The 144,179-nt window shown below is 42.9% G+C and overlaps 1 protein-coding gene across 1 annotated transcript; it reads right to left on the bottom strand.

The window, feature by feature from the left end:
* Positions 1-71,784: 71,784 nt before the first annotated feature.
* Positions 71,785-141,619, bottom strand: PLPP3 (phospholipid phosphatase 3). Its single transcript, XM_034778443.1, has 6 exons — positions 140,946-141,619; positions 105,445-105,602; positions 95,292-95,572; positions 94,312-94,369; positions 81,551-81,727; positions 71,785-73,615 (listed from the first exon to the last, which is right to left on the bottom strand). Exons 1-6 carry the CDS (start codon positions 141,082-141,084, stop codon positions 73,490-73,492), a joined length of 939 nt encoding a protein of 312 aa, XP_034634334.1. The 5' UTR covers positions 141,085-141,619; the 3' UTR covers positions 71,785-73,489.
* Between the last annotated feature and the right edge of the window lie 2,560 nt (positions 141,620-144,179).

The following is a 144,179-nucleotide window of genomic DNA, read 5'->3' as shown; positions in this document are numbered from 1 at the left end:
AACTTGCAACACCTCAGACACCTGCTACCACTCAGCAGAGGGATGAGGACACAGATGTCAGTAGAAGGGGCAACAAATCTCTTAGTTTCTGTAGTTTTAGCAACCTCCACTACAGGCTCTGTACTAGAAGGCACCTAAAGAGGTAATGCTGTTCCCATAGGTCTCACAACAGTCAGCAGTAGTGCTGACTTTTCTCATCACTCTTTGGTTATTACTAACCTCTTATGTAACTTCAGGTACCTCTCTGGGTTCCTGCCCGCACCAGGACATGCCAGGGACAAAGAGTTATCATGCTTCACTGTGCCACTCTCTTTGCATGCAGTTGAACTCCATGGGCAAGAAAAACTATATTCCATCTATAACTCCTTCTTATGGGGAAAACCAGATGAGGCCCTATCATTTGTCTTTAATAAACCATCTGGAAATAGCAGCCTTGACTGAAATAAAAAAGGCCGGAACATTCTATGTGACTGACATCCACCAAACAAAAACTCCAAAGCCAAGTTCCCCAATGCATGGAAGCAAGATGGTATGTAAGGCTGTATTAAATAAGTATCCATAAAAGGAGCAACTGTCTGAGACCAGATTGCTCTTCAATTTAGCAGAGAAAGGCATATCCAGAGAAAGGCTGGAAACTGAAGTCAGAAAAAAATGCAGACAAGAAATAAGGCACACATTTTCAACAATGAGGGTAATTAACAATTGGAAGAGCTTCCCAAAGGATGTGGTTAATTCTCCATCACTTGGAATCTTTAAATGAAGACTGGATGTCATTCTGAAAGCAATGTTCTAGTTCCGCCACATGTTATTGGGCTAGATACAGGAATTACTGGGCCAATTTCCCACTTCATGCAGGAGATCCAAATAGCTGAACAGTGGTCCCTTCTGATCTTAAAATTGATGAATTATCAAATCCCAGAATTCATGTGTCAATAAATTAACATTAAGCTAAGCTGGTATTCAAAACTCTACAAATGCTCCCTAATCAAACCATTGTATTTTAAAGTCAACAGTTCTAATTCATACCGTTTGTTTCTATGACTGCAAAAGAACTGCTGTTAAACCTTCAAAAACAAACGTCTATCCCCTACAGCAAATCTAAGTGTCTCGAACCTTAATCCTTCTGAAAACTCACATGCGATATTTCTTTTTTAATCAGAAAAAATCAAATTCACCTCTATGAATCTACGCTATGTGGTTGCATAGGTTTGTCATCTGAAGGCAGAGACTGTCTTACGCTGTGTGATGTACAGCACCAAGCACAGTGTAAATAATATCTAAGAGCACCTGATCCATGCTATACCTGCTTACATTAAGTGCTTAAAACACAAAGACACCACTCTTTTATGTTGCAAGCATCTAATTTTACTATGAAAGATTCAAAGGACAATGTGTTTTCCACTGATCAAAAACAAACACCCGTCACCTTTCCAAACCCAATTGCTAGATATGGACGTACCAATGTATTAGAATAAGTGTCTTACGCAATTATTGTACCAGCCATGACCGCCTAGGATTGTTGTAATTACGCTGCACTTCATGGCTATTCAAAGCTTAACGGTGACAGTGGGGATAAATCATAGATCATCTTACTCCAACAATTTGCCAGTTGAGCTAATTCATTTGCTACCAGCAGGGCAAAGCTGGTCCCATTTTTTCACATTTTGAAATTTTGATGAAAGTTCTAATTTCAATTTAAAAGAATAAGAGGATGTTTTTCAAAACATTTTTAGTGATTTTGTTTTTCAATCTGCTCTAGTGTAGGGCTTATAGCACATGGCTGAGCAGCAGTGATCCCATCCAGGAGAGGGTCGTGTTTCACAAATAAAAAATAAACATTTCATTACAGCATCTGATTTTTAATTTGACAGGGTTACTTTCATCACTGAAAAGTACAATACTCTCTAATACATTCTGACACAATAGTCCCCAAAAATGTAATTACAGAGCATTAAATGCATTATATGTCTCATTAAAAACAAATATAAAAGCAATCATTAGAAGTGTGCAAGACTCTGTGGTTTGAGCTACAACTGCGATTCACAAAAACCCTCTCTTTGGTTTCAACACTTGAGGGTTCACACGACCTGAGCTTTGGGGTCTGTGATGGGTTTGAAATCTACCCAAAAGTCAGTGCAAACCCCAGTCAAACTACCCAGTTTCACCTGGTTTTGTGCCCAACCCACACAAAGTTGGGAGTTCCACGTGGTTTTGATGCACAATCAGACTCCAACAAGAAACTGCAGACCTGGAATTAATTTGCAAACTGGGCACCATCAAATTAGGCCTGAATAAGGGCTGGGAGTGGATGGGTCACTACAAAAACTAATTTCCCCCTGCTGATACTCACACCTTCTTGTCAACTGTTAGAAATGGGCCACCTTGTTTACATTGGCCTCATTAGCACTACAAAAGGGATTTCCACCCCTTCTTGTCAACTGTTGAGTATAGCCCACTTCCACTTAATTTAATTGGCTCATTAGAACTGATCCCCACCCCCCACTTGATAAGGCAGCTCCCATCTTTTCATGTGCTGTGTATTTATATCTCCGTACTGTATGTTCCACTCCATGCATCTGATGAAGTGGGCTGTAGCCCACGAAAGCTTATGCCCAAATAAATTTGTTAGTCTTTAAGGTGCCACAAGGACTCCTTGTTGTTTTAATCATAACCCGTGTGTCACAGAGGAGCCGGTCCCTGTGAGTAGATCAGGCCCAGCTCCCCTGTGTCAGAACAGGTGGGCCCAACTGAGTCAATGTAAAGGGGGCAGAGCTATACCTGGGGTTATAAAGATCTGTCAGAGGACATACGGACTGATTGGGGCAGGCTGTGCCTGTGGAGAGGTGCTATCTCCTGTGATGGGGGCCAGGGAGCAAGGGGCCAGGAAGGAAGGAACCTGCTATGGCAGTAGAGAGCAGAGCTAGCTGAAAAAGGCCTGGCTAAGAAGGGTGAGCTGAAGAATTGTTTGTGTTTGTTTTGCTTATGTTTGGACCATAAACCTTTCTAAAGGACACTGGTAGGGGGCAGTGTATGCTTGGAACCTGGGGAGAAGCCCTGGCTTATGACACCACATTTGCCTGATTTATGACCGTTACTGAACCTTTAGCTGAACTGGGGTGAGATGCATGTTTTCTGCTGCCTTGCAATAATACACTTTGGAAGTATCAGTCTTGACAACAAATAATTGGGCCCTGATTTTTTTTTCTTTTGTTCAGTGATGATATCTCAGAGTTAGAACACAAGAATGGATGTACTGGCTCAGACCAATGGTCCATCTAGCCCCGTATCCTATCTTCTAACTGTGGCCAGTACCAGATGCTGCAGAGAGAGTGAACACAACAGGGCAATTATCAAGTGATCCATCCCCTGTTGTTCGGTACTAGCTTCTAGCACTCACAGGTTTAGGGACACCCACAGTATCGGGTTATGTGCCTGGTCATCTTAGCTAATAATCATTGATGGACCTATCCTCCATGAACTTATCACATTCTTTATTGAATGCAGTTATACTTTTGGCCTTCACAACATCCCATGACAATGAGTTCCACAGATTGACTGTGCATTGTGTTAAGAAGTGTTTCCTTTTGTTTGCTTTAAACCTGCTGCCTGTTAATTTTATTGGTGACCCCTAGTTCTTGTGTTATGTGAAGGGATAAATAACACTTGCTTATTCACTTTTTCCACACCATTCATGATTTTTAGACCTTTATCATATCCCCCCTTAGTTGTCTTTTATCTAAACCGAACAGTTCCAGTCTTTTTAATCACTCCTTATATGGAAGCTCTCCTTGTATGAAAGCTATACCCCTAATCATTTTTGTTGCCCTTCTCTGCATCTTTTCTAAATGTAATATACCATTTTTGAGATGTTTCAAACCAGAACAGCATGCAGTATTCAAGGTGTACAATGGATTTATATAGTGGCATTATGACATTTTCTGTTTTATTACACTGGTCTACAATTTTTGAGAAGTCGTCTGCTTCAGAGATAAAATGTGCTATTTATTATGTATTTTGATGTGCTGAATTCAAATATGACAATTAAAACAACTGATTGGCTACTGTTTCTAAGATATTTAAGTTTTTACATGTTATGTCTATGTATATTGTGTAGATAGTAGAGTTTTAATCATAAATTGTAAACCTAGGTCTTTTCATGTGTTTATGGTTGCTTTACATGATAATATTTCACCTGTCCTGTTTATGTAACACTTTAAAAATCAGCAAAAGGGTTATATAAATAACATTTATTATGAAACAAAAGGCAAAAAACTATTATGTACATAGTTTAGTCCTATTCAGTGTCTACTCGGCGCTTCTTGGCTTGTCTCTTATGCTCATTAAATGGAGCATCTCTTGTCACTGTCCAGCAATAGTCTGCAAGCATTGATGGGCTCCATTTGCCCTGATAGCGTTTCTCCATTGTTGCAATGTCCTGGTGAAATTGCTTGCCGAGCTCGTCGCTCACTGCTCTGCAGTTCGGTGGAAAAAAATCTAGATGAGAGTGCAAAAAATGTATCTTTAATGACATGTTGCAACCAAGGCTTTTGTATGCCTTGAGGAGGTTTTCCACCAACAACCTGTAGTTGTCTGCCTTGTTGTTTCCGAGAAAATTTATTGCCACTAACTGGAAGGCTTTCCATGCCGTCTTTTCCTTGTCACGCAGTGCATGGTCAAATGCATCATCTCGAAGAAGTTCACGAATCTGAGGACCAACAAAAACACCTTCCTTTATCTTAGCTTCACTTAACCTTGGAAATTTTCCACAGAGGTCCTTGAAAGCTGCTTGTGTTTTGTCAATGGCCTTGACAAAGTTCTTCATCAGACCCAGCTTGATGTGTAAGGGTGGTAATAAAATCTTCCTTGATTCAACAAGTGGTGGATGCTGAACACTTTTCCTCCCAGGCTCCAATGACTGTCGGAGTGGCCAATCTTTCTTGATGTAGTGGGAATCTCTTGCACGACTATCCCATGATTCATATCATGTATGATGCAATACCAGCTTCAGATTGCATCATTAATTGTTTTGCCTAAAAAGCAAGTACTGTCCAAACCCAGTCATAGATTTATTCATAGATCCAATCAAAGATGTATTTTAGTCATTTCTGGTTTAAATTGAGATCCCTTCCCTTTATAACTCACTTATCCTCCTCCATTCCCAAGTCAAGGGTCGTATATACTGACCCAATAGCATATCTTGAAAACTAGAGCCAATCAACAATTTTAAGCATCATTTTCGTTCTCAGTGACCCAGAATTAGTAAAGTTTGACTACATTTATTTCAGAAGCATTTTGGCTGTAGAGCAGTGTTATCTATCCTTTTCCTAATAATTCTTAATATTCCATCTGCCACTCTACATTGAGTAGATGTTTTCAGAGGACTCTCTACACTGACTCCAAGATCTCTTTCTTGAATGGTAACAGCTAATTTAGACCTCCTTATTTTTTATGTAGAGTTGGGATTATTTTTTCCAATGTGCATTATTTTGCATTTAACAGCATTGAATTTCTTCTGCCATTTTGTTGCTCAGGCACCCGCTTTTGTGAGATCTCTTTGTAACTCTTTGCAGTTAGCTTTGGACTTTACTATTTTTAGTAATTTTGTATCGTCTGCACATTTTGCCATCTCACTGTTCACACCCTTTTCCAGATCATTTATGCATATTTTGAACAGCACTGGTCCCAGTCCAGATCCTTTTGGGATCCCGCTATTTACCTCTATCCACTGTGAAAACTGTCCATTTTTTCCTACCCTTTGTTTCCTATCCTTTAACCAGTTACTGATGAGAGGACCTTCCCTCTTATCCCATACCTGCTTAGTTTGCTGATGAGTCTTTGAGGCTTTCTGAAAGTCCAAGTACACTGTATTCACTGGATCACCCTTCTCCACATGTTTGCTGAACTCCCAAAGAATTGTAATAGATTGCTGAGGCATGATTTCCCTTTACAATAGCCTTCTTGACTCTTTCCAAACAAATTGTGTTCATCTATGTATCTGATAAGTTTAAGCAATTTGCCTGGTACTGAAGTTAGGTTTACCAGCCTGCAATTGACAGCATCACCTCTGGAGCGTTTTAAAAAATCAGTGTCACGTTAGCTACCTGCCAGTCATCTGGTACATAGGCTGATTTAAGTGATAAGTTTCATACCACAGTTAATAGTTGTGCAATTTCATATTTGAGTTCCTTCAAAACTCTTGGGTGAATATCATCTGGTCCTGGGTGACTTATTACTGTTCAATTTATCAATTTGGTCCAAAACCTCCTCTAATGACACCTCAATCTGGGACAATTCCTCAGGTTTGTCACCTAAAAAGGATGGCTCAGATTTGATAATCTCCCTCACTTCCTCTGCAGTGAAGACAGATGCAAAGAATTCATTGCTTCCCCACAATGGCCTTTTCTACCTTTAGTGCTCCTGTAGCACCTCGATAGTCCAGTGGCCCCCCCGATTGTTTGGCAGGCTTCCGGCATTTTATGTACTTTTTTAAAAAAATGCTGTAAGTTTTTATTTCTTTACCTAGTTGCTCTTCAAATTCTTTCTTGGCCTGCTTTATTATACTTGACTTGCCAGAGTTTATGCTCCTTTTTATTTTCCACCTAGCATTTGACATCCAATATTTAAATGATGTCATTTTGCATCTAACCACCTCTTTACGCTGTTGTTTTTCCAAGGTCGCATATTTTTGTAATTTTTTTTTATTATTATTATTATTTGGTGTGTATATTTAGTTTGAGCCTTATTATGGTGTTTTTGAATAGTTTCCATGCAGTTTGCAGGCATTTCACCCATGTGACTGTTCCTTTTAATTTCCCTTTAATTAGCTTCCTAATTTTTGTGTAGTTGTCCTTTTTGAAGTTATATGCTACTGAGGTGGGTTTCTTTGGCATTTCCCAGAATACAGAATATTAATTTTAATTACATTATGGTCGCTATCATTGAGTACTTCAGCTATATTCTCCTCTTGGTACAGATCTTGTGCTCCACTTAGGACTAAATCAAGAATTGACTCTACTTTTGTGGGTTTCAGGAGTAGCTTCTCCAAGAAGCAGTCATTTATAATGTCTAGAAAATTTATGATATGTTTTGATTTATCTATCCCTTTCCTAATGGTTCCTAACATTGAGCTAACTTTTTTTTGACTGACGCTGCATATTGAGTGGTTGTTTTCAAAGAACTATCCATGATGAGTCCAAGATCTCTTTCTTGACTGGTAACAGTTAATTCAGAGCCCATCATTTTGTATGTTAAAAGTAAGGTTCCTTTCCAGGAAAATTCTTCATTAAATAAATTAATTCCATGTGCGTATTTAAAAATACATTCTTCTCAGCAACTAATCTATGAACAGGAAAAGTTCAGGCTAATGAAATCTGCTCCTGTCACAGTCTACACATCCTTCATTCAGTTTGTATTTCTCCTAGACACCACCCCAACCATGGACCCCCTGTGGCCCCCAAATGCTTGCAGGCTGATCCAAAGCTCTCTGAAGTCAATAGGAGTAAGGCCTTGAGGCCCAGTTGTGCAAACACATACAAACATGAGTAAACTTACTTATGGAAGTACTCCCATTGAAATCAGTGGGACTATTCAAATGTGTGTGGCCTGTGGAATCAGACCTCTTGTACTTGTCCAAAGCCCTGTTGCATGCTGGGAACCAGAGATTAAGCTAATAGCCTATGTTACGTGGAAGCTGTGTTTTGTAATTCTTCAAGATAGCATGCTTTTATGGTGTTACATATTGTTCATAGAGAACAGAATTAGACACATGAAATACAGTCATATCAGCAACTGCAGGAGCTAGGCTAGAAATACAGGGGGGTAATAGTTTTTATGCTGCAAGACTTAAACTGAACAACAGCCAGGGCCAGAATTCCCATGAGATAATATTGCACAATCAGGTACATGACAGTAGGTAGCCGGTGAGGGGTTCATACTCTTATGCACTTGGATTTGAGTAGAGTAGGAGACGGTAGCCAGATTGTTGGTCTGTTCCAGTATGACAGTCTCTACGAATGGTGTCTTCAAAGGTGCATCTTTTGTATGTGCAAACCTTCCTTCTCCTGTCATGTTTGATAAACCCCTACCCAAGCTGGTGTGTTCATCTAGCTCAGACCACAACAAAGTCTTAGCAGATTGTCCCATTACAGATGGAGAAAGGCGTATTTAGTAAGCTAGGAGCACAGTGCAAGACCTACCACCGGTTGGTAGTGATCCATAATAGTAGGCAAGATCCCACACCACTCCACCACTAAGTAATCTCCCATACCACCGGGAATTCACTTCTACATTAACCCATACCATAATTAATACTGTTCCACAGGGCTCTAATTTTATGGCTACCCTACACTCTGGGCGACTCCCACACAAGTCAATGGCAAAAATCCCATTTATTTCAACAGCAGCAGGGATCGGGCCATGAAGATCTACAATTGTGTTGCCCTTGCAATGGCAAATAACCTAAAACTTCCTTATCATTGTGTGCACCCCATGAAATCGGATGAGGCCAAACATACTGCATCAGGCAATCCCACCATGAACTTTACCATATCCGTAGTTTTACCTTTAGAAATACAAAACATTCCTAACAGAGATAATACGTAACAGTTATAATAAAAGGTTTCCAAAATTAATAACACAGAGGGTTTTGAACATACCCAGAGCATGAAGTATTTTGCCAGTGAGCTGCCTTCCCTCAACTGTGGAAACCAACCTACCCTCAGATCTCACAACCTCTGCAGGGGGGTGGCTAACTGACATACCTAATTTTTATTTTCTGACCTTGTGCGCTGCAGGAACATTCATGAGTCTCACAGTGAACTACAGCTGCTATAGTACCTGCTTGTCTTTTTTTTTTTCTGTAAGACTTGCCAATTGCAAATGAACATAGATATGTTATTGTTCAACACATTTTGATGGGCTAGATTCAGCCCCCTAGACAAATCTCAGCCACTGCTCCTGGTGATAGAAAATGCCCCCATTTGGGAGCTGAGCTCAGGGGCGGCTCTAGCTTTTTTGCCGCCCCAAGCACGGCAGGCAGGCAGTTTTCGGCGGCATGCCTGCGGGAGGTCCCCAGTCCCGTGGATTCAGCGGCATGCCTGCAGGAGGTCCACCGGTCCCATGGCTTCAGCGTACCCGCCGCCGAATTGCTGCTGAAGCCGCGGGACCGGCGGACCTCCCGCAGACGTGCCGCCGAAGGCTGCCTGACTGCCGCCCTCGCAGGGACCGGCAGGGCGCCCCCCGCGGCTTGCCGCCCCAGGCACGTGCTTGGAGCGCTGGTGCCTGGAGCCGCCGCTGGCTGTGGTGACAGAAGGCACTCATAACCTCAGCCTCTGAGCCCAGGTTTCAGCCCGTGTGTCTGTTTTTATATCCAAGGCGACTTGAATTAATATTGTAAGATTTCATGAGATGAGTAGCAAATTCATGGCACTTCATCCTCAACTTCCATTTTTCTCTTAGCTCTAGAGCTGTTTTATTTGTTATAAATAGCGGGTATCCGCTATTTGACCCTAGTACACAAAACCATTCATCTTCATAAATCGTTGTCACTATTTCCACTGAAGCCAATGGGAAGAAGATCCAAGCCCTACTTTAATTTAATATACACCTTAATGATTTCATTAATAATTGGGTTCAAGAATCCTATCTAAGGTGACATCTTAGGCCAGATTTCCTCTCATGCTGGTGTAAATCAGGAGTAACTCCACTGAAGTCAATGGCATTACATTGGTATAAACTTGATGTAAGCAGCAAGGGAATCTCTCTGTTGTTGAACAAATTTGCTTTGTGAAATGAGTGGTTTCCCGACTGCCACAGTTTGCATTCTGGAGCCTTCCCTCTGACTTCATTAAATGTCTCACATAACAAATTATATTAGGTTTAATAGGAACTTTATTGTAGGTTTTAAAAAAGCAATTGTTTTATTGAAATTGCTCCTATTGAAGCTGAGAAAATGTGCAACAAATATCAAGTCACGCAACATTCCAAGTGACTATAAATAAAACACAGACTGCTTGATTCTCCATCCCATCCTCAGCGGAGTAAAAAGGAAGTAAGTGAATTCAGAATAAGGCCCTTGACTATTAGGTGTTTTTAAGACGTTTTGGGGCCTGATCTTCCTCTCTAACAGTGGTGTTGCATGCTGGAAGCCAAAAAGGTAACATTTGTAACTCAGAGTAGAATCAGGCCCTGGGTTATAGTGCTACCAGATGTCATTGATTCCTAGTCTGGAAAGTTACCCTAGAGTGTATGGTAAAAAGTGTGAATAAAATGACACAGTCCTCCTAACTGAAAGATTAGTGAGCGTGTGTTTATTTACTCAGCATTATACAGTCCTTGTTTCATACTTAAATACATATGAATAACAACAAATATTTAAAACCAATGCCAGCTGGTTCATATAAGCATCCGACTTCTTTTTTCACTCAGTGCACATGTAAAGGACTGGAACTGCCATCCCACCCAGAAATCCACCCACCCAGAAGTTCCAGACTCCAGTGCTATTTATTTATTTCGTACATTTCCCTTTTCTTTCCTTAAGGAGACCCTGTCAACAAGGTTGGGCTCGGCCAAACAAACCATGAAGAGAAATATTTTCATGGTTTCCTTTTTTGAAACGACAATGTGGTTAGATGTATTTTAATACAAACATTCCCCTGAAATGTTTGTCCTCTTCTGTCTTCATCTTTCTGGTTTCTTCTGCTGCATTTAACACACCTTGCTCCCAAATACTGTGGAAGTCCACTCTGGACTTCATGGACTGTGCCCCTTCATTCCTCCTGCCTCACCAACTGGTCCCTTGGTAACTCACCTCCTTCCCCTCTTCTGCTCACTCTTGGAGTCCATCAGGGGCTCCTCTCCCTGACCATTCATTCTCATGGTGTACACTCTAACCTCACTTCTATCCTTTCAGTTGGCCTTGTCTTTGCTGCTGCATTTAGGATTAGACCCTTGCAAAAGTGTAATACCAAACAGAGCTAAAGCAATTCCTTTTCATATCTGGGTTGTTAATAATCATAGAATCATAGAATATCAGGGTTGGAAGGGACCTCAGGAGGTTATCTAGTCCAACCCTCTGCTCAAAGCAGGACCAATCCCCAACTAAATCATCCCAGCCAGGGCTTTGTCAAGCTTGACCTTAAAAACTTCCAAGGAAGGAGATTCCACCACCTCCCTAGGTAACCCATTCCAGTGCTTCACCACCCTCCTAGTGAAATAGTTTTCCTAATATCCAACCTAAACCTCCCCCACTGCAACTTGAGACCATTACTCCTTGTTCTGTCATCTGCTACCACTGAGACCAGTCTAGATCCATCCTCTTTGGAATCCCCTTTCAGGTAGTTGAAAGCAGCTATCAAATCCCCCCTCATTCTTCTCTTCTAAACAATCCCAGTTTCCTCAGCCTCTCCTCATAAGTCATGTGTTCCAGACCCCTAATCATTTTTGTTGCCCTCCGCTGGATTCTTTCCAATTTTTCCACATCCTTCTTGTCCAAAACTGGACACAGTACTCCAGATGAGGCCTCACCAATGTCGAATAGAGGAAAATGATCACGTCCCTTGATCTACTTGCAATGCCCCTACTTATACAGCCAAAATGCCATTAGCCTTCTTGGCAACAAGGGCACACTGTTGACTCATATCCAGCTTCTTGTCCACTGTGACCCCTAGGTCCTTGCTGCCTAACCATTCGGTCCCTAGTCTGCAGCAGTGCATGGGATTCTTCCATCCTAAGCGCAGGACTCGGCACTTGTCCTTGTTGAACCTCATCAGATTTCTTTTGGCCCAATCCTCTAATTTGTCTAGGTCCCTCTGTATGCTATCCTTACCCTCCAGCGTATCTACCACTCCTCCCAGTTTAGTGTCATCTGCAAACTTGCTGAGAGTGCAGTCTGCGCCATGCTCCAGATCATTAATGAAGATATTGAACAAAACTGGCCCCAGGACCAACCCTTAGGGCACTCTGCTTGATACCGGCTGCCAACTAGACATGGAACCATTGATCACTACCCCTTGAGCCCGATGATCTAGCCAGCTTTCTATCCACCTTATAGTCCACCTTATAACGTATGGCGTACATTATAAAAAGTAAATTACTCCCTGCAATTTTTGGATCTTTGATAAGCAACATGAATGATGGAGCTACCATCAGGTCCCTATTATTCATTACAATCTCTTCTTATAATTCTGTACATTATTTGAATATTTTTTTACACAGTTGGTGGCCCTTTCTTCTCTTCTACATTTGCCTCAGCTCTCTGTAGGGGGAAGGAGTCATGGTCTCAAGTGCAGTGGAAGAAATACAATGTTCTATTTCAGTCTGATAGAATAAATTCATCTTTGTCTTTCTGGTATTAGGAGCCTAGGACTCAGAAGACCTGGGTTCAGTGTTCTGCTTCACCACAGACTTCCTATGGCACCATGGGCAAGTCACTTAGGGCTTGTCTACACAGTGTGGAAATGTGCTCTAGAAGGGTGCAAACGTGCTTGAAAGCGTTGCACTCTAGCTGCCCCATGTAGACCCTGCTGACGTGTTGTAAAAGGTTTCTAGTGAGCGTTAACATAGTCCGGTTGCAACAGGATTACATCAACATGCATGAGATACCTTGTAGAGTGCACCAGCAGGGTCTACACGGGCCATTTTGAGCACAACACGAAAGAATGCTCTACAGATCACATCCCTTTGGTGTGCATTGCCGCACTGTGTAGACAAGCCCTTAGGGAACTGAGGCACAGAGAAACTATCTGTAAAATAGGGGTAATAGTATTTCCCCACACACCGGGTTTTTGTGGGGGGACATACATTAAAGATTGAGATGCTCTCAGATACTACAGGGATGGGGAGCACATAAGTGCTGTAGATCACTAGCTACAAACCTTCTATGGAATTTCTTCTAAACATGAGGTTCTCTGCCTACCCATAGACCTGTGCCAAACTCTACATTTTCATTCAAAATAGAGAAATACTTGGATTTCAAAGGCCAGATCCTCAGCTGGTATTAATAGAGCTATGCAGAAGCTGGCCTGGATGACAGGGGATGGATCACTCAATAATTGCCCTGCTCTGTTCATGCCCTCTGTATCAGCTGGTACTGGCCACTGTCAGACGACCAGAAACAGGGCTAGATAGACCATTTGTCTCACCCAGTATGGCCATTCTTGTGTTCTTATGATTTCCAGCACATGAGGATTTGCCCTCAACATGTTCACCTCTCGTGTAAATCAGCATAGCTCCATTGCCTTCAGGGGAGTTATGCCAATTTTTTGGAGATTGAGAGCTTGGCCCATAATATTTTACCATGCTGGTTCTTTCGTTGTTATAAGTGGTCACTAGTTTTGGTGTTGAAGGAATTTTCCTCAAAAGCATATTGGCGGGGACCACGGGAGTGCTTTGCCGTCTTCTGGAGCAGTGAGCTAGAACCGTCCATCAAAATCAGATGGCCATATTCCACGTGATCAGTTTCCTGTGATTGCAGGGGCCAGGCACCAGAAAAACTTCATTCCTTCCTATCAATGACATGTTGACGGCACTACCCTATACTTCCTAGTAGGAGCCACGCTTGGAACAGGGAGTAGCACAACAGCATTCATGTGAGCTGTGCTGCAGGTGTCTGTCAGGATGGCTGAAGTCCATGAAGCCATGTCAAGTGAGGGAGCATGTTGGGGCAAGCTTCCTTCTCCATTCAAAGGGGTAAGTGTGCACCACCAGATCTATGCGCTGCAGATAACAACATAAGCAGTAACTCACTAGGAGGTTGGCCAGGTCCCCTCCTCAGTCAGTCATGCCCAGGAGACCATGACGTCCTGCACAGTACCCATTCCCCTTCCACAGCATTCATGGGAGATTTAGGTTCTTGTCCCTCCCTGCTGCTGTGGAAATGGTTCCTCGCACCCCCTCCTCCCCCCAGTGCACTATGAGCTAGGGGTGTGATTCCCCTGCTTGTGTACGCATACTCAAGCTAGTGTGAATACAAATAGCAGTGTAGCTGTGCTAGCACAGATTGTGGTAGCGGAGGCATGGCTGAGTACATGTAGTAACAGCCTTCTCATTTTCCCGTCTCACTGCATGACTTTTCCCAGGCAAAGCGTTACAGTCTAGTGTGTATTCTCCAAATGCCTGAATACAATCAGGGGTGACATTTGTGAGGATTAGCTAGTTTCCAAAATGCTTTGAAAATGGAAAGTGCAGTATGATGTGATAATTACTGCTCGGAGAACTCAGTTTACTGAACCGCCGTGCAAAACATTTCAGCAGAGATGGCAGACGGTACAAATAAAAAAGGTGCAGAAGTTCCTCTTGATCGGGTAATAAGATAACCCAGGCAGAGTCCGAGCTCAAGAAGTACCGTATATGCTGTGGGAACCTCCTCCCCTCCCCCCCCCAAGAGCAAGTAACAGATGAGTTTGAGTTCACCAAATTTCATGCTCAGTAAAAGAATCCAGATCTAAACGTCTTCAGTTTCACCGACCCCTCATCCATTTCGCTGTGATTCCTAGAACCTGTCACACAGTTTCATTATTTTACATAGCCATATACTAAACATGGTATAAGATATGCTGCAGAGTGGCTCTGATTGACGGTGCTGTGCAGTGATGACAGCATTATGTTTTGCTTTCATATTTGGAGACTAAGTGGCTTACATGTGGTTCTATTTAAAGAATATTGGGTGGCAGCCGCATTCTTCTGTTTGCTTATAAGAGGGAAATGAACTTCTAGGTCCAGAAATCTTGTAAAGAAGGGTAATGAAATGCAGGGCTCTACGTGGTTAGTGAAGAAAAAAAACTCCTTACAAAACAATGTCACATCTTGTTTACACAACTTAAATGTTTTGGTCAAGATTTTGAAATGTGACTATAATGTTGGGTGCCTCAAAGTTAGATGTCCCACTTGAAAGGGGCCTGAGTTTCAGAAAGTGCTGAGGATCTGCCCTCTGAAAATGAGACTCCTTCAGAGTTGGCCTCTCAAAAATCGGGGCCTCAAAATCACTAGTCATTTTTTCAAAATTGTAGCCTTTTATTTTCAAACACATCGAGGGCCTGCTTTTTAGAGATGCTGAGCACCCATTGCAGCACTTTAGGACACATTTAGGGTCTACACCAACACCTTCCTCTGAGGGCGTGAAGTCACCTGGACATAGGGGTGTGTGTGTGTGTGTGTGTGTTTGGAAGCAGGGCTGGAGACTCTTGTCTCTTTCTTTTCCATTTGTAGCTCTGTTTTTTCTAGTGCAGCGTTCCTGCTTACAGCGAAGGAGGCACCGATCCACAATAAAAAATGTTGGGCAGGGGGAACTTGTTATAGTATCTGAAAGGAACCTCCTTAGTGAAAAGGTGGAAGTTCCTTTTTATTCCCTGGGTGCAAACTCAGGCCTGGTGCGTTTCTGGCACATGTTATGAGGCGCTATCCTCCTTTCAATCAAATGCCTTTATTCATTAGGACCAAGGGACTATTAGTTCTAGTTAGTTCTTGGTAACTAATGCCTGCGAGTAGAAACATCCACTTCCGCAATACTCCTCTTCTCTTTTCATTCACCCTGCCAAGCAGTATTTTAGTTTTCCTTTCCTATGGCATGGAGCATCCCCGCAGGTCAGCAGTCCTTTGCAGAGCCAAAAGCAATTGAGGAGCGGTGCTGCTTTTATTTGTTTGTTTGGCACCAAGTCAGATTTTCTAGCACAGCTACAGAGTGAGCAAGTCCTGCCAGGACAAAATGGGTCACTTTAAGAGGCACTCTGGGCTTCAGTGACAAAGTACATAGAGGTTGCCAGCAGAAGGCTGAAGAACCAGCAAAATGTGGGTTTATTTATAGTTTTCAGTGTATGCAAAATGTGTGTGTTGTACTAACTATGCTCTCTGGGGAGGGGAGAGGAGAGGGAGCAGTATGGTGAGAAATGTATTGCTTGTGTTTTATAAAATGTAGGTATTGCCTTTAGGAAAGTGCTTGTTAGGCTCATACACCTAGGATGACCAGACACCAAGTATAAAAAATTGGGACGGGGGTGGGGGGTAATAGGAACCTATATAAGAAAAAAAACCAAAAATCGGGACTGTCCCTATAAAATCGGGACATCTGGTCACTCTACATACACCTGACTCTGATCACCAAAAGGATCTTGTGTTAGATTCTAGGGCTAGGCTCTTGGCTGCAGCCAGTTACCATTGGGCACTGCAGAGCACAAGGGCCTGGTTAGAGTTTCCAGATTCACTGCCTGGCAGGGCCGGCGCAACCCATTGGGCAACCTAGGTGGTCGCCTAGGGTGCTAACATTTGGGGGGTGGCGACCGCGGCGGCCGGATCTTTGGCCGCCCCGGTCGTCGGCGGTATTTCGGGGGCGGGACCCTCCGCCGCCTCTGTCGGGGGCGGGACCTTCCGCCGCCTAGGGCGGCAAAAAAGCTGGCGGCACTCCTGCTGCCTGGACACACATTAGAACAGCCTGGGAGCTTCTGTAACTTACAACAGCTGGCTTCGGTTCCCACAAGTTGGGGATTGGTGGAGTTCATCGAAGCCACTCCTCTTCCCCACCCCTGCCACGTCCCCTGCTCCAGAGCTTGTGGGATGTGGAGAGGGGAGGCTGAAGAGCCTGCTGTGCTGGCTGCCTGCCCACTGAGGACACACACACCCCCGCCAGGGGAAGCCCTGGCAAGGGACTTGTGGACAGTCTCTGTTCCCCTTGAGCTGATTGAGGGGCACAAAGGAAATAGAGTGTGGGTTCCTGTTGTCATAAGTAAAGCCTATGGCCACTCTGAACGTAACCCACTGGGCTTATAAGATGTTGAGCCAAAGAAGTCTTGTTTTTATTCTTTTCTTTTCTATTTTTGTTTGTTTGTTATTTTTGGTCAATAAAATGTGCCCGTTATGCAATAAAATGAAAAGAATCTAGTGTTTAATATATTTTAACAATCATCCATTCACAAATCTATGACTGGATCATCTCCATTTTGCATACAACTTATCATTCATACTCCTTCGATATTCAGAACACGCCCAGGATTTACTATAGCTAAATGAACTGAGGAGACAGTTGAAATCACTTGGAGAAGTTGGCTGAAATTTAGGCTGCTGCCTTCAGCCTTTAAAAATTTCATTTTTGAAATTGTATTAACTGGGAAGTGTCGTGTTTTGTCATTGTGTTTCCATAGTCTCATTAGATGTTCGTTAGCGTCTCTTCTCTGCGTGGCAGGGATTCAGATCCATGGGCCTACCTACAGCAGTGAAAGAACTGTGTGACTTTCCTTCCTGACCAACTGCAATGCCACAGATATAATCATACCCAATTCTGAATAACACTGAACAGTGCTGTAGCAAGGTCTTGTTCATATCTGATACCCAGTGTTTTTACTGTTTAAATTTACTCTTGACATCTGGTTTACTCTGGCCCTACTAAACTGCTGCCTATAATATCATTCGAGGACTGTCTTATTCCAGTCCACATCATGCTGGTATTTGGGAGCATATATTTTGTCAGACAGATGGATCACCATACATCCAAGCAGATGTCCTCAGCCAGGCTTTGGGGTATTAAAAAAAGGGCGGTACAGAGGAAACCTCTTCATTACGATAAATCCCTCAAGTAACTTGACAAGGTAAATGACAGAAATGTCAAATGAGGGCATGAGCCATACTAGTTGGGGAGTTCTTATTTACACTGGAACATTGTCAGGGTTGAGGATCCAGCTTGTCGGCTGAGGTCACTGCCTTTGATTCAGGGTGATCAGTGAAGTATGGTCAAAAGATAGTGCTGACGTCAGTAGTTGTGGATGGGCTATTGGCTGGTTTAGGAAAGGTGAATGAATGAATTCATCTGTCACCCTGACAGAGAGGAAAATGGGGAGTGAAAGAAAGGAAAATCCAGAGTTATAAAGGGCTCACGTTCAGGTCTTTGAAACAACAAATGGTTACATTGCTAGAATAGTTCATCTGGCAAATCTCTGCTGAGATCTAAGTAAACAAACCTCTACGGTATGTCTACACCGCAGCTGGAAGTGCGCCTCCCAGGCCTGACAGATAGACTCATGCTAGCAGGGTTCGAGCTAGCACTCTAAAAATAGCTGTGTGGACACTGTGGCTGTGACGGAGACTTGGGCTGACCCCCATGTTCAGACCCAGGAGTCAGGTGGGCTTGAGCCCCTGAGCTGCCACCTGACTGCCACATCCACATCCTCTTTTCCAGGCTGAACAGTCCCAGTCTTTTTCATCTCCTCATATGGAAGCTGTTCCATATCCTGAATTATTTTTGTTGCCCTTCTCTGTACCTTTTCCAGTTCTAATATCTTTTTTGAGATGGGACAACCAGAACTGCAAGCAGTATTCAAGGTGTGCACATACCTTGGATTTATGTAGTGGCATAATGATATTTACTGTCTTATTACCTGTCTCTTTCCTAATGGTTCCTAACATTCTGTAGGGTTTTTTTATTTTTAATGCCACTGCACATTGAGCAGATGTGTCAGAGAACTATCCACAGTGACTCCAAGATCTTTCTTGAGTGTTAACAACTAAATTTAGATTTCATCATTTTGTATGTATAGTTGGGATTATGTTTTCCAACGTGCATTACTTTGCATTTAAATCAAGTCTTACGTCAAGATGACTGCTAAAATTGCTTCTCATGGACTGTGACAAATCTAGTCATCACATATGCCTTTGAGGATGACATTGTATTATGAAAGTCACTTGCTATGGATAAAAGAACATGGATGGCCAATGCAAGCTGTCTCAGTTTTGTGGGGAGAAATAGGAATCTGGGTAAGAAAAAATATTGATAACAATTGGGTGTCCACAATAAGGGCCTAGTCCTGCTTCCATGCAGCTGTGTAGGTTTCTTAATGACAACCTAGTGTGTAGCACTTACAATCTTCAAAGTGCCCCTTTCCTCACATGCTTTACACAGCTCAAAATGTTAATGTGACAAAACATTGTCTTTGTCCTGGGTGACAAGGCCTGGTGGTCTCTGGACCCTGAGCCAATCCAGTTCAGAACTATGCCCACTTTGTGAATTTTGTTGGGCTTTGCATGTAGACAAATCATGGGATGTGAAGCAGATATTTCCTGTAATGTGTTACATGCGGAGTGCTTTTATTTATTGTGCATTTAACAGAAAACTATGTCTCAGAAAACTATAACATCTCTACTAGAGGTGTCTTGACACATGGTAAAGCATAGCATAAAGGAGAAAATACCATACAAGCATCTACTGGTCTGCAGTGACACGTCTACTTTATGGCCCCATCCCAACTGACTAACAAAGTCCCCATTCAACTTAGATTCGCGATAGATTGTACAGCAGGTTTTGATTATGGCAATGTTGTTTGGACTAGTGATGATACTTGCAGATAATTCCCCTTTTTTGCCTTTTCTCTTTTAAATGACTGGATGAGCCTTGTTAATTTTAATGAAAATTTAATTGGAATGAAAGTAGCCTGACTCTAGTCACTGCTTTTATTCCAAGAGGGTGGGGAATGGATTTCCCTGGCAATCTTTAGCTTTTAACTCTAACTTTCTGGCAAAGCTTCATAGTGACTTCCGGCAGCAATGCCTGTATTTGTGGTTAGTTCTGAAGTCTACCTTGTTGTACGATTTCATTATGTTTACTTTACATTGCAATACACGAGATTAAAGTCATTTTTAAATGTGAAAGAGGCCAAATTTTTTGATGAAAATTAGTCTACAGCTCAAACAGAAGTTATAGGTTTGATTCCAAAATTACTGGGTGAAGTTCTATGGTCTGTGTCAAGCAAGGAGCTATGATCATAGCACTTCATATCCCATGACCATAGTGGTCCCTTCTGGTCTTAAAAATCCATGAATCTATGAACCACCTTTTTTAGTTTCTATTATAGAAAACCGTTAGAGCAAAGTAGCGAGCTGAAAAACCTTGGGAGACCAGTGGGAATATTCACTTTCCTATGGATTTGCAGAGTCAGATTCTTACTGCTGTTATTAATTTGACATTATTTCCCCTTTGTGATGGTGTCTCTAAAAAACCTAGATAATGGTTAAGCAGCTAGTATGCTGTACCTATGAAGCTGAGACTAGTACCTACGTATCCTTGTACTCCCCTGTCAAAATTGAAATGCTTAGCGAACTCATGTTGAGTCTGCTGAAATTGCACTTCAGAGAAAAACAGGATGAAAAAATTCCAACAAAGTTGAAACGCCCCCATTCCGACATTAATGGAATGAAAGTTTCTATTTTTCTCTTCAAAGTGACTTTTTGTTTAGAATTTTTAATTTTGTCTTTTGTTGTAGTGTTGTATAATACAAATTTAAAAAGTCAAATTGATTGGTGTCAAAATGAAATGTTTCGATTTGATCTGAAACTTTTTCCCCTGAATTTTCTTTCAGAGAGAACTTTGACATTTCTGAATCGGAACAAAAACAAATTTAAAAATCAAATCCTCAAACCAGAACTTCCGTTCTCCACCCAGCTCTACACATAGGCCCGTTACAGGCTAAGCACAATAGGTCTTGATCTTGGTTGGGGTCTGTAATCTCTACTGTTATACAAACAATCGAATAATAGCAGCATGATTTGGTTTTGCCTGTTACATTAAAGGAACCATGCTACAACCCTTGTTCTTCCCTTCATTTACTACTGGGGCTCAACCAGTTTTGGAAAATTGGGAATGCTCAAAGTTATGTCAAAGTATATGGAATTTGTGACTCCATTATAAAACAGGGAAGGTGATTCCATATTAAACACCCTGATGATGTCAACATATATTCCTTACATTAGCATTATCTAGATTCTTTACGTCCGATCATTGACCTTGAGGGATTAAAAAATACTCTTATGGAAGCACAGGGAATATTCTGATGGAAAGAGCCCAGAGAATTACCTTGCTGTATTCCCTCCTGTGAATTAGCATTTGTGAGCCTTGCCAATAATTTTTCCAACTTTTTTTTATGAAACATTTATGCAAGTTGATCCTTTTCATTGCCATATGCATTCCTTATTTAGTTCCATAATTTCCTCACTGGTCAGAATTTTTTCAATGGAACAGTTTTCATCGAAAAAAGCAGTTTTGTCAAAATCAAAACATTTCACAGGAATGTGTCAATTCAGACAAAATTCTAGACTGGAAAATGACTCAATGTTTGTTTTTTGACTTTATCAATCCCATTCATTTTGTTTTGACATGTATATACTAATAAAAGTATATACTAATAAAAGTATACATAATTTGAATAATATGTATATCTTGTGTTTCATATTTTAATATTTAAAAGTCAAAATGAAAGGAATCAACATTATTGAAACAAAACAATTCAACATTATCTAAATGAAATTATCTGAGCAGAAATTATTTCAAATTTTCATTCTGTGTGAAATTTTGAAATTTCTGCTTTTCATTCTAACTTGGAACAAAACAAAATCCAAATATAGGAATTGCCCATGGAATGAAAAATCTGGTTTCAAACCTGCTCTCATGAAGTTTTCTCCACCCCGGTGGTAAAGCTTTGAGCTGAAGGGTAGAGTTTTATCCCCGACCACAACCCTCAGCCTAGCTTCTATTCATGGTAAGTGATTTATGGCTAGTTGTTAACTACTTCGATGCTCTGATACCTCTATATCCAGTCTAATAAACAACACTCACTCTTGTGTTACTGAAAACTAAGTACTGGTCTACACCAAAAACTTAGGTTGACCTAACTGCAGTGAGGGGGAAAACCCCCCTTCTATTGCTGTAGTAACTGTCTACACGACAGCAGTGTAGCTGCAGGCTAGCTATTCCACTGCAGTGCTTGTAGTGTGGGCAGATTCTCTGCTCCACTCCATGCCCTATCCTTCGCAACACTAGCTGGGGATTCCACAGGCATGGGGTGTTTTCAGTAGGTAGAAAGCCAAGAAAATCTCTTACTCCATCCTGCTGTAAAGTATGTGTATCGGGGTTGTGCTGGACAAAGGCAAGGGCAGGCTGTGAACACCATGTTTTGGTGATTCCCCAGATGGTGGAGAGTTCCTTAAGGACCATTGTCAGCTGGCACAGATTAGAGCAGTCATCTGGCTGTTCTAGCCTGCCCCCGTGACCAGAGAGAAGAAAGATAGATAATGGGGGAGCCCTACCCCCAGTTCATGAAGCATAAACTATAGAATATTCTATATGTTGTGTGAGAAACCAGCCTGGCACTATGTCTGAGCTCAATGCTTGATTTTATGCCTTTTATTTAGTGCCTCCCAGTTTATGTAAGGCCATGTCTACACTACAAACTTGGTTGATACCAGTTACATCGGCATAAAACCCCCACAGGTTCATGCACGTTCATGCACGTAAAGACATGGTTCCTTGCGTCAGTGCTGCACATTCTCACCAGGAGTGCTTGTGTCAATGCACAGTGCGGTGCACCATGAGTAGGTGTCCCAGTGTGCAGCTTCGCCAGATGCACTGTCTTTTGGGAAATTTTGGCAATATGGTGGGACAGGAATGAGTTGCACAGGGGTGACTGGGAGCAAGAGGTCAAGTTCCCATCATACAATTTTATCCATCCCTGAATGCCATTCGTATCCCATAATTCGCATGCCTTTTTAAAAAAAATCCCACAAAACCACAAGGCCCTTCTCCCTGTCCGCCATCTATGACATAAACATGGAGCCCACACAGCTCTGCTCTATTGTCATGTCAAACACAGGGCGAATGACCCGCCGGTATTTCCAGAGCCTCAGGAAGAACTGCAGCAGCAGGGGGACATGACCATACACTGGAGGACAGATCGCTGTGGGACATTGCAACAAACATTTCAAGTTTGTTGGTGGCATTCATGGAGCAGCAACTGATGATATAGCACCGCTTCTGGGCCTGAGAAATGAGCACTGGCTATCCCAATGCAGGTTTGAGGCAAGGAACAGTGGCTGCAGAACTTTCAGATGCATTCCTGAATCTGTGTGCGGAGCTCACCCCAGCACACGGAAAGACACCTGGGAGAGTTGCGCTGACAGTTGAGACGAGAGTGACAATCACAGTGCAATGCTTGGTTGCTACTGGTCAGTGGGAAATCCTTCTGGAGTTGGAAAATCTACAGTGCAGGCTGTTGTCGTGCAAGTGTGCAGGGCCACTAATTGTCTCCTGCTGTGTAGGGCTGTGACTCTTGGTAATATGCAGAATAAAGTGGATGGATTTGCAGCAATGGGGATACCAAATTGTGGTGGGGCAATACACGGCATATCCTTATTTTGGCACCTGTCCAACTTGCGACAGAGGATGCCAACAGAAAGGGCTACTTTTGTATGGTTTGACAGTTGTGGGGACTATTGGGAACTGCATGGTGTTTGGTGTACATATGGCTATAAAGCACTGTTAATGCACCTATTAATTTTGCATTTCTTGCTGTACATTTATAACTATCACACTGAGTTTGTCACTGACCCGCCGCTCCTGCTACCTGGTGCCACATCACATGTCCCTCCTCCCCAGATTTCTGCCAGGGTTCAAACCAGAACGTGACCAGCAGCAGCCTTTTGGCACTGTACAGGAGGGAAGGGACGGGAGCTGTTTCCAACTGCGGGGGGGGAGGAAGGGAAGGATGGCCTGGCTCATGTCTTTGCAGAGCTCATCTTCCCCTTCCCCCCGACCCTGCTTCCCTATGACTGGAAGCAGCTTGTTCCTTCCTGCCCACATAGTTATCGAAAGGCAGCTAACACCTCCAGGCTGCTGCTGGCCATTAACATAACCCAGCTGCCTCCTGTCCCCTGGCTACAGCGCAGGCAAGAAGGCGTTAAGCCCTAAGCATGCATTGTGCATCAGGGAACCAGGACCGGCTGTGGCTTTTTTGCCGCCCCAGGCAAAAAAGCCTCCCGCCGCCCCTCGCCCCCCAGTGGGGAACGCAGTAGGGGAGGGCGCCGAGCCCGGCCATGGCCCCACTCTCCCCGGCAGGCCGGAGTGCCGCGGGGAGGGCGGCGAGCCCGGCCGGGGCCCCGCTCTCCCCGGCAGGCCGGAGCGCCAGGAGGAGGGCAGAGAGCCCGGCCACGGCTCTGCTCTCCCCGACCGGCCAGAGCACCAGGAGGAGGGCAGAGAGCCCGGCCGCGGCCCCGCTCTCCCCGACCGGCTGGAGCGCCGGGAGGAGGGCGGCAAGCCCGGCCGCAGCCCCGCTCTCCCCGAGCGCCGCCCCCCTCCAGGTGCCGCCCCAAGCACATGCTTGGTAGGCTGGTGCCTGGAGCCGGCCCTGCAGGGGCTTCAGCGAACCTGGCCAGAGAGGTGGCTCAGCAGGTGAAGAGGGTGCTAGGCCCCTGTCTGTGGGGCTGCTGTGGAGCCTGCAGGGTCAGGGCGTGAACAGGGTGGAAATTGCTTTCCCCCGCCACTCCAGAGCTTAGCTGAGGGGTGGAGAGGCTTCCCTGTGCCAGCGCTGTGCGGGGCTTTGGCACATACAGGGCTTGGCTCCTCCTGAACAGCGCCCCAGTCTAGAGGGTCTTGAGCTTTCCCGGGGTGCCAGCCCATTCAGAGGCAGTGGGGAAAGGAAGGAAGGAGCCTGCCATCCAGGCTGTTGGTGAGCTGAGAGCTCTGACCAGGGGCTGGTTCTCCGCACAGCACTGGGAGCGGGACGCGCCCCACCGGGGAGGATATGGAAGAGCAGAAGGGCTGAGGTGGGTGAAGGGGCAAAGCAGGGAGAGGACAGCGAGAGGGGGAGCACGTAAAGGGCTGATGGGTGGACAGCAGAGGTGACACGTAACTGGCCACTGCCTGGAGCCTGCCCACACTCACCAACCACTGCAGCTCACAGCCAGTGCAGGCTGGAAATGGGGCGGAGGGTGGGCCCTGCTGGCCAAACCCAGCACACAGCAGGGGCTATGCTGACAGACAAGCAGTGGGAGTGGCCGGGCCCGTGCACTGCATCTTTGCCCCATCACCAACCTTGCACACCCACCCCCATTGTCAGCCACTGGACACCCCACTCACTGCTAGTGGGCAGGCGGCTGATGAGCAGGGATCCGGCCAGCCAGTACTGAGGGGGAGGAGACAGAAAATATGTGACAATTTTCCTGTTTTTAAGAAAAAGTCAGGACACCTGCAGGAGGGCTTAAATACGGGACTGTCCCTTTAAAAATGGGACGTCTGGTCAACCTATGCAAGTAACAAACAAATACAGTAAAAAACTTCTGAAATAAATGAACAGAACAGGACTTAACAAGGGGAAAACATTCATGTCCATCTCAGTTCATTTGGGCTGCACACTGACCTGTGAGAGCCATTGATATACGTATGTGAAGCTGTGGTTTTTCTTACTGTTCCTGGCATGGAGTGGTAGGGGTAAGGATATGGGTCCCGATGCCATGTGGAATGGGGGAAGGTGGTGTAGGGAGATGCTGAAATGGAGTTCTCCAGTGACTGCAAAGCAAGGCAAGCCTTGTGTTTGTTGAACCTGTAGGTCAACAAGAGTTGACAGCATCTGTTTGATGCTGGAGAAGCCCCATTATGTCCTGGTTTATCTCCCTCTCCTCCTCCTTTTCCTGCTGGGACTTCTGGCCCTTTCTCCTGTCTGCTTTTTCCTTCTCCATATTGTCTGAAATATTCACCCAGATCCTCTGTTCATGGTTCAATGCAGCACTAGCTTACACGATCTCACTGATCATATCCTCCCATGTCCTCTTCTTTCTCCTCCTTATCATAGTCAGGTGTTCTGTGGGTGTGGAGAGGGGACTTCTCTAGGCCACAACAGCAGCTGCACATCCTATCATTTGTGTGCCTTATATTTTTGTCCTATTTGTCCTATTGGCCTATATTTTGGCCTTCTCTAAGGTGCCACAAGTTCTCCTTGTTGTTTTTGCTGATACAGATAACACAGCCACCCCTCTGAAACCTGTCCTATTTGTGGCCTTGTTCCCCCGCCCCCCAATATGCTTATGCAGCTTATCCACAAGTGATTTCTCCAACCGTGCTACTAGCAGAAACTCAAGAATAATCCCCCTGTAATGGAACTACTGTTCACAATGGTGGTTTGGAGGGAAAACAGCCTCATGATATAGGGTTGCCAACCCTCCAGGATGGTCTTGGAGTCTCCAGGAATTAAAGATTAATCTTTAATTAAAGATTATGTCTTGTGATGAAACCTCCAGGAATATGTCCAACCAAAATTGGCAACCCTATCACGATGCTGTACAGAATTCAGATCTAACTTCTTTTTCTAGGCAGGAAGATGTGCTACATGTCCTTCACCCTCATCACTTTTCAGCTGCTACATAGCATCTTCCTTCCCCTCTAGAGAATAGCCACATTGCTGCTGTAACTGCTCCAGATAAAAAAACACAGAGGTTTCATTGTAGATATAATCACAACAGAAAGCAAACGTTAAGATTCAGAATTCCCTTCCCTTGCTCCCCCTAAAGTTTTAAACACGACACGTTTATTGATACTTCAGCCTTAGCGCGCCTGTGCATAGTCTCTCCCCCCTTCCCCCCCCCCGAGGGGAGAGGGGGGAGAGAGAGAATGAAGAGAGAGAATTGTTGCAGGAAAGAATAACACTTCGGCCCCTACTTCCATGGGTATGAGTTACTGAAATCTCTCATCACATCCGCTAGCATCTTTTGAAAACATTCCACTATCTCTTCATCCTGTAGCTGTAGCACATTCTGATCAGAAGATCAACAGAAAATCCCTATCAATTTACTCCCATCCAAAAGAGACTTTGGCTGTGCTGTATCCCATGGTGCAAAGGGGCTGCTAAAGAGCTGCAAACAGACTCCTTTGTATTTTAACAATGGGGTGTCTCATTTGTGCTGTGCAAGTGGTGCAGAAGCAGTCCTAGCACTTCCATGGGATTGCAGGCTGTGTATAGAGTATGATTAGGCTGACAAAGAGCGACTAAAGGGCTGTGTCACTAGACACCAGCCCGGGCAGCCGTGATTTACTCAATTCAAAGTCTTGCTGACAAGGGACCTCTCAGACTTCCAGTGAATTGAAATGCCACTGTATTGACTCAGCCATATTAATAAGCAGCAACATTTGATGGGCTCGGCAGTAGCAAAAGACTGGGAAAGGATATTTGCTACTCCTAGCAACTTCCACTGACAATGCTGCTTTGACTCAAGTAGTAAGTGCTGCTGCTGTCGAATTCAAGGGTCCTTGGTACAAAGGACAGATTCCTCACAAACTAGTTTTTACAAATGAAACAAAAGATTTGGGACATAGGAAAAAAAGTATCAGAGGGGTAGCCGTGTTAGTCTGGATCTGTAAAAGCAGCAAAGAGTCCTGTGGCACCTTATAGACTAACAGACGTATTGGAGCATGAGCTTTCGTGTTGCATCCGACGAAGTGCGTATTCACCCACGAAAGCTCATGCTTTCTTTGCTGCTTTAATAGGAAAAAAAGTCATTTTTACAGGCCAATGTAATAATTATAGCTCTTATTAGATAGTCCAGTGTTTTACAAGACTTACACAGCTCAAGTAAAATTTACTAGGTGGGGGAAAATCTCCAACTCCAATGGCTTGAATTGGCAATGTTTTCTTGAGCTCTGAATCTTTGTGGTTTGATCCCAGCAAATCTCAATCAAGGATGTTAGGTTCTGAGTCACAGAGCTCCAACAACCAGTTGGGCCTCGCTACAGATGAAAGGGACTGAGTCTGTGTGGACCACGAATGTGTTGCAAAGGGATTCATACAATACTGCCAGGGGGACTGCTAGAATGGTGGGGAAGGGGTTACCAGAAAGCCACTCTGGAGTGTAAGTGCTGCAACGGTGTTATCAAAATTAGGAGAAAGGTAGCCTCCATTCTCCTGGCAGCTTTAGCTTTAAGTTCCAGCCTTGGTATCTATGCAACTTGGAAATACACATATCTTGTTAAACAAGAAACTATGTCAAAGTGCCTGGTTACTAAAGCTGTTTGACAAATATATATATTTTCCCACCAGTTTTTTGTATTTGTCAATTTTTCTACAGATGTTTTGTGGTTTTCATTGGAAAACATTTTTTCCAGTTTTGGGCCAAAAACAATAAATAAAAATAAAATAAAATGGGCCTGTCTCTAGTCTTACTGGAAGTTTTTTGCCCACCAGCTGAATTTGTTTCAGTTTTTGCCCCAAAATTGTTTTTTTTTTAAAAACATTTGGTTTTTAATTCCTGGAAACTGAAAAAATGGGGAGGCTCTCTTTTTTTTTCCAGTTTTCAATTGCCAAAAACTGATTTTCTAAAAACTGTTTATTTATTTTTTTTATTTTAAAAATCTGAATTTTGGGATGTTTTTGTTTGCTGAAAAAAATGGAGGCGTGTTAATGAAAAACTTAAAAAAATTATTGCCTCCCCCAAAGCCATTTTTCTTCAAAAGAAATGTTTAGAATTTAAAAAAAATTCTACTCTACTAACCATGTGCCATTAACTGGGAAAGCCAGTCATTTCAGACTACTATCTTTTCCTCCAGGTTGCAAAAATCCCCTTGAAAGCGGAAATCTTCAGTACCATTAGAAATGCAAATTGTACGTACTTTGGTATAGGGACCATTTTATTCCATTCTATTTGTACAGTGCCTAGCACAATGTGGTCCTGATTTACAACTGGGGCTCCCAGGCACTAGCAATACAATTCCTGGATGATTCGAAAAAGGCAAATATAGTGCCCATCTTTAAAAAAGGGAAGAAGAAGAATCTGGGGAACTACAGACCGGTCAGCCTCACCTCAGTCCCTGGAAAAATCATGGAGCAGGTCCTCAAGGAATCCATTTGGAAGCACTTGGAAGAGAGGAAGGTGATCAGGAACAGTCAACATGGATTCACCAAGGGCAAGTCATACCTGACCAACCTGATTGCCTTCTATGATGAGATAACTGGCTCTGTGGATATGGGGAAAGCGGTGGATGTGATATACCTTGATTTTAGCAAAGCTTGTGGTACAGTCTCCCACAGTATTCTTGCCAGCAAGTTAAAGAAGTATGGGCTGGATGAACGGACTATAAGGTGGATAGAAAGCTGGCTAGGTCATTGGGCTCAACAGCCCAATGTCTAGTTGGCAGCTGTTATCCAACGGAGTGCCCCAGGGGTCTGTCCTGTGTGCCCTTGTTGCCAAGAAGGCTAACGGCATATTGGGTTGCATTAGTACCATTGCCAGCAGATAAGAGAAATGATTACAGTATTCCCCTTTAGTTGGCACTGGTGGGGTCAAATCTGGAGTATTGCGTCCAGTTTTGCCTCCCACCCCTACCCCCACTACAGAAAGGATGTGGACAAATTGGAGAGAGTCCAGCAAAGGGCAATGGAAATGATTAGGGGGCGGGGGCACATGACTTATGTGGAGAGGCTGAAGGAACTGGGCTTATTTAGTCTGCAGAAAAAGAGTGAGGGAGGATTTGATAGCAGCCTTCAACTACCTGAAGGGGGGGTTCCAAAGAGGATGGAGCTCGGCTGTTCTCAGTGGTGGCAGATGACAGAACAAGGAGTCATGGTCTCAAGTTGCAGTGGGGGAGGTTTAGGCTAGATATTAGGAAACACTATTTCACTAGGAGGGTGGTGGAGCACTGGAATCTGTTACCTAGGGAGGTGGTGGAATCTCCTTCCTTACAGGGTTTTAAGGCCCAGCTTGACAAAGCCCTGGCTGATTTAATTGGGGTTGGCCCTGCTTTGAGCAGCGGGTTGGACTAGATGACCTGCTGAGGTCTCTTCCAACCCTAATCTTCTATGATTCTATGAAATAATAATTGCTGACTGCTGATTTGTTTTGAACTTCAATAATGCTATTCCAGTGGTGGTTGTCTGTTAATTTCAGCTTCATCTTTCTATAGGTTTTAGTCACGTCAGTAATCCTTTTGTCTTCAATGTGACCTATAATATTAACCACTTCTGCTTTCTCCAGTTCCCTCTGAAAAGCCAGTCTTCCTCAGAAAATAACCTCCGTTCCATTTTTCTTTACTAGCATGATTCCGATTAGCATACAAGTATTGTACATAAAAATGGCAAAATCACTTCTGTGTATGTAGCTTTAGTCTCGTTCCTTTATTTCATTTGTCACACTCTTAAGATTTGTCTATAGATCTGGAGTAAGTACCGAGGGCCAGATCCTTGGTTGGTGTAAATCAGCATAGCTGTATTGGCTATCTGATGTATGCCGACTCAAGCACGTAGATGGCTTTCAGCATAGACACATCTATTCCTGAATGTTCGTTCACAACATTCTGTATATTTGTCTTCGCTAGTCTTAGTACACAACAGTAAAGGAGATAGGCAGATGAGTACAGAGGGAAGAGAGAGCTATTTTAGGTGCATTTTCTCCTTCTGTGCTAGCTTTGCTATAGACATACCCCAGAGAACTACCTGTCCCTTTTTGCTCATCCACCAGCTGAAACATCCCCCCACAGCTATGTCTGCCATCTCCGCTACTACATGGGCGCCCCCTCTCTCTGGGTGTAGCTCTTAAATACAAGATTCAGCTCTCTGCACCAACTCTTCACCCAGGTATTCAGGTTCCTACTCCATACCTGTTTGCCAAGCATGGTGACATTTATCTCCGATTGCTCCCCTATGTGGTCGTCTTTATGAAATTTCCACCTGAGAATATTCTTGCAGGGAACAGGGTCCTGACCCACAGAATGGGTGGTGGGTTTGGCACCCATACCCATAGATCCGATGAGATCCAGAAGGATCACGGTGAATATGCAGGAGGCAAGACCTGTCTGTAAGCAGATTCTGTGCTTCTGCTCTCCCCTATCTACTCCCAGCAGTCTATTGCATTCCTTATACGGCACTCATCACCTAAGTCCCTTCCAGGAAAGCCTTAAGCAATATGACTATCATGTAATCCATGTGGTTCTTCTAGCTCTGGCAGAGCCCAAATGGGCATTCTACAGAATGGAAGAACTCAGGTTTTACAACAGAGTATCTACTGGTGTCTAAGACCAGGAGAGCAAGAGAGAGAGATGTGATTAGTGCACCTGACCCCCAGCCTGCCCCATCTTGTCTCTCTTCCCATGTATGGATCCATGACAGACTCTTCACTGAGTCAGGGAACAGTGGGGGATGGATCTGTGGAGACAACACTTCCCAACCCGCAAACAGGCAGGCAGGGGCAAATGACAGGTTGGAGGAATGCCCTCCACCAACCTGGGGGAATACTCTGCTGCCAAGTTACAGATTGTATTATTTAGCTCGCTCCCCGTCGTTGAGCCCATTCTCCAAGACCTCCAGTCTAGTTTGCCACACAGCGCTAGCTTCGACTTGAATTCCCCCAGCAGCCTTTCTCCTTGAGACAATATATTTCCTACCCTGGTACTTAGACAACAATTAGTCGTTCGGAATTATGGTCGTCATGATTGTGGATGGCGCTATTTGCATATTTACACATAAGGGAGCATGATGCTATTTGCTAAGCATGTTACTTTATCAGGTAATGAAACCAATCAGGGAGCATATCAGATACAGCTGATTAGATGTCCTGCTATAGTCCACATCTATCCGATCTTTCTCTCTTTCATTTTGCTACCTCACTGTTCACAGCCAGCCAGAAATAGATCAAAGGTGCATCTTAGCAGTGTTGGTTCATATTGTTTCAAGTTCCGGTCTGCTTCCATTTCCCATGTACAATACTGTACCAAGGCTCCATTCATTTCACACAGTAATCATTTCCCATTCACTGCCCCTAGTAGTAACCATTCATATGCTGTCTTAGCCGGTTCCCCAGTCATTGTCCTATATCATAGCTCAACAAGTTCCCATTCATATTATTAAGCAATTATTAAGCAGACATTTCACATCCTTTTTCATTTTTTCCTTTTGATTCATAATTGAATCAAATTTTAAACCCATCTAGGAAATTATCCCCGGAATTTAAGTAATGTCTTATAGCAGCTTTGAATATTTAAATGTATGTGTGGGTTTTTTGCCCTCTCTTCTCCTGTACCTCTGGTAAACAGTTCCCCCCCCCCCCCATTTAAAAGTATTGGAGATGACATCACAGCTCACTAAAATGTTCATGTTGCTTTAACCTTCAATGCATTTTTAATGGCTGACTCAAATTTCACCCAAGCTGGCTCCTTTTCAGAGCCTGACATGGTGGATCATGGAGCCAGATTTCCTGTCTTGTGTTTACCAGGTATAAAAGCCAAAGGAGTTAAGTGCACAATACTGTGATTTTTTTTTTTAACTTCGGTAATGTTGTACATTATCAGCCAGGCACACTGTCTATCTCTAGGAACTTATATGGGCACCATTACTGTGGCACCTCATACTCTTTAATGTAGTTATCCTGATAACACTCCTATGAGTGAGAGACGTGCACATCCCCATTTCACAGATGGGGGAACTGAGGCCCATCAAGAGACTAAAACTATGTCTACACTTATAGCAGCATTTAGAATACAGGCACTACACACCACTATGAAAGGCAGACTCTGACCACACTTATCACGGCAGTATGGCAAGGAAAGGCTCAGGCAAGGGGAGGCAGCGGGACATTACACTGCTAAAAATAGGATTGTTGACATGGGGGGCACTGGTTGGCATGTAGGGAGCCTGGGTAGGATATATATACCCTGGAGGTTCAGGCACGAACCCTGGAGGTTCACCTAAGCCATCCCTGCTATGTATACCCATGCCAGCTGGGCATACTGTGTCTACACTCTCTGCTGCCATGAGTATAAACATAACTTCAGTAACTTGCCTGAGATCACCCAGGAAGTTTGTGGTAGAGCAAGGAACTGAACCCCAATTTCCCAAGCACCCTAACCATGGGACCATCCTTCCTCTTCTACAAAGTGATAACAGTCTAGGGCCCCAATCCTACGAAAAGCTCCGTGCAGAACTCCAACAGTCAATGAGACTCCACTCAAGGTCCACCCCTGCACAGAAATCTTTTCCGGATGGGAGCTTCAGTATTATATATCATTAGTATAAAGGCTTCTGACATATCACCAAAGTAAAAATGGCTGTCTAAAAGACTTAGACCAGTTGCAAGTTGAAAATTATTTCACAACCACCATGCTCCTTGCTAACAGAAGTTTCACATTATTGTTGTTATTGGTGTTATATTCTGAGTACGAAAAACAAGATCCCTGCTGTGTCAAACAAGGAAGAAAATGCAGCTGTGAAGGTATCTAAGGTGCTTAGTTAGAGGTAGGCAGGACAGCCTAAAGAGACTCAGGCATAAGTAAAATATGCAAGAGACATAGATTGTAAAGTCAAGTCATATCGTAGTGATTTCTTTTAGTGTCGTTTCTAATATTCATTGCTGCAGAATTTAAGTCTAATGAATATCACAATTGGTGAAGTCCATCACTTCACAGTGAAGGGCTTATGTTTCAAATGACAAGAGATGCGCCATTGTGGTGGTCTACAGCCTGATCCAACTCCCACTCTAGTCAAATGAAAAATCTCCATTGGCTTCAATGTGCTTTGAATCTAGTGAAAATTACTCCAGTTCTTTTTGGTTTTGTACAGTGAATTTAGTTCTTGTGAAAGGCAATAGCATAACAGCACTTAAGAATGAAGGGCCAGAATCTCAGACCATGTAAATCAATATAGTTGCCTTGAAGTCAATGTTGATTTACAGCAGCTGGGGATCTGACCCTAGATCTGTGGAAACAAGATGAACTCCCCTGGGCTTTCATCTTATGGCACAGGCATTTGCGCCTGTGCCAAGTGGGTTTAAGACATTATTTTGCTACTCTAGTACTCCCACTTTACCCGGATGCAAATGACACTATTGTGTGCCAGGCAGTGGAGAATCAAACCCTCTGTCATAAGAACTTAAGGCGGGGAATGATACCAAAATATATTAGAGTCGAGCCAAAGAGATTTAAATATATGCAAACACTTTCTAGCTAATGCAAGGTGGGTGGAGAGAGGTTGTTAATCAGATGGGAGCTTTACCTTTCTACCCATTATGAATAACAGCAGGCTTTTCTAATTACTCTCTGAAATGCCCTCCTCATTCACATATACTTCTAGGAATAATGATGCGTTTTCTAGGAGAGATTTCATCGAGCTATTTGGTTCCTTCTTCCCAAACACCCCCATCCCACAGCTGAGATAATATTTTGAGGCCAGCAGTAGATAGGTACAGATGAATCATACTTACCAGCTGGTGGTAGCACTCTCTATTCCAAAGAACCTCTAACGGTGGGATTTGTTATGATAGTGAAGGTAGATTTACCACCTGTTCCTATTGTGGTTAAAGCCATCCAGTTGTTTAACTTCAAGTGAACGTCACACAGCTATTGTGAGATACTGTTTGGGAATGTCAAGGCAGTGACCTTTTTTTTTTTTTTAAAGGTATGATACGCTATGTTAGTTATAAATATTGGGACTGTGGGGGAGGAGAAGGAGAGGGGAATTATATACTTTAAAATTAAAATAATGTGGAAAAGATGTGACAGTGCGGTGTTGGTGAAATCAGTTAGCTCAATGCCCCCCTCTTCCCCCCAAGGACTGGGTTGCGAGAAAGAGAAGTCATCATTCTTGTGGCATATTTTTGACAACTCCTTTTAACCCAATCCCATTGAACTCCTTGTACCACTGAGAAAAGTAAAGCAAATACAAAGGCTAGCAAATGAACTTTTAATCTGGGAAGAAGCTGAAAAAAGGCACAACTTAAAACGAACTGCAGATGTCAAAAGCAGGGACTATGACATGTCTGAACATTAGAGCTTCCCCCTCCTATTCAATGCACCTCATCTTCTCAAATATGCTAGTGCTGTCATCCCCAACAACAAAGACTTGGGAACTAATCCAATGTCCACAAAAGTCAGCGAGAGCCTTCCCATTGACTTCAATGGATACTGACTCAGGCCAGAGGTGGTTGCGTGTTGGTTTGTCTGGGTTTTGCTTCTCAGGTAAAACTTTTTCCGCTTCCCTGTTCAGCGAGAAGAAGTAATTGGAAGTTTTGGGGATCTTGACTTGTTTGCGTGAGTTGACAGCCCAAGAGTATTCGCCAAAAGTTGGGAAAGTGCCAAGTTTTCATTAAACCTCTTGTAAACTCAAAACTGCAGTCCCGCGAGGCTACATCTGGCAAGGAAGCCATCTGCGATTCGTATAGTCTTGCTCCAACAAAACGACAACAGTGTGAAAAACTCTTTTCTCTGGTCGGCAGTGAACTGTAAAAGTAACATTAGTAATAGCTTCTGCAGGCTCAGTAATGCCATAATTGACATTGGCTTAAAGCGCAACCCCCCAGCTGCGAACTCTTGCCAAAGTTCTGGATTGATTCATACCATCCTTTAAAAATGTAGGTTATAGTCAATAGTCCTCTTAGACACTGGTCTCCAGTTTAGCTTTGGCACGGATCTGTTTCTGAAGGATTCTGTTGCAAAGTACCAAAATCTTCAAAAAAGCCTCATAACCTCACCTCCTAAAATGCGGCTGTGGCTGACTGAAGCCGTTTGCATCATCCATAAACAGAATCTATATTTCCAGTTGTTTAAAAACCTGCAGTTTCATAGAGGAGTGCACACTGCACCTAGTAATCTGTTATAGCTGTAGCAAAATGACTTGCTGCATTTTATTTAACGCAGAGCCCTAGCTAGGAGATTGGGCTATAAGCCATGTGCACATATGTTTCTTGGATGCCTGATATTTTCATCTTGCTTCAGATGATCTGAACTGTTAGGGGCTTCCATTTATAGCATCCGGGATTTTTTCCAGAATATGTTGTGATTACCCCCATCCCAGCCCCCTTTACTCCCGCCCCATCAAAAAAATACAGATCCCTGCAGATGTCCAATAAAAAAAAAGAGGAGAGGCCAAGAAAACAGTGATCTGCTCAGATCTCGTGAAAAATAAACCATTCCCTAGTTTCTTTGTGTTTAAAAGCTCGGGGACCGTTTTACCGAAATCCTAGCAATGCTATTTAAAGATCTCTATGGGACCGTGCAGCATTAAGAGACTGCTTGCTTACTGATGGGGAATGTTTAGAAAAACAACACCTCAAACCACCAAGACTTCCATTTTCACTTCTCCCGTTCTACACTTATTTTAGATAGGTCAAGTTGAAATGCAGTGGGATTTATTATCTTATTTAGACAAGTAAGTAGCAAACTCTAATGGACCGAATCCTGAGTCCCTTACTCAGGCATTTCTGGTGGCAGTGAGAATTAAATTCAAGGAAGGGAAGAGTTAAAAAAAGAGTAAGGGCCATAAGATCATTGGAACAATGGGCATTGGCTTTGGCCCATGTTTAGAAATGTGACGGGATCAATACTTACAAAGATCAGAGACTGCTTTTCACATAGCGTGACCGCTGTTCAGACAAACAGAACCTGGGAATTGGGGCGGACGGAGGGAAGCGGAATCATCTGCCTACATTTTTTTAGAAATATTCCAGCTCCAGCGAAGAGTCAATGGGCCAAATTCAGAGCTGTTGTAAGCAGGTGCAACTCGGTTGCATTCAATCAGTCGCTTACATCAGATGTGACTCAATCAAGGGCAAAAAATGTCAAAGGCCAAACAGTGAATAAACTGAAAGCTGATTGGTCAGATCCTTGGTCCTGCTAAGGAGCTGGAGTTGTGCTGGGAGACAAGGCAGGGCTGGTTGGGCATGGAAGGAGGCATTCCGGGGAGAGGAGGAGGGGCCAAAGTGTGTTTCATTTCTCTGATTGATGAATGGTGGAACAATGCCTAGAACATTGTCCTAGCCCTCCACTGCTCTAACTTACCCTGGAGGCTGGCTTGGCCTGCAGCTGGCCCCAACTCAGATAGGGATAAAGGTGACTTAGAGCTCCCTTGGGCGCCTCCCTTCAGCTGCACCATGCATGATCTCATCACAGCAGAGGACTGTGCCCAATTCCCAGTATTTATGTTGTGTACTTCGTTCTTTTACAAACACCCAATCTGCGCTCTCACACCCGCTCCCTGTTGTCTCCTCACTCACTGAGACTCACCAGTCCAAGTGCCAGAGGCACAAGCCACACAGGCTGCCAGAAAGACATGTCAGAAATAAACAATTCAAGACAAAAGTCATGATGCCAGGATCCTGCTCCAAACATTCCCATCCATTGGCTCCCACACTTGGCACAGTTTGAATCTCCCACAAGCGCAGTTAACTAACCTGTGGTCTTTTTTTTTCTTTCTTTTTTTCAGGCTTACTCTTTGAGTCTATGGGATGCATTCATGGCCAGCTTATTGGATGGGAGACAGAAAGCCCATAAGCTTTAAGGGGCTTGATCACCAGAGCTCTCAACTCCGACAGTTTGATGCAGCTCCACAAAGAAAGGGGTATGTTCTCTTTTCAGTTCACACTCTTTGCGGGAGTTAGGCAGGCACATCAGAAGGAAGAGAGTAGCCCCCAGCATGGGTAAGACAAAATGCAGACAAATATTTTCTAACATTGTTTAGACAAGCACCATAGAACTCTGAATGAACCCTTACAAAAATCAGCTGTTCTCGCCTCACTGTTGTATGAAAGGTGCTAGTCCTTAAACAAGTCGAAACCCATCTACTCAGCATTCATATCACATGTTGACTCCTGCAGTCCTTCCTGCCTCCAGATGGAGGATTAGAACACATAACAGAAAAGGCTGGTGATGACTGTTGTTTGACCTTAATTCACTGTTTTTAAAAAAAGGAAAAATATTCCACGCCTATGTAGGACTTCAGAGTAGTCACTATGCTAGACACCAAGGCCAGGCACAACTGAATTAGAACTCTGATCCTCCTACAAAAGCACTAATGCCTACCACTTGAGCTAAATGTGACCCTCCTTTAAGTATTAGTGGCATAGGGTCTGTGACTTGGGTGTGCAGTTCTTATTCCACTCAACAGCATAGATACACATACTAGCCAGCTCATCACAATACACAAAATAAGCTTTCTATTATTGATGACACTAAAAAAAGAAAAGAAAAAAAAAAAAAGAAAAAAGAATGCCCTATAAACCTTAGGGCCAAATTATAGCTTGGAATACACAGAACCCAAGTCAGAATTTTTCCATGTAGCCGTAGTGTCCAACATTAATTATTTCCTAATGTTCCCTCTTTTAAATCCCATGTTTGAATTGTAGTTCATTATACCTTTTCTTTTTCTTTTTTTTGGTACAGATTGGGGTGACTAGTGGGCTATAAGATCAGACGTATGTTTCACTATTCCTGGGTAAACAGGGCCATGAAGATGATTGTAATAAAGAAAAATATATAATGTAGGCTTGGAGAGAAATGGGAAAACAAGCAAAATGAGCAGAGGGTAGCCACTTCATCCATTTGTAGATTGATAGAGGAAGACCATTACTAAAATACTCAGTCACTGTTAACTCCAGCTAGACTACAAAGGATTTATAGCACAACCTCCCTATTGGGGCGTTGCAGAAATTGTGGTGCTACCAGATCCTTTCTGCATTTCAGGTGGAGTTACCCAGGATTTTTAGGAGCGTCTTTTATCCCATTATCCTTAATAAGTGCCAGCGACTTTGGGACTCATTAGTTTTGTTGCTAGGCATGAAGATGGAGGAAGTGTGCAGTGAAAACAGTAGACAACCAATATCATTTTCTGGCTGCTGCATCAAGGCTCCTTAGGGCAGGGTTTGTCTTTTTATTATGTGTGTTCTGTATCTAGGATCATCTTAGCGGCTAGCTGCTGAAAAACATGACACTTAGGGTCAGAGAGCCCCTCTGTATTCAGCTGTGAGATTGTTAGAGTGCAAATGGCCAAGTGGTCAGGATAGGTTCCCACCCATCCTGGAGGGTTAATGGAGGATGCCAGTATGAAGGCTCCTGAATCCCCTATGATACTGTGGCACCATCACTTACCCAACATTTAATTCATTGTTTGTGCTGTGAGAAGCCAGACACCAGATGTGTATCTAGAACAATGTGATTCTGATCCCCTGTTGGGGCCTCTGGGTTTTCATAAATAAAAATGCTAGAAGACAATCAAATATAACAATATACAGTGTAACAGTGAAATAAATAAATAACATTCGAAGAAGCCTCACTGCTCAAATGGGATTGAGTCTTTTAACCAAATATGGAGACATTTTATGCATGAAAAAACTAACCCATATAAGAAGCCACAAGAAGGAGAAGAATCTAGAATTCTGGATTCCTTTCTTTGGACCAAATTCTGAGGTTCTTAATTAAGTTTTAGTCTTAATATTTCATGATTTAAAATTAACATGCTGGACTATTTTAGAAAATGCTTTATTTTAGAGTGTAGGCTCAGATGGTTTGGTCATATAAAGCACTATGTGGGCATGTCGAACAGATCAAGACTGAAGAAAAAAGACAGAGAGGCTGACCCAAGAAGAAGTAGCGCGATTTCATAAGGGAAGATCTATTAACATGTGGTATGATCAAGGATATGGCATTGAACAGAGCACTTTGGAGGGAGAGGACTTACAGACCAGACCCCATTTGATGGTCTTAACACGAGGAAGAAGACGACTATCTTAGAAAATGGCAGACAATTAAGTTGTGGTTTATTCACACTGATAGCGCTGATCCAATCCAACTGGAGTTTACATTGAACTAAATATTGTGTCTCTCTACTCAATCCTCACAGCTTGAAATCAGCTTGTATGTGTTTTGGAACAATATGGAATCAGTAAGATCTCCTTGGAAAAGGGAAATGTTGCAATGCAAATGTTGAAAACCCATTCCCTTGTCTGATTTGTAAATAGGGTACAGGAAGACAAAAGAAAGTCAGGTTTGGCATCTCAAACATTTGCATGGGTTGCTTTTTTTTTTTTTTTTCTGCAACAAAGCCTTTTCTCTGACTTTCCTAGCATTCACAGACCCCAAGTGATGATACAAATTACCTTTCAATCTGTTAGCATTTTTTAAAAATATTGCATTCTAAGTACAGATTTGCTGAACAGCTATAAATGAAAGCAGAAATTTGCCAAACCGCAGACAAGTACATTATCTGTTGATGCACTCTCCTTCTGGCAGCTGTTGGGATCAGAATACCAAGTAACATACAGCCTGGTGTTTTTGTTACTAACATTGCATCTTTTTACTGATCTAACAATACTAGCAACATGACAGCTCATCGGCTTCCTATTAGAGTTGTGACATTTCCAGTAGAAGAGTAATGCACTGCACAGCAGCTAGCCAGGTAGTAATGTCAGGGGTGGGGACATTTCACGGATGATTGATCAGTAATATATAAAAGCAATTGATGAAGTGCCACGTTATTGGCATCCGTTACTAATTAATAAGATGGCAGGCTGGTATGAAGCGATGCTATTTGTGCTATTTTGCTGCTATGTATCATTAGTAAATCATTTGATAAATCTACCTCTCCTCATCTCTCGCATTACTGTGGACCAGATCCTGGCCCTTGCTTTGTACCAATGCAGGTAAAGAGCCCCCGATTTCCCTGAATTTCCTACCTGTACTGAGGCTAGCAGTGTGTGGGAGAGCAAATGTTTCCAGGCCACTCCCCTTCCCAAGCAGGTGGGCAGGCAGGAATGGGAAGTGACTTGAGCCTTAGCACCATCCCCCTCATGCTCCAGTCAGCAGAGCTGAGCTAGTGTAGAAGCCACTGTGGTTAGCTCAGTGGTTTGAGCATTGGCCTGCTAAACCAGGGTTGTGAGTTCAATCCTTGAGGGGGCCATTTAGGGATCTGGGGGCAAAAATCTATCTGGGGATTGGTCCTGCTTTGAGCAGGGGGTTGGACTAGATGAGGTCCCTTCCAACTCTGATATTCTATGATTCAAAGTAAGCTGGAAACATGCTGGTGCAGCTTTCTTTCATCATGAAGAAAGGAGGATGCAGGGCTCAGATGGCAACTCTATGAAGGAAGGGGAATCTGTGCTGCCCCTAGATGGTGAAAGATTATAATCAAGCCCTCCACACTTATAACATGAAGAGAGATGATAGGCTAAACGGGAATAAAGAGTTAGTGCTTAAAGTACTGCTCCCAGCCATGCTGGTGGCGAGTGTTGATAATTCTTGGTGCTACAAATGAGCCCAAACAAGAACTCTGAATACACACATCCCCGGACCTTGGGCATTCTGGATCCAAACTTAGTTTCATGGACCAATCTCTAACTGGTCCCGTCTTCATGTTCAGTTGGACTGTGTGATGCAGAAGTATTCTCTGGATCCTTCTGTCCACTGGCAAGCCTTGTTTGCCTGACTGTCAGACGGGTGTAGAAAGAGAAGGATAATGGGAAAAGGGTCAGATAGTTGGAATCAAAATAGTGCAACAAAAATCAGACACAAATAAGAGGCTTGTTGAGCTCAACCCATTCCTTGTGAGACACACACTGTCATAGGATCTGGGGCTTTATTCTCACTTACAGGAGTTAATTTCACCTCTACAGCCCTTTTTACTTGCCACACCAATGTAAAGGGCCTTGGTTGAAATGTGAATCTTGTCTTTGGACTCCTACTGCTATATTCAACCATAGCATGCAAAAACAGAGCTTTGGCTTTCTTAAAGCCATTTCCCCCCTGTTTGCTGGTTTAGTGACGGCTACCTGTTCATAGCTCTCCCAAACCCCCATGAAGATCTTTCCTTCCACCATTTCTCATTCCACTCAAAGGACATTTCGCCATTTCTGCACTTAATAAGGATTTCATCAGAAAACAGTGATGCAATGACCGGTCGCCAGCTGAGACTTTTATAGCCACAACGAGTCAGTGGCCAAATCGAAGTCCATCTCTGCCAGAGCTTTCTCGTTCTTACAATGTTACGATCTAGCCAGATTTTTAGTTTTGGGAGCCATTACCAACCACCTCCTAGGCACTGCTTGTGTACTGTGCCAACCGATTGCTTGAACCAGTGAATTAAAACTGTTGCGAGGCTCATTCTCCCATATGTACTGTTTGCTGCCCCCTTTCAGTATTGTGCTACAAAACCCTTAACCTCCTTAAAACCGTCACTGTGGCAGATGTTTTAGTTTAAGAAACAAAAATTCAATTACAAGGCATGACCAATAAAAGGTAGAGGCAGGAAAAAAACAAAATGGCACCATCTGCTTTTACTCCTCCAGCAGCCAGTGGAATAATTAACCACAGCACATGTTCCCTAAGAACTTCACAAATCTTTGTCCATTTGTAACAGCTGCTACGCTGGCTGTTGAGCAATGAGTGGGAGATATTCACCAAGGAAGGCTGCTTATTAGAGCTTGACAATGCAGTTCAGATACAAGAAGAGCCTCTTTCAACCTTTTGTCCAAAAATGTGAATCATCAGGAACAAATCCCGAACCAATTTCGAACACCAAAAATGTTAGCCTAGTCTACATTATTTTTGTAAGTGGGTCCAAGCCACCAAGAATGGTTCTTCTGGACTTTGCGTCAAACCCCCCTGAAGTTTGGGGTCGTTCAGATTCACGGTTTTGGTTTGACACCACCTTTATAAATTCTCTCTAGTGCCATTTCTTTTGACTTCCAATGGCCTTATGCATTTCCATTCTTAATGGTCGCATTTCTTCTGAAAACTGTTACCTTTACAGAAGTCATCTTTGTTTGCATTATGGAGGCTTGATCTACACTACCGACTTCTGTCGGTATAACTATGTCACTCATTGGTGTGGAAAATCCAGACTTAAACCAACCTAACCCCCCATGTAGACAGCGCTACATCAATGGGAAAGCTTCTCCTGTCAACATACCTACTGCCTCTTGGGGAGGTGGAGCACAACAGGAGAAACTCTCCCATCAGCCTAGGTAGCTGCACTCATGTTGCTGTGGCCATGGCAGTGCTGTAAGTATAGGAAAACCTTTAGAACCAACATCTGAAGTCATCTGATTAGTGTGCAGCTGGCCCAGATCTAATGTGCTAATACCATGTGCCCTAACTGTCTAGGAAGGACTTTTTGTTTGCAAGGCTGCCACAGACAGAGACTGTCAGGTAATACAATAAAGTCACAATGTAAGCTTGAAAATATCAGAGTAAAACTCCAGATAGGGTGACCAGACAGCAAGTGTGAAAAATCGGGATGGGGGTGGGAAGTAATAGGAGCCTATACAAGAAAAAGACCCAAAAATCGGAACTGTCCCTATAAAATCGGGACATCTGGTCACCCTAACTCCAGAAGACCACAAGGAATTTCAGATTCGTAGCCCTGCAGCAGTGACAGATCACTCGGGGATGTTCCCTTCCATTACATTTTGGTGTCATTTTAAAAAGTCTTTCTTCCACTACCAAGTCAACCCCTTTCTCCCACCCCAGCCCATAGACACACATGCACACACCTTCTCCCAAGGCAGTTTTTTTCTCTCCTATAGTACTATCACAAGCCAACAGCAGCAACAAAAAAACACACAAATGTCCACAGATTAAATCCCCCCAGATTAAAAAAAAATGCCCTTCTGTTGTGGGATACCAAGCTTGCTGTGGTATGTTAGGAATGAAGTCATCTATTGAATCCTGTAAGAAATACAGTAATCAACTGTGCAAGTGACCAGAATGCAAATGAAATCCCCAAGGGAGTTCTGACTTGCAGGCTTTCATTTTCGAAGAGTGTGCTGGTTATTTATTTATTTACTTAATTATTTCTTTGTTTGTTGGAAAATAAGGACGTTGCTTATGTTCAAAGGCAGAAGAAGCTGCTTTATGTGAAGAAAACCCAGCTGTTTTCCATTTTTAGTGCATTCTACATTCTTCAGAAAGAATATGAACAATTGTTGAACAAAATAACGGTGGGTTTTGTTTTCACTTGATTGAAAAATGAAATGCAGGATTTGTGATGATTTTGTAGACAAAGCAGTGTGACAAGAATAAGTTTCATTAATAGCTACAGTTTTTATGTAAATGTTTTAGTGGGCAAACTGCTCTTAAGAAACTTGTAGCTGACTTGATGAGCTTGTATCCAAGTATTTGTACACTGTCAAATCTGATGAACGCAAACTGGCCAAATATCTGGTGATGAAGTATGGAGAAGAGCTAACCTATAAAGAATCCTGCATTCTAACAGCCTGTTTCTCCATTAAGCTTTTTTTTAAAGACCCCAATAGAACATATAGTACTGTATTGTATGTTACATGTCTGTGTGCTGTAAAAAACATTAGCTTTGTCAACTGAATGCTTAACTCCTGAAGGTATTTGCAACAGCTGGTACTGAGGTGAAGATATTGCACCCTCTTTATTTTTGATTGAAAAGTTACATTTGGTTTTATGTGGTCACCTGATCACCAGGTTTCGCCCAAAATAAAACTGAAGTTTAATTATTATTACTATTTGTAGTGTGGAAACCCCTAAGATGCTGGCCCAGACCACCAGTGTTCTTGGCTCTGTACACATGGATGGTCCTTGTCCCAAAGAGCTTCCAATCTTAAATCCAGTTGGACAAATTCTACAGGGTGGCTGCTCCAGGGTAATGGAGGCAAAATACATTTACACAGTCTCTTTCATCTGGAAAACCAAAGCATTCTGGGCTTAATTCTGAAACAAAGAGCAGGAATAAATGGTCAGTTTTTACAAAGGAGAGAGGTAAATAGTGGTGTCCCCCAAGGGTCTGTCTTGGAACGAGTACTGTTCATCATATTCATAAATGATCTGGAAAAGGGGGTAAACAGTGAGGTGGCAAAATTTGCAGATGATACAAAACTACTCAAGATAGTTAAGTCCAAAGCAGACTGTGAAGTGTTACAAAGGGATCTCACTAAATTGGGTGACTGGGCAACAAAATGGCAGATTAAATTCAATGTTGATAAATGCAAAGTAATGCGCATTGGAAAACACAATCTCAACTATGCATATAAAATAATGGGGTCTAAATTAGGTGTTACCGCTCAAGAAAGAGATCCTGGAGTCATTGTCAATAGTTCTCTGAAAACATCCACTCAATGTGCTGCAGTAGTCAAAAAAGCTAATAGAATGTTGGGAATCATTAAGAAAGGGATAGATAATAAGACAGAAAATATCCTATTGCCTCTATATAAATCCATGGTATGCCTGGAATACTGCATGCAGATGTGATTGGAAAGATATATTGGAATTGGAAAAAAGTACAGAAAAGGACAATAAAATTATTAGGGGCATGGAGCAGCTTCCATATGAGGAGAGAGTAATAAGTTTGGGACTTTTCAGCTTGGAATAGAGACAACTAAGGAGGGATATGATAGAAATGTATAAAATCATGACTGATGTGGAGAAAGTAAATAAGGAAGTGTTAGTTATTCCTTCTCATAATACAAGAATTAGGGGTCACCAAATGAAATTAATAGGCAACTGGTTTAAAACAAACAAATGGAAGTATTTCTTCTCACAATGCACAGTCAACATGTGGAACTCTTTGTCAGAGGAAGTTGTGAAGGCCAATACTATAACAGGGTTAAAAAAAAAATAAGTTCATGGAGGATAGGTCCATCGATATATATTAGCTGGAATGGGCAGGGATGGTGTCTCTAGCCTCTGTTTGCCAGAAGCTGGGAATGGGCGACAGGGCATGGATCACTTGATGCTCATTCCCCGTGAAGCCCCTGCCATTGGCCACTGTTGGAAGACAGAATTCTGGGCTAGATGGGGCTTTGTTCTGACCCAGTTTGGCTGTTCTTATGACTTCAGCAGCAAGAGGCTTACTTGTGAGTGGGTTTGTAGTTAATCAAGGGTAGCTGAAGATTCCTCATGAGCCACACTCAGAAGTGGGACTTACTATATCTTTAAAAATATGCGGTGCCCACTTCTCCCAGTGCTGGCACTTGTACAAGGGGCAGGGCCTTGTTGGTTCCATGCCCTCCACCCTCTCTAGGATTTCATATGACTCCCGCCACCACTGTATTCTGTGTACGTGTGTACTGTGTACTTCATGTTGCATCCATGCAACAACCTTCATGCCCTCTTTGAACTAGTGCCCACTGATGGCTATGCAAGTCTGGTCAGCCCCCACCACACAATGCACTCAGCTTTCTGGTTATCTCCTGCAGGTGTGAACTGGAGTTAGCCACAACTCAGTCCTAACTATGTAAGCTTCACAGTACATACGTATTGTTACACTTATTGTTAAACTAAGGATTGTTGAGGTTAAGTGACTTGAACAAGATTTCATAGTAAATCATTGGGAAGACAGGGAATAGAACGCAGGAATCCTGGCTCCCTGCCTCTTGCTTTAACTACTAGATCAATTACTTATCTATAAAATATTGTATTCCACCCTTGGATTATCATTAAAGGCCCTTTCCCAATGTGCCAGCAATGCTAATATGTATTTACTCTTTTAACCATTATATATGCAGCAAGAGCCCTGGGATCCCATGCATTTCCTATCTGGAAATAACATAAATGACTCCATCACAGATATACACCTTGGAAAATAGGGAATCATAGCTAGAGCAGAGTGCTGCAAATGTTGGCATTCTAGCATTGAGGGGTTTAACCATTTGGTAACAAGAGTTCCTAGTGCCACTATAGTCATGAGTGTTACATCTCCCATCCCCATTATTATCAGTGTACTTTGTTTATCATCTTCGAGAGCTCTCTGTTTGTCTGGGAAGCATTTCAACATAACATTTAATGGTCATCCTCTATATTTGTACTGTATATGGGAGTTCACATCCTCTGCCTCTTCCGCCTCACCAATGGCTCCCTGGAAGAGAAAAAGCACACGCAAGGAACAGCACAACAAACAGTTCAAAGGGATGGGGGAGGGGGAAAGAACAAAGAATCTTCAACCTTGTAAAAAGTTTATAATGGAAAAAGCAGTAAAGTCCAGGTCAATACCGGTAAGAGTATTTAAAAAGCATCAGGAAAGCAGAACAAAAGCAAAGATAATTAGGCTTAGATGTACTTCTTCTTGTGCATTTCTTAGACATCATCCATACATGATTTTCCATATCTATTTCCAGATGGGAAATATGAGCCCTATTTATGAAAATTACACCCTTTCTTGGGTATTTAAGCTCTAGCCTTTAAACAGGGTCTTAAGTCAGCGAATAGTTTTGAATGGGCAAGGTGTTCTTGTGATCCAGTATGGATCCGTAGATAATATACCACTCAGAACGTACTCTTCCCTACCCTTCCAGACACCCATCTTTGTCCTCACATGTCCATTGAAAACAATGTTGTTATAATCATCTTTTGGACCTGTTGTTCTGATGGTTTCACACACACACACTCCACCCCACCCTTTTTGAGTCCACCCATAGTCTCCTCTTTCCCTACCATATACAATGACATGTTCTCGACCTCACATTTATGAGTTTTGTTTCTTCATATTTATCTGCTTTTGTAGCTTATTGCAGCCTCTAGTCTCCTCCACTCCATCACCGAGGCCAGTCTGCATTATTCATTTGACCATTTATTCTACAAACACCTGTGTGCATTCTTCCATACAGCCCCTTGAGTGTAAAATTCCCTCACTGAGCTAGTTGATAAAGCCACTACCAGTCCTCTTTCTAGTCACGCCCCATGCTACCTGTGATAAATTACCATCTGATAACAGCTAAACAGGTAGCCAGCAAGAGATACTGACATCTATTTCATTTCATTTTCCTTGAAATATTTCTTATAATGCAAAACAAACAAATGTTTAATTAGTTGAGACCATCTAATTGTTTGTTTTAACCTCTTTTTGTTGTAACCCACTGGTCAGTGTTTGTTACATGTCCTCTTCTGTGCACAATCCACACAGGATGTGAGTCCAGTACCGCTGTCAGCTAAACAGGCTGGCTTTTTAGCTCAAGCTGTGAAGGCCCATGCTCTGAGCTTGAGAGAGCTGTAGTTCAATCTCTGATGTTGGTTTAAATGTAGGGTGACCAGATGTCCCGATTTTATAGGGACAGTCCGGATATTTGGGTCTTTTTCTTACATAGGCTCCTATTACCCCCCACCCCCTGTCCTGATTTTTCACACTTGCTGTCTGGTCAGCCTATTTAAATGGCAGCTATCACATTGTGTCCTGTCTTAATGACCCTGAAAATAAACACAGAAGAAGCATTACTCACAGGAATGCTCTCATTGAAATAAATGGGGCTGTTCATGTGAGTAAAGTTACCCCTTTGTGTAAAGATTTACTAGACTGAGCTCATGGATTGTAGAATCTTCAAGTCATGGACTGTTTCTTATTACTGTATATGTTTGTATAGTGCTTAACAAGATGGAGCACTAGCCCTACCTGAGGCCTCTGCGTGTTACTGTAATAATACAATGAGTGACAAAATTTACATTGGACCAGGATTTGGAGTTTTATAAATAAAAAGGAATGCAAAGGAATTCCATTTTGAAACAGTTGTATTGAACACTCTATGGAGTTCTGAATTTTAAAGTAGCCTGTGACTCAGAGTAAGCCTGTCTCAGATGAGCAAGCAGGGACTGGAAGCTCTAATCTTAAACTATCAGTGCAAATTGCACTTTATCAGCTCAGTGATCACACACAACGTCGGATGACAGAAAAGTGAAGAAGTGTAAATGGTTGGAGACATCAACACAAGGTATTTAAAATATCGAATGAAGGATTTAAAAAGCTCTGGTTTTCCTAAACTCTAGCTGCAAGTGCTATTGCCAATTGCTTGCCAGGAATAATCAGTCTAGTAAACACTTGGAAGTTCATCAATGTAATTGCCCGGTTCTGCTGGCCTTAACCATACAGAGCACCCATCAAAGTATGTGGAGGAAGACCGTGGGATCAGACCCATGGAAGTTTCTGCTTCGTATCTTGGTTTGTCTTCTGGTTTTACTACATACTGCTGGGCAGTCCCATGGGCAAATAGTAAGAAAAGTGATCTGTGACCATTTCAGCAATTTCTAAAGAAAATCTTGCTTCAGTTCTGCTTGCATCCTTACTTGTTCACACGGGGGTCTGTACAAATGCTCAGGCAAAGTTTTGTTTTTCTGCATGGTCACAGAAAATGAATTTCAGTCCTGGAGCTGATTCAGTAAGCAAGACAATGAAAAAATTGTTGGGGGCAGAAACACTAAACATGCCATGGAGGATGTGAGACCTTTCAAATAAACACATTGAGAGTCTCAGTCCTTCAGTCCATGCCCACCCAAACTTCCACTGATTTCACAGAGACGTTGGGGTCCATGAGTAGTGTAGCTACAGAACCTGGGACTGTGTAATTATGGACATAGATGCAACTCATGCATTCACCTGAAGGTGTGAGCCAACTTTTTTATTGTTTTCAATTTCATATTAAGAAAATCTTCCCCCTCATCCTAAAGAGATTACATGCAAAAATCTGTTATTCATGAACTTATTGTAAAGATTGAGATTTTAAACACATAAGAGTACGAAAATGTAAAGTTATCATTCCTATTAAGTCTGCCTCGTCGTACATCCTAAGGCAAAATAAACTAACACCGTAAACAATGACCCAATCAATCCCTGGACAGAGAAGCTTGTTGTTTTGGTAACTGTGGGGCTGGATCCCACATCATTATAAATAAGGGGCAAAAATCCGTTAAAATAAATGGAATTACACTGCAGTAAGCTGGCGTAAATGAGACCAAACTCAACCAAACATTGATTTTTGCAGTCCTTACTCAGACAAAACACTCACTGATATCAACTGGAGGTTTGTCTGTGCAGAGATTGCCAGATCACAGCCCTAGTACTTTTAAAACTAAACTAGATGATTGCATGATCTCAGATTTTTTTTTGCATTGAATCTTTTGTTTTAGTTTAAGCGATTTACTGAAATGTTCCACTGAAACTTGAAAATAACATTTTTTTTCTCAATTATTACCCTAATAATTCTCTTGAGATTAAAAAATGTGTTTATTTTGACTCAGACTGTAAAACCACAGAAATAAAACAAGTGTAGGCTGCCAATGCTTTATTTAATTACTCCTCCTATCGCTGAAGCTCTGAGAATAGCTGCTGTTTCCTGCTGAAAAAGGAAACAGTGTTTTCCTTAACTTATATAAATATTACTTCCTTGCTTATACATTTTCCCAGTGTTGGAATCATATCGGAATCTTCCCAGACATGAAGATTGCAGCCTTTTTTAAAAAATTGACCTAGACCCAGTTTACCTTGGACTGACTTGGAATGTTTACAATTTCCCGTAAGGAAGTGGTGTGGCTGCATTAATCCTTATGTTCGTGGATAGGGTCACTTGGAGCAAATAGAAGGCACCTCAGCACTGTGCCTGCCAGCTCTCTTGGAAACAGTCTGACTCCTGATCAGAGAGTGCTGACTACATTTTGACCTCAAGGGAATGCTTCTCTGTGTTCATTTTTCTGTGATTTAAGTCTATAGGCTGTAACATATAATCAAGACTTCCCTTACTAAAAGAAACTCCAGCTAGAACCAAGAGAGTAAAATATAGGCTAGACCAGTAATGCAAGCGTGTGAATGTGGATGGGAAACTGCAGAAGAGAGGATCTGAAGGAAGAGCTCCAGTAGAAAAGTAACACTGACATCGAGAATTATTTATATGGCATGTATGTAATCATATGCTACTATACTACTGGGAAGATGCGGTGGTGAACGTCAAACAAAGGATACAGCAGATGCCCAGAATTCCTCTGGATATTTATTACAGCAACATAATAGCATAGCAAAACAAAACAAAGACAAAGGCCTACATTTAGAGTGAAAGTAGAATGGTCTTATTACCACTGTGTATCGCATTAGTGAGAACATGACTGGATTGTGTCCAATTCCGGAGTCCACAGTTTAGAAAGGATGTTGACAGACTGGAGAGGGTTCAGAAAAGAGCTCTGAGAATGATTTGAGATATAGAACTGGGTTTCTCACCCCGTGGGTCACGACCTAAAATTGGGTCTCCAGAATGCGTGAAAGGGTCATGGGGCTGGCTGGGCTCAGCTCTCTGCTCCGGGTGTTGCGACCTGGTGCATGGAGTCAAGCACCGCCGAGTTTTGTCTCAGTCACCCGTCCATCATGATGACAGGGGGCTGGCTGGGGCTGGTTTGAGTGAGTGGCACTGTGACCCCATGCACCAAGTCACAACGCCACTCACATATTAAGGGGGCTGGGCCAAACCTGAGGTTGTACTGTGACCCTGGAGGTTGCAATGCCCTGAGCAGTGGGCTGAATCCAGCCAGTCCTGCGGGACAGGAGCCAGGAGGGTGCAGTTCTCCAGTAAATACTGTCCCCTGGATGTAACCCCTGCCCCACAGCCAGGTGACACTCAGTTTTCCATATCCCCACCCTGCCCCCCAGCCCAGGCCCACGATGTACCCCTCCCCCACAGTGGGTAACTCCCCTTTTCTCCACCACTCATCCTGGCCCCCAGCCCACAATTCTTCCCTCACTGCACCTACAGTATCTTCTGCCCCATGATTTTTTCCTTATTCCTGATGTGATGGCAACTCCCTGTACCAGTATAATCCTGTCTAATTTATCATGGTAAGTCTTCTCTTCTAACATATGAGGGAGTCTATGTTGGCTACAACACTGAAAGATAACCTTACATGCAAGAAATATCACTGCAAGCCCTATTGCTAGAGTTGCCCTTATCCACGTTTTCCTAGGATAATCCCTTTTTGAGGTAGCTGTCCTGGGAAATCAGTAAGGGTGTTCAGAACACACTGCCAGCTGTTCAGTTTTATGGGCTCAGCATCATCCCAGATGTCCAGGTTTTTTGCACCCAAAGGTGGCAACACTACATATAGTACATACATTCCTGCCAGGGTTTATGATCTGACGGGGGAAAGCTACAGTGCTGCTGGTAACCAGGAAAATGCGGTGGTGTGGTGGTCTGTTTGACGAACTAAAATGATGTTGGCTACAATAAGATAGTCGGGAAAAGAGGGTGATATAGGGACGAGTGGCCTTCCCAAGGGAACTGGTTAGGAAATAACATGCTCAGTCACGTAGCTAGGTTCTTTCTTAAAATTGTCTTGGCTGTATAAAAATAGGTGCTTCCCAGAAGCTCAGAAAGCATCTCTATTAGATAGTGCAGGATCCTGCTTGGTTTGCTCCTTTAGAGACTCACGCCTGACTCACACCAAACTTACACTCAGGATAATGGGGTCCATGCCCCTCATTTCTAATTAGTCTACCCTGTACTGTAAAGTTCTGTCTAAACCTGGGAAATAGAGCTAACATCCCTTTCCCCCTCTCTCTCAAATCTGTCCACATACTCACCCCTCTACTTCTTTCTGCTATTGTCACTCCTCTAGTCTTTATTATTTCTCATATTTCCCTTTTGTATTAACACTTAATAAGCTAGAACCCTGACAGTGGCTGAGATATATTACCACAACTGTGCTAAATGGAAGGGGGCACTTTATGATACCTTTGTCCTCCTCCCCCTATGGTTGGCTTAGGCCTGGTATAAGTTAGAGCAGCCTTAGGGCTGCTCTTAATTACATATCCATTCTCCCAAGAAGTGTATTCAGGCATTTGAGGATCACTGAGTCATAGGGATTCCCTGGCCATTCTCTTTCTCCTGGAAATTCCCAGAGGCTAGGGGGAAGGGTGGTATAGAGCAACTATGTTGGCTCTATATCCCCTGGGATTCCCTCACTGAAAGAAAATCCATCAGGAGGCTGTTAAGGTGGATACAGTTGCTTTGTACTACTGGAGCAAACCTGAGAATCGGGCCCAGTAACACTGTGTCGTGAACTGCCATATAGCGTCTCCTTGGTATACAGCCTACAGTTTCAAATAGCTACATCCAGGAATAAAAACCACTTAGAATAGTTACCTCTGTCTTTATTTTTTTTCCTTTGGATGATGATAAGTCACCAATTAAAAGAAAATGACCATCTTCCTGAAATTTCTGCATCTTCTGCAGTCTCCACCTCTGCCCTTAGCTCTTTCCTGGAAGTGTTGGGAATCTGGTTGCTGTCCCCATTATTCTGCTTTTGTCATCTTCTAATCTACAGTTTCTCTCACTCCTTTTTTCCCCCTCCTTCATTTACTGTCATTATGGCCAAATGTTACCACTCACCCGCCCTCTTCCAAAAAGAAATAGGATTTGCTCATAACCTTTATATGCAAGATCCTTCACTTTTGAAACACATAAAAACACCCAAGTTGTCCCCTCTTGTGTAACTTTCTGAGTCCCCTCCATCGGTTCTCTCCATGGAGAAGGGTCCCAGTTCAGTGCTGACTGGGTTCTCCGGCTCTTAGAAGATTCCAAGCACAAATAAGTGACACACGTTTCCCATTACATGCAAAATTCTTTGCAGAACCCCAGTGACAGCACATTTTACAAAATAGTGTCTTATAGAAAGAGGCCAGCATAGGGGGTCTCCATCCTAAGAGGTGAAGACTCACAAAAGGTTGCATCCTTGTTAGAATTGTCCCCTAATAAATGGAGAAAAAGGGAACTTGATAGAACAGTGAGAGCTTTAAAACATTCTTGAAACTAACTTCCAACCTTTGTGTTTGTGGCCAAAAAAAAATAAAAAAAGTTTCCCCAACCAGGCCAGGCTTAGGGACGTAATGTTCACAGTATTTATTCTGATCCACGTTATATCATTCTAGGTTGCTCCAAGAAAAGGTCTTGTTTACATTACCTCACTTAACTGGAGAATTCTTTTCAGTGCTGCTCTCACACTCTGACAGGCTATTCCCTCAGTACACTTGGAAGTTTTCCCTTACTTCCACTCCAGCGTCGTGTTATAATCCCATTTGTTTTTCACTATAAAACCAAACCAGCATACTACGTGGCTTTTCCCTTTTCTGCTGTTTCTGTGTGCAATTTTGTGCTTGCTTATTATACACAATGATCAAAACAATATAAATATAAGTATAAATCTCATGGCCAAGCTGTACCGCTGCTAAACATATTTGTACTGTTTGATGGTAGAGCAATTTAAAATGTCCTAATGCTGTCCAGGTTATTCGTAGCATCATCTTACCCGTTTTTATTTGAATAAGCTCCCATATGAATGGCATGTTTATCAGCTATTCCATTACAGTCACAGAGAGTTATAGTATTTACTATATGGGAAGAACATAGATTCAGCCATTAAATTCTATGAGCAGCGGTTAAATGCCAGATTAAGCTGATTGGGTTTGCACAGACCTTTTTGTAAAACTTCTTCATCAAGTGTCTTCAGTCATCAGATAAAAACAATGAGGAGTCGTTGTGGCACCTTAGAGACTTATAACCCACGAAGCTTATGCCCCAAATAAATGTGTTAGTCTCTAAGGTGCCACAAGCACTCCTCGTTGTTTTTACTGCTACAGACTAACACGGCTACCCCTCCGAAACCAGTCACCAGATAGGCTCTGAAGGGCTTAACCTAAAATATTAACATTCAAAAATATTCACAGGCTCAAACTTTGTGGCCAGGCAGAGGGAATTTTGATAATTTAACCCTGGAGGCAAATGGGTAGATTATTCAAGAGTAATAAAACGTGTTTACTCATTAGATGCAATTTTATATCTAGAAAGTCTTAAAACAGATAAGATTTTCAGAGCTGTTTTATCTCCTTGGAATTTGAGGAGTGTTTATGGTGCCACTCAACTGACAGGACTGTATCTGTGGATGTTATCAGTTGAGTCTTGAGTCGCTCACCTTTTCAATGCAGCTCAGGCTGTTGATAATAACCTTTTCCCTACTTGGAATGTTGCTTGTTTTTGTATGGACCTGACATTCTACCAGTATTCTAGAAGGGTGTTAGCTGGGCTGCTTTTACTTTATCTCTCACAAGCCTTTAGGAATCTCATTCCTTTTCCATTTTATATCTCTATGTGAAACGCTAAAGTATCTGCTAATCTTATTTGATGTCCACAACTTGGTCCTACACATTCTTTGCACTGGAGCTGGGAGGGAATTAGGTGCTCAGTTCCCTATGAAACTCCCTTATGCAACTTTGAATATCTCAGTCTGAGTCTTCCCCCTGGCCCTTCCCCTTTGACTGATTATTCAGGAGATTAACTTCATTTCCCAAATTAACTTGAGAACTGTCTTTTCTGCCAGCTTTACTATAGCGCAAACATTTGCTATGGTGAAATGTTGACCATTACACCCTCTTAACCCATTGCATAATCAGAAAAGTGGCACTTACCATTCTTCCATCACTGATCCATTTATCATGACCGTTAGCACCTAAATACCTGATTTGTGCATTCAGGGCAATGGGTATCACCTGATGTCTGATTCAGTTTCCTTTTAGTCCATGTGATCTATGTAAAACAGGAGGCCACACAAAACTTTGTAAATTTCAGGTTCAAAATGAGAAATGAAACCAGGTGAGTTTCATGCAAAATTTAGTTGAGCACATAAACCTTTCATTGAAACTTAGGTCAAATTCAAATGATCGCTGGTGTAAAGAGTTACATCAGGAATTATTTTTGCCCCTAAAAATAAAAAAGGGGTTTTGACACTGAGTTTCCTGGTTTTGTTTTGATTTTGTGACACTCCTGGCAACTGTTTGTCACACAGTAAGGCTATGTCTACACTAGCACTTCTGTTGGTATAATTTATGTCGCTCAGGGGGTGTGAAAAAAAACAATCCTTTGAGCAACATAGGTTACACCAACAGAAGCACCGGTGTCCAGCGTTATGTTGGCGGGACACATTCTCCTGCCGACACAGCTATCGCTGCTCATTGGAGGTGGTTTGATTAGGTGGACAAGAGAGCTCTCTCCTGTTGGCATAGAGTGGCTAAAAGAAGTACGGCTGCATCAGTACAGCTGTGCCACTGTAAGCTCGCTAGTGTGGATCTGGCCTAAGGGCTGGTCCACACTCACCCCCCAGTTCGAACTAAGATACGCAACTTTAGCTACGTGAATAATGTAGCTGAAGTCGAAGTACCTTAGTTCGAACTACAAGGTACTTACCGCGGGTCCACACATGGCAGGCAGGCTCCCCCGTCGACTCCGCGTACTCCTCTTGTGGAGCAGGAGTACCGGCGTCGACGGCGAGCACTCCCGGGATCGATTTATCGCGTCTAGACAAGACGCGATAAATCAATCCCAGAAGATCGACTGCTTACTGCCGAACCCGGAGGGAAGTATAGACGTACCCTAAGTCTTCTGTGTTGAACAAACCATGTTATCCTGAAAAAAGAACAGGACTACCTGTGGCACCTTAGAGACTAACAAATTTATTAGAGCATAAGCTTTCGTGGACTACAGCCCACTTCTTCGGATGCATGTTATCCTGAATTCTTATAAAACCTTGTTAAGCACAGAACTTAATGAAACTCACTAGTAATTCTCCCTTCACTTTGCTGGGATCAAATAAACCTGAAACAATCTTTGGGGATTAAAATTGAATTACCTGAAACTGACTTAATAGATTGTTTGAACAAAAACTGGCAACATTTACGCTGTCGTACTCCTAAGGACTTTAGAATGCCAATATATTATACTTGCTCTTAATCCTCAAGCTATTTATTTGTAGGAAATGTACCTGTTCCACCTATGTACATGAGTGAGAGTGGGGACAAAAGGCCTAGATAATACAGTACCTACGTAAACGTTCCTATTGTTGATTTACATAATTAATAAAGCATATGCAGACTGCCAAAATTGTGGGACATGACTTTTTCCATCTTTTCGATATCAAATACCCTCTGGAACCAAAATGTGAATCACAAAACCCAAGTGATCCTTGCAAGTCGGTTTGTTTCTGCACAAAAGGTTACCCAGTCACAGGCAAGAACCCAACACGTTGCAAAACCCAAAGTACAAATGACTTCACACATTATAAACCATCCCTGCTCAAATATTAGGAGAACTGTTCAAAAATTTGTTTTCTTTTAACTGCACTGAGGGTTTTTATTCCCCCCCAAGATGCCGTGTTTCTTGTCAAAAAACTAGTTGATGTTTTTCCTGGAGCTGGCTCTTGGAATGGAGTTGAACTCTGATTAATTATGAAGAGGTTTGAAATGAAAGTCTCTAGCTGGATAATGTAATATTTACTTCTTTCTTAAAAGGACACAGCCAAGTATATATATGTGTGTGAGAGAGAGAGAGAGTTTTTTTTTACTCTTTTGTTTGTAACCCACATTTAGCAGCTGAAAAACAACTTTTCCTTACCTATTTTTGTCCATTTCTTTTTATTAGAAATGAGAAATACTAGAAATGGACCTGCAGGGAGTTATGAACGAAGTAAACAAGGGCAAGAAGCATGTCTATTCATTCAGATTGAGGCATGTTTCCTTTTAACCTCCTAATGCTCATGTTTGTTACCTATCTTGCTTGGACAGAAGCTATTAAAAGCTTTTTAGCATTTCTTCCCTTCCCAGGAAAATGTCTCCAATCTCTAGGATGTGATGTTCAGTTTTTCGTGTGAATGTGGCAGTAAATAATCCATTCATCTTCCTAGTAATATCAGCATCATCCGTCATTAAGTTCCAGCCCATGTCTCCTAGTCGCCTTACTGACTCCTTGCCGGTTTCCTCCTCAGATATTTAAAGACCATCTTCGCATTTCTCTTTATTTCCTTTGCTATTTGTGTTCCATATCCTTGGCCTTTCTTATCGTCCTTTTCATTCCTTTGTCCATATTTAATCAAAAAGTTCACATTCAAGGTTACAGATAAAAAAAGGAAACCCATAGAACAGGTCCATGATGGCAGGCCTTGAAGAGTCACCTCTTAAATACAGATTATAGGGCCTGATACAAGTAATTTATATAGGATTCAGGTTTCCTATTAGTTTAGTCCACAACCTTTTCCAGTGTGCCAACCTTTTCTTAGTGAAACATAAGTTGTATGATGTAAACTATTGTTCCAGTGAGAACTAAGCTCAGACCAAGTTTCTTTTCCTTTAGGACCACAGGCTAGTCTTGAGTTGCAAGGGGACAGACCTGATGATTTATCCACTAAGCCATACAGGCCCCTCAAGCAGTTTCTTAATATAAAACATATGTCACCAGGCCCAGGCAGTTAGTTCTCACTTTGACTTAGACAGGGTTTGTTCAAACATTGAACATCACTAGACAACAGCTATTTTCAGTAAGGAAAGCAACATTTCTGTATTCTTCCTTAAATGAGTCTGCACTTTCTCTGTTGGCAATTATTTTGACTCAGATTTAATTATTTACATAATGTAACAAAGGACGATTCATTTGTCTGCTCTCTGATTATGATTTGCTTATGCAGCTCTAAGGACTGTATGTTCTAGCTATATCAGTGCTAGTGCAATGGGCCCCGTTTATTGCCAGGACTTACGATCTTGAGAACAACGTGTAAGTGGGTTGTTGCAAAAGGTGAAAATGTGCATATCCCCTTTATGGAGGTATCTGAGGTTATAAGGGAGGTATCAAGGCTAACTTACGCTGAGAATCAATTGGTTACCAATCAAGAATGGCTATACGGTGTGTGGGAGTGAAAGAAAAGAACCAAGTAAGCGCTATGTACAATGAACCCTGAGAGGCATGGCATATGAGCCGATTCTTATTGAAGTTAGTAGCAAAACTCCAGTCAACATCCATTTCTGAAGGCCCATTCTGAGTAAATATATTGGACCACTTCCTCAGCTAGTGAAAATGGGCATAGCCCTATAAGTTTTGTCTACACTGCAATTAAACACCCACAGCTAACCCATGTCAACTAACTCATGCTCATGAGGCTTGGGCTAGGGGGCTGTTTAATTGAGGTATAGACATTTGGGCTTGGACTGGAGCCTGGTCCATGCCCCCCTCATAGGGTCCCAGAGCCTGGGCTCCAGCCCAAGCCCAAACATCAATACCACAGTTAAACAGCCCCTTAGTCCAAGCCCCACAAGCCCCCATCAGCCGCATATACCCATAGACTTCCATTTACACCAGCTGAAGATTTGGCCATCGATGAGTCTTGCCACTTAGCATAGCTAAGAAATCCCTTCTATTGTTTTGGAGTGTATTGGGGTACTTTCTAGAGTAAATAAAACAACATCAAATAGAAACAACCACCAGATTATAAATGTATCCCAGCAAGGACAGCCTTTCTGTTCTGTGTGTGCTGCCTAATACTGAGGGGCCTCTGAACTATAACTGGGGTCCAGAGGCACAGCTGCAATACCAATAATAACAACACACAGAGCTGGTCGGGAATTTTCTGTCACTGGTTCTTTGATGGAAAACTCCTTTCTGCAAAATCTTTCCCTTCCCTCTCCTCCTCTCCACCCCTGCTCCCCTGTAGGGAAAGTATGAGTCTTCTGTGGAACCAGTGTGCTGCATCATGGTAGTTTAATAGCCACAGTGCATCATGGGAGAGGTAGTCTGGCCCAGCCACCCAGCCCATAGGGGAGAAAATGGGGCATGAGGCACCCAAAGGCACTGCAGCAGCAATGTCAGACTGACCCCAAATGACCCATTTTGATTCAGGAATGTCAAAGCATTTAATTTCCATCCAAAAATACCTACACAAAACATTTTGATATTTCCAAAGGGAACTTTTTCAGAACTTTCCATTCAATGAAATATGTTGGTATTTTGACTTTTTTGTCCTGATTCAGAATGAAAAAAACAAACATCAAAATATCAGAATTTCTCATGGGTTAGAAATTCCAATGTTTGACCAGCTCTAGTAATTACAGAAATGTATAGGAGAAATTCTGAACATATTTGGCCTAAGTAAATACATACATCTAGCATATCTGCTGCCTTCAAATAACTCCAATGCATTACACAAGACTACACAATTACTTTTGAATTATAGTGCATTATGGTTGACCAAAAATGATATCTGGAATCCGATTGTCACTCATTCTTAAAGGAAATAAATGAATGTCTTATTCTCTCATTCATCATTATGAGACTCAATTCAAGCGTTTTGCATAATTCATAGATTCCAAGGCCAGAAGGGACCATTGTGATTATCTAGTCTGGCCTCCTGTCTAAAACATACCACAGAACTTCCCCGAAATAATTCCTAGAGCAGATCTTTTAGAAAAAACATCCAATCTTGATTTAAAAATGGTCAGTGATAGAGAATCCACCACAACGCTTGGTGAATTGTTCCAATGGCTAATTACTCTCAACATTGAAAATTACCCCTTATTACCAAAAAATCATACAGAAAGATAAGACAGCATAGGAATATAGTTTAAAATAAGCAGGTTTTGTGAAAGCATCCTATAAAAGAGAAATATATTCAGGAATCCATTTACAAGATTCCTCCACTTCCCAAGAGAGGAAGAAGGAGGGTCTTGTGGTTAAGGCACTGGACTGAAACTCTGGTCTGGGTTGAATTCTTGGCACTGCCACAGACTTTGTGTGATCTTAGGGAAATCACTGTATCTGTCTATACCCCAGTTTTCCATTGTAAATTAATAATAATGCTTCCTTTTGCCAGCCCCTTTTCAGGCTACTAAATAGCTTATGAGCTCTTCAGAGAAAGGATTGTCTTACTATGTGTTTGTACAGCACCTAACACAATGGGATCCTGATGTCAGTTGGGACCTCTAACTGCTATTGTAACATAAACAATAAAGCTCCAGAAGACAAGGACAGAGACATGGCTTCTGTGTTCCACAACACCTGTTAGAAGAAGGACCTGCAGTAGAATGATGGACAGGCCAAGATTGAGGCCGGTCTTCCTTTTATAAGGCTGAGATTTGCAGGAGCAGGGTCAGTATGCATGGTTCTTGAAGATCAAAGATCCACCTGTAGCTCTAGTTTGATGGTCCTATCATGCTCTGCTGCTTTTGGCTAGTCTCCACCCCTACCAGCCCGGCATGGCTGCACATCTCTTGGGCTCTTCAAACTAGACTGAATTACAAATTACTCTTGTCTTGAGCAGTAGTAATGGCCCCTCAGAGGGAAATGCCGCATAGAAGTCCCTTGAGGACACTTTTCTTCTGGTGACGTACAACTGCCCTGAATTCTCACAGAGCCCCCAAAGCACAGTGTGAATGGCTTTCCATTGGCTGAGAAGGGGAAAGAATATAGTGTAGTAATACTAACCTCCATGTGGTGCCTTTGCCCCATTTCCAATCACATTTTCTTCCCCTTCATGCTGTTTATTAAATCTCTTATCTGTATAATGTGATTCCCTCCCACCTCCACCCCACACACGCACAGTAGAGGTAAACTATGGCAGCCAATATATGAACATGGGCCTATTTCTTCCTTATCCTGTGTTGATCCCTATGTGCTGGGGAGGCCTGGGGGCAAAGGGGCAGTGTAGAGGCTAGCAGACAAAAAGATGGAAGTGGGTTGGGGAAATTTATTCCGTTTTTCCCACCAGGTAACCAAAAATGGTTTCTTAACCAAGCATTACTGGGCAAGCAAACTCAAAGGACAGTAAGTGTGCTGCACTGGAAATATTTATATTTTGCTTCTAATAAAGTATACAGGGTATACTGATAGCTTAGTTATATACCATACTCAATATATTATACATCACTGTTGTAGTTCATGCATGTTTGACCCTCCAGCCTGATTAGAGATGCTAAATTGTCCAAGTGGACAAATTGTTCACACCAATATGTACACACAGTTGTTCCCTGATAAATCAGAAAAGGACTATATTTTGATGGGTCAATTTGCTCCCTGGGTATTCCTTTTTCTAATTATTGTCCCTAGAGACATGTGAGCCTTACAATACAGTTATTTGTATGGGGAGCTGCTCTGCAGGAATACTGCTTTGCACAAACGTTTCCTTTGAAGAGTTAATCCGCATGTTAAATTTATAGCCAGGCCCATTCTCCATCTGCTTTTGGGAGCTACTGTATGTATTGCATGACAGTGCATGCATGGATTAACACCCTGCGTGACTTTGCCTTCCATATCCAAATGCCAATGTGGGAGCTTGAAAATACAATTACATACCTATTGTAAATGCTGTTTTCAGGGGTGCAGAAGGCATTCAAGATCTTTGAATATCTAGTCCTTAACAAATACAACTTAAAAAAGCAACCTTCCATTGACTCTCTCCCTGTAGATTAGTAGGTCAGGGAGCAGCCACTGGGAGAGAAAAGTCTAATGAATTATTTTAAGATTGCATGAGCCAGTGTCTATGCAGTTATCCATTATTGACACAATGTACTGTTGTTTATTCAGATCAAGGCCAATGCTACATTTGCCTGTTGTGTCTTTGCAGGCAAATAGTTGCATTTCAAGAACTTGTGTGGATTTCCTACCATTTCTTTGTAACAATGTGTCTGCATTGCCCTGGAAAGCTGAAATTATTATACACAATACTTCTACTGCATGAATATTTAAGGTGCTCATCACCAGCCGACAAAGTCTGCTCCCAATGAGCTTAACTCTCCAACTTCACCTCCTCACTTCTCATGAGAGGAATTAGGCTCCAAAGACCTAAATCTAGTGTTGTACTGGTTTTCCAACTTAGTCACTCAATTGACTTGATAGGAATCACCCTTGATGTATACCAGTGTAAGTAAGAGGATAATCAGACCTGAGGTAGAATTCGGAGGATGCAGCCCATCTGCCACAGGGCACTCCCTCAGCTACCCAGTGTGCCGCACTGCCTGGCCTGTTTGGGTGGTCTCTTATTCAAAACACACACACAGCCTATTTCTACTCCCCATGTATACCTTTAATCTTTAGATACCAAGCACTGCAGAACATAACACAGGCATGTGTCAGGAGGAGTCTTCCACCCAGCTTTCTCTACACACCCCGCTCACGCTCTGAGCTCTCCCTTTACTTACTTTTCCTGCCAATTACACGTCTTCCCCTTACTGAGCTAATTACCTCATTAATCCAACCATTGCCCCCGAGTGTCAACAATTCCCACCATAACAGGTTAATTGATTCCAATTAAGCCTGTAATCTTCTGTTATGCAATTACCTAAGTAATCAGGGTGCTACCACTAGCACTCTATCACATACCTTCCCCCTTCTTATGTCATTTGAGACCTTTTATTGCCTCCTAGAAGGGAGGGGGCTCTTTCTCCCCATTGGCACCCTACCCACTTTGCAGGGCTGGGGTTCTACCAGATCATTGTGTGCCCTTTTACACCGGCTGTCCATGGGACACCAGTGGAAGACAAGGGACCCCCACCCACAGAAAGTTAACTCAGAGACTGGAGGTTTGTCCCATATTTCCACCTTGACCTCTAGGTCACCCCACCACTCGTGTCTCATTGACCTTTCCTCCAGCTTTCTTTGCCCCGGGTTGTATCTATATAGGGATTTCTCTCTTCCCTCAACTTGCTGTGCCCCAGGCTAGAGTCTACCTGCCTAAGATCCTTCTCTTCTCCCCGCAGGGTCTCGTTATTAGGGACCTTGTCTCCCTCATTAGTATTTTTTTCCATCTCGGGCTTTGCCTGTGTCTTGCTCCCTCTGGGAGCTGGCTGAGACTCTGCCCTCCTTGTCCACTAGATCCATCACTCCCAGATAGAGTGCCTCCTTTCAGTACTTCTCCCTCCCCCCCTCAAGACCTCTAGCATTTGGAGTCTCTCTGAGCTTGTTGGCATGTGTCTAGCGTTATTTAACACTAGTCCTGAAGGGTTGCCTGGAGGGTGTACGACAGAGAGTTCTTTATACAAGCCCCACCATGGAGGTTGCCTCCTCCGTCCTCCTGCTTTTTTTTCTACCAGAAACGGAGACCAGTCCATTCTAATCATTCCTGCATAGGGCAACAACTTCAGAATGCCCACTCTCTGCCACTTCTACCTCCACTGGAAAAACAGCCACTGGCTAAGTGTTCCTTTCCCTGTGGGCACAATTCATTGTAATCAGCACCCCTTTCTGTCACCACTGCAGCCTGACCAAGGTGCTCTGCACCAGTGAACATGCAGCTGCAGAATCCATGATTGTGGCTGTCCAATTCACTTTGATTGGAATTGTCCTTATCCCCAGACTGGCCTTTACCTCTGCCCACCACAGAATTCAGAATCCCATAGTCTATGCACAGGCAGTCTTTCTTTATCTGTTCTTTGCCCCCTCACTGATAACACACCACTGGGTGGGCACTAGAGGCACCCTTCTTCACCTCTGACATCATCCCCTTTCCAGGCTTTGGTGACGGCGGCTCCTCAAACTTTTTCTCTCACTCCCTTCCTAGGGGAGAAGCTCTTTTCTTGGAAAGTCTGCCTCCACATAATGTCACAGAGGACTCCAGCAACTCCAGCTGGTACCTAACCTTCAGAGTCTCATGGAGGCTCTGTGTGAACTGTTCCAGAGTAATTGAGTCCAATATGGCCCCTATGTTCTGTCTTTCTGGCCTCAGCCACCAATTGGCCCAGACAATAGCTTTTGTATGAATGCCTGGGGATGTACCCCATCATTCCATCTGGCTGCCCTACATTTTTGGTGGTATTTCTCCACTGACATGCCCACCCTATCCAAAATAGCAACCTACAGTGTGTCATAGTCCTTGGCTTGATGCTCCTTTAAGCCACTTGAGCCTCACCGGTGAGTTAAGGGGCTAGTTGCACCCCAGGCCCCTTTGTCCCATCTGACACTCATAGCCAAGTGCTCAAACATTATCAAAAAGGCATCAGGATAATCCTCCAAAGCCATTTTACATAATCCCAGATCTACTGTCCAATGTCCTATTCCCTCATTGACATTCACCAGCCTCTGCTGGAGATGCTGCTGTACCTGGGATTGCTCCTTGATGAACAATGCAGTTGATCTCTGCAGCAACTTGTTAAGCTAGATGAAGAAGTAGGTGAAATCTGGCCTGTGTTATGCATGAGGTCAGACTACATGATCATAATGTATCCCTTTGGCTAATTTGGACAAAGTTGTTGCATGAATCTCAAATATGGTTCCAGTTGCTCTTGATTGAGTTTTGGGGTGACATTCAGGAGAGGGGAGCTTTTATATTAACCACATGGATTAGCTATGCCTCACTGGTCTTACTAATGTCCCTGCTGTACCTGTTCTGTGGAAAGGAGAATAATTTAGGCTTTGAACACAAAAAGAAAGTTGCACAGGTTTAACTTAAATCAGTATTTACATTTATTTAGTTAAATCAGTGCAAACCTCTGTGTGCTCATAACAGCAGGTTGGAAAATTAGCTTTATTTATTTTGCAGAAAATTTACAACTTTTCAGTGAAAAATCAAACACCGAAATATTTTGGCTGAAAACCAAAATAGTTTGATTAGGAAATGCTTTTGTGGTGCCTTGTGGGAGTTGCAGCTTCCTTCTAAAGGTTGGACTGCCAGATTGGACAACATCTCCCATGATGAACCATGGTCTCCTCTCATAGTGAGGGAAGGTGGTTGCATCATGGGAGACCCTGGTCATGGTGCATAGTGGAAGATGTAGCGCGGTTGGAAAGCCTGGCCCAGAGAGAATGGGGACATGAGGTAACCAAACTACAACTCCCATGAGGAACAAACGTTTGCTATCTGAATCAAAATATTTGGGGGTTTGGCTCAAATGTTTCAGTTTTTCGGGATGTCATTTTTTTCAACAAAAACGGAGGGAAAAAAACATTTAATTAAAACCCAGTTTCCTGTATTAAAAACAAAATAAACAGACAAAAAACAGTTTCAATGGAAAACTTCCAACCAGTTCCTATTTTGTTTTTAACTGTATTATTTCTGTTTAACTCAATCCTGTTCCTCCCAACTTAAACTAAACAGCAATAAGTTTGGTGAAAAATGAAAGAAAAGCAACCACACAGTTTTCGGCATTGGCTTAACTAAATTGGTTTAAATTCACATCTTAAGTCAAACTGGTGAAACTTTATTGTATACACAAGCCCTTAAAACTCCAGAGATGTTATTCATGCACCTTCCACCAGCATTCAAATTTTCCTGAAGGAAAAAGTGTTCATTCTGCAGCATAAATTGATGAGAACACAATATTTGTCCATTAGTTAGCAGTACACACTCTCGCTTTATCTTGAAAACAGTTTTATTTCTAAGACCTTTATTAAAACAGCATAGTTACTTTTGGTGTCTCTTTTGGGAAATAGTTAGCATAGTGTAATGTGTGTGCTAGCTTGTTTAATTTATACCTCAGCATGAGCTCACCCAACACTACAGAACTGAAACCACACACACACTTACACACACACACACACAAATATTTTTATAAAAATCTTGGCTGGAAAAGCCAACCTATTTGTACCAGTTCCTGTAGAAACGAAGTGAATTTTTGTTAGTTTGGGGTGGAGAGAGAAATTATACCTTTTAATATTTTGGACTTTTGCCCAATTTTAATTACTTCAAAGATTCCCATCAGAAGTGGTCTGAATTCATTTCTGCACAAAGGGGTCATAGTGACAGAGTTGGGATAAGAATATATATATATATATATATATATATATATATATATATATTACAAATTTTTGCTGACGTGGCAACACTAAAAGATGTTTTTTAAAATAACAGCTCGTTGTTCCTTCTGGTTATGAACTTTTAATATAAAGTGAGATCAAAAACTGTAAACTTCATGCCATTACAGGCTGCATATGCTGATATTTTAGCTACTACCAGTGAGTTCACTAACAGACTTGTATTGTGAGGTGTCCCAAAGCGTGACATTGAAAGTTATCTGGTTACAGAGAGATCAAGTTTATTTCTAGATTAAATAAAAAGATACCTTATTACTTGAGGCAGCACCAATACCATGATTACTAGGAAGATACACGATTACTTAGTGACTTGCTGTCTTGCATCTGAAGAAGTGAGGTTCTTACCCACGAAAGCTTATGCTCCCAGTACTTCTGTTAGTCTCAAAGGTGCCACAGGACCCTCTGTTGCTTTTTACAGATTCAGACTAACACGGCTACCCCTCTGATACTTGCTGACATTAGTAGTAGTAGTATTACCATAACACCTAGGAGTGTATTCTATAGGAGTTTATTCCACAAGTAGAGAATAAACTTTGTAGACATAGACTTTTCTAAGGAAAACAAATGATATGTGTGGATAAGAGAATTGATCTCTCTTGTGACTTCCCTGCGAGCGTTGGGTGAACAAGAAATTCAGGATCATTTCCCTTATCAGCTATGGATAGGATGAAAACAAGGGATTGGGCAATTAGTCATTGCTGACAGTTTGATCAGTACTATACCAACACATAAGGAGACAGTCTGTGCCCTGAGGAATTTACAATCTAGACATAACACAGTTCAGACATACATAATGCATCTGGAACCAATATGAGCTTGGGGGGCAGAGTGCAAAGATCATGGCTGAAAGACTTTTCGGGAGATGTGTCTTAGAAGATGATGTTTATCTGATCCTCCCTGTTACCCCCAAATTTTCCCTAACTTCTGCTTCATTCAATAGAGATGTCAACCTCCATTCACAAGTATCCATTAACACTGGAGATATTTGGCAGGATATATAAACAAGTCTATAAAAGGTGGCGACGAGGGGAAGATCAGTCAGTTCTTTGAGAGTGGGGAATAAGGAGGAGAGTATGTCAAGGGGAAGAGGTGGTCACAGGTACGGTGGAGAGAGTGAGATCATGGAGTCAGAGGCGGGAGGTAGTTTTTAGAAGTTCTCAAAGTTTTCTTGGATCCAGATTACATATAGTCTTAGAGTTGGGTCTGGCCCAAAACCCCAGCTCTCAATGTTAGGAGTGTTTGTTAATTGAATCTGGATCTAAATTTTGTTCTTGGTTTTATCTTTATAAAGAGCAATGAAAAACCCTGTACCCAAACATTGGGCTATTAAAAATCTAACGTAAAGATCTCTAGTATTAAATTGCCTCTGCTTGTGGAACATGCGGTGACCTTCTTCCTGGTATGGAAAGCTACACACACCAAAATTACTGAATCGTATCAGAACACCTTTGCTGTCTGAAGATTGCTTAGACCTCTTTCTGGGAATGGTAATTTACTGTCACAGAATGTTTCAAATCTCACCTTGGAGCCAAAGGCTTTACTCCATGAAATGCAGGTGCTTGCATGTAGCCACATGTGTGCAAATATGTTAAATATGTTTGCATGCAAAATTATAGTTTTTTAGTAGGTGTTCCCCCATAGCTCTGACACTTTCACAGAAAGGCCAAAGGATCAATGGCTGAAAGCAATTTTTCATGCTTTCTAGGGACTGACATTATCACTTCCAAGAATGGCGTCTAATTTTTTTGCAGTACTAAGAGCCGTATCAGCAATTTACCTGGGGATTGAGCAATGTTCCTAATTTGTAGCGATGTGCTTAATTTTTTAATCCAACCCCACCAACCATCCAGGTACTGATAGCTTTCCCGGTGTAACTGAAATAGCTGGTTGATTGAGTTAATGGACAATAAAATTCCAATTCACCTAGTGGACAAGATCTATATGCTACAGACGAAAGCAGGCTGCATTTGGCCCTTCTTTAGACAGCTTCAATTTACAGAGCATCTACTGCAGAGAGATTCTGACCTTTGGCCACTTCTAAAAGGCTTGACTTACCTCAAAAACAACAAGGAGTCTGGTGGCACCTTAAAGACTAACAGATTTATTTGGGCATAAGCTTTCGTGGGAAAAAACCTCCCTTCTTCAGATGCATAGAGTGAAAGTTATAGATGCAGGCATTATATACTGACACATGGAGAGCAGGGAGTTACTTCACAAGTAGAGAACCAGTGTTCAGAATCAGCTACCCCCTGATACTTGACTTACCTCACTAGACTTCAGTCTGCTGTCTTGGTTTTCTGTCACCTTGTGTGGTTCTCCATTTCACTGGCTTCTCATTCACTTCCCTCCTGCCAACTACACATTGATCATGACCTACCTGTTTTTCTCCAGATGAATCCTTTATTGTCTGCAGTGTCTGCTGCCCTTTCTGGAATCTAGACCTTTTTAGTTAAGCCTACTCTGCTCACTACCTGAACTCACAGGGTATTCTAGACCTATGCTGACCTTTACTCACACTATCCAGTCTTCCCTCTTTTTCTCCTACCTGACAGTGCTGCTACTTCGGACCCAATCATCTCTGACTATTACTAGGCCCTCTGCAGTTAACCCTGTTCCTATAACTTGCCATCTGGTCTTTAGCTTGCATCTCTTGAGATTCTCCTTTTCTCTTTTCTGACACCATTCTTCATCTAGCCAGTTCTCTGTTTTGTTTTTGTTCTGCTCAAGCAAATGTTACTTCCTTGGCTTGCCTGTCAGCTTCTCTAGTCTGTTTTCTCTGGTGTGGTTAGTTTTTTAAAAAACTTGTGTTTAATTTTCATGATCTCCTCCTCACTATTTTAATCCAGCTACGCTGTATTACCAACACACACATGATGTTTCATGTACGTTTTTACTGCTTGCTAGTGATACAATGGTTGCAAGCTAAATTACACACCTCTGCAGCTATTGAAGGCCTCTGATCTTCTTAACTCTGCAACCTCATTTCTCTGTAAAAGTCAGAAAACTACTCAAGTAGTGCCAGAAACTGCCACAAACCTCCATGGCTCCTTTCCATAATACACGTTAAATCCCATGATTTGTTAACTTTCATCAATTTATTCTCCTCTTATATGCCTGTCTCCCATAAACTTACTCTCTACTAGCTTTTATAGGCTCTTCACTAATGCACCCTACCTATATCCCAGCAATCTATATCTTTCCTCCCCATTTGCTAAATCTTCCTCTATTAAACTGTCTTCTGTACGTGGCATCCAAGCACCCAGGGCCGGCTCCAGGCACCAGCTTAACAAGCAGATGCTTGGGGCGGCCAAGGGAGAGGGGAGGCATGTGCGGCAATTCGGGGGCGGCAGGTCCCTCACTCCCTCTAGGCGTCAGAAATGCTGGAGCCGGCCCTGCGAGCACCTCCCCACTGTACCATCCCACTCCTTAATATTCCCTCCCTGTAGGCACTCCTCCAAAACAACCTTACTCCTACATATTCCCTTAGACCCATCTCCACTCAGTTATTAGTATTTGTGTTGCCACAGTGCCTAGATGCATGAGCTGATATCAGGGTCCCATTGCATTAGGCACTGTACATACACAAAGTAAGCGACAGCCCCTGCCCTGAAGAGCTTACAATGTAAATAGCCAAGACAGACAAAGGATAGAAGGAGAAACAGACCCCAGAAGGGGCCATACTTACCTCAGGTCACATAGCAGATCAGTGGCAGAGCCCTAGAAATAGAACCCATGTTTTCTGAGGCCCAATCTGGTGCCCTAACCAGTAGAACATGGATTGAATAAAGTTCATGGAGGATAGGTCCATCAGTCATTATTAGCCAGGGTGGTGAGGGACACAACCCCATGGTTGTCCTTAAACCTCCGACTGCCAAAAGCTGAGCCTGGATGACAGGGAATGGATCACTCAAAATTGCCCTGTTCTGGTTGTTCCCTCCCAAGTTATGTGCCACTGGCCACTGTTGGAAGACAGGATACAGGCTAGATAGACCATTGAGCTGACCCAGTACGGCCATTCTGATGTTCTTCCACTTCATTCCTCTTCTTCCACTCTCCTGACTGACCCAGTCTTTCTGCCATTCTTCATTTTGTGTTTATTAATACTTCCCTGAAGCAGTCAGAAACACCAATCTCTCCCACTGCCCCTAATACCTCCTATTCTGCTCCTCATTTCCTTTGACACTCCTCCAATTCCTACTCTTCCACCCATAGATCTGTATTCCTGCCCTCCTACCTGGGTGGTTTAAGATCTGACATTAAAATCCAAGCAAGCACTTCATTTAGTCCAACAGTGAAGACTTCCTTAAGTTTACCCTCATAGCACTTAGAGAATTTTGCATTCAACTACAGTCTGTTTGTGGGCTGCATGTTGCTAAACCCAGACAGGGTTTCCCTCAAGGGAAAATTCAGGCTGTTGAAGATGACTCAATACGGGGCGACTCTTCCCTCTGAGAAAGTATTGGAGATATTATCAGACACAGTGCAGTTAGAGATGCCATCTTTCAGATAAGTCCTGCCGATGAATGTTAATATAAAAAATCCCCTTGCACTAAGAATAGCATTTACCCAGCTGTACCAAGTTTGAGTAATAACAACTCCTACCATGTTCTGCCTGCTTAATTCCCCCCCTGCTATTTCACTTTGATGTGGAATTCACATCCTATCACAAACTGTCATGCATCTTTGCCGCTACTGTTTTTCACTCCAGAGTGAACTATCAGAGAGATACCTTGACTTTTAACTGCCACCTGTGTGCGGACATAAATAGATGTGGGCATTTTTTATTTTTATTTTTGCACTCAGAAAAGAACTTCCATATCCATCCAGATGAAAGTTCCCTATTACATTGGAGCGTTGTTGGTCTCAGAAGAAAAATGTGGAATAAATAAAATGGGGACAAAATAGATTTCTTTGAAAATGCTGAAAGAGAGGTGGAGCATGGAAAGTGGCAGGGCTGCAGACTGTGGTCTGTGTGTCTTTGTCCTGTACACAACAGACAGCGTGAGGCTGTTGTGCTCCAGTGCAAACGTGCAGAGGTAACACATGGGCACATGTAAGGTTAAGTGCCTGGCAGCCCTTGACGTTAATTAGAAGCACTGTGGTCTAGCGGATAGGGCGCTGGATTGGAAAGCTGGTTCTCGCCCTGCCACTGATCTTCTGCATGACTGTGGACAAGTCACTTGACTTCTATGTTTCTGTTTCTCTCTTCAGTGTTCTCTATTTAGACTATACGCCCTCCAGAGCAAGGACTGTCTCTCCCATTTGCATTGTGCCTAGCAGAGAGGGGCCTACCTTAACATAAATAAGTAGAAGTAAAGTTCAAGCTCCTTGAGCATCACTCCTTCATACACAAGAGCACTGGGTAAGAAAGAGGTGTGGCCAGAGGAGAGCTCATCCTTATTATGTAAATAAGGGGTTTAGCTATGGGCTTCCATCTTAGTTACTTCTGCCTTGTGACAGAAATAAGCCAAAGTCCTGGTCTAGACTTAAAATTTAGACAGACCTAGTGACATCTCTCAGGGGTATGAAAAATTCACACCTTGAGTGCTGCAGTCAAGCTGACCCAAACCCTGGGGCAGATGCGGCTAGGTCAACAGAATTCTTCCATCGCCCTAGCTACTGCCACTTGGAGACATGGATTACCTACATCGACAGAAAAACGCCTTCCATCGATGTAGGAAGCATCTACACTACTGCTCTGCAGTGGTGCTTCTGTAACACCCACAGTGTGGGGATGCCCTTGGTGACCCCCACATCAGAGCTTTCATTTAAAGTGAGATCAGGTTCAGGGCTTTTTTGAGCCTGGAACAGATATATGCAACATCTACCCAGTGCAGTGTAAAGCCCCAGATATACCACCCCAATGCATTTTCTTCAGATTAATCTAAGAACACCACAAATGTAGAACATGGTTAAAATAGGATATTTAGTTGTGTTATGAGCTTTTATTTAAAAAGCACATTTATACAGCAATAATTTCGCAGATACAAACTTCAATTTTGTATTCTACAAAAGTCTTTGAATATTCTTCTCTTTACAAAATGAAACATTACAAAAATACAGACAATTTAATATGATTTTTTTATACAATTGTCTCTAGTTGTAGTTATTTTCATCAAAATATTGCTACCACAGACCTACAATATTTTAGTTGACTACAAAAAAAAATTAATTCAATGCTTTTTTAAGCAGCAAAATGTAAATAACACAGGTCAAGACACAGTTTATAATCATAGTGGATATATCTAAAAAATTGTTTCAGAAATAATATTTTACATAGTTAATTTTTAATGTTTTATACATTATTTATATAATATTTATATATAAAAATCATAGCTTGCTATAGCTGAAATGATAGGACGGATTGTGTAATATAGATGTGCAAATGGCCATTCCACGTGGTTTGCATGATCCCTTTTCAATTTAGCTTTTTTTCAAAGTTTTAAGATAGATCTTCAATATTTGTCTTTAACTTCCATCAGAAAGCCAAAAAGCTAGGAGAAGTAGGCCAAATTCTGCTCTCTTTTACACACTCTTGATACACTAGCGATGTAACTGAGATCAGAATTTGGCCTAATGTCTATTGAATGGCTTATAAACAGGACCCTAAACAGAGAAGATGAGGGAATGTTCAAAACTGTTTGAAATCCAGGCTAGGACGTTCCACCCAGCAGTCCGTCCTAAAACTGCAGAATCATTGTTCCCTGGGACTCAATCCCAAATTCATAGTGCTAACATATCTTCAACAAGATTGACCACTAACAACTGACATGACGTGAACTCCCAAAGACGGCGGTGATAGCACAGAAAATCCTTCTGCAATTTATCAGGGCCAGGAGTAGTGAAGAGAGCCTTTTTTAAAATTAGGCCATTTGTCAATTTTGTGTAGGCTTGATGCCTCGTACAGTACTAATGTTACCAGGTACGCAGTGGAAATGAAGAGATTTGGCTTCTAAGTGGATAACGGATTCATTCATGCACAATTTGTTGTGGAACCACCTTAGATTGTTGGTTTTTTTTTTAAGTTTTGTGTAGTATGACCAGGCACCCTTCTGACATTTTTGACCGGGCAAGCTTCTTCTGAACCAACATCACAGTATGGAACGGAGTCAAACAAAGCAATGTTAAAAAGAAGGGGGGAGGGGAAAAGAGCGGTGACACTTAGAAACCAATCCCAAATCTTGAATCAGTGCTGTTTCTTGTATATAGTGCTATATAATTTAGTTGTGAGTTTTTCTTACAGGCATTGGAAATCTTCCTAGTAAAAGCTAAGATGGCCGGCTTTACATAATCGTTTAGTGTTCATTATGCTATGAACAATTTGAGTTCACTACAACATGAACACTCAACCAATTGCACATCCAGAATTCCGGCAACGCTGTTTGTTTGTTTGTTTGTTTGTTTTTCTCATTGTTGCTTTTGACTTAGTTGAACAATACCCATTTCATGCAAATGTTGCAAGTGAAAAGGCCAGAGAGTAAGACCTTATTAGTTGGGCAAGAAAGTCTCTCCCTACATTCTACTGTCTGATGAGATTTGAGAGCAGCAGGTAGTTGCTGTCAGCAGTCATTTTTGCAAAAAAAAAAAAAAAGGGGGGGGGGGATTGTTGAGGGAGGAGGGTTGCAAAGGTCTACACCATATTGTGGTGATTGTTCCGTTCAATGATGTCCACAGGTGAAAGGATATCTTTCCGGATTGGAGGAGGAGGCAGGGAGGTCCTCATCTTGGGTTTGAAGAGGTCTGACACATAAAACACCTGTAAATAGAATTTAAAAATCAATGGAGTGATATTTGAAGAAGTTTTCCTCAAACACTATTTGATAGATTATCAATGAGAGAGTTTTCATGTTCTATTTTACTGTAACCGAATTCTTTGTTTGTCTGACTGACTACAGGACTGGGACCTAGGAATCCCTGAGCCCAAATCCCAGCTTTGAAACCACCTCACCGTGTGTCTTTAGACTCAGGGTCTGGTCTCAGAAGCTGCTGAGCACCCTCCACTCCCACTGGGGCAATGGGAGTACTTAGCATTTTGTAAGATTGGGCCCTTAGCCTATGTATGGCTGTTTTCCTAGCTGTGGCATAGGCATGTACAATACTTGACTACAAGCCACATAGGGTTTTGGGAGGTTACATGATAATGGCTCAGTATGAACTGTGGTGGGCATTAATAAATGATCGCATTTATTTGCTATAAATAGATTGATAACACACAACTCCACAGCATAGGCTTGAAAGCCCAGAAATAAAGAGAGTTCCTTGGGGCACGGACTATCTTTTTGTTCTGTTTGTACAGCACCTAGGACAATAGGGTCCTGGTTCAGGTATACGCCTCCTAGGCACTACAGTAATACAAATAAATAATAATAATAATAATGACGATCAATATACTAGGCTCAAAGACACCCCCCACAAAAAAAGTTTTAATCCTGCTTGCCTGACTCACACAAATAGCCCCACTGATTAAAATGATCTGAGGGGCGGTTAAAAGCCCTAAAGTTAAAACTACTCTACAAACAACACCCTTTGTAACAGGGGGAGGGATAGCTCAGTGGTTTGAGCATTGGCCTGCTAAACCCAGAGTTGTAAGTTCAATCCTTGAGGGGGCCATTTGGGGATTGGTCCTGCTTTGAGCAGCAGGCTAGACTAGATGACCTCCTGAGGTCCCTTTCAACCCTCATTATCTATGAATCAGGGCCACTTGATATACTCTACTTTCCCCCTTTCTCATGACACATGAGCTACAAAATTGAAGTTTAGTCAGGATGTCTGTCTAGCAGTCAGAGTCCAACAGAAGGAGGAGATATTCCTGCATACCCAATGACGTAACCACGCTGCCGGATGTGAAAAGGCCAGTGTTTGACAATTTAGGGAGGCAGAAACAGAGTGCTGGGAGGAAACCTTCATTTCCTCCTTGGCAGCCTTGGCCTAACCCTTATCAGTCCAGCATGACTACTGCACTTTCTCCCTTACTAAACTTAAATCTGAAGCCTGAAGGGAAAACAGTCAGACAGTGTAACTCTCCGTAAACAGCAAAATGCAGAGAGGACTCATCTTTGCTATTTAACACCAGAAGTTTGATATAAACAAAAACAAACTTCAGTGACGGGTGAACACACATGCCAACAAGCACCAAGGCTACTTCACAGTCCCACTTTTAATAAGTCTGTGAGTCAGAATTTGCCAGCTGAGCTGAAACTTATTTTGACACTGAAATTTGACAGCTGTCCGTAGAGAACGCATCACATTTCACTTCAGCCAAAGTGATAGGGAGAATGATACTTGGTATTTTAACGTTTGTAGAATCGTAGCAATGCAGGGCTGGGAAGGACCTCAAGAGGTCATCAAGTCCAGCCCCCTTTGCTGAGGCAGAACCAAGTAGGCCTAGACCATCCCTGAGAGGTGTTTCTCCAACTTGTTCTTAAAAAACTCCAGTGATGGGGATTCCACAACCTTCCATAGAAGCTTATTAGTTCCGAGCATAAGCAAAACATTGGCAGGTGTAGGGTTAAGGTTTCCTTAAGGAAAGGTTATCCTTTTTTAATGATCCATTATGGGGTTTCTAAAACATCTGGTGGAGACAGGATACTGGATTGGATGGACTAGTGAGCTGATCTGGTATAGCAAGTCCTACATTCCTATCACGCTTATAGGATGGCAGCCTTAAAATTATAAATGTATTTGTATCTCTTCCTAGTGCAGTGTTTGGAAGTGCCCTTGATTTAACACAATCAAATGGAAAAGGGATAACATGCTTACATGAATAACACTAGACTACACAATTACATTAGCTAGTCCAAGTACAAAGGTTATTGAACCGCACGCTTCGGGGTGGTTTATTGGTGAAGACAGGAAGGCATTTCCCTCTCACTCCCATCCCCATCATATAGCTGTCCAGATGCACTATTCAGCAGGAGTATTCCTTTTCCGCCTCAACATCTTTTCTAAGCTACTGTCAGAGACAGGAAACCAGGTTAGATGGACAATTGGCCTGATCTGAAATGACTATTTATTGCTACTTCTAAAACTGAGAAATTGGGAGTCTGAATCCTTCACTTTTCAAGTTTTATTACTTATCCATAAATATTGGTCTGGAGCAGAAAAGCGTAAGAGACCCAACATTTAAAAAAAAAAATTTTTTCCTTGAGTGAAAATGCGGACATGCAGATGTCTAGCTAAATAACTGTGCCCACATATCTGCCGATTAGACAAATAAATGCTAGCATTTGTGCTACAGTAAAGGGAGGGAGTAAAATTGCACCCACAAAAACAGAAGGTTGGAGGAGTCCTTTTAAAAACAAAAAAAAAAGTCATGCTCGGAATGTCCGAACGAGAGAATGCATTGCTGTAAAACATTTTTCTTTTTTTGGTTGTTAGTACTCAAAAAATAAAATAAAATAAACCAGCTGTTTTGGAGTAATTCTGTTGCCATTTCTCTCACATGCCTGCCACCTACCATTGGATTCAATCAGAAAGGTGTCCAACTTCTACATCAAGAAATCTATGACAAATCAATTGGTGGAAGGAGGTAGGTGGCGGTTGCTCCGTGCAAGAGGCAGATGGAGATTATACTGAATGTGGCCTTATTTTATAAATGAGTCAGTTATGGATAGAGTATCATCCTATGGCTGGTTGTTTTTTAGCCTTTCCTCTGCAGTTCATTGCTTTTGAGGGTTTAATTCAAATACTTGGTCGTGGTTTTAATTCCCCTTTAAGCTGTATTTCTATCTAGCACGGCTTGAGGCTATGTACACACTTACGAGAATCCTGAAACATGATCTTTTAGGGTCAAAACAGTGTGTTAAATCCTCCTAATGCTTGAACTGTTTAACACTAAAAAAAGCTAATAAATGTGCAAAGTTTTTACTTGGATTTATTCCACTTCCTGTAGAAGGTGCTCTCCACCCATAAAGAAAATTTGACAGCAGAGAACTGGGATTGTACTATACAAACTAAGTCAGTAGTTTATATTTCCATTTAATAATCCCATTTCTTTTCATCATATTAAAGAAATCCATTCTCATATACACAATAGTAAAACAAACTAATACGATTTTAAGAGTTGAAACCAAAAGGTATCTTGTCTCTTTAAATGTTTCCACTCATGTAAACTATGTGATATGTATTAGTCTGCTTATACTTCGATTTTGATTTTCGGAAATTCTCATCCTATTTCACTTTGGAACCAAGTAAAAATGTTTCATCAGCTGGAAGTGCTTGACACAAATGTCTTGCGTTTGTTATTTCAGGCCGGGAAGGACAAATGCGTCTGCTACAACTTTTAGCTTTGGTAACTCTTGGAGATGAAACACACAACTGGCTTCCACGGAGAATTACAGCATGATTACTACTGCACTTAACGGCCTTTTAGTATCAACAGCCTGGGACTCAGTTCTTGAGTCACAGCGGAAGGCTGTTCTTCAGAATGATTTTGAGTCACCCCTCTCTGACACAATGTAGTAGGGATGCGAGTGAAAAAACTGTGGCTAAGCACGGAGGCCTTGAATGCCCCGTGAATCAAAGGTCAAGCCTGGCTTTATCATCTTCACCAGTTAGTAATGTAACAGAGAGAGAGCCCTAGCCAAGTGAAAGAGAAATTACTCAGTGTGCGTCTCCAGAAAGGTTTCCCTGACAAGCAGGAGTTTATTGTTCTATGAGAAGAGCTGATTAGCTCAACAGGAAAGGGCAAGCCAAAGAACTACATAACTTGTAACGGTTGATATTAACTAGCAATTCATTTCAAGGCAAATCTTTCCCCTGCCTCACTGGTTCCAGTGAGTTTCCAGCTTTCAGAACTGGTCTGAAATCTGTTTTGCAAAGGTGTAGCAGAATCCTGGGGGGAGGGGTCATTAGGTTGATGTGGAAGTGAGAGTGGGGCTAGGATCTGGTGGGGAGCATAAGGAAGTGAATTGGGAGCTCCCAGGTAGGGTGACCAGACAGCAAGTGTGAAAAATCGGGACGGGGGCGGGGGGGTAATAGGCGCCTATATAAGACAAAGCCCCAAATATCAGGACTGTCCCTATAAAATCCGGACATCTGGACATCCTACTCCCAGGCCTAACTCCTCTTCATAGGAGGGGATGCGATGCGATACATTAGGACTGTGGACACTGCAGCAACCTCAAGGTTTCAGCTGTGGCTACGGAATGGCTCTGCAGCTGTGCTGTGGCTTATGAAGGAGTGCACAGCATCCAGCCCAGACAGTGAACCTAACAAACAACAAATTCTACACTTGATGCAATGATCGGGGCTTTTCTTGTCCCATCTTAGCATAGACAAGGGGCGGGGGGAGGGCAGCCAGCCAGCCTTTGAAGACTGCTAGTCTACAAGCAGTTAGCAGCTGGGCAAGAGAGGGAGGAAGAGAAAGTGAAGAGCTGGGCGTGGGAGTGCAGGGAAATTGTGCAGCCAGCCAATGAGAGCTGACTGTGAAGTTGCAGGGTGGTGGGAGGGATGCAACTCTGTGATCTCTGAGCTGTTCTGGGACATAGTGGTAGATGGGGCATGCAGATTGCTAGGATCTAGGGCTATCAGTTGGGGTGCGTCTGACCTAGGCATAGGATGGAATGGGAAAACAAAAGCCTACTGCTTACAAGAGAAGGTCTAAGGTAGGACTTAAAGAAAGCCTGATCCTTGATCCTTTACTCATGCGAGCCATTCCTCTGACATGCTGACAATTTAATTTGGCAGGAGGTGAGAAGGTTGCTCATTCCTACACCGCTGCCCTGATTCCTGCTGCAGGGAACCCTGGAGTGGCTTCACAGTGGCAGCAGCCTAGCAGCTTTTTAGAGCCCGTGGCCCTTACTGTTAAGGGAGCCTCCAACCATCTCCCCAAAAAGAAGAAAAGAAATGTAGGCCCATAGTGGGCAAATACTAACCCTGGTCCTCATTTTTTAAACAAGTGAGTTCAGGAATCCAAGAACATTTTAGCTGTTGTTTGCACCTGGACAAATACGCGACAGGGGTTTGGGTCTGAATCCCATTGGAAACCCTTTGTATCTTTTCCAGGCAGTAGGAACAGGGCAATGAATGACCAGTGCCCTCTCCACATCCGGGCTAAGAATGGAGGCATACAAAAGAGCAGTGAGTAGAGTGGGTGTGCCCTGAGCTAGAAGGGAAAGACCAGGCCTGTTTGTGAAATAACCAGGCAGCTGCTTCCTATGTTGATTTATTTCGTCACAGGAAAGTCAGCCTATGGGAGCAACATTCTCACCCTCCTCCTGGCCCACTACAATTTGCCATCTGTTAAAGGGTCAGGGAGGAGACCACCAGATTTGCAACTTGTCACTAGACAGGAAATGTACTAATGTCTGTCCCTAGCATCTGGACCCTTATTGTCTTTCAGAAGCCACTACTTAGCTCAGTCTCATGTTTCATCCTTTTATCATGTTGTTGTGCATATTCTTTCCCGCCTCCCTACCTGTGACAAAGCTTTAAAAAAGTGACAAAAAGGTTATGTGGATTAGGAAATGCACACACAAAAAAACAGTCTGACTACATACACAGTTAATGCCTAGACCAGTGTTTCCCAAACTTGGGATGCCGCTTGTGTAGGGAAAGACCCTGGCAGGCCGGGCCGGTTTGTTCACCTGCCCCGTCCACAGGTCCAGCCGAACGCAGCTCCCACTGGCCGCGGTTCGCTGCTCCAGGCCAATGGGGACTGCTGGAAGCGGTGCGCACCGAGGGACGTACTGGCCGCCGCTTCCCACAGCCCCCATTAGCTTGCAGCAGCGAACCGCAGCCAGTGGGAGCCGCGATCGGCCAGACCTGCAGACGGGGCAGGTAAACAAACCGGCCCGGGCCCGCCAGGGGCTTTCCCTACACAAGCGGCGTCCCAAGTTTGGGAAACACTGGCCTAGACAAAGCCACATGATGTGAAATGAAGCACCTGAACTGAGAAAAACTGCTTCATTGTTCCAAAGGTTGCCCAAGAGCTTTCAATAGTGATGTGTTGTTTCTTTACTTGGCTGCTAAGGATATGAAAAGGTTTCCAAGGCTTTGAGGAAAACTGTGACATTTGAACAAAAGATATATATGAACCATAATGATTTTGCTCCTGCTATGCATAAAAGAGGCAAATTTAAGAAGGAAAGTCACACATAGTAGTGGTCTATGTGGAAGACTTCCACCAACTAACCCTTTGGCACTGGTATTTAGGATTTACTGACACTAACCCATAATGGTGCATGGGCACTTGGCAATGGCAAAAGCCAACTCCCATACCCAAAGGGGTTAATCATTTTTTAAACAACTAGATTGCAGCTTTTTTTTGGTTGTTGTTGCTCAGGTTTAGCATTTTATCAATAAGTGGAAAATGCACAAACAACCTATTTTCCACTCTTGCAAATAAACCTCTAGGGAACTTTATTCCTTGCCTCGAGGTTTACTTTACTTTCAGATCAAGCAAAATAAAAAGTGTGTAACCTTTTGAAAACTTGGTTTTAAGAGTTTCTAAAGCCACATAATTACTTTAATCCCCAGTCCCTTTGTTTCTAAACAAGATAACTACACTGAAAACAATCACGTCATTACACGGAGCCGGCGCCTCCCATTCTGCCTACATTAAACGTTTACATGTGTCACTTTGAGTTAAAGGACTGTGCAATCAGGTCACTCTTTGGAAAGTAAATTGCATGAGAACAAGCCAGGCAGTGACAGACAAGCAATCATGGCTTTTGTAAACCATTTTCTCATAAACCTTTTTGCCACATAAAAAACAAAACAAAAAACCTGCAATCAAAAGAACAAACCCAAGATCCACATTCCCAGGCAGGGAATTGTTTTGGTTTAACTCTGAAGGGAACATATATGTTCCCCACCTCCAAGACAGTCTTCTGGGATCTTTGATTCTGTATAGATCCTATACAGAGCCTTGAAAAGCAACACAGCTTTCATCAACAAAGGAGTGTTTAGCCTTTGACGAAAAACTGCCACCACTGTTTGCATGTTAGCCTCCCTGAGCTGCACTGGTAATTTGCTTGGATTGGAGAGGGCCACTAATAATTGAATCCTTGCTAATCAGCGAACATACTGACCCTAATGCTGATAGGGCAGAGCACAACTCAACTGCTTCACTTAAGATGCTGTGTGGGTTTTACATAACATCAGATGAGACTCTCTACATTTTTACATATGGACTTTGATCCTGCAAATCCTTGGCCGGTGCATTGTTGGTGTCATTACTCATTAGCACGAAGTAGGGGGAAACACTACGTGTAGTTGTCCTCATTGCAAAGCATTGTCAAGTGCCCCACGCGCCCGTTCCCTTATTTGCAAGGGCTCAGGGGTGGAGAACGTGCACAGCTGAGGACACAGGGGCTTAACAGCCATCCTCCTGCTAAAGAGGCTCTCTGCTCTTAAGCCTCAGAGCAGTTGCTGCACAGGAGTAACTAGGTGGCATTGCAGCCGTTCTCTGAGGCAGGATTGAGTCCCGTCTCACAGCACTCCCTACCTGCTCTGTGCAACAGCCATGCCCCCAGCGAAGACAGATTTTTAGAGAGGCTTTTGATTTACACGGCATCTTCCACACTGCAGTCCACCATGTAAATGTTAACTCTCAACAGCCCCACCTGCCCTGAAGTAGCTGGATTTCCTAACATGGTAAATAGCGTCCGTCACAGGTTATGCCCATCAGCATCTCCAGTGTTACCAGGATTGCCCTGTCATTAGTGCAACAGTAGGAGATGCCACTCACAATGCAGTAAGCCACCAGGGCTCCTTGTGCAAATCCTGCCAGCACATCTGTAGGGTGATGCTTGTGGTCAGACACACGGGACAATCCTGTGTAAAATGCCATCATGATCAGGGTAAACTGCAGAAGGGGACGTAGCAGACGGGCTCCTCTCCATGTGAATCTGGCCTGCAGATATAACTAAGGAGAGAAAAGAAAAACAAAGGGGAGCATTAATTTTACACCCTGGTCACAGTGTGCACAGCAACGTGGAACAAATGCTCTGGCTAGCTGTAGAAATGGAGCGGAGGAACGTCATTCTGCCCTCCGATGCACGCAGCTGGCTGCCACTGGATACAGCAGGAATTTCATGCATGTATCAAAGGGCAGAACTTGGTCCTTCGTATGTTATGGCGGAAGGGAAGGGGGTTCTTTAAAGGAGATGAATTACTTCAGATAACAAAAGCTGCCCTGAGATGGGTGCCTGAGGTAGTCGTCATGGCAGCAGAACTGGTGGGATTCTAATCCAGTGGTGAGAGGCAGGGGGAGCTGGATTTCTGGGGGCTCCGGCTGGACCTTGGACTGTGAGCCAGCCCCAACCCCTAGGCTTTAGAGCCCGAGCTCCAGCCCAAGCTGCAATGTCTACCTAGCTATTTTTAGCACCGTAGCACGAGCCTGAGTCTGTGGAGCCGGGCACTGAGACCGGCTGCTGCGGGCTGCCACTCATTGTGTAGATCAGTGATTCTCAAACTTTTGTACTGGTGACCCCTTTCACACAGCACGCCTAGGAGTGCGACCCCCTTATGAATTCAAAACACTTTTTTATATATTTAACACCATTATAAATGCTGGAGGCAAAGTGGGGTCTGGGTTGGAGGCTGACAGCTCATGACCCCCTGAGGGGTCCCAACCCCCAGTTTGAGAACCCCTGGTGTAGACGGACCCTACGAGAAAGCAGTCCACACCACTGAGCATTTTCAATTCCAGTTCATTCTGCATTAACAAGCCTGCTGAAGGTAAAGGATAAACACAACAATTCTCTAACATTTGCCAAGCAGAGCAATGAGAGTTCGTATTAACACTATTTAGCCAGACCCAGAATTAGACTTGGCAGAATTCAATTTTTATTTTATTTTTATAATTTCAGCAGATCACATCCATGTTTATTTTAAAGCATTTTTTCCAATTGTATCTATTTAAATATTCAGTTATGCAGAATTATGGGATTTAATAATCTTTTTCTATGATCCATTTATATTTTCACAACTGTGGGAAATTGGGCGTGGGGGTGTCAGACAATAATTACTTAAGGGCAGTGCAGAACACAAAGTGCCAACAGCACGTGTCAAACTATGCAAAGCAAATATCCTTATAGCAAACGCTGATAAGTTCTCACTTTCTTTCTTTGCCTATCTGTCAATTTCTATGATCATCAATGGAAATATTTTTTGTCAGTTTGTGTGGATACCGTGAACTTGACATTTACCAATAAAAAGCTAATCTGAGAGGGAGGCAAGCTGCTTATCTAACGGCAGGAACTCTTCACCAAGAAAAAGCTGGTGGTAACAATGCACATATCCACCTCCTTCAGTCTGTGCAAACAGGATCATTATTAATGGACCTACAAAGAGCCAGCCCTGCTCCAGAATAACTGACGTGTTACAGTGGGGTTCACTCACTACTCACACAAGCAGACCTTATGTTGGGGCTACTCACATCAGGAAAGACTCTCTACCAGCTTAAGCTCTGATCCTTCAGCATACAGAATTCTGCAGTGCCTTTGTGTTACTCAAAATATAGAGAGGGGTGTGTGTGTGGGGGGGGAAGGTGGTAATGTTACTTTTACTTACAAGGGGAAACAAAAGGACTTGACCTTAGGTGAAGAAGTTGAAGTGACGTCAAATGGGTATTGTCCCCCCTACAGTTATCTTGAGCTTTTTTCCGTTGCAAACGGTGGGCACAACCTACTTCCCAGGTTCCTGTGGGAACTGGGGAAACCAAACGGGAAGAGAGGACAGGAAAACTGGAACCTTCTGTCCACAAATCAAAGTTGCCTGAGGCCGATCACCCCCCAAGGCAGAGCCAAGAGGAGCAGAGCCCTCCCAGAAAGTGCTCCCTTCCTGTGCATGAGGGAGGAAGTGGAGACGGCGGTGGGGAGGGCTGGATGGGGGAGATGTGGAACGGATGTAGGTCAGGAAGTCATAGCACTGTCTGGGGTGTGTGGGTGGCTAGGGAGGAGACAGGAGCAGCAGCTTCTTCATTAACACTTGCAAGACAGAATACACCCCCTCCCCCAATGTCTAGAATTGTAGCCCAGCTAAACACCCTGCACAGCTCTGCCATCCTTTCCAATGAAATAGAAAATATAGCCAGTAGCCACGTGGAAAAAAATGGTGATTGAGTCAGATTTCTAGGCCAGCCGCTCTGCTGGCAGAATGGTGTAACATGGCCTTTGTGTAAATGAGAATTAAGCCCAGGGATATTTCCATAGCAGCCCCCAAAACACAGAAACGCTGTGCAAAGGCAAACCTGGAAAGCCGTAGTAAATGGTTTAATAGGTTGGGTCTGTTTCACAAACCTTTTATTTGCCCCTTTTGGAAAAAGTACGCGGAATAATGTTAAAATGATCTGAAGAAACATTTGCACCAATCTAGCAGATGCTTCAAATTATCCAAATTGACAGCCAATTCGGATTGACTAGAGCAGTACCAAAGCACCTCAGTGTTGGCCAAAGCACATTACAGAGTCTGTGGAAGACAGCAACATCTATACTGGTAAATTCACTCCCACACATTTGTACTTGCATTTTTAATAATAATTTACATGCTAGGGAAAGAATTAGTTAATCAGAAAAATGCTTTATAAACACACTGCATCTTTCATCCAGAAGGATTTAAAAGCACTGCTCAAAGTATAGGCACTTCAGATACTGCTAAAATGCAGTCATCTCTGAAGTGGAAGACAGAAGCTGTTTAATAGCACAGTGCAACACTACATAGCCATTTAAAACGATTTAACAGTGGGCACTTCTTTATTCACAGAACCAGCACGTTCCGTGTGTTTCATTAACAGTGAACTGGCTTCTGAATGGTTTTCAAATATCTATGTGCTCATTCTGGGCCAAATTCTGATACCCTTGGTCATATTGAGTAGTCCTTTACTCCTTAAGAAATCAATCAGTGGGAACTAATTGTGGAGATAAGATACTGTGGAACAGGATTTAAGGGGATCACAATCTGCGCCGTTATCATTCAAATGCACTTTCTTGATGTTGTTATACAGAGACAGTGCTGTCCCTTTAAAAGTCTACATTTTGGGAGCAAGGGTGGTGGTTTTTAAAGCAGCTGAGGGTTGTCAGCTAAATTTGCATTGCCACTGATGTTCAGATGCAAGTTTGCAGCCTCTGCCTCATTCAGATACAAGCATGGACCCTGTATACAGCATTACACTTTACACACAGTGCCCCTCAGCTTTGCTAGAAGAACTCAAGAGCTAATGTCATGCATAAAGCTTCATGCTGAGTTCATTCCAATTCCTTAAGAAAGAGGTTTCAAATGTTTGATATTATGCAACAGTAATGCATCTATCCCCTTCTGTATACTGATTTGAATTACTTCCCTGTCCTCTCCTCAATGCAGCCCAAAGGCTTTGACTCAAGAGTTCAATCAGAGTAGAGAAAGCAAGAATTTAATTTAAAAAATGACCAATTAAAAATGAGCATTGAATTTAAATAGAACATAAGCTCAACAGTGACAGACTCAAGACATTTGGGGGTAAAATGAGAAAAAATGGCTTCAAAATGTGCCCGTCCAGCTGTTTGTGTGCCCACCTTTTCAAAAACGAATGTCTTAATTGTGCCACACATCAGGCATTGTATGCACACAGTTCAGACTGGCACATGTCCTTCTGTAAATATGGGACAAAAGCAATGCATGCCTGGTATTAGGTAATTAAAGACCTCTAGCTGTCCAAATTGCATGCACGTCAACACACAACACACAGTCAATCTGTGGAACTCGTTCCTGGGTGATGTTGTGAAGGCCAAAAATATAACAGGGTTCAAAAAAGAACTAGATAGGTTCACAGACAATAGGCCCATCAATGGCTATTAGCCAGGATGATCAATGATGCAACCCCATGCTCTGAATGTCCCTAGACTGTTTGCCAAAAACTGGGAGTAGAGGACAGGTGATGGATCACTTGATGATTGCCTGTTCTGTTCATTCCCTGTGAGGCACCTGGCATTGGCCACTATCAGAAGACAGGATATTGGGCTAGATTGGACCAGTATGGCCAGTCTTATGTTCTGATTTTGGAAATTCAAAAATCATGCACGTACAATAGGGAGGACAGTCCAAAAATCAGAGCACTAGCCTGGGACTTGGGGGACCCTGATTTAATTATTTGCTCTGCCACAGACATCCTGTGTGACCATGGGCAAGTCACTTAGCCCCCCCATGCCTCAATTCTGCCTATGTGAAATGGGGATAATTGCACTTCCCTACCTCACAGGTGGTAGTGAGGATAAATACATAGAAGATTGTACCTAAAACATAACATTTCCAGGCATGAATTTAGGAGGCTGAACTGAGGCTATATTGAAACTGTAGCCCTTGCTGTGGGTGTGTGTGAAATACATATCATAGGGGAAGAAAAGAAAAGCAAATCAGAAAGCTAAGGGAAAAACAGAAAGCATAGGAATGTCCTGGCACAGAAAAATCAGTAGTATAATGTAAGGCAGGAAACCCCCAGCAGCTTCTCTGCTAATCTTTTTCAGAGCACACTGTAAAGAATTTGCAAGTGGCTTCTGCTAAATGTGTAAATGCTGCCATGTAGGAGAAGTTTATGGGTGAGCCTGACTGGGGGTAAGATAATAATGTAAAACATGTTACTCCCACTGCAGCCCACTGTGTAGCATTAAAAGAAAGTAACATATAATGATTAAAAGGAGCAGGCCTGACAAAACGCAAGAGGGAAGGAAGGATGAAGTGACCTGCAATAATATGTAGTCAGGGCCGGCTCCAGGCACCAGCTTGGCAAGCAGGTGCTTGGGGCGGCCGCTCCAGAGAGGGGCGGCACGTCCAGGTATTCGGCGGCAATTCGCTCAGAGCGAAGGACCTCCCGCCGAATTGCCGCTGCAGATCGCAATCGCGGCTTTTTTTTTGGCTGCTTGGGGCAGCAAAAATCCTGGAGCCGGCCCTGTATGTAGTAGTAGCTATGTAGAGAGCCTATCCATTGTTAGAAGTGCTGGCAGAGGAGAAGTTACCACAGAACAGATGGCTTTAGGAGCAATACATTTCCTCCTGCCAGGGAACTTCCACTGATGTCAGGGAGTGCAGACTGTGGTCAGCAAGTGAGCCTACGCAAACAGAACAGGAGAACAGTTTGTGTCCACCTGCAGGATTACAAGTCAGGAGCAGGCAGGGAGAGAAGAATATATACACTTAATCTTTATACTTTGGAGTCGTTTACTGAGGAAGGTGCTGAGCAAGTAACTTGGCTGTCACAGGAGTGCCGCCAGCTTTTCTGCCGCCCTAGGTGGCGGAAGGTCCCGCCCCGAAATGCTGCCCCCCATATAGGCGGCGGAAGGTCCTGCCGCCGAAATACCGCCACGGTCACCACCCTCCAAATTGTAGTGCCATAGGCGACTGCCTAGGTCACCTAATGGGTTGCGCCGTCCTTGGGCTGTCAAACAGAACTCCCCTCTCACCCCATCCATATCACATGGCTGCATTCAGCCAGCTCTAGGAAATTTGTCATTTTCTTTCCTAAGATTTCGCTCCGAGCATTGGCAGGGCCTTATCGTGTTTCCCTGACTGGACTCTTTACACTTGACCTGAAGTTATCTTCCATGTAAACCTCTCCCCCCGCCCACCCCAACCCACCCACACCCCCATCTTTTGAAGAGGGCACAAATCCTGGAATTCTTATATGGGCAAAACTCTCTAAGCCAAATTAATCCCTGGCAAAGTCCACTAGCCTGCCTGGATGCAGTTAGCTGACTGATTGTGAATTGCAGGATTAGGAGCACAAGCACTTTTGCAAGCACAAGCACATAGGAGCAAAAGCACATTTGCATTTTCTTCCTTTTGTCAACTGTGTAATCTGAAATTTAATTGCACATGGTTACCTAGGGGTCACATTTTGGCCTTGATCCCATCGAAACCCCAAAATTATCAGCTAAGTAGGACTTGAACCAAGCACTTGTTTTTCTTAAATGACTCTTGCCAGCAAGTTAAAGAAGGATCGGCTGGATGAATGGACTATAAGGTGGATAGAAAGCTGGCTAGATCGTCGGGCTTAACGGGTAGTGATCAATGGCTCCATGTCTAGCTGGCAGCCGGTATCAAGCAGGGTGCCCCAAAGGTCAGTCCTGGGACTGGTTTTGTTCAATATCTTCATTAATGATCTGGAGGATGGCATGGATTGCACCCTCATCAAGTTTGCAGATGACACTAAACTGGTAGATACACTGGAGGGTAGGGATAGGATACAAAGAGACCTAGACAAATTAGAGGATTGGGCCAAAAGAAATCTGATGAGGTTCAACAAGGACAAGTGCAGAGTCCTGCACTTAGGACGGAAGAATCCCATGCACTGCTACAGACTGGGGACCCAATGGCTAGGCAGCAGTTCTACAGAAAAAGACCTAGGGGTTACAGTGGACGAGAAGCTAGATATGAGTCAACAGTGTGCTCTTGTTGCCAAGAAGGCTAATGGCATTTTGGGCTGTATAAGTAGGGGCATTGCCAGCAGATAGAGGGACGTGATCATTCCCCTTTATGCGACATTGGTGAGGCCTCATCTGGAGTACTGTGTCCAGTTTGGGGTCCCACACTACAAAAAGGATGTGGAAAAATTGGAAAGAGTCCAGCGGAGGGCAACAAAAATGATTAGGGGGCCTGGAGCACGTGACTTATGAGGAGAGGCTGAGGGAACTGGGATTATTTAGTCTGCAGAAGAGAAGAAGGGGGGGGGGGATTTGTTAGCTGCTTTCAACTACCTGAAAGGGGATTCCAAAGAGGATGGATCTAGACTGTTCTTAGTGGTAGCAGATGACGGAACAAGGAGTAATGGTCTCAAGTTGCAGTGGGGGAGGTTTAGGTTGGATATTAGGAAAAACTTATTCACTAGGAGAGTGGTGAAACACTGGAATGGGTTACCTGGGGAAGTGGTGGAATCTCCTTCCTTAGAGTTTTTTAAGGCCCAGCTTGACAAAGCCCTGGCTGGGATGATTTTGTTGGGGATTGGTCCTGCTTTGAGCAGGGGGTTGGACCTCCTGCAGTCCCTTCCAACCCTGATATTCTATGATTCTATGACTCCAACTCACCCCCTGAGCTTGCATCTGCATGCTACTAAATTCACACCATTCTTGGACCAGAGAGAGTATTCCATGACCCAGCTCTCCCCACTAAGCAACAAGCAAAGAACAGTGCTAAAGGATTGCAATCAGTCAGTTAATCTAAGGCATAACTGCTGGCATCTCAGTTCTCATGAGGGAATGAGGATCCCTGGAATACAAAAGAACTCAGATAGTTGTGAGGTTATTAGGAAGATTCTGTCACCGGGTGGCATTGAATTGCAGGCTAATAACTGATGTTTCTCCTTAATTATGCTCACTGACAGGTGGGGGGGAATTCTCTGCTATTCTTGCTTTCAGAGAACAGAGAAATGAACTGGTTCCCAGCACAAAGCTAAAGCTTTCTGCAGGGCTTGAGGAATAGAAATCTCCCTTCAGCCCAGAGCCAGGGCGTTAGGGCATCAACGTAGTTAGTCCAAAGATGTTACTTCAGGTTAATGACCGCCCTAGAATCCACCGGCTTCCCCCTTCTTCCCCACTGTGCTTAGCTCTATGATCCACATGGGCTGAAAAATCCTATTGTACAGGCCATCTGCATCCTCATAGTTCAACATCCTTATGGGCCTTATCTGACCTTCCGCCTTGTCTTCACTCGGGGGAGAAAAAAAGGTGTGTTCTTAACTCAAGTTAACTACCAGGAAGTAAATCCTATTGGAGTTCAGGCAGTTTGTAGTTTTCATGTTAGCAGGTTGAGATAAACCCCCAGCTTCCCTGGAGTCTTTAACTTGACCTGCTAACTCCCTTGAAAACTACAAACCACTTTGTCTTCAGTAGGGTTTTATCTTGAGTGAAGAACACCTCTATTTTCCCCCCTAGTAAAGACACTCCCTTAGTGTGCACACAAATACATTCAAACTTTCTCGGCCATTTCCAAACCAAATTGTATAGCTCCTCTTCACCCATCGCACTATAAAAATTACAATAAGCGTTATGGTTCTACTTAGCCAACTGGTAACAGGGCAAGAAAAATTAGTACATAGAGGATTACCAGAGAGTCATTTCCTTTTGTAAATTGTTATACAAAGCACGTGACGTTAATTGCAAGTCTCTGATGACAAGAAAATGACACAAAATGTAGCCCTGAATCTGTGTTTCAAATTGAGCCCCAAGCGCTTTTTGTGTGTATTAAATGTCTTCCTGGAAACACTTCCACAAGGATTTGGAATATAGACTCCCCTCTGGTACTTAGTATTTATTCCTATTTCACTAATGGGGGCAAATAATAACAAAACTCTTGGCCTCGTTTGGATATTTTATCAGTCCAGTTCCTGGTGGATAAATGTTCTCACTGGGGGAAAAAAAAAGTGTGTGGGGGGGGACCCACTACAATTTACACTAGTTGACAGCATCACCAGGGAAGCCAAGGACCGTCCCATCTTCTCATCCCCAGGGCTAAACTCTCCAGGTCAAAGTTGGAGCACATGGGTTGGGCACTGTGGGGGAATCTTGCACTGCTATTTCTACTCTGGATCATTTCTGTGGATAAATGACAGGCTGGGGCTATCGGTCAGGCACCCTGCAGGAATGCTAAATCCACCCCAGAGTTGGACCCCACAAAATGTGCACATTTTCTAAAGCTGTCTGACAGTTTTTGGTAGTGTTTCCCCACACAAGTACATATTTCCTAGTGAGTTTGAGGTCTCCATCTAGACTCTCATGGCCAAAGAGCTGGCCAATGAATGGCACAGACCTGTTGAAAAGGAAGGTTTGCATGAACGATATTTTTATTGAGGATTTTGCACATCAGTGAATTATTTTAGATACCCACCCACTCATAAACACAACACCTCAATGGTTCCTTGGGGCTGATCATTTAAGAATGAGATACTTGCTGAGGGTGAGATTCACGGCCGAATGAGTGTTCTGCATTGTTCACTAAGCCCCCATACATCTGTCCAAGCATGTCTTTAAAAAAGGACCTGGTGACTAATGACCCCCAATCTGCAGGAGATGCCTGAAAAAATTTAGCCAGTTCCCTGTTCCACAGGCCCCTGCCAAGCCCTCCATCACACAAGCCCTCAGCAGTCCAACTTTCACTAAGCAGCTTCTCAGGAATCAGAGAGCAAACAATTTGTTTATATCAAGATGATTCCTTGATTGGGTCCATCAAACTTACTGTTAGAAGCATGCAAAAATAGTGCTTTGCCGTGATTTATCTGTGTTTCAAACCAGTCTGATGAAGCTTCTCTCACCCAATCAACTGGGAAGGAGAGAGGGTTTTTTAACACCTGCTAATACAATATCATTATCAGCTTTCAGTACAATGGATTTTGTGCCGGGGCAGTACATTTTCATTATGTTTTTGGTGTCAGAAAACACAAAGGAGAAGACTCTCGCACGGAGTGGCAGGAAGGTGTGGAATGACAAAGAGGAGGCCACTACTGGACAAGGAGACTTCCTGACATCAGACACAGACTATACACAACTATGCCTCTGTTTGTTTCTTTTTTCTCCCCCTCTTCAATTTCCATCAAACCCATTAGCGTAATTTTTGCCCCAGCTCTATGAGCACAATTGAACAGATAGCCTGACTGTGCATACTACCAATCCTAGCTCAGTCTTTTGAGCCTTAAAACCTCTGGGAATTCTGGGCCAGTAATCCTCCATCCAAAGGGATAAATGGAACCAATCCAGTGTCACGGGTCAGTTTGTTATATCCCAGCCAAGGAGCAGAGGTCGGTGCCTTCCAGACTGCAGTCTTGGAGGACATAGGCTGTACCGGTCAAAAGCCGGTTTCCACAATGTTTTGTTTTCAGTCTCTAGTGGGTTGGGGGAGAGAGGCAGACGCTGCAGAGCTCTGATAGCTGAAGTGCTTCCATATGAGGACGATGGGAAGGGCAGGGACAGGGAAGAGAAATCAGAACTTGATTACTGTTGGTGTGTGCCATGGCCACAATCTCTCTCTCTCTCTCTGATATATCACTGCTGCCTGCTAACAGCTGCAACCGAGGCCCTGTCCGACAATGCACTTCTCAGTAGATTCAGATGAGCATGCTTCCCCTCTGGAGGAGCCTAGCAGAAGGCTAATGGGCCGTGACTATTCAGCTGTGCGCTACCCCAAATACAGGGCAGCTGTTAAAAGCCACCATGGTAACCTACTGTGGAGCTCAGAGAAAAATATATGGCAGGCACTGGGGCAAAGAGGTGAAAAAAAAAAGCATTGTTCCTAATGTCCCGTGGCAGCATCTCGTGCAAGATACCATCTCCAGGCCTGCCTGGCTCTGGCCTCTGCAGGGAACCAAGTTCATGGAGCATTTATATGGTCAGGCCCATCCTGCATATCTGAACTGCCAGTGTGCCGTTTTGTTACTAACGTGCTGTGTAACTGCTAGCCTTGCAGAAAAAACCTGGCAAAGTTTGTGAGAATAAAACAACCCGCCCAGTGCTTTTAACATAGGAGAGAGAAACTCAGAGGTCTTTAGTCAACTTCCATTGAAGCCAGTTGGGTAAAAATCCTGAGAGATGCTGACCTGCATCCCTTACTGTTGTTGAAGACACCGGGCACATCTCGGGAAGGGGGTGGAGGGGATTTGCCTGAGTCAGCACTTCAAGATTTGTCCCCACGTATTTTAATAAAGGAAGCAGCAGAACAGAGTCCTTATGATTTAAGAGTGCGAGCCACTCCTTTGTGGTATCAGGATCAGCAGAGGCCTTGAAAGGGTGGTGGCAGAATCTAGCAAACAACGGGATCAAACACAGAAAGACAGCACCAGTCTCGCTTACTGTTCTGACAGACCCAGCCACCTGTTTAATTAAAGCCGCCAGTCCTCATTGCTTCCTGAAGCCGAGCCTGAAAGCCTCTTAGAGGTGACCTACTTGACTGCCCGCAGAACCTTATTTAATACTCATGGCGAGCAATGGCTCCAAGCTCAGTTTGGAAAGTTTTGCAAATCAGCCATTAAGGGCTTAGATTTCTGTGAAACATCACTGCGTTGGCTTTGGCACTATGAATGATTCCCCTCCCCTCCTGACACGGCAAAGGAACTTTTAACCTGTTAACTTTAATTAAAGCTGCTGCACTTAAGGGTATATAAATAGAGATCACTCGCTGACAGCGTGCTGGGGTCGGGGGGGGGGGGGTTACTGTTTCTTGGAAAACTGAAGTAGTGATTTTTGTTGATGGGTAAAACAAAACAGTCATTCAGAAACCTGTAGTGCAGAACTGTTGCCACAACCCCAGGTCTCTCTTTCTTTTACACACACAAACACAACATTCAACCCAATTTTGTTTGGAGGGTAGGGTGGGGTGGGAAATGTCCAATTCCTTTCACATCACATATCCCCAGCCGTTCACTGACAACGTTGTTTTAACGTCGCTGAGAGGAAATGGCGTGAATGTTTCCAGAATAAATTTGAAATGTTTCAAGAAAAGAAAAAAGAAAATGAGGAAATCAATGAATGGAACCCCCCCAACTGTCTAAAACCCCAGTAATTAAATTACAGAAACTGCTTCCAGCCTCGGGGAGGGGAGTAAAAAACCAGGAGAGAGCGGTAATTTATCTTTTCAGATGGCAAAGTAAAGAGGAGGTGGGGAAGTGCAGCTCGTGGATAAATAAAAGTTCATGTTTAATGTTTTCATAAGTACAGGGCTGTTTCTTCGGTTTCCAATCTAAGGTTACAGGAGATATGGGGGCTGCAAATCTTTGAAAGTATCCAAAAACCTTTTTCCTAATTATTTTTTTGCACAAATCACTGTCCAAATCCCCTTTCCAAAAAAGTGTACTGTAGTTCCACCCATAATTGACCTGTGCTGGGTTGTTTCATGAGTGCTATCAAGCATGCCTCCAGCAGCTACAGGCAGGAAGCACCTTGGCACACTGCTCTATTCAAGGGCAGAGTAGAGGAAGGGCAGAACCATTTTTCATTGACAAAGAAAAACAGACCAGCCCACAGTTTTGGATCAGGCTGTAAGGGGGAGGCCAGTTCACCTGCTTTGCTTTCAGATTTGACCCCAAATGTGACATGGAAACCAGACTTTAACCTATAGGGCAGCCAGTTAGGCTTATATATTCATCAAGGGCAGATACCAGTGCAAGCTGCCTAATATAACCCTAAATAAAGCCCCGGTGAATTGATCTTAGGCGATGCAGCTTCCTTGTTTGGCTCACCCCAAACTCTTGTTGACTTCAGTGAGAGTTTGAGCAAGGAATGCAGGATTGATCTGGAGTCTTGGTAACAGTCCTGGTGCAGCCATGGTCTGTGTAACTCGACAGAAATTTCAGGAATCACAAGACCAAACAATGCTAAAAAGTTCAAGTATTTTTGAGTTTTTAACGGCAGTTGTTTATTCAGTCCCTGCAGTCTTCTGATGTAGTCAGAGCAATGTAATCAGTTGCCAAATTGCTACAAGTGGGGGTGAGCGTCCCATGTGGGGATGCTGCGGTGTGGAAACAGGTTTGGCTCTCAAAAAATTAAGGGTACTCACCACCAAATAAAGCATGGTATAGAGCGAGAAGGAGGCGTGACCAGAGAAGAAGGATTTCCTGTAAAACAGAGAACATGTCTGAACCAGTCATTGAAATATTAGATTGAACCTGCCTATGAATAATCTTACAACAGGGAAATTAAGAGATGTAAGGTACACCCTTATTTTTTCAGTATGGGCTACCTGGCATCGTGGATGGGGAAGCAACTTCTCTGGGGCTGCTGCTCCCCCCATACCCAGCAGGGTAGAGAGTGAGTGGATGAGCAGGATATGTATTGAGCATTGGCTCCACCCCCATCCTGACACTCCAGACAATGCAGCTGAGCATGGCGACATGACAAGAAGACCAGTAGCAAATTATTTCCTCTATGGATCAATAGGTGGAGAATCATGGGATTGCAGTTCCCTTCCTGGACTGCTTCTGGGGCAGCACGGCTATGAACTGTTATATACTCAGCAGACTGATAACTTACAAACTAGCCCCAAATATCTGGGAATGTCTATAGAAATAAAGGTAAACACCAATCCAGGTACATTAAGTATAACTTGTAAAGTTCACCTCCCCCCGCCCCCCAAATAAAAATTAAATATCCAATGAACACGACACAAAAAAGACTTTGAAAAAGAGTTCCTGGCACTGTTTGCTGTCTTTACACAAAGGAAGGGCTGCTTTGCCATGTAGATCCAAACCACTTAACTGTGATGTCAGCTCTTATGGTAAATTCCCACATTGAGCAAGCATTCATAAAACAATGGTGTGGGAGTTAATAGAAGGAAGGAGAGGTATTATTCAGAAGAGTTCAATAACTCCTTAGGGAAATTGCCAGTCAATAGTAGTAGCTCCATGACAGTCTTTCCAGAGAAGGAAGTTTTCAAATGATCCATTGCTGGCAGAAGGGACCTGAGGAGTATTTTGTGGGACACCATTTTGGCAGAAACAACAGTTTTCCCTCCTATATTGTCAAGGAAATGCCTCTCACCTGGCTTCCTGGACTCTGCTGTCATTTCCCCTACAGGTGTAGTTTTGAATGTAGCCTTTAGAGCAGTCGATTGCTGAAAAGTCTGGATTACAAACGTCCAGGAAATGAGGTCGCAAGCGTCCGACGGACACTTTGGCAATGTCTGTGAAGGACTGGCTGATGGCACAGCCAAAGGCAAAACAGCCCACTTGTTTGTAGAGAGCTGCCACATATGGGTTCTGGATGAAGGACCGAGACTTCTCCTTTAAGTAGTGAATCCGGTAGAACTCCCCTGTTATGATCTGAGGGAGGAATTTAAAAAAAATATATAAATAAAAAACACATTTTGCATTAAGAGGTCATATGAGGTAAATGTGCAACCACACAAGATAATAAGATCTCAGAATAAATGAGCATTTGTTAAGAAATAAACTACAGGGTCCTGCATTCAAGTCTTTCAGAGCCCCATTAATTACTGTAGGCTTACGGCCAGATGCATATTAACACTTCTTAGTGAGAGAATTTTTGTTTCAGACAGAAGGCGAGCATGTTTCTGAACGATACATATTTATCCGCAAATCCTGTCTTAGAAGCAGACTCAAGTTAAATAAATATTGATGGAATTCCAAGAACAACTTGCCCATCTGAAAGCTATTAGATGCCATAATATCTCAGACTCACGATTCTACCTCAGAATGCAACACGGGGTTAAAAATAAAATGCTTTTGTTTATTGGCTGGAGCACTGTAAAATGGCACTTACCAGTCTCTCTCTTTCCCCCCTCTGTTAGCCTGCAGGTAACAGTGACATGCCCAGAGACATGAAGAAATGGCCTAACCTCTTTTTTTTGTAGATTCTAGCTATCCCATATTACTGTGTCAACAAAAGCAGTCAGCCAGACCTAAAAAGATTTGGTATCACCATATCAGCGATTGGACACTTGCTTCATGGACGTCGTAAGATACACAGTGCAGTTGTGGCCCAAATCAACAGCGAATGATTCCAAAAGGTGAATATTTCCTAAGAAGCGCTCAGTTGGCCTGAATCAGTCAGCTGAGCAAGAGCGAGAGAGAGAGAGAGCCCTAGGAATGCCACTGTTCTTAATATAACAAAACCGCAGTGGATTACAGCATTTTCACCTTTTTGCTGTGTTGTCACTATGTTGTTGATGCATAAAGCAGGTAGCCCACCCACAACAGGAAGGTAAATAAAAGACCAGTATATCAGTACACTCCTTTTCAGAAATCTCCAGTCATTTTGTTTTCTTCACACATGGATGAAGCTGAACTTGAGATCCCTTAAGTTCCAGAGAAACCTTTGTAACCGGATGATGTTCATGCAATCATAGATATCAGAGACAAAAAATACCTGCTAGGTGTTCTGTTCTTCTCCATCCTAGTGCAAATTGTTCCCTAATTATATTTTGTATAATTTACAATGCTTTGCTTTTTCTTGTTCTGAATAGCTCAAGTAATGGGGCTTCCACCATGTCAAGTGGGAGAGCGTTCCGCCACCTGCAGGATCTCACCATTTGGAATTCTCTTCTCCGACACATCCTAAATGTCCCATTTTTCTTTATACTTTCCAGAAATCAAGACCAACATTTTTTTTTTCAACGTAAGGAAAAATTCTAAGGCCAAGCTAGTCATTGGATCAAAATCTACTCTTGCAGATGTTGGTGTAAAGCCGTAATAACTGCATTGACCTCAAATGCTCCAGCTCCCCCAGATTTATACCAGTGTAACTGAGATCAGAATTCAACCAAAAGCTAATCAGAGAAACAAAAGAATCAAGGTTCCTTGAGGAGCAAGGTTACTATATTAAATTCCATATAGAAAAAAAAATCTACCATTTTAGAGGTGGGCTGTTGTTTTTTTATTATTTTTCATAGCTTTAAAAATATGAACATAAAGAATCAGATTCTTAGATCCTCAAAGTATTTAGAATCTGGCCCAAAATTTGCAATGGCCAGACCCAATTTAAATCATACAACGCTTCTATAAACACAGGACTTTCCTGGGAATTCCAATGATCCTTGTAGTTATTAAGCAGCAAATTATGTATTTCTTGTGCCATGAAGGGGGGGAGTGTTGTGGATTTCACAATGTTGTCATAAATCATAGTTATGAACCTGAGGACCTGGCTTCTTGTAATCCTAACTCTTAAAAGGCAATTTAATGAAAATCAGGCCATGAAATGAAGTCTAAATGTCTCACCTCTCCAAAAGAGGCAAAAGCTTAAATTGTTCTGTCACGTTACACACCTAGTTTTTGAGCTCCAGATTTACAGCTTTAGGATTTTATTCATTACTTTCAATGTTTTTATACCTGAGTAATAAAATGAGGTTTTTTTTTTCTCCCTCACTCCCCTTTCTGTTCCAGTCAGCAGCATTGTGATATGTAAATTTAACTGTCAGGAAAAATGCCTTCATGCTAATCCCTTTCTGAAACAGCTAGCAATATTCTTCACAGCATGGCAGCCAGCCAGCTCCATGCAGAAGAGAATTCTCCCCTACCTACCTTTTTAAAAACTTGGCACAACTTTTGGAAACTAATAAACTGGAAAAGTATTGCAATTAGACTAAGAGGAGATGAAACTGTATCATGGTTTGAACTCTGAGTACCAGGGCTTGAAAAACAAAGGTTGACCTAAAGTAACTGAAATAATAGCTATGCAGGCTTTATCAAAGGGAAGCAAAAAAAAAACCCCAAATGCTGCAAGCAGGCACTTATACTTCCATACTTCTTGGAGAAAGACATCGGGGCCATTGACCTGCCATGAAGGGTTTACAAACCACAGTCACATTTTACAAAAGAATACTAGTATCGAGCTCCCTATGGGCTTGACTGAGGTTGTCTGGTCTTGCAGCTGACCTGTTCCAGAGTCATTTGTAATCCCTTGAGAATCCAAATGTTCTGCAGATGATGGTTCATCTAGATTTTGGACTATCTTCAAATGCAGGCTGCGAGCCAGGAAGTATATTTGCATGAGGACCAAAAAAGAATGCCTGAACATTTCTCCTGTGGCAGAACACAGTTCATTTGTGTCATGGAAAGGACATTCATGCTTTCTAATTGTCGTTTGGAGGCAGTTCTTCTCCCTGCCGCTGTCGTTTCAATTTTCTCAGTGTTTGCTCATTTATCTGCAAATGAGTGGTTTAGGAATCTCCTGTGGGTTTTGTGGGCACTCAGGAATCTATTTCCACTACACACAAAGCCCTGGTCTACACGTAAAATTTAGATTGACCTAGCTGTAGTTAAGCCAACCTAACCACTGGGTAGTTACCGCCGCTTAGGGAGCTGGGTTACCTACACTGAGAGAAAAAGCTCTTCCATCAATTTAGGAAGTGTCTATACTACGGCTCTACAGTGGCATAGCTGCAGCTGTGCCATTCATAGTGTCAACATACTCAAAGAAATGGCCTGTGGAATTTTCCACTCTCAAAGTGAAGGTGTCCAGTCTGCAACTGCACCGCAGAGGAATACCTCACCCCAACTGCATACTGCAACTTTCTTTGATAGGTTTCAGAGTAGCAGCCGTGTTAGTCTGTATCCGCAAAAAGAAGAACAGGAGTACTTGTGGCACCTTAGAGACTAACAGATTTATTAGAGCATAAGCTTTCGTGGACTACATATATGCATCCGAAGAAGTGGGCTGTAGTCCACAAAAGCTTATGCTCTAATAAATCTGTTAGTCTCTAAGGTGCCACAAGTACTCCTGTTCTTCTTTTTTCTTTGATAGCTGGGTGCATATAGTCATGCAGGAGGGAGGTGCCTGCATCTTATAAGGCTTAGAACTGCAGAGGGAAAATAAATTGAATTAAGGAGGATACTTGACACCACAGGATGTACCATTATTCTCAGAGTTCACAAATGGATTCCCTTAAAGCTTAGACATGTGACCATTTTAAACAGGGACCAACAAAGTCTAGGGATTAATATTTTTTCTCACTGCTGGTGGTCTTGGTAATTGCACAGATGTAGCAGATTGTAAATTGGAGACTTCAGTCTCCCGCTAACACACTGCTGGGTAGTCATGACCCCTCCCTATTTTAGTTAAAATCATGGCTGAACGTTAATGAAAAGCTAAAATAGGGCGAAGTTGTTTTTTGGCAGCGCTCTCCCTGATAAAGAGGGACTTAGAAAACTAATTCAGCACAGATGTGCACAAACTGAAATTTCATCCTGAACAAACAAGTCAAAGGTATTAATCTCCTTTTCTGACTTGCGTCTCCAGCAAATAATTTGCATGTGGTATATAGAGAATTTCCCAGTGTGAATTGCTGGAAATATTTAACATAGTCACTAGTAAGAAACAAATATCAAACTTTTCTCTCTAGTATCTTCTACAATCTTTCTGATCCAGTGTAAGTTTTATATGCAATTATCATCAATTATCCAGTTGCCCCAGTAATTACACTTTCAGGGTCTTTCTAATCAGTTTTGTCTCCAAGGTATTGTTTTTCTGTGTCTTGCCAAATGGGAGCACTTAACATTGCAATATAAAGTATCTGACTATCCTCATTTGTATTCTTATAAATTAGCTGATCTAGAAAGCTTGTTGGTTTTTTCCTCAAGCTGTCAAGATCTGACAGTACATGGAGTCGGGTACAAACAACAGTATTAGCCATAAGGGGGCTCAGAAAATGGAATAAAGAACCTTTTACCTCTAGGGCATGGCTTCAAATCCAAGCCTAGCTGGAAGTGATTGCCAGTTGTTACCACCTGTTCAGTGGCCTATGTGAAATAGGTTTGTGGCCTCACTCAAGATCAGAGGGTGCAATTCATCGCTGTGCAGAAAACCACCACAAAGCTTGTGCACTACAGACGGCCCTCTTTGAGGACATCAATGATGCGTAAGCCTTGTGCTGTCCTCCGCACAGAATTTCAGTCCTAGTGAGCAATTGCCCCTCCCTTGTTAGCATTCAGAACAGCAAGGCCAAGAACTGAATGGACATGAATCATTCTCTCCCTGATACAGGGAGTCCCTCCCCAACTAGCTTTTAATGCTTACTGGCTGGTCAGTGTGGAGAATCTTGTATTATCACAGCTCATGCCAAGCCTCGTCTATGGATAAAAAGAGGCCTTCAGTCTCCATGAGGGTCAAATATTTTCCACAAGTAAAAGCACAGAGGTTAGGGTGTCTATTACAGGAGTGGGTGGATGAGGTTCAGTGGCCTGCCATGTGCAGGAGGTCAGACTAGATCAGCGGTTCTCAAACTTCATTGCACCATGACCCCCTTCTGACAACAAACATTACTACACAACCCCAGGAGGGGGGAACCGAAGACCGAGCCTGCCCAACGCCCGCCATCCTGGGGGGAGGGGGGAAGTGAAGTGGGGCAAAGCTGAAGGCCAAGGGCTTCTGCCCTGGGTGGGAGCATGTAACCGTAGCCCTGAGTGGTAGGGCTTGGGCTTCAGTCCTGGGCGGTGGGGCTTGGGCTTCAGACTTGCGAGATCCAGGGCCAACACCAGCCTTGGCGACTCCACTAAAATGGGATTGCGACCCCAATACTGTTTGAGAACCCCTGGACTAGATGATCATGATGGTATCTTCTGACCTCAAAGTCTATGAGCATTTAGTAGAGGTCTGAGAGCAAAAATCTTAGGGGCAATTACTATCTCAAGGGTCTCATGCATGTGTAATGCCAAGGGCAGTCTTTGTCTCCAAGTCAGTAAATAATAAATGCATATCCTACTATGTCCTGAGAGAAGCAGAAGTCTTCACCTCTAAAGTTTACTTAGCAAGAGCTCTGGCATTATTCAAGACACATAAAACACAACCCGGACCTTTCGCTCTGGCCTAAAGATTCTGCCGGTGCGAGTATTTAAAGCTGGGAGTTGGAAACATTAAATTTTTTTTGTTTTATTTATTGTCCTAAATTGCCCCTACCTGCAGTCATGTCTTTGAAAAGCAAACATTTCAAATGAAAGGAGAGATATTGGTGCTTTGTGGATTTGGAAGGACTTCGTATTATGTTACAAAAATTCTGGTATCTGGGTTACATCTGAAAAAGAGGTTAGCATGACTTGAATTTTCCATATATTCTGCCATAGCAAGAAATCTGTTTCTTAAATCACTTGTTAGCCATTTGTATCACTCAGCAACAAATAACTGAGCTTTTGTATTTTCCTTACCAATTTACTTTTGTTGTGAGTGAAGTGAAACCTACATAGAAAACATCCATTTCTTTCAGGGAAACTTTTTTTCTTTTTAATTGACCTGCCATTTCATGTTAGAAACTTGATGGATTAAATACTCAGTTGATTATGTTTCCAATTGCACTTCCAACTCTTGTATTTGCCACTGGCTCACTACTGATCAGAAGCAGATTCTGCATGGAGCCGACATGACGGTATGTCAGGCAGTAATGTGAAAATGAGATGTTTTTTTCATTTTATTTTATGGCTTTTCCATACTTGGGGGTATGGAATTTTACCTGCAGGGTAAAAATTTCTCCTTGTTTATAGATTTTTTTTTTCCACTTTCACTTTTGGAATGAGAGACAGAGAATTATTGGGACTGTTTGCCCATGGCTCTATGAATAAACTGGCTGGCAAACGATGCTGCGATCAATGAAAGCTGAAACCTGGCTTCGTTTCAATTCTGCTTGGGGGAGGGGGGGAACTAACAGATAATTATCTTGGAAATGGAAAAAACCAAGCCAAAGGATGACTTTGAAAAGAAATCAGCCATCTGTTTGGTAGACACAACACAATGAGTCATATACTACCCTCAACCTATACATACGTGACTCCCATTGACGGGAGAGAGAGTTCCACTGGGGATTGCTTCCTATCTTTGCACAGACTATAATGTAGTTTTAATCACTGCTGAAAGGCTCAGACAGTAATACTGAAATAGGTTTGAAATATTTCCCTGAGGGAAAAATTAATAGGACAAAATTCATCCCAGTGCGCAGGTTCAGCACAGGACCCCTCTGTACAGCTTAAGCCTTGAGCTGGTACACTAGGCAAGCTAAGCTCTCTCCCTATGGCCCTGCGAGGCTAGTGGGTAAGGCAGTGACTGGGCCAAATCAGAGGGAGGGTTCACAGGATCCATCTTCATCTGAAAGGGGCATAAAGAGGCTGTGACTGCTACTGTATCCGACAGGCTACTGAGGGCCCGTGCATCAGTGCCTCTTGTTGCTCCCATTGGGAAGTGGGTTTCACATAAACAACTCTCTCCCTGCCAGTTCTTCCCCACAGCCCCCAACAACCTCCTGCGCCCAACAAACCCATCCCACATGCACTTCATCCATGCAATGACCAACAGCTCTGGCTTTATTCGGGTGAAGTGAATTCTACCCAGAGTGCATGAACCTTCTAATCAAACAGACAATATCATGATTCTGATTAATTTACAGCTGTAGCTTCTGATGGAGTAAAAGGAAAGGAAAACTCATGTGCACAATTTACTATTTGAACCACCAGGGTCAGTAAGAACGAACAGTATAAAGCTTAGGCGTGCTAAAGATATTGGACATTACAGTGCTTGTAGGACAAAGAATGAAAGCTGGGGGAAATAGGAGCTTAAAGTCATTTCTGTCCCTTAACCCAGTGGTTCTCAACCAGGGATCCGAGGCCTCCTAGGGGGCCGCCAAGCAGGGCCGGCATTAGACTTGCTGGGGCCCAGGATAGAAAGCCAAAGCCCAACTGCATGAGGCTGAAGCCCAGGGCCCTGAGCCCAACCACCTGGGGATGAAGCTAAAGGCTGAGCAATGTACCTATGCGGGAGCCCCTGTGGTGTGGGGACCCAGGCAATTGCCCTGTTTGCTACAACACCTGCCCTGGCTTTTATATGCAGAAAACCAGTTGTTGTGGCACTGGTGGGCTGTGGAGTTTTTATAACATGGGGGGAGGGAGGAGTGGCTTAGAAAGAAAAAGGTTGAGAATCCCTGCCTTAACCTACCTACTCACAATACAGTTGCTTTAGCTGACAGAACTAAGCAAAGGACTGTTATGAAAGTGATCCTTAAGGAAAAACCTACCTTATGCTCGAAGCGGGATAAAGGGAAACTTCAGTACTTCTCATACAGAAATGCTGGGGTTGGGGGGAATGGAAATGGTATCTTGATCAAATCTTTAAACAAAAATTAAGGGCCAGAACCTTGCATGTGAACGAGCTATGCTCGGTGCTAGACCTGTGGGGACAGGGAGGAAGGTGGTTCAAAACCACCTTTGCACTCTCCCAGTCGTGGGGAACTTGGGTCTGGCACCCATCATACGTTAGAGCAGACTGCAGGCTGCTTTAACTTATCCTGGCCACTAACACCTGCCTGCGGCCATTCTGAGGCTGGGGAATGTCAGAGTGCAAATTCTGTCCACATCCCTCGCCATCAGGATGGGATGGGGTGGAGCAGGTGGTGCAGAGCTGAGTAAGTATCACCAATGAATGCCCCACATCAAAGGAATCCCCAGATATTCTTTTGCACTGCAGGAGTGGAGCCAAGGGACTGGAACAGAGGCAAAGATCTGCCACCTCTAAAGGTGTTATTTTGTTTTTAAATAACAAACTGCACTTCATTGCAGCTTTTCATGATGGCATTACAGACACCGGTCAAATTTTTGTAGAGCATTGTGACTTGAGTGTAATGAGGCTTCCTGTTACATGTTTAGCCCAAAGTGTTTTTAGTAAATAGCTGACAAATGTACTAGTGTAAGAAGCCTCAACTCCGCTGATTCTTCCAGGGCTGGATTTGGCCCATTTGCTGAAACTTAAAGCAAATATGTTCACACACAACATAATCCCTCCACACAGTAGTGGGAAATTGGATAGGGGGGAAAAAAATCAAAAGTAATCAGAAAGGCGACACAAGTAAGATCACAGCAGCAGAACTGCGCTTTAATAGATGTCTAGCTTATTATTTATTAAAGCTGCCTCCAAAACTTTTCCATGCAGCAGTTGGCTGCAAACGCACAAGCTCTTTTTAAAAACTGCATGAAATGTGGAATATGTAAATACCACAGCAATCACTCAAATGTGGACACAACATGCCAAATCCTTATTGGCACTAAATCCTTGAGCTTGTAAGGAGCATGCTTCCTGAAACGTGAACTCGAGCTTATATTGTAAAGTTTGCAAGACTTGCCCAAATGGTTTGACTTGTTTACTTGCTTCAGAAGTAATCTTACTCTTCCCGCTGTAAGTTTTCATTTGCATATGGCTGCAGATTGTTGTGTGTTTTGTGGAAGATGATTAACAGCACTGGAAATTTATGCCTCCTATACACAGTAAAGGCACATCCATAGGATGATGCTTCCCTATGCTGATAATCTGATATGGAAAGGGCTTCTTGCATTGGGACAGTAGGCCAATCTCATCAGTCCCCATCCATTTTCATTAAAGGGCTGGTCTACACTGGGAGGGGAAGGGGATCGATCTAAGATACGCAACTTCAGCTACGAGAATAGCGTAGCTGAAGTCAACGTATTTTAGATCAATTTACCTCGGGTCCTCACGGCGCGGGATCGATGGCCGCGGCTCCCCCGTCAACTCCGCTTCCGCCTCTCGCTCTGGTGGAGTTCCGGAGTCGACGGGGAGCACATTTGGGGATCGATTTATCGCGTCTAGACGAGACGCGATAAATTGATCCCCGATAGATCGATTACTACCCGCTGATCCAGCAAGTAGTGAAGATGTACCCTAAGAGTCAACATTGTTTCAATAAGTGCTGGAGCAGAACTTAGGCCTTTTAGTTTCTCTGCTTCTGTCTGCATACAGGTCTGTGCTCATTAGTATAGTGGTATTTGAAATGGGGAGATCTTCTGCCACAAATGAAGCAAATCAACCCCCAGCTACTCACCAAATTATTAACGGGTTAATTCACCAGGGACACCAGACTGTCTTTGGATGCTAATGAGTTTCAGTCACTAACCTGGACTGATTTTGAACAACTGACCCAGAGGTGAAAGGCTTCATATCCTGTTACCAACACCATCTTGTCCTTGTTGCTGTTGCAGTAGATTTTTTTTAACTTGTTCAAAGCACAGTCCTAACTCCCAATCCTTAGAAAATCTCTGGTCAGTAATTAATTTATAACAGTCTCTTTGTGTTGATTGGCACGCTGTGTGGGAGCGTCAATAGGGCCCTGTCAGCATTACCTGCTTAGGAGACGACACAAACATACAGTCCTGTCAGAGAGGGGCAGAAGAGTGTGACCGATTCTACTTACAGCAAGGATGGCAATGAGAATCCCTGCAGCACACAGCACAGCGTCGTTAATCGTCTCGCCCGTTTTCAAAGGGTACTTGATACTCTCGTCGTTGCAGTAAAACCCCCTTTGGTATGGCTGGATTGTGCTGGTTTCAATGATCAGAAAGGGCAGACCAGCTGGAGGAGAGAAAAGACAAACAACAGAGAACAACACAAAAGAAAAAAGTCAGTAACGTGGACAAATACAAACAAAAACCAACAAAGAGCCCTCCCCAAGAACTCCATAAAACACAATGCCACAACTCTCATGATACTTTTCTTTTTTTCCTAATCCGTTTCCAAAGTGCACAGTGTTGGGAACTGTTTTATTAAGTTTCTCCTGGGGAAAAAGTACCTATTCTGTATGGTTATCAGATGTACATGCTGCATGGTCCCAGTGAAGCCTTGCGCACTACAAATATTAACTTACAGGAATGAATGCCAGCAGCATCACTGCAAGAAGTCATGGAAAAGAATATGACACTATTCCCCACAGAGCGCCTGGCGCAGTGACCAGAGCACAAAAATGTCTCTCTGACATGACATGATGGAAGCTGAGTTGGGCAGGGCTGTAGGAGGAGTTACTGAATAAACAAACTCTAATTAGCAAATATCAGGTCATGCTTTTCCTGCCATATTGACCAGGCCAAGCCCCATCTACACTGGCTTCGATACAGTTTTTAAAAACAAAACGAAACTGCATTTCTATGGTTAGTATATCTCTGTGTCTTAAAGGGGTTCCAACACAGTTTGCCTGGCCAATGTGGACAAAGGATTGGCAATGTTTGGCACGCGACCCGCCAGGGTAAGCCCCCTGGAGGGCCGGGCCAGGCCGAGCTAACATCATTAGCGCAATCTTTCTTTGAACACTTTTTGAATGCTAGTCAAACACAGCATCTATCCAACCATCCACAATAGCTGGTGAAACCACATCAGATCCTACTGGCTGCAACCATGAGAAATACCTTTTTAAAACACTGTTTTAAAGACCTTAATTGCCACACTGTAGCTGGAACTTCAAACCAGATGTACACTATATGGTCACAGACCAATAGAAACTGGTTCTAATACAAGCTAATAAAACTTAGAATTATTATTAATAATAACAATAATAATGCTATTTCAGAGGAATGTAGCATTGTCTAGAACAGGGATCGGCAATGTTTGGCACGCAGCCCACCAGAGTAAGCCCCCTGGGAGGGCAGGCCGGTTTGTTTACCTGCCGCGTCCGCAGGTTCGGCCAATCACGGCTCCCATTGGCTGCGGTTCGCCACTCCAGGCCAATGGGGGCTGCGGGAAGCGGCGTGGGCCATGGGATGTGCTGGCCACCGCTTCCCACAGCACCCATTGGTCAGTGGGAGCCGCAATTGGCTGAACCAGCAGACGCGGCAGGTAAACAAACTGGCCCAGCCCTCCAGGGGGCTTACCCTGGCGGGTCGCATGCCAAACATTGCCAATTCCTGGTCTAGAAGTTAGAGTAGAGAATTGGAAATCTTTCATAGTTCTGTTGCTGATCTTGGATGAGTATGGGCAGGCCACTTAACACATCTATGTGCCTCAGTTTCACCAAGTGTTTTGCTGTTGACTTCAATAACAGCAGGATCAGTACAATTGATCCAAAAGCTCTTTGTAACCTTTTCAAAGTGATTTACAACTACACATATAGGAAAATCTTCTTCCGTCTCTGAAATAATAGCCCCATTGAGGTGAAACAAAAAACCATTGAACAATGCAGCAACACTACTTAACAGTTTCGGACAGGACGCAAACAGCAACAAAAAACAATGTTTGACTGAAACTACAGGGGATAGCATTTAGGTAAGCAAAATGTAATTATCCAAGTTGGCATTTGGCTAAAACACCAGGACTGCTCACCCTACTGTTGCAAAAAGTGTCATGGAATATTTATTGACCACTAACTGGGTTAAATGTCTGAGTTCTGGTTTACACTCCTCCAACTTTAAAATTATCAGATTTTTTCCTCTTAAATTAAGAAATGTTGCTTCCTGGTTTTCACTTGATTTGCCTCGAGCAAAGTTTTACTGCTGTCATAAACAGCTACTCTGTAATTAGTGAAGGATTTTGTCCAGAAAGGTAAAATCAAAGGCTCATTTTAAAAATGGTTTCAATTTGTGTATGAACAAGTTAAAGTGCTTACATTTTGTAATCCGTTTTGGAGTTCTTTCACTCTGTTTTAACAGATTTTTCTAATCCATAGTTATTACTTTTTGCTGATTGCCTTAAATAAACGATTCACAATGTGAAATGTATAAATGTACTCTGAAAAAGGTCTCTCATTCACACACACACACGCGCGCGCACACACACGCAGCTGAATTCTGTTCTCAGTTTCTCAAATACAGCCAAGACCATAATTTGGCACAGTGTTCTGGGTTATTGTGTATGTGATTTTCTATAAGAATATAAGGAGCTGGTAATATTAAACACACAGAAATCCAGGCTGCCTGCAATGGGTTTTCTGTTTTCCAACACACTAATGAAATAGTGAATAAATGTCTCAGAACTATTCCTCTTGTCAGCTCATCTCAGGCTTTGCAAATAAAATTGGACATCTCATGTGGATCCAGCTCATCTTCATTCCACTGTCTAAGAGTTTTGAAACCTAGCCAGTTTGGCTCTGAAAGGTATCTCTTAAGCCGGCAATATGATATTAATAGCCTTCTTTAAAGATCCAGAGTAGCCCGATGAAAAATTGCACCAGAAAAGCTAACGCTGTTTGGTGCGATCCAGTTTCACCACCACTTGAAACAGCAGCATAACCGTTGAACTTGGGGAGTAGACATACCACAGTTACATGGCTTATTGTTATTTCTCCAGTTCCTCTTTTTAATAACTTTCACATGACAGGTCTGTAAAACACATGTTCCCACAGACAATGAAACACATCTGAAAGAAAGAAAGAAAGAAAGAAAAATACTGTTCCTGTGTACTATATGAACCCAGGAATAATAAAGATTTGTTTTCCCTTCATTCATTGAACAGCATGAGGTTGTAGTATTTCTGTGTGTTCAATCATATGTTGGATTGCCACAGCTATAATAAGAGCATAAGTGGCATACATTGTGTCTATTTTCCTAAAATGCACATAGACATAGTTTAGAAAAAGCCAATGGTTTTGTTTTCTCTCCTATAAACTTGTGGTTTAGTGGGATATTGCCAATAGAGTCTTGACATTTTTCCAGCAAAACAGTAACCTCAGATTCCCTTCTTTTCTTTTTCCTTTTTTTTCTTTTTTACAAGAGAAACATAAACATACCCTCACTAGCTCAACGGATATTGCTTAGAAGATATAATATACCCTAGACTATGGGCTAGAGGCTGTTCTTTCAAAGGTTATTATCCAAGTGACAGAAGGCACCACTCTTGTAATAAAGAATGTGCTGCCAGATACCCTGCTAAAGATGGCCCTTTTTTTAAAAGATTATCTCTCTGAGCACAGATTGTCTAAGTGACTGTCACCACTCTCACTTTCAGGCACTTCACATGCTCTCTGGCAATTGGTTAGCACTGAGACTGCAACATAGGGAAGCCTGTACTAGTACCAGAAGCTATTTGGAGAATGGATTTTACAGAAGATGCTATGGATGAAAAAGAACACAATAAAGGAACAAAAGGAAAGGTCCCTTCAGGGTTCCTTACAGAGATGTTCCTGATTCTGCTTTCATTTACACTGGAATATTCATCAGAGAGTTAAAGACTTCCAGATTAGAGAGGTGGCAATTGTCTATCAGAAAGAGAAGGCAAGTGTCATGGAGGGTGACAAACAATGGAGTTAAATCAATGAAGTTACAGCAAGAGAGCAAAGTTTGGCCCCATCACTTTTCCTGTACTAGTGCCATAAGGAGAATAAAAAGACAAGTCCAATTTTCTACTGCGGCATCTTAATAAGACATCCACATTTTTCATTTTGGATGCTCAGATTGACACTTTCCCATAAACGTACACACTGTGCCCTTATGCACTGATTTGTGTGTCCAAATTCAAGATTTGGACAACATTTTAAGGCATCCACCTTTTAAAAGCTACCATCCTCCATGATCCCTTAACATCACTAGAAGACAATGGCAGAAGCCCTCAGAGTGTTTAGAAAGTAATGAAAGTCAAAGAGGCAGTCCTTAGAAAGCAGGGGAGAGCTGTTAAGTCCATACCAAGGCGATTGGTTGATCCATATAATAGGCAATAGATTGTACCATCCTAAAATGATATCTGGTAGCTATTTATCCTGGTGCTTCTGTCCATGGCTCATGTTCATCTATGCCAGCGATCCCCAAAGTGTGGGGCGCCCCCTCCTACCTCAGAGGGGCATGGAAGAACAAACGGGGGGGTATAGCATGGCCAGGGCAGGGCAGGGCCATGCCAGCCACCACAGTGGCTGGGAGGGAGCGCCATCCAGCCTCTCCCCACTCCAGTCCCGCTCCCAGCCACATAACTGACTCCCGGCCCTGCGCCTGGCACTGTCCTCAGCTTTGGCGTGGCTCAGCTCAGCTCCCGGCCCCGCACCAGCCCCCAGTCTCTCACGCTGGCCGCGGCTTTGTTCCCGGGCCAGGGCTGAGGCTGGGGGGCAAAGCCAGGAGCAGAGCTGCACTTGGCCACCGGCCCAGCTGCCAGCCCCAACCGCAGCCCAGCTCCCGCCCCCACTTCCAGCCTCGGCCCCTGGCCGCAGCACCACTCCCAGCCCGAGACCACCACCACCCCAGCTGCAGCTCCAGCAACGGCCCCTTTGCCCCGGCCACGAGGGAGGGTGGCAGATGGGGTAAGGGAGGGTGAGACCTATGCTTTCAGTTCTGTGGGAAAGGTCTGCTGATCTATGCTTTCAGTTCCACAGGAAAGGATGGCATGAATAAACCTGTCCTCTAATACCGCTGCAGCGCTAAGGGATCACATCCTCTTTAGTACTGACAGTTCCCTTCTGGACACCTAGATAATGGCAGGCAGACTTTACTGTAATGCTTCAAGAAAGTACCATTTCACTACTATCCAAGGGCAGGTCTACACTACCGGTTAAGTCGATCTGACTTATGTCGCTCAAGAGTATGAAAAAGCCTCTCCCCAACCCCCAAGTGATGCAAGCTTTGCACTGTCCACACCGGCACTATAGCGGCAGGAGAAGCTCTCCCACCGACATAGCTTACGCTTCTCGCCGAGATGGAGTAATTATACCGACGGGAGAGCAGCCTCCCATCGACACAGTGCATCTTCACTAGACGCGCTACACTGACGCTGTGCAGATGTAGCACTGTAGTGTAGACTGGCCCTGAGGCATTCACATACAGATTTACCCTCACCAGACCCCTGTGAGGTAAGGAAGTGCTATTATCCCCATTTTACCTATAGGGAAACTGAGGCATAGAGCAATTAAGGAATTTGCCCAAAGTCACACAGGGAGTTTTGGCAGAGCTGGGAAATGAATCCAGTTTTTTGGGATTCCTAATCCTGCCTCTTAACTGCAGGACCATCTTTCTACCCTGTGGTCATATAAAGAGTTTCTGGTGTAATAACATAACAATGAAATTCCAACCACACACCCTGAACTAGATATGCTCTGCTCCCCAACAGGGCTCTGCTCCAAACCAGGAACATAATAGAAATCTCTTGAGGCCTGATCCCGGACCATTAAAACCAATGGGAGTTTAGCCGTTGACTTCATTTGAAGCTGGATCGAGCCTCTGCTAAATGCAGTGTGAAGCAGGTGTGGATATTAATGAATTCAGTTAGGCACTGCAGGACTCCGTGGTGCTGTGCAGTGAAAAATTATGTTGCTTTTGTTGGGAGGAAGTCAAAGCGACTTTCTAACCCCTCGCTGCTGGTGTCCTACACTAAGATATTTCAGTAAAGGATTTAAATGTATTTGCCTTTATATTTAATAAAGCACATTATCCTGGAGGCCAATCAGGTTTTGAAATCTAGCATTGAAGAGAGACATCTCTTCCCCTGTTTATTAATGCCTTTTCCCAACAATCAATTCATTTTCAATACCTCCTGGGAATGCTAACAACCTATAGAAAAACAAAACAAAAACTTGCACTCACTGACCAGCTTCCAACATGCATAAAATCAAAGGCTGAAGAAAGGATTCTGTGTTGGGTTCAGTGCTTTGAAACTTGGAGTCTTTGAAAAGCTACCACTTGTGCAGATTTAAAAAAAACAGGATAAGCTTTCATTGGCCACCCATTGATAAAGTCATGTGGGAGGTGTTACTGGGGTGACCCAGCCATGAAGCTCTGATCTTCCCAGCCAAAGCTTCACCTTTGCACTAAATTAAACGCAGCCTTTTTTTTTTTTTAGAAGGTTTTTTTTTTTTTTTTAATCCTTGGAAGAATCTTTACTCTTTGCTCTCCCTAGACATCACAAGTCATCAAGAATTATATTTCCCATCATAGGCATCTCAGCTAAATGTCAGGAATTGCTACTTGAGACTTTGCGACAAGTATTCTGCCCTGTATTTGCTTTAGAGTCTATGATGCTCAGACCCCATGGAGGTTTTTAAAGTTTCACTGCATTCGGGTGCTAGCCTAATAGTTGAAAAAGATCTTTGAATAATATGGTGGGGCGGTGTGGTGTATCTGATTCCTCACTCAGGACACAGAGTATAAATATTTGGGTTTCATGTAAGTGACAGGGGTTCCTTTTAGAGTAATTAATGGCTGGGCTTGGGAATGTATAAAACTTATTTGGTTTACAATATTTCTTCAGATTTTGAAGGCTGGATAAAATCCAGATTAGACTAAGGTGGGCCCCTATTGAGACTTTCCCCAGCTCTTAAAGAAGAATTGCCATTTCAGACAAGGAAAGCACTAGCCCTGGCTGCTGGTGCTAATGTGAAATAGTCTGAGTATGGCTCATTTAGAAAACAAATATTTATAAGAAGACTTGAGCATTAAGGTGCCTCCCCCATGTCAAGCACAGGGAATCCTACCATGCCAGCCTTCCCAAGGGGCTTCAGCTGCAATGAAACCAGCGGGATTTTTATCAACTGTAAAAAACATTTTAGGGGCCTGAGCCAATGCCTACTGAAGTCAATAGAAAGGATCCCGTTGACTTCAGTGGGTGTTGGATTGGGCCCTAAGGCTGGGATTTTGAAAGCAGTCTGAGGCAGTTAGATGCCCAACTCCCAAGGAATCTGGGTGCCTAACTCCTTTAGACTCCTATGGAAATCTCAGCCTAAATTACTAATATTTGTGTCTTATTGAAAGTAAATGAAATCACTTTAGCTCCATATTTTAATGGCTGCTTCTTTTAATTGTTATTCCTTTGGTTTCCAGCAGTCTAGTAGACCTCTCTCTGCCCTTGTCTACATGGAAATTGATCTGATTTCTTTAACAAGTGGCGAAATTTTACCATCCACATTTTAAATACAACTCCCCATTCAAATCAATTAGCAGTTCCACTTCTCTTATGGGAAAGTCCTACAGAAATGAATAGGGATAAAAATGACTCTAAAAACCCACTCCATTTAATGTGGGTCATAAACCTGCTTTCGAATCCTACAAATCCTATAGAAAGTCACCACTCGTTATTCAATTTGATTGTTTAACTCTATGGAAAAAGTCCTATGATACCATATGTTGATTTTAACCAAAATATACGGGCTTTAGTTTATTTTCTACTCACAACAGGTTTTGCTACACAATTCACTAACCTTTGTTTATGTCTGTGTTAGTCTGGTCGGGTGTCCCTCCTGCTTACAAAAGTGGTGGCATTTCATGACTATTAATTGCGTTTAAGCCAATAGGCAGAGACATAATTTAACTTAAGCATGGACAGACTGCCAAGTCCATCATCTGCTATAGAGCCTAGAGGTGTGCTAATGGGAAAGCAGAGCACATTGTGATCAAGACATGAATCTTGCTGTCTAATTATTACTGATGAGCTCGTTATTCACATCTTCTGAGCAGCGTTAATCTCTCTCTGTTTTCCCACATGATACTTGCAGTGTGCTTCACATAACCCGGAAGGAAAGAATATTTAATTCCTGCATGTACATCCCTGTAATGTTTATGGCCCCAATGAGATGTGCTACTAATGACCCTTATGCACATGTGTATTCCTTCTGAAGTGAATGAGACTGTGATTTGGGGTAGAGCAGTGATTTTCAACCTATGAACCGCGGACCCCTGGGGGTCCACGGACTATGTCTAAGATTTCCAAAGGGGTCTGCACCTCCATTCGAAATATTTTAGGGGCCCGCACATGAAAACAGGTAGAAAACCACTGGTATAGAGAATCCCATTGGAGTGCTGAGGCCTAAGGCAGGAATTTACAGTGGTACTTGAGCTTGACGTTCCATCCATTCACTTCACAATTTTTTGTGATACATGAACCAATAATTTGGGAACTGCTGGCCCAAGGTAAACTATGTCGTCACCTACTGGTCAAATGCATTTATCAGGAAAGCAGCAATGAACAATTTCAGGATTTTGAGATACATCTGTGAGTATAACACTGTTAAAAGGTCAGATCCTGACAGTGATTATCTGTGTGGGCTTTCTGGGCTGGTTATATAGAAAAGATCTTGGCAGCAAACACATTTAAAACAAATAGCAAATCATCCTCAGACACTGATGGGTTGGACAGATCATCATCAAACTCTTTCTGATTCAAAGTCTAAGCAGAAAAAGCTTCACTCTACTATTGGGATCTTACGGTGCCAGATCCTGTTCCAAATTATATGAATGGGAGTTTTGCCCTTGATTTTAGTGGGAGCAAGACTGGGCCTCTAAAAGTGTCTGTTATCTATTTACTGAGGTAAACAACACATACAAAGAAAGAAAGAAAATGACACAAGAAGAAAATATCAAGCAGTAAACGCAGCTGTTCCTCCTGGGAGTTCTACTTACAGTTCTATATTTAAAAAGGCGTATATATTAAAGTACACATTTATTTTTGAAATGGATAAAAATGCACTAATAAGAATTAAAAGTCCTTGTCCAAGACACACTACCCAGGTGTATATAAAATTCTGTGTTCATGTGCTAAAACAAGGGCCAGACGGGCAGGACAGCCAGTGCTGGACAGGGTGAATACAAAAGTTATTATAAATGCCAAACCAGAGCCATCTGTAGCCCAACAAGAATGGGAACAAAGACATCATTTCAGATGGTCTAAAGCAAGAAATAAAATGTGATATGCAGTAAAAACCCAAAGTGTCAAGATCTTACAAGACACCTCTATAAATCTGAAAGTTTGGAAGAAATAGGCAGATCTGACATGGCTGACCTTGGATGTCCCAGCTAGAATGGGAAATGGTTTTAGAATGGGTTTGCAATGTCTCCAATACTCATGGCAAATACACCATGTGAAAAATATACTGAGGAGATTATGTTTTCAGTTATAAATGTAGTGAATGTAGCTTACTATATTGGTCAATGGAATTTTGGAATGAGTTTTGCTTCATCATGACTTCTTCATGTTTGTGTATAAATTGCTCTACTATGACTTGTCATTCCAATGGAAGGGCCTGAGACCACATAAGACCTGTGGATTCGAATCCCATGATTAAGTTCATAATTTGGGGGGCAGAGGCGGTGGGGGTGGGAAAGAAGGAATTCCACAAAGCCCAAATTATATTCTTTCAAGGAAACCTGGGAGCTCGTCTTTAAACTGGTTTAAGAGTAAATGGAATCTATTCTGTCCTTGAGACACACTACTCCCATTCACACAAATAGGAATCATGAACAAACCCAATACTCAGAGACTTTTTATTGTAATTATGGAACCAGATCCTGCTGTTGAGGTCAATGTGAGTTGGGGGCAAGGAGAGGTGGCAGGATTAGGTCTATTCCATCAGTTGTTACATATGCTGACATTTAATGGGATTATTCCTGTGAATAGGGACTGATGGAGCTTGCCCTTAATATATATGCAAATAACACCCAGTGGCCTCAATATCTTAGCACACTGCCCGCAAACAGCGTAAGCTATAACCCCTGGCTACTTTTCATACAACAGTCATTATAACATCCCTGCAATTTCGTGAGTCCACATTTTGACATTCACAAAACTTCATATACATTGAAAAAAAATGAAAGGGTGAATGCAGAAGCTTTTGGAAATGAAAGTGAAGCCAGCTCATCTTGTCCATGTGTGGCCTTTTTTAAAATTAAATTTTCAGTTTCATCTGTTTTACTCCCAAGCTTTGTTTGCTCTCCCCCTGAGATGCCTGTAATTACGCATGTTTTTGGAGCAACTTTCCCTTTCCAGCCTGCTCAGGATACGACAAGCCCCGGGCTTGTAGCACTGAAGATTGCAGCGAGGAGCTTTCTGACGCAGCTCTGTCAATGTACCTATTGTAAAGGCAGAAGCCTTCTTCAGATTTGAAGCAGCGGCCACCTGCACAAATAATGGAGGGATATAACTCTGTAACTGAATACAAGTACTGAAAGCTTAAAAAGTCTGTAGTCCAAAAAAATCCTTTTGACCTTCTACTTAAAAGTTCACTAATCACTTTTTATTTATAATTTATTTCCTCTTGCTATATTTGCCTTAGATAATACACTTTTTTTGGAAGTTCCCCAGGAATAAATGGTATTACGCAACTCCCATGATTAAGTGGAAGTGAAACTTTCCCCCCCCCTCCCCCAGATAATCAAGGGTTGGTACATTTTCCAGAGACCTGTCCAAGAAGCAATATGCAGCACACAACAAAGAGAAAAGGGCAGGGGTTTAAGGGACCAGTCAAAAGCCCATTGACAGCTACAGGAGTTTGACCTTAATGAACTTTTGATCAGACCCTAACAAGCTTTGTCTACACACTGAAGATGTACCAGTTTAACTTTGCTGTTGTAGTTAAAGCAGTACACACACACACACAGTTATTGTGTGTGTAGTCCAGGCCTAAATAAACACTTTCTTATCAAAAGGCCAGCACTGAGGTCATTACTCAGTCCTTTTTGAGGTCCATAGGAGCTTTCCTGAGTAAGGACTGATGAACCAAGTTGCCCACAGAGATTATGGACCCTTTTCTGAATGCTCTGCCCCCAATTTTTGCCCATTCTCTTCTCATACCAACTCATGTTCTCCTTCAGGCGAGGAGCTTGCCTGGATGCTGCAAACCAGATCCCCATAGCAACCATAGTGCTTTGAGAATATGGACCACTGTGAAATGAATAACAGGGAGAGTAGAACTAAATCAGATGCCCCCTTAGAGCCATTTTAACTAGGAATGAAATTTAAACCTTTGAAAATCCTGTTACGGTCTCCTCAATCTCCTGTTTTCACTGGGAATACAGAAGTGCTAAGTCTCCTGGATTTGTTATGTGGGCACACAGGTTCTTACACAACCACATCACGGTGAACTGATAGACCTTTCATGGTTTCAATTATTCTGGCCTGAAGTAGCTGGAAAACCTACAGTGAAAGGGAAAGCCACTGTCTACAGGACTGAAAAATCCCTCACAAGCCATTACCAGAGGAGGATGAATTCCCCACCCTGACGTTCCTGCCCCTCTGTGGAAAGGTTCCTAGGCAACTAATTTGCCTGCACATTATTTATATTCCCAACATTCTTTGGGTTGAGATTTTCAAAAGCGACCAGGGATTTTGAGCACTTCCATTTTTGGGTGCCCAAATTGCAGGTACCTTAAATGGGTTTGTTTTTTTAGAAATTGCTGAGCCACTACATTCTGAAAATCAGGCCCCTCGTAGGCGTATCAAGTTGGGCACTTAAAAATATACTAGCTGCTTTCAAAAATACAGGCCCTGGCTTCCATATAAACAAGGGGCAGCATTAGACCTTTACTATGTCATCTTAGCTTACACTTTGGCACAATTTCCCACCCTTATCAAACTAGCTCCTACCATAACACAGCTGAGGTCGACACTGTAACGGCAATAGCAATGCATTCGAAGGGCTGATGCTTTGCCCAGTTGCATTTTGCAAGCAGGCAGGTAATGTGCTGGTTTATGCACACGTTTTCATCGATTACGGTTTAAATCAGGTCTAAGTTTGTTCCTAATTCTAACGGTGCAGGCAGCAGCTAGCCTGCTATTCACTTGTACTCCCAGGACACAATGTGTGTAGTGTTCTTTTAAACACAAAAATGGATCACTCCCAACTTCCCTTTTCAGACCTCTTGTAACAATGCAGTGCCCTGCTGTCAAGCAATGTGTGAATAAATTGGGGAAAAAAGGTTAAAGAAGCCCAAGGGAATGGCAGTCCCTTTTTCTTTATTGCGGTAAATTTCGACAAAGCCTTCACTGTTCTCTCCATTTTTTCTGAAGGGCTTAGTGCCAAGTAACATTATTCCTCTTCACCATGGTACTGCCATGAAATCAGCCTGGTATGTTTGCCTGAAAATCGTAGGTTTTCATGGAAATTGTTTTTCCTCCACAACAACTCCCTTTGTAAAATTAGACATGAAAAGAGGAGGAGAAGCACTCAGGCTGAAATCTAATCACAGGAACAAAGCACTGAGCAAATGCCACAGCAACTACGAGAAAAGCACAAATAACATCTGAATTCAGCACCGCACAATACGGCTCCCGGAGTTCATTAAAATGTATACTCCCTTCCCAGACAGTAACATTCTCAAACTCCTTTACCACCTACCTTATAACATTGAGCCTAGTATAGATATGGAGAATGCATTTTAAATATCTTTTCACAGCCAAGTATTTTAAGCATTCTAATTACATGAAAGCATTTTTTCCACACCATTAAAACTATGTAATGATTTCTAATAAAAATAGTTTATTTTCTTAAAAAGGAATATTTCTGGCTCCTGTTAAGAGACAGGATCTCTGAGAATTCTTAGGAATGCCTTCTATTTTCCAATCACTGCCTCATTTAAAAATAAGCAAATAGATGCTTTAGTCCTCAGACTGGGACTTGGAGGGTCTTAGTTATTCAACAAACTAACCTTTATTAAATCCTGTCAAAAGGAAAGATTTGACGCTTTTCAATATGCTTACTATATAAACTGCTGAAAGACCAGCAAACTTCAAAAGCTTCGCAAACTGAGCTCAGGTTTGGCAAGAGTTCATTAGCTGCCTATGTCTTTTCTGTGTGTGGCTTGTAATTACATGCAGACTTGATGCCAGATCTTAATCTATTAAGGGGTACCAATTAACATGCTGCTGGATGATTCACAGGTAGTTAATGTCAAGAAGTATGCACCCCACACACCAAACTTCATATGCTGATTTTAGTTGATTTTTTTTTCAAGTAGTGAACTTTCATGGTGCTCGGGAAAGGAGATATTACCATGACAGGTGGTAGGAGAGAACTGAACAAGCTTCCTCATGCTTTCTGCTAATAGGACACAAATCAATGAGCCTGATCTTGCAATTTTTTCCCAGGTAAAACCGCCCATGGAATTCATGTTTTGCTCAGTCAGTGGATGTTTTGCCTGAATGAGAACTGAAGGAGAGGGCCCTAAATCTGATACAAGCCTGGTCATTTCACTGTTGCTCTCTTTCATGAGCACAGTTGTGTCATACTTGGAAGGGGTTTTTATTTCTGTAGGCAAATGTTCCCTTGGGAACTAGGTTGTGACAATGCAGCTCATTTTCTTTATGACTTGATTAGAATTTCAATGTAGATCTTCAGAGGCAAAAAGGCTACTGTATATATCAAACCCACTATTATTTCCCCTGTCAACACCTTTCTAAAAGCAACCTAAAATCCGAGCAAAGGCTCAACCAGTTGCCCTCAACACTATGGGAAATGGTGTCATTTTTCACTCACTATCATACTAGTTGGAAAAATCTCTCCCTCCCTCCTCCCGCAATCATATGCACCAAATTGCTTTCTTCCTGCACTTCCCAATGTTAAAGTGCCACCTCCCCTACCAAGAATGCACGTTACTCCTATTATGAACAAAGAAGCATTCTCCACCTAACGTTCAGTGAAGCATGATGCATGGAGGCAGTTATTTCGCAACTATGTAGGAATTAATTAATGATTATGAAATAATTATGAGTTTCCATCACTGGAAGGCATCACGCTACAATCCAATTTAACTGAGCAAAATTAATATTAAGCTTTAACCTTGATGGTTGGAATTAAACTGCTCATTACCCACTCACTAGGCTATGTCCTTTTGCTTCCCCACTGCACCGGACAGGCATACAAATTGAGTTTTCAGGGAGTGAATCTATTTTATAAACACTACAATCTTTAACCAAAGGATCTTCCTTTTTCCTGAGCATTAACATCTTCAAAGCTGGTTGGTTAGTGTCACTGCTGTTCCCTTTGCGGGGAGGAGCAGGGGGCAGGCCCTAGGCCTTCACGGGAGGCAGCGGGGGGGAGGCTGGCCCTAGGCCTCCGCGAGGGGGAGGGGGCTGGCTTGGGGGGCAGGGGGAAACCACCCCCCAGAACTCAGCAGTGGCACGGCTGGGGCTGGGTCGCTGCACTCCCGCCACTGGTGAATGCAGCCCCGGCCTTGCTGCAGAGCTCAGGGGAGTGAGGGCGGGGCTGGATAGGGGTGGGAAGAAGCGGGGCAGGGACGGGGCCATGAGGAAGAGGCGGAACAGGGGCTGGAGCAGCACGCAGCTGCATACTTTGCGTATGGGAAAGGACATCCCTGAACCCAGGACCTCCAGAACTAAAGCATGAGCTTCTGGAGCCAGAGATAAAAGACTAATTCTTCTTCTAGCTGGCAGCTATAACAGATTCATATTCTTTGTGGATCAAGCCTAAAGGGCCACATACACAACAGTGGGCTGCACTGACATCTTTGACTTCCATGTGATTGTATATGAGGTGAGTATATGCAGAATTTGACCCTTTCAATCATAACCCGGAAAAAAATAATGAGCAAAAGTGCAACTATTCAAGAGATCTTATTAAAAGGGTATTCTTCACTCATAGGCTAAGTGGCAATTTTTTGAATTCTTTTTTGATGTGCATAGATATAAAAATTCCTCTAAATGATACATTTTTTAGGAAAGGTAGAACTGCAATTTTGTGCAAAAAAGTATGATTTAAGGATTGTTCACTCTCTTAACCCACAGTCATCTGACGGGCTAAAAAAAATAACAGATTTCCAAATACTCCAATTTATCACAATGATTGGTTTGCCAGGTGAAAATTAAGAGTCAAGGACTCTTCTTTCTTATCCTACTTGACACTCTCTAATGATTTGTATAGCACTTCTACAGTCCCTGGATCGAATGCATTCTTTTGATAGCCAATCTTCATCTGCATCCTGCATTAGCCAACAACTTGCAGAGGCACCATAAAACCAATGACTCATCTTGTTTGCAAGCTCTTAGTCATGAGAACAATGTGCTGTTAGATTGTGCCATCATTGTCCTTCCAGGCTGTTACACTTGCCATAACCCATGAAAAAGCATAGGGACTTTCACGCCTATCTTGGATTTGGTTCCAATCTCATAGCTAAGAGGCAGCCTGTTCTGGAAGCCTATAGTGGGAATCCATTGGAAGATAGGAAACAAAAGAACGGAAAAATGATAACGATAATGATAATGATATCTAACAACTGATTACTGTTGCTGTGGTCATGTCCTCAGACACCCAGTGAGTTTAATGTTTCGGATGCCATTCAGCAGATCAATCAGAGCTCTGCAGAGGTACATTTGTTATTACATTAAGCCTAATATTAAACATACATGTTAAATAGTCTGTCAAACATTCCATAATAATACACTCCGTCAGGAAGGTAATACAATGGCATGGTGTACTGCTCCAATTAATTTGATTTTGAAGGAACAGGGGAAGCTTTAATCTAGTTGATTTAAAAAACAATACAGGGAAATGATTTAAAAGTAATTTCAGGCTTCCCACTGAGACCCCCTGCTAATTTTTGTGGTTTTACAATCACATTTTGTTCTATGTTAATAAAAATATTTTTCTTCCCTGTTGTAGTGTGAAAGTGTCTCATAAACAAGAGGAGAAATTGACTGATGCCCCCAATCCAGTAATGCATTGCAAGACTGGCGCACAGGGGTCTACTGACATGAAGCAAGATTGCAGGACTGCACAGGGGAAATAGTGAAACAGACTATATGCAGAAATCCTGGATCCACTGAAGTCAGTGACAAGACTCCCTGTGCAGTTGGATGCACAGTGTAAACAAACTGGGGGGAGGAGGGGAGACATCTGTGGACGTTCAGGACAGGCAGTAAGCCACCTCTTTTCTGCAAAGGTGATAAAGAAGCAAATCCCTTGGTGATGAAGTTTAAGAGAAGTGGGGAATATGGTTCATTTTTGTGCTGCCTCATTATCTGACATTATTGTCTGCTATGGAATTGCTGCTGCTTTTTGGATTTATTGAGTTTTTAAGTATTTGCCAGAAATACCTAGAGTATTCAGAGAGAAATCATAATAAATATACACGAGGGGTGAGATTCTTCCAAAGCGCTCAGCATTGCCTTAGCTTTGCTCCCAGTTAAGTCAAAAGGAGAGGGAGCAGCATTTGAGTGTATTGTGCCTGCCAGGTATATTTTAAAATACAAAGGGTCCTTCATTAGCATTAACTAAGAAAAATTTCAGTCTTCAGTCTTTAGCTTTTACCTACATCTCTCTCTGGGAGCAACTGCTTCACTATATTTATTTTTCTGAGGGCTTTTAAAAATCCACATTTCCCCCCCGTCTCCAAATCTTTGTGTTCTTTGCTATCCATAGAGAAAGTGGTCTTCCAAGAGACCTTTCTGAACTTACCTCTCCACTTCTCACATGTCATAGCAATATTACTTTCGCCATGTTTGAACAGCCTACACTCCAAGGCTTGCTGATGTCAGCAGGCCTGCAGCTTAGCCCAGCCCTTGCATTCTATTTTCTAATAAACCTTTCAATGTGTTTGACAGGATACATGTCTTGTCCAGCCATGAAAGCTTTTTTGTTTATCATGAGGATTTTTAATAAACAGAAAGTGAAAATATGGACCTGACATTTTATTGCTTCTTTGTGCTTGACATGTAGATACTTAGGTTTTCTTCCATTTGTACTCATGCTAATCTGCTTAACACGGATTGTTTTAATGCTTTGAGTCTTTATGCCAACTATCACTACCTGAATAATTTATGGGAAAATCAAGTGGGGGAAAACTTAATACCATAATAAGAGAGAGAGAGAAAGCTTGAGTTCTGTCATTCCCTGGCAGGTTATGGGGCATGGTTTTATCCAGGCCACAAATACAAAAACAACAAACAATATGTGAGAGAGGTCATAAATACTTCAGCTTTCCTCTATTACAACCAAAAATCCAGTTGGCTGGACTGGGACTCTGTAGGCAGCTCCCTCCTTTTATATGAGTATTATTTGTTTGTATTGTGGTGGCACTCAGAGGCCCCTGTCGGGGGTTGGGACGATTTTGTACTAGGTGCTGTACACATACAATGAAAAGACAATCCCTGCTCCAAAGAGCTCACAACACTCCACCTTCAGCTGTTGCCCTATGAACACGGACAAACATGGACGCAGACCCTTGCCCCTCCATCTCTCTTCCTCTCTCTCCTTCAGCCTAAGTAAGAGTTCATTGGTGGGGGCAGGGTACTGTGCTTTCTTTTCCCTCTCCATTCTTTTTCTTCGATCACCCTGCCCCTTTATCTGATCTGGCTACTGATTTATATCATGCCTCGTTACACAATATCTTGGTAACTCCCTCCTCAACTCTCCCCCGTGTCTGTCTCCTTAGCCAACCAGTGATGGGATTAAGTATCAGAGGGGTAGCCGTGTTAGTCTGAATCTGTAAAAAGCAACAGAGGGTCCTGTGGCACCTTTAAGACTAACAGAAGTATTGGGAGCATAAGCTTTCGTGGGTAAGAACCTCACTTCTTCAGATGCAAGTGATGGGATTGTGATTTCAGAAGTAAATGGCCCTTCCTGACCAGTTCATTGTGCAGTGCTGGGATTGTGGTGGCATTGCAGGGTGACCAGATAGCAAGTGTGAAAAATTGGGACAGGGGGTCGGGGGTAATAGGACCCTATATAAGAAAAAGCCCCAAATATCGGGACTGTCCCTATAAAATCAGGACATCTGGTCACCCTACGGCACTGAGGGGCAGTCAGACAGAGACACAAGCAGGACTCCTGGAGCCAGAGATGCTAGGGAGAGAAATCCACCTATCTTTGTGGGAAGAAAATCTTTCCCCCCCTCCATTATAAAAATGCAAAACTATATTCACACCCCTTTGGCGATTCCCCTGCCGGTAGGGAAAAGAGACAAGCACCTACAGCTTATTCCCTCACCTGGAAAACAAAACCATGCTGCGTTGAGAAGTCTTATACTTTCCTGCATCCACCTCACATCGTTCTAGTCCTGCAGATGCTTCACCAACCCTAAACTGCTCTAGTTTAGAAGCCAAGCCTCAGCCTCGCCACTGAAAAGCCTCTTTGTTTGTATTCTCTTTCCAAATCAGCATATCCTCAGATTGAACCCCCAATGCTTTTTTTTAATACTAGATGCCTTGGCAGCAGAAAGATCCGCCAACAGGTTTGCGGTCCCGTAATAGCTTTCAAAACCTCAGTGCTGGGGCACGTACATTGCTAAGGAACTCGTTTCAAGTTAAAAGAGAGAAAAAAGAAAGTATTACAAAATTACTTCCAACAACTCTTTAATCATTAATTGCTACCAGAAGAGCTAAATTCCTTCCCTCACCTCTCCCCCAGTTTAAACGATAGCTTTAATCAACCTTAAATGATATAGGGTAAGACACACCAGAAAACTTGAAATGCAGTTTGTCCTCCAAAGCTGGAATATTTTAAAGGGAAAAGAAGAAAAAAGTGTACCTTCCTCATCTGAAAGCACAATCACGGGCACCACATTTCACGAGAGGAAGCGTGGACTCAGGGGACTGGGACTAGGGAGGTTTTAGGTTCAATTCCCAGATCGGTCACAGACTTCCTGTACCACCTGAGGGAAATCACTAAAACTCACTATGCCCCATCTGAAAAAATGAGGATAATAAGCCAGCTTTTCTCAGTTGTGTCTTTGGGGCAGGGACTGTCTCTTGCTATGTGTTTGTATAGCAAGTAGCATGAGGGGGGCCCTGTCTCGGTCGGGGCCTCCAGCACTACTAGAATACAAATCAATAATAACACTGCAGCTTAATATACTTGTGAGGCTTTGAGTTAATATGATGCTGAGCTCAATGTTTCAGACCTAAATGTTTAAATCTGATCTACCTAAAAAAAACACCCCAATATATCTTCGTTTCTGTCCTGTGCTGACTTCTGAAGCCAGCCTCTTTCTACTAGTACCAGTGATGCAGTTTAGAATCCCACTTACTGTTACATCACACAAATGCCTTTAAGTGTCTAACCTGAACATCACAGCATGAATGAAGGTTGTGACTCGCTACATAGCACCTAGATTTTGCAACATTCCTACAACAGAACCCTTGGGAGGGTTCTTTCTCTTGACTTCAGTAGGCTTTGGATAAAGCCCACCTGAGCAGACCAAAGTGAGATAAGGAACTGAGAGCCTGATTTCTCCTGCCTTGCCCCTTGTGAAAGCATTTATCTCTGAGCAGAATGAGAGCAGAAATGCTACCGTTCTGGTCTGCTGGCATTTTATGCCCTGACTGCACCCAATTGCACAGGTTAAATGACTCTAAAAGGCAGGGCGGAACCAGAGTACCCTATGTGACGTTGTGCAGTCTATATGGTTTTATAAAAATATGATAAGTGAATATAATGTAACTGGAATATGCTTCATGCAAAAGGTCTCTTGTTAGGTATCATTACAAAGTTTATAATCTATTGAGTGTAATCATGCTATTTGTATAAATGTACCACTCTTGTATCTAAAACTAGAAATATGAAATATAACTCTGAGGGCCTATTGTAATTATGTAAAGTGTGGACCATTAAGGATGGTTTGGAATCTTGATGACTCCCATTGTCTGCAGATGGCTGTATTTACCTGTGAGGCTTCCTGTATATGTGTGTGCTGGCAAGTGAATAATGAAGTCTTGCAGTAACATGTGATCATGTCACCTGAACTGGAATCCATCTTTAACCTGGTGCTTTTCCAGTGAGGGGGGATGGAAACACAGAGGGACAAAAAGTTCCCGCCTTATGCAAAAGATATATAAAGGGGTGGAAGAGAACAAGGGGAGAGAGGAGCCATCATGAAGAATCCCCTAGCTATCACCTGAGCTGCAACAAGAGCTGTACCAGGGGAAAGAATTGTGCCCAGGCCTGGAAGGTGTCCAGTCTGAGAAAAAACTTACTAACGCATCTCTGAGGGTGAGATTATCTGTATTCAGTTTGATTAGTCATAGATTTGCGCATTTTATTTTATTTTGCTTGGTGACTTACTTTGTTCTGTCTGTTACTACTTGGGACTACTTAAATCCTACTGTCTGTATTTAATAAAATCACTTTTTATTTAGTAATTTACTCAGAGTATGTATTAATACCTGAGGGAGCAAACAACTGTGCATATCTCTCTATCAGTGTTATAGAGGGCGAACAATTTATGAGTTTGCCCTGCATAAGCTTTATGCAGGGTAAAACGGATTTATCTAGGTTTAGACCCCATTGGGAGTTGGGCATCTGAGTGCTAAAGTCAAGCACACTACTGTGAGCTGTTTTCAGGTAAACTTGCAGCTTTGGGACGAGTGATTCAGACCCTGGGTCTGTGTTGGAGCAGATGGGAGTGTCTGGCTCAGCAAAACAGGGTGCTGGAGTCCTGAGCTGGCAGGGAAAACAGAAGCAGGGGTAGTCTTTGCACATCACGTGGCAGCTCCCAAGGGGGTTTCTGTGATCCAACCCGTCACACCCTATTCAGTGGGATTCTTGCCATTGACTGCAATGGGAACAGGACTGGGTTCCAAACCCTTACTTAGAAAATCCCTGGCCTTTATGGATTTAGCTCATGTCTTTAATCGAAATTCATAGGTTAGTCTAAACATACCTTTTTGATGGCAATCAGAGGCCACAGTGCACAGTATGGAATAATGGGGTCTGAAATGCTTTTCAATGACAGTAGCACAGTCAATATTCAAAAATATTCAAAACAGGTTAATTTTTGCTTTTCATTTATTGTACTCTACTGTAAATTCAACCCACTAAACTATTTTACAATATACACTGCAGGGGAAAAATTCCCCTGAGTATATGTCATTTACCCTTCAGCCCAGCAGAGTTTCAAAGGCATGTTATAACTCCCTTAAAACAATGGGTTATAATGGGAACACTTTCAAACCACTTGACTGAGAACTGGCCCTTATCAGGGACTGGCGCAGTTCCACTGATACGAGTGGTTTGACTCTGATTTCATTCATAGACTTACACCCTCAAGTCTGACCCCCTGTATAACACACAGGCAACAGAATTTCATCCAGATACCCCTATATTGAGCTAATAGCTTGTATTTGACTAAAGCATATTGTCCAGTAAATTATCCTGTCTTGATTTGAAGATTTCACATAACTGTCAAATGAGAGTAACTGCACCGAAATCAAAGAACTTATAAGCCTGTCTGAAATCAGACTCAGTTTGCTCTCAAGTGCATTTGACTCCTATCAACCTCACATTTTTTGCCCTGCCAGTGATAGAGAATCAGCAGTTTTGCAAGTGACTTCAACGGAAGCATTATCAGGGTCTCTAAAGGCATAATTATATCCATGCAGGGGACGCCACTGGGGCCTCTGGTGGACAATATCATATCCTATTTGTAGCCATCTACTCATTAAAAAAAACTTTGTGTCCAGAACACATTCTGTAACAGCGCTTAGAGCCCAGTCTTTAGAAAGCTTCTTTGTAACCCTGAATGTGCAGATTTTATCAAAATGGGCCTTCTCCAAAACCCCATCTGACTTTTCATGGGTTTGTATTTGTCAAAGATTCATGCCAACTCAGTCAGAAAAATAAATGCCACAAAACTTGTCATTTAAGAAAAAACGTAGAGGCCAATGCTTTAGAAACTTGCCCACATGCTAATCACTCTACTATTCAGCTTCAGATTGAATAGGACTCCAACAATGGCACAGAAATACACTGAACCTATTCCACATTTCATGCCCCTTCACTCAAAATGTTGCTGTTACCTTGGTTTTTAACTGCTTTGTGGAAACTGCACCAGAATGACAGCTGCGTGCTAAAGCTGCACTCCTTCTGTGGGGATATGAAAGCGACAAAGATTTCTTGACCAAGAAAAACCCACTTTATTATCCTACTTAACATATTTGAATGGAATATAGGGACTGATCCGGCAAACACTCATATAAGTAAGGATTAGGCCCTAAAATAAAAGCATAGCCTTTTGTGACTAGTCAAATCGGGAAGATTTTTGCTAGCCTGACAATTACAAGTAGGATAAAACTTTGGTAAATCATTTATCTTTAGGATTAACCATTTGTACTATGTGTCATTGTTTAACAGATGTCTCATGTATATTTTTATCAAGGTACACCACAACTCTTCTGTTCCGGGTTTGGACAAGCCAGTTCCAAATGCAACAGGTAGCCAGATGGCACGACACCCATTTCCCCTTATTTGAGAAGTACACATGAAACTGTGGTCACTTGTAAACATTAATAGGTTCAGTTAATCAAACATTAATTTTCATAGTCTTAGCAGTCTATCTTACTGATAGATGCTCAGAACTCCTGTTAATATTAACAGGTGTTATATGCATTCCTCCTTTGAGATGAAGTTTAAGGCAATGAACTGGGACTCGGGAAATCTGGCTTTAATTCCCTCTTCTGCCACAAGATTTCCTGTGTGACTTTGGGCAAAGTATTAGGCACTCAGTCGGATTTTCAAAAGCACTAAGCACCTAGTTCCCATGTGAGTTAGGTGCCTAGGCACTTTTGAAAACCCCACTAGGTGCCTCTCTGTATCTTTAGATATCTAAATACCTTTAAAAAATGTGGCCCCGAATCTCTCTGTGCCTCAGTTTCCCACCTGAAAACTGGGGATAAAAATCCTTCCTTTTTCACCCATCCTTGGTCTGTCTTATCTATTTAGACTGTAAACTCCTTGGGAAAGGGGCTGTCTCTTACTATCCTCTGGACATCACCTAGTCCAATTGGGCTCTGATTTCAATTGCAGACTCTATGTGCTTCTGTGATACAAGAATAATAATAAATAATGCATCACGAGGAGGAAAAAAAGCCCTGATGGTTTAAGTCATCATAGGATCAACTTCTTGTTTAACACAAAGTGCACGACCCTCAGCTGGTGTCAACTGTCCCATTCCTATTGACTTCCACGGAGCAACACTGATTTACAGTAGCTGAGAATCTGCTCCAAATTATTAGACCAGCTGCAGAACATCATTTAGAAAACAAATGCACAGGGAGATCCACTAAAAGGAACTCAACAGGGGATCAGTAAAGACGATGTCGTAATGAGATATTTTTAACTAGTGTTTCTCTTATGAAAATATCAGTTTAAAAACAAGGAGCAGGGCAATATCTTTTTGCAAGGGCTTTATGAAAAGCCATGGCGTTTGAATCTCTGCTGCTAAGAAGTGTTTGAGGTTCTTGGACAGTTGCTATGGACACTGCACTTGTACAATGACTATAGTGAAGACTTTCCTGTAAACATCAGTGGGAAAGATAACTGGAGCCATCTTCTGTATTGCTTCCGTACAGCATGACCTAACCCCTGCAAGAGGGTTTAAGGAAAGAGGCATAACATCCAAAATGTCGAGTTGTAATTACTTTGCAAATATCAGAAAGACTGGAGAAGAAGAAAATGCTTCCACCACATTCCCTGTCTTTTTTTTTTTTTCCTCTCTTTATAATTAAATGTTTGGGCAAATACATTGCAAGTCATGCAATTATGTCTAAACTCTGAAAACAGTGGAGATGGAATTCATATGCATTCTATGATCCCAGCTTCAGCGCAGGCATGATCAGACCCTAGGGCAATGCTGTAAAAACTTTCCAAAACAGCTGTAACTTTGACTGGTTTACAATAAAACCATTTTGTGGTTAGTTACATATAGGTATGATACCATTCTGTCACTTCCTTTTTGTGGTGGCAAGCATCAATAACTACCACCCTTCGAAGGAGCAAGCTGTCAGAAAACCTGTCATTTACTGCATGAAAGAGAGGAACGCCCACAGTTGCTAACCAGCGAATCTCAGTCTTCCTGTTTGATCTAGTGAAAGGAAGAACAGGCCTTCTTTTCGGCTGGTGTTACTAATAAAACAAAAGTGACTCCTGATCCTGCAGTCTTTACTGCCCTGACCCTGCAAACACTTATATATGCATTTAACCGTAAGCACAGTTCCATTAAATTTCAGTGGACCTACTCATGTTTACCCATAGGCATTAATTAGTGTTTGCCGGATCATGGCCTGAGTAAGGGCAAGTCTTCACTGCAGAGTTAACTTGGATGATCAGCACTCAGGTTAGCCTAGCACTGGTGTGACTAGCCACAGTGCAAAGTCCAACTCGAGTTATTGTGCCCTCAGGACTGGATGCACTCCCTTTTGTGTGTGTTGCTAGGGCTTCTACGGACAGATCCCATGGTTCTCTGTGCTACAGTAAACTGAGCCACTCTATGATTCTTTCCCAGTGAATTGTGGGAAGGCATGAGAGGACTATCAGCACTCAAAGGAGTTAGCCTGCATCTTCACTGCAAAGCAGGTAGTTTAGATTTACCAGCCTGTGTGACAGCCTCACTTGGGCTTTACAGCCTCAGACAGCCCCGCCATCTCAGGCTGAACACGCCACTAAACCCAGGTGAGAAGATTTTGTGCATGGGCAGGAGGGGGGTTAGGGACAACAACTGAGTAACAGCCCATGTTACTCTGCAGTCAAGATGCACTTTGCATGGCTGAAATCAATGAGAGCTTAGCCAGAGTGAGGACTGTAGAATTGGATCCTCAGTTATTTGAGCTGTTAATTTTATCTGAGACTAAACACATGCGTTTGTTCTTTCACCACTGGGGAAGTTTCCTTCCTAATTTATGAACCACTTTCTCTCTCACACACATTATTTAGATCAATTTTAACACAGTGATACAAATACAAAAGGCATACATATTATAACCCTCTTGAGAACCAAACTCGTCACAGGACCTGGAGTTCAATACATTAAATATGCCAAAACAATCTTGTTTAATAGTTAATATTGACTTGGGGAGTCAAATAATTGCCCTCTCTCCCACTAGTTTGGTTAGAACTAACATCCAAAATACCCAACAAAATAAAGAATAAGACACTGCTGTCAGTGAAATAAAGGACAAAATTTAACAGAGTTGGAGGTTGTGGAAGTCTCTGATACACCTCATTTCTTTGAGATGAACGCAATTTCCATACTTTTAAAATATACTCCTTTGGGAACGATCTTACTCTTACTGCAAGTCTGAGCCTTCCATCAAAAGCTATTTAAAGATGCTTCAATTCTTCTTTTCAGCATCTGTCTGCCTATTCATCGTGAAGGAAACGTCACAGGAGTTCAGAAGCTCCTTCTATTGATTAAACCGCACAGCTGTAATTTGGGCATCACATACAATGAAAAGTGAAAAATGACACTTAAGCACTCTAGCATGCTGGAAGGTACAGGAGAGACAGCGGATAAAAAGAGAATGGAATTAAAGAAATATAAAGCATGTTTAAAAGTGATAGAAATGAGTCTTCCTGATAGGTTAGAGCTCTTATCGGAAAAAGCTATCATCATTATTATTTATTATTATTTGTTTTACCTGTGTCCAAGCTGTGAAGATGCCCCACAAATGGGATTCCCACTGACTTCAATGGCCATTCCAATCCTGGGGCACTTATAGGATCAGGCCCAAAATCTGCGAGCAGGCAGGTTTCAGGTGCAGAAGGAAGAGAGGAAAGATATGGCTTACTGCAGCCTCCGAATGGGTGAGACAAAGTATTCAATGAGCCCCTCACTGACTCTCTTAATTTACCATCTGTTTTCTGAGTCTTTAGCCTTCACCTGTGTCGTGTTTTCAAGCGTCACCCCACAACCACAAGGGCTAGAAATCTACTTTGTTTAGAAAACAAAAGCCGAGATTCTCCCACAGTAATATAAATGCAGGAAGTGGAGCTTCAAGAAAAGTCATCAGACACACAATAAAATCATGACATTTGGCAACGTTGCACTAATACCCCTCTGTGTGAAGGGAGAAACTTTATTTGGGGATGGCAGATTCCCTGTTCCCCGCCTTTCCCCTTTCTCTTATCATTAGACCATGCAGCTATTTATTTATGTACACAAGATTTACTTAACCCTAATGACAGTTGCACAGCATGCTGCACTGTGCACTGAAAACACAGTCCTCAGCTATGGATGTACAGTACACGCCCGGTTATCCAAATGCCTGGGGGACATCCAAAACTTTCAGAAAACCGGATGTTCGGATAAATGGAAGTGCTATTAACTAATGTAGGGCTACCTGGGGGACACACTGTGGATCTGGATAAGTAGGATTACAGGGAATTCAGGTAACTGGAATTATATTGTACTTACATAAAGATAGTCTACCCAAAGGGTGGGAAGGCTGTTGGTTTTCACTCCACTGGCATCAACTGGTGTATCTTGTGAGTAAGTATGGAGGATTGAGCTTGCTATGTGCAACACCATAGTGCCCAATTTTTAAAGGAACCTTAACTCAACTTTCCTTTTTGCAGCCACAAATAATCGGACACCATTCATTTCAGGCACAGATGAGGGCATGTAGATGTCTAACTACCTAGCTTGCAGGCACAAAATGGGACACCAAGATCATGAACAGCATGCCAGTAGTGTTTTGGATAACATCTTACTGCAACAACCTGACAGCAAGCTTCTGCCATACTTCTCAGCAACCTTCCCACTGAAACCTGCCTCGGTCATTTTCATTATAAACAATTCAAACAAATGAAATGATCAGCTATATAGTGAGGCTGGCACACACTAAGACAATGGCATATATCCAGGCAACCCAAATCAAATCCGAATTGCCTAAAGAGTCACGTGTGATCAAATGAGATTTTAAAAGTCCCAAATTAATCAGTTTACTCTTGATGCTTTACATTAACGTCTGTGCCCTCTGTAAACACAGGCGATTACAAGAGCTCTTCTGGCATAAATGCAATATGTATATGATGTGCTGCTACAACAGGTAAATAGGAATCTGAGCATATTTCGTATTACAATTAAGTGGTTACATTTCCTTTGACCCAGAGTGATCAGTGTAGCTCCATTGATAGGAGTAGAGCTCAACAGTTGTAAGCCAGCTGGCCCAGGAGGTAAATGACTCAGTTAATTGATAACTAACTTCTACAACATAACTGCCAGTAACATCCTGCTCACTGTACATACTTTTAAAGCCCGCGAGAATTTATAAAAGAAACCATTTCAAAGATTTCCCCACACATTAACCCATCACTGATTAATTTATTTTCAGTAGTCCATCGCCACATGGATGCTAATTTCTGACCTAACTAGAAACCCACCAAATACAAAAGGAACCACTGTTCCAAAAACCAGGTTGAAAGTAACTAGCCAAATGAATGTAGTCCAATGTCAAGATATCACTTCAGGAAGCCTTTTTCTTACAACAGTTCCAACATCCGCAAGATGCCCCTGCCAGTTCCTAGGTAATGCTTATGTGCAAGGGTCTTGGGCCTCATGGTATCTCCACAAAGCCAGATCTGTTCAGCTTGTGTTTAACTTTTCTCCTAATGAAGAGTGGGCAGAGAAAGCCCCATGAAAATGTATCAAGGTGAGGCACCATAACAGATCCAACAGATATTAAAATTTTCAGTGTCAGAAAAAGTTCACAACTATGTCTGATGCTGCAGTTCTAACAGTGAGGTAAACACTCACCCTCCAAGTGATTTATATTGTGTGGTATGGACTAATTCTTCTAATGAGCAACCTCGTAGCCATCTTAGAGGGGAAGATAATGCCAGTAAGCTGTGAAGTCTTTGTTGCTTAGTGTTTTCAGATAGATTTATCTCTTGAATAAAGTAACAAAACGGTTTGGTCACCACTGTTTCTTTTAGGAGTGAATCGAGAGATGCCCTCTAAAGCTAAAACGGACACTGCACACTCAGAATCTTCTTTCAAAACATCATCATTAATGCTGCTTAGTCCAACATGTCTTAGTTTTGCAACACCCCTCATCTTTAACTAGCCCCTGTCGTTAAAATTAAATCATGATCTAAATACTGCTCCCATTGATTTGTACAGGACCTTTATCAGGTCCCAGGTGGATTTTGGCTCCTGAGAAGCAGGAAGGTGACTCAATTTTGTACACACATTTTTCCCCATAGAGAAAGTTACTAGATTACTAGTTCCCAAATTGCTAGACTACATCCTCTGCTCACTTATGCATTTGAAATTTTTGCTAATATAATATTTAGGTTTATTTTTTAAAGTGCAGTTTAGGATCAAGCCAGGACTAAATCTCTGTGTATATATAAAAGAGAGACATGGAGTCCTTTGAGGAAAGTGAAGAGATTTTCAAATGCTCAGTGGGCTGCCACTTAGTTGCTTCCAGATTTCCCAGGTGCAGCAATTGTCTGCTGTAATGACTGCCCTGGACTGATGACAGTAAAGGAGAAAACTGAAGCTACGTTCAGACAGAGGAATGAGAAGTGTAATGAGTTGAGTATAAAAGAAAACAGTGGCTTACAGCTGTCCAGTGTAAAAAGCAATCTACATAAGCCTCAAAACTCAAGAGAGTCTATCATTTGACTTCCAGGATTCCAACAACCACGTAGGCTAAATGAAATCTGTCTGTCATGTGGCACCACTAGGACTTCTGGAAAGTCACTGCACCTGTGTGAGCTATAGAAAAGTTCCTGAAGATCCAAATCTGCCCTATCGTCCTTGCTGGCAGAGTTCTCCCTGCTTTCATAGAAATGATGCTTGACTGAGAGCCGGTTGACAAAGTTCAGGTGCCTAGAGCTTTCCTGCCGTAGGTCCCCTGCCAAGCAAAAACGGCTGTTTTGTGCAGAGCGCCCTGCATTCATCAATGGTCTAAGCATCTTCCAACGCAGCCCAACTATAGGATATAGGGGAAGGGGCCTTTGCTGTGCAGAAGGCAAAGTGGAAAGGCAGGTCTGTCTGGCCCATTACTTAACCACCTGCATGCAACCAATGCACCAGGCAACTGTCGGTCCAGTTTGTCCACAAGTCTATAGATGGAGTAACAGGCTATCTACAAGCTGACCTGGCGAAGGACATTCCCTCATGAAGGATCAATTCAGTCAGTATAATAGCTGGACATGGATCCTCCTGCACTAGTTTGCCTCAATCTATGCGTCCCGCTCTCCAGGAAAACACTGCCGCTCAGTCATACTGACATGCTACTGTCAGTGGTACTGCTGCAGTGAGGCCTCCACTCTGAGAGTCATCATGGATATTAACATGAGGTGGAGAATATACTGTGTTTGCTCTCTAGGGACGGCTGTGTGCGTGTTGGTTGCTTTTGCACCCTATCCTGAGTGCACATCCTCTAGTCTACAGCCCTCCAGGGTACTATGTTATACTGTAATCCTTCCTGCCATAACTAATGGCAGTTTGCCTACACAGAATTTCTGGCTGGCTTCTGTGTCTGGGCTTCAGGTAGCAGACACTCTTTCCTTTTGCTATGCATTACTGCCGCCAAACGCTGCTCTGTGCATGGGGGAGAAATGTCAAAGACTGTTGGCAAAGATAAAGGAATATATGATTGGGCAGAGCTTAATATACAGGTGGAGCTAGACACTCCTATCAAGAGCAGGGGCCTCTCCCTCCCCTGCTATAAACCTTTCCAGTGAGCTGCATGCTTGTCCCACACTTTACTCTTTGAATGTGAAGCAGTGCTTGCTCCTATTTAACTGTGTAGCTAGAACACTGTAGAGATTTAATTCCTTCCTGGTAGAACTCTAACCAGACCTGTGGGCATATCGTTTTCTGGTGAAACACAACAAACAACCAAGAGGATGGATGACTAGGGACTCTTGACTGGCTTGCTTGCTGTCCTAACTATTTCAAGGAGTATCCTCTTATTCTCTAAACAGAGTGATGAGGAAGGAGACAGAGAGGGGTTTTGTTTTTTTCAGATGACCTAATTTAAAGTCCAGCTAAGTAAGGTGCTTATTTCTGTTAATGAATAAAACTCTGACATAAAATCTGTGGACATTGCTCAATGCCAAAAATAAAGGTTAAAATCATCCACGTTACTCATAGACTTTAAGATCAGAAGGGACCATCATGATCAGCTAGTCTGGCTTCCTGCACATGGCAGGCCACAGAACCTCACTCACCTACTCCTGTAATAGACCCCTAACCTCTGTCTGAGTTACTGAATGCCAATGGAGGTGTTGTCTGTATAAGTTTTAATCAACTCAAATATATTTCACTCAGAGTCCCATGCTTAGAAAGTTTTAGAACTCTGATAACAAGGAAGGAAAGGTAAATGTGTAAACAAGCAAGGCACGTGACCTGGTCTGTTTCAAAAGATCTTCATCCAGGTGTTCATTCAACCTGTAATTAATTGACAGCCAGTAAAATGAACCCTTTCCTGACAGCTATTCAATTAGTTTATTCCCAGGGATCCCTCTGTCATAAAGATGTGACTCCTTCTTTTAAGTGTTTACCGTTCTCCCCACATCAAGACAAACATTTTATTTAGCGATGAGTGGAAAGCTGGGTTAGGTTCCCATAACTATTCACACTTAGGCCTTGGCTACACTTACCCGGTAGTTCGACGGCTGGAAATCGAACTTCTGGGTTCGACTTATCGCGTCTAGTCTGGACGTGATAAGTCGAACCCGGAAGTGCTCGCCGTCGACTGCGGTACTCCAGCTCGCCGAGAGGAGTACCGCGGAGTCGACGGGGGAGCCTGCCTGCCGAGTGTGGACCAAGGTAAGTTCGAACTAATTCGAACTAAGGTACTTCGAACTTCAGCTACGTTATTCACGTAGCTGAAGTTGCGTACCTTAGTTCGAATTAGGGGGGTAGTGTAGACCAAGCCTTAGATTAAAGTTAAAGGAAGCACCTGAGACAGGCTACTGTACTTATTTCCATCTGGCTGTCTCAGATAAATGTTTCACATCTAGGCAAAAAAAAAAAAAAATCTAGGTAATCTCCTTCTCATTGGTAATTTGCTCTCAGAAGGAGGTTGATTGTGTATTTAAACAAGGGAGTCTATACAGAACTAACTCCTGGAAAGTTAATAGTGGAGAAAGCATGTTTTTAATGGAAATTTCAAGAATATTTTATATTCTCTCCCCTCCCCCAATATTTATTCACACTGGTAGAAGTAAATATGGCATCATAGAATATTGCAAATGAAGGAAAGTTTTACTAATTTTATGATTTACCTCCAAATCAGAAGAGCCTAAGGACTTGTCTCCTTGTCACTCTGTATGTTATGGGCCAGGTTCTCAGCTGGTATAAAACAGCACAGGTCCATTGAGTCAACAGTTTGCACCAGCTGAGAATCTGGCTCAGTGTCTTTACTACTGCCTCCCACCACCATAAAATAGATCACTTTTTTCATTATAGTTCTGAACAGGAGTCACTACTCTTCATTTTACTAAACAACTGAATATTCATCTTCTTACATTTGTCCCATCTTTGCCAATAGATTACATTTCCTTTCACTGAAATACCTTCTTTGCATCACAAACCAAATGAACACGAGACACACTGAACTAAAACAGGCCTTTTTCTAAAGAGCTCAAAGGTATAAAATGAAGATTAGATGGGAATCAAGAGCTCATGAACACTGCAAAATTTTACTGAATTCTCGTCCCTGGATGAGATTATATTAAGAAGCTAATGACTCTTCTTCTGCCAGCTGGTCAGCAGAAAAGTTCCTTCCCTTGAAATTAATAACTTCTGATCTTTGTTAGTGTATTCGCACATGGTAGTTGGGTCACAGAATAATCCCCCAACAATCCTGAAATCATTATTAATTTGAGTATATTTGTAAAGACCTTCCACACACGTGCATCATGGTTACAGGTTATATAATTGTCTTACTACATTTTACCAGCTCTTTGCATCTGCACATGATTAAGTGAGACTCAGACTCCTTCCTTCAGCTGTTCAAATTATGCTCTCACTTCCAAATGTTACTTAGATATACTAGAATATTCACCATTCCCTTTCTGCTCCCACCTGAAATAATCGGCATCAAAAAGACGTAAAGGGGTAGTTACACTGCATACATTATCCGCTAACATCAGTTGTAAATTGGTGCTTTGGTAACATATGTCAGATAATTCCTGTAGGGTTTAGGACTCCAGCCTGCAAAACTTTTCTCATTCAAGTATACTTGCTCATGCAAGGAGTGCTGTTAGAGTCAGCATGTGAGTAAAGGGTTGGAGGATTTGACCTGTAGGAATCATTTCACCAAGAATTTAACCTTCTGTTTAGAAGAATGAGGTAAGTCAAGCTAGTTTATATCTTTCTACTTATATCAGTTTTATATAGAGCATATCAAATATTTTATTTTTTCCAGATACAAGAAGATTAAGCTTTCTGCACTAGTCTGTATTCCTGTGGGAATATAAAGAGAAAACCATGTCTCTCTTCTTAATATATTAGTGCCTAGTAATAGAGACCAGATGATCAATAAACTACGTAAAAATTAAATCAAACTGACAGTCTTCAGAAAAATGTGCTCTAAGCAGAAACAATTGTTTTAAAGACTGTGGTGTCTAGAATATTAAACTCACATGCTTCTGTTATTAATTTATTTGTTGGAAGGCAGTCGACTTTTCCTGCATGCGTCAATTAAATAGTCAACCTTATACATAACTATCTTCAAATGCTAGATGTTTCAGCATGCAAGGTATTTTGAAAGAAACTGTTGACAATGCTATACTTTTCTTTAAATGCAAAAGCAGAGTTTCTCTAGCAAAGCAAATCAACAGATTTCTAGATATGTTACTACAAGATGTCTTAAATCACTTTCTTCGGTGCACACACAATACTTCAAGGAAATAGTTATTTTTTATTCTATAAATACATATAATGAGATGTCTGTACTTTGAAGGGGAAGGGGACGACTGGACTAGAGCAAACGATGTATCCCAACAACCAAACGTAACCTACAATGCCCATCCTTTCCTTCTCAGCGGTTTCTAAATTTTATGAAATGTGCTTAGTCATTTGTTATGATGTGCTTAATTGTTTGTTACACAGCACCCATCTCCATCTGTAGCTGTCTTTGAAACCTACAAAAGGTGAGTAAGTGTGGTTATTCAGATGGGATAACTGAAGCACAGAAAGTTGAATTCCCCAAGGATACACAACAAGTCTGCACAGGAAACAGGATTGGAACCCAGGTCTGGGATGTCTAGCCGTACATTTGATCCACTAGACCACAGTGCCCCCTGGATACTGTTTAGAGCCATATCCTTTTTCTTTTGTTGCCAGCATAGTGTGTTGTGATACATCATTTTGAGGCAAAAAAAAAAAAAAGCTGTAATAAACCCCAAGTGTTTTCTCCAGTCCCTATGCTATGTTTGGCACATGGATTTTATACATTTCTATGCACATTTTTTTCCCTTATGTGGGGAGAAGGGAATTGTTGCTTGGAAAAATCAACCTAAAAGCCTACCCCATTGGTTCTTTTTCCTGTCAATTACAGCTGTCAAAAAAGTTAGTGCTGCTACTTCCCAGCATTATAATTTGCGTCTAAGAGAGTATGAAGAGAAGCAGGGGGCCTGATCCTACTCCATTGAAGCAAAACTCTCACTGGGAGCACTATAGGATCTGGTCTCTATTTGCTTAAGAAAAAAAAATCACCTTTGCCAACCCCGCACAGCCACCAAAACACACGTGCCCATAGTATTCATGAGTTTGCCTTATGAGTCAGGGATGGGTTGCTGCAAAAAGTTAACACATTCTTATCTGTTTCCACACAGCCAGTAAGGGAAAATGAGCATTTGACATAGTCTTTCTGAGATTAAGAGGCTTGTTCTGAATCCTTTGAGTTTAAGTGTTAATCATCATATGACACATAATAGAGTAATGAGAGAGGGCTTTCACCTCCTGAAATAATGTCTCTGAGCCCAGCAGCTTGTGACACAGCATCTCAGTCAGCATTTACAAACTATACAGCGCCTGAGGGGAACGGGACGAGTTTGTTTTCACAAGAGTGACTTATTATGTCTTGTCCTTGCATTAATTTACACTGGGGAGGTACTATTATGATTGTGAAAGTGCTTTTAACACGTTATATATATATGCCTCAGGTCATGGCACTGGGCAGTATCAACACAAATTACTCAGCACATGGTCAGATCCTCATCTGGTGTAAACTGGTGAACCTCCAATGCAGTCAGTGGACTGGTGCCAGCTTACATCAGCTAGGGGTCTTTTAATGCCACCACCTGGCCTGATTCAAGAGGAAGCAGGGCCTGGCTTCTTTATCAGTGTAATCTCTCTATGAAACGCCTCTCATCATATCAAAACAAGGCTTGGTAGCTAAACCTATTACAAGTAAAAACTATGATTTCATCAGTTTCCTGACTTAATCTTGCCTCGCCCCCCAGATCTCTTTCAATGAGTTTTCTAAACTTGAGGCATGCCTGTTTCTTGATTAATGAGACCCATTGCTACTGTGGGAGATGAGTGTTTGTCAGCAGTGGGGCATATCAACTACTGTATCTCACTCTTTTCAACCTCTTACACTGACCTGTATCGTACCAAGTCCACCCATAAGACCACTATATTTCCCCTTTTTTTGCTTAGTTGCGGAGATATACCGGCACTGTAGTCTGAAAAAGCCTAAAACCTTGAAGACACCAACCTGGTAGGACAAATCACACATTACCTCCCAAACTGTAACCACTGCTTCCCCCTCCCCCCTGCGGTTCTTGTACTTTGCAGAAGGACACATACTACATGTTCCCAACAGACTAAATCTGGGATGGCACCTTTCAAACTATTGTTTAGACAGAAATAAAATGAAAACCATGCCTGTTCCCCAGGCCGCTCCTAAAGCTAGCAAGTTTGGGAGATGCTGTGTTTACATACTGAGGACAGACAGAAGCTCTGCTCACTGCTGGGACATCCATTTTATTTGGATTGACACCAGGACTACTTTGTGTTTTCAATACATCGCTGTGGCTTTCACACGGGGGGGAGGCTTTCGAAAGTCAACTCAAGCCACGTTCGTTGCCCCAGTGGCCTTTAGCAACATCTTCGCAACTTTGTCCCTACTTTTGTAACAAACCCCTCGGGAGGGGGATTTGGTTTGGACACAGCCAGTACAAACTGCCACTCTAGCAAATCTTTGCAGTGCTTTTTTTTTTTTTTTTTTTTTGGCATAATTTTTCAAACAGGGCGGGCAGATTGGGAATATACAGCTGACTGCACGGGAGAAAAAGAGAGAGAGTGGGGGGGACAAAAAGAGCTCTTGCAAAAGAGACCGCCAGCAGCAGCAAAACTGGAAAATGCAAGGGGTGGGGGGAGAAGTCAGCAAGTAAGATGCATTTGCAAAAGGCAAAAAAACCCCAAAAAACAAAACCCAAAGCTCTTCCTTTTCAGTTTCAGCAGAGAGTGAGCCGCAAGAGGGGACGGGGGAGGGGAGCAGAGAAGTGCAGGAACCACAAGAGAGAGAAGAAAGTTGCGGGTCGGCGACGCTCACCCATGAAAAGGCAGAGAAGATCCAGGCAGACGAGCAGCCCTTTCTTGCTGCTGCTCTTGGCCGGGTTGTTGTTCAGGGCAGGACTGCCCCCGTTCTTGCTCTCCGGAGCGATCGCTTTGTCGTACTTGTAGTTCTGCATGATCTGGGGGGGAAGCAAACCCGGTCCCCAAGCGGCAATCCAGGCGCTGGAGCGGCAGGGGCGCGCGCTGCCCGGGCTGGGCTCGCAGGAGGCGGTCGCTGGTGGACAGACTTTGTTTAGGCGGTGGTGTGGCTGCTGTATAAACTTCTTCCCGGCGGGGGAAAGCAGGGGAGGGCCAGAGGGAGGCGAGAGGTACGTTTGTGTTCGTCTCAAACCGATCAATGTCCTTGTGGGGAGAGAAAAATAAAAGGGGGGAAAAATGCGATCGAGAAAAAGTTGGCCAAGTTTGGAAATCACCAAGTCCTGGGGGGGTGTAATAGTAGCGGCACCGGAGCCCCCTTTGGATGCTGGCTCAATGAATGGAAGTTGGGATCTTGCAAAGCAACTTCCCCAGCCGGTTTAACACAAAGCTCTGCTTTTGCTTGGGGGCTGCAGCTTCTGCTGCTGGCAGGGGCTGGTGCCTGTACTTTTATTTCCCCAGGTCCTTTCCACCCCTTTAACAACACACACACACACACACACACACAAAGAAAAGAAACCCGAAGTCACTCTGGCTCTGATGGGATATCCAAGTACAGCCCCCTTCCTGAGGCTGACATATACATATGATAATTAACTCCACATTTTTTTTTTTTTTTTTTTTTTTTTTTTGGGGGGAAAAAAGCAAAAAAAAAAAAAAAGTCAGGAAAAGCTTCTCTCCAAGCAGAAGGGAGCCCCTAGTGTTCACAGTCCAAGTGTAAAAGGAAAAGAAAATGTTTTCAGGCTGGAGGATTTCCACACTGGGGGTGGGGTACGTGGTGGCAACTGCCTCTTTAAATCTCTCCACTGGGTTTTTCTTCTGATCGGCTCTACAGGTGACGTGTGCTAAGATCAACCCCCTCTGAGGGAGCGCTCTGTTGTGCCTTGTGACCCAGCATAAGGAGTATTTTGAAACCTCTTTGGGAGCACCCTGCTATGCCAGACCACAAACAGGGATACAGAAGCAGGTTTGGGTCGCAACTGCTCTTGGGGCCCTGGACACAACCACTGCACAGTATGTAGGGAATAGGTTGACCACAGACATCCCTCCTGGCTGCCTCATCCAGTGGCATAATCCCTCCACAAAGTTGGCTGCTTTGCCCCGCTGCAGAAGGAATGTTGTGTTAATGAAGCTAGAATAACTAAAGCATTTGGATTTTTGGCTTGAACAGTGCCAGAGTTACAAGGCTGCACACACACTATTTACCCAGGATTATTACCTCTGTTGATCTCCCCTTTGATCTGATTAAAAATTGCCTAGGAAGTAATGGAAATTCTACCTTGGAATCCTGACTGGCGGGGTTGTAATTTTAACAACCCTGAGTTGAAGGCAGGGAGACCAAGGTCTGAAGATGCTTGAAATTGAATTAAAAGGACACTGTTAAGGACATATAAGCAGGAGTGCCGCCAGCCTTTTTGCCACCCTAGGCAGCGGAAGGTCCCGCCCCCGAAATACTGCCCCCGACAGAGGCAGTGGAAGGTCCCGCCCCTGAAATACCGCCGACGACCGGGGCGGCCGAAGATCCGGCCGCCGCCGTCACCGCCCCCCAAATGTTAGCGCCCTATCGCCTAATGGGTTGCACCGGCCCTGCATATAAGCAGTGTTGTTTCAGCTAGTCAGTCCCAGGATACTAGAGAGACAAGGAAGGTGAAGTGATATCTTTGATTGGACCAGTTTCTGTTGAGGTGAGATAGAAGCTTTTGAGCTTACACAGAGCTCTTATGCTTCAGGATGGCACCTGCCCACACCTTTTTCCTTATGCTGGAGTGGTCCCTTCAGTCCTTGCACAAGCAAAGCAACCACTGGACCAAACCCTGTGTTGACTTACATCCTGTGCAATCCCAGTGCCTCCAGTGTGCACTGTGGGGGACTGGACTTGTTCTAGTTAATAAGAAGCAACTCTGAAAAGAGCAACCCTACAATAACAAGCTTATGTATATTCTGGGTAGGAGGGTAGTAAATTTCCAGTGAAGAAACATGTCTAGGTCAAGCATCCAAGTGTGGTATTTACAGTAACATAACAACAACAACGTTTGAAAATTCTAAGAAACACTCACATGATGGTCAAGGGATTGTTGTATGTGAATGACTTCAGGATAGCACCTCTAAAATTCCCTGTGAACCTATTTAGACAAAGCCCAAATGAGCCTGAAACTCCATGCATAGACATTTCCTGTGGCATTGCAGATAATGGTAAATCTGCATCCATACACCTCTGGCGAAATCCTGCTTGCCTTACTCATTCTCACAGGATTTGTTCTCTAGTGCCTGGTTTGAGTATCAAATTTACTCTCATTTTTTACATGAATTCATTATCAGCTGTGATTTGGCAGATACCCCTCTTATGCCCCAGTACAGCCTACCTCAGTGGCTCTCAACCTTTCCAGACTACTGTACCCCTTTCAGGAGTCTGATTTGTCTTGCATACCCGCAAGTTTCACCTTACTTAAAAACTACTTGTTTACAAAATCAGACATAAGAATACAAAAGTATCACAGCACATTATTACTGAAAAATTGCTGACTTTCTTCTTTTTACCATAGAATTATAAAATAAATCAAATGGAATATAAATATTGTACTTACATTTCAGTGTATAATATATAGAGCAGTATAAACAAGTCATTGTCTGTATGAAATTTTAGTTTGTACTGACTTCACTAGTACTTTTTATGTAGCCTGTTGTAATACTAGGCAAATATCTAGATGAGTTGATGTACCCCTGGAAGACCTCTGCGTACCCTCAGGGGTACACATATCCCTGGTTGAGAACCACTAGCCCACGTGGACCTTAGATCTGCATGCAAGTTTCTTCACTTTATACTCCCACTGGAGTAGAACTCATGTCTATGATACAGTGCTTCCTACAATGCACTCATCTGAACTGGGGGGGGGGGGGAGGCGTGTGTGAGTGGGGGGTGTCATAATTTGGTGCTGGCCTATATCACAAGCTAATTAGTTGCTCTGGAGCAAGAGGAAGCATCCAGGGAATTGTGGGCTACAGTGTCTTCAGGGGCTACTTCAGGGTTCCTTGCTCAGGCCTGTTTTTAAAGTCCCCATCTAGTCCTAAGGAATTT

Source organism: Trachemys scripta, chromosome 8, assembly GCF_013100865.1.
Source record: "Trachemys scripta elegans isolate TJP31775 chromosome 8, CAS_Tse_1.0, whole genome shotgun sequence".
NCBI classification, from domain to species: Eukaryota; Metazoa; Chordata; order Testudines; family Emydidae; genus Trachemys; species Trachemys scripta.
The sequence above is the reverse complement of the archived record's forward strand: the minus strand, read 5'-3'. Positions and strand labels throughout refer to the sequence as shown.

What these genes read in the sequence shown, in the direction of transcription:
- PLPP3 (XM_034778443.1), bottom strand. Translation starts at nt 141,084, where the DNA reads ATGCAGAACTACAAGTACGACAAAGCGATCGCTCCGGAGAGCAAGAAC. An exon ending in TCTTCTCTGCCTTTTCATGG is followed by an intron (nt 105,603 to 140,945) that starts GTGAGCGTCGCC and finishes TCTCTCCTCCAG; the next exon opens with CTGGTCTGCCCTTTCTGATC. An exon ending in TTCTCATTGCCATCCTTGCT is followed by an intron (nt 95,573 to 105,444) that starts GTAAGTAGAATC and finishes TTCCTCCCTCAG; the next exon opens with ATCATAACAGGGGAGTTCTA.